This window comes from Dromiciops gliroides, chromosome 3 (assembly GCF_019393635.1).
Source record: "Dromiciops gliroides isolate mDroGli1 chromosome 3, mDroGli1.pri, whole genome shotgun sequence".
NCBI classification, from domain to species: domain Eukaryota; kingdom Metazoa; phylum Chordata; class Mammalia; order Microbiotheria; family Microbiotheriidae; genus Dromiciops; species Dromiciops gliroides.
Genome location: NC_057863.1, coordinates 536,648,702 through 536,754,418, shown reverse-complemented (window position 1 = coordinate 536,754,418; position 105,717 = coordinate 536,648,702). Strand labels below are relative to the sequence as shown.

At 39.4% G+C, this 105,717-nt stretch overlaps 3 protein-coding genes across 8 annotated transcripts; 2 read left to right on the top strand and 1 right to left on the bottom strand.

Moving 5' to 3' along the window:
* The first annotated feature begins 1,370 nt into the window (after window positions 1-1,370).
* On the top strand, window positions 1,371-72,332 carry LOC122750868 (ubiquitin carboxyl-terminal hydrolase 28). 6 transcript variants are annotated; one of them, XM_043997709.1, is made up of 26 exons: window positions 1,371-1,412; window positions 20,987-21,064; window positions 21,825-21,957; window positions 41,352-41,457; window positions 42,024-42,183; window positions 43,634-43,720; window positions 44,465-44,602; window positions 45,970-46,043; window positions 47,053-47,129; window positions 47,558-47,706; window positions 50,078-50,205; window positions 50,642-50,737; window positions 51,892-52,050; window positions 55,136-55,359; window positions 57,389-57,459; window positions 58,832-59,060; window positions 61,108-61,305; window positions 61,898-62,037; window positions 62,227-62,412; window positions 63,553-63,648; window positions 64,550-64,728; window positions 64,844-64,922; window positions 66,264-66,343; window positions 67,032-67,155; window positions 69,805-70,000; window positions 71,160-72,332. In XM_043997709.1, exons 2-26 carry the CDS (start codon window positions 20,996-20,998, stop codon window positions 71,333-71,335), a joined length of 3,354 nt encoding a protein of 1,117 aa, XP_043853644.1. In that variant the 5' UTR covers window positions 1,371-1,412; window positions 20,987-20,995; the 3' UTR covers window positions 71,336-72,332. The 6 variants fall into 6 exon arrangements, with proteins under 6 accessions (XP_043853644.1, XP_043853645.1, XP_043853643.1 ...); XM_043997710.1 differs by lacking the exon at window positions 1,371-1,412 and adding an exon at window positions 1,649-1,727 and having other exon boundaries at window positions 62,227-62,340; XM_043997708.1 differs by lacking the exon at window positions 1,371-1,412 and adding an exon at window positions 1,649-1,727.
* A 12,797-nt stretch (window positions 72,333-85,129) lies between these two features.
* LOC122749521 (peroxiredoxin-6-like) lies at window positions 85,130-85,996 on the top strand. The gene has a single exon (XM_043995929.1). It carries the CDS (start codon window positions 85,130-85,132, stop codon window positions 85,802-85,804), a length of 675 nt encoding a protein of 224 aa, XP_043851864.1. The 3' UTR covers window positions 85,805-85,996.
* A 6,412-nt stretch (window positions 85,997-92,408) lies between these two features.
* On the bottom strand, window positions 92,409-93,095 carry CLDN25 (claudin 25). Its single transcript, XM_043998734.1, has one exon. The coding sequence runs from the start codon at window positions 93,093-93,095 to the stop codon at window positions 92,409-92,411; it is 687 nt and encodes a 228-aa protein (XP_043854669.1).
* Window positions 93,096-105,717: the final 12,622 nt, after the last annotated feature.

Below are 105,717 nucleotides of genomic sequence, written 5' to 3'. Positions count from 1 at the left end.
AAATAAGAATGAACCTCCCTCCTTTCTTCCCAAGAGTGGTGACCATAGATGTGAAACACCGCATACATAATATGTAAGAATCATTAGTTGCTTTTGCCCTGGTCTTTTTGAATTCTTTGTTTTAAGAGATGGCTGTCTGGGAGGAAATAGGGGACAGGACTCATTGGAAAATAGAGCTATAAAAGCAAAAGACTTCGATTTTGCAAAAGAACCTGTGCCCAAAATCTACATATGTGCATATGAATAGCGACCCTGTGGATTAGCAAAATTTGTTAGCCAAACTGTGGCTAATGCTAATGGACCGGAGCTCTAGAGTTGTAAAGGTCCGGACAAGGAATTAGGGAATCATGGGTTCTATCGTTGGCGCTGCCATTTTCAGTCCTGACCCTAAACTTTTCTCCTAAGTGAAATGAAGTGAGATTACAGAACTCTCCGGCTCCTGGCGGTGGAAGGGGCCTTGCATTCGGATTCAGAGCTTTGGGGCTCTACCCTGTGTTGCTACGTGTGACCCTGAGCATGTCCTTGGACTCCGACTCAGTTTCCTCTTCCGCAAAATCAGAGGGTTGATCTGGCTGACCTCTAAGCCCCCTTCAGGCTCTAGTCTACCCTTCTGTTACCTTCTAAACAAGCACAGCTCCCCATTGTCCTAAGCCCTCGAGCACAACAGCGGTTCTCAGGGCAAACCATCGGCTTTGCTCCTGCTTTCTAATTCCATCGTGACAACACCTCGCTTCTGAGGTCTTGCGGCGCATTTAGCCCACATGTAGCTGAACTGCTCGAATTTTTATTTGACATGAAATGAAAACCTCCCAATACACGCTGTTATTCAAGAAGCGGCGCTTGGAGCTGGCCGGGGACTCAGCCCGTTACTCTTGGGGCATGACTCGCCATTTAGCCCTCGTCGAGCCTGATCCGGGATTCCTCAGTTTCCCCTTTTAGACTAGAGGGCTTCTTAGAAGCAGCAGGCACTTTATTTAAAGCCTTAACGGTCCTCAAGGTGCCCGTTGTGTCAGCGAGGATGAGGGGAAAGTTTAGGTTTGGGGTTAGTATGGGGCAGTAAAGGGGCCGAGAGAGAGAGATTTGGAAGACGAGGCCAACAATGCTTCTAAAAACTCCTCCAGCAGACAACGGACCCCGAACACCAACCGCCAAGGCCGAAGCAGGGGCGGAGAAGGCGACCGTTATGAGGCTGAAGCAAAGTCACGTGAGTGGGCGTGAGGAATTGCTGGGGGTGGTGGTGAGGAGAGGGGGAATCGGTTCTCTCTGGGCCGCGCGCGCTCCCGCTTCCCTCGACGACCCCGAGCGGGCGTGCACGAGTAGCACCCTCGTTTCGCCCCCCCCTTCTCATGCGCACGCGCACACGGCGCTGGTGTCGGCGAAGGGGTGGGCCCGCCTGGGGCGCGCGCGCCCAGGTTAGGGGAGGGCGAACGAAGTGGGCGGGGCTGGAACCGAACCCAGGAGGAGGGGGTTTGGGAGGCGGAGGCAGAGGCGGGGGGGTGGGGGGCGCTGTTGAGGGGGAGGGTCTCCTCCACGGGGCTGAGTCCGGCGGTGGCGGTGGCGTCAGCGGCAGCGGTGGGATATCTGCAGGCCCCTGGGAGGGGGACAGAGAGAGAGCGAACGAGCGAGCTAGAGGGCGGGGGGGGGGGGGGGAGGGAAGGGTGGTCCCGGCCATGACGGCGGAGCTGCAGCAGGAGGACGCGGCGAGTGCGGCGGAGAGCCACGGCTCGGTGAGCCCGCCGGGGCCGGGGCTGGCGGGCAGGCGAGCGGGCGGGCCGGCGGCGGAGCCGGGAGGGCGGGGCGGAGCCGGGCTGGCGCGCGTCTGGCCCCCCTAGCGGTGTCGGAGGCGGGAGGGGAGAGGCCGAGGATGAGGAGGACCCGCCAGATGGAGGCCGGGCCGTGGGCCAGGGGTTTCTGCCGCAGCCGGCGCCGGGCGAGGGGCGAAGCTTCCGGCAGCGGAGGCCGAGCGGAGCCCGGGGCAGGGAAGGGGCTCCTTGAAGAGCGAAGCGGGGAGCCCGGGGCTGGGGGGTGGGCGGCAGCCGATGCGATTGAATGGCGAGCCGAGAGCTTGGGGCCTGGGAGCACCTCGAGGGATGGCTCTGTCAGTGCCAGGAGGATGCTGGGGCGCTCTGAAAAGTTTGGGGAGAAAGGACCTGTTCAACGGAAACGACTTGAATGCTCACGCCCGGGGATCCCCACTCCCCTTGGGGTGATAACTCTTCTCCAGGAGGAGCTGGTTTTCAAACTAGCTTTCATCACCCTCAATTATGGGGGTTTGTGGGGGTGGGGAGAGGAGAGCTCTATTCGATTCCAAACGCTTTAAGAGCCTACTATTCTATCTATGCTAGGCACCACACTGGCTATACAAAGACTTGACACAGACCCGGCTCTCTAGTAGTTTAATGTCTAATGGTGGGATGGGGAGTTGGGGCGGGGAGGGGGTAGGAGGACTTGGACAGAAATAGCTACCCAACGAGAGAGACTGTGATAAGTGCAAAAGCATGCAGGGAAATATTTAAAAGGATAGCTGGTCTTGTTGGTAACAGTTTCCAATAAAAGTGTAAGGAAGATAGGGAACTGCGTGGCTGCCCAAGGAATCTGGTGTAGATTAACACTGGTACCCAAGGTTTGGGAGAAAGTGAGAATGTGACTGAAAACAGTTAGGAAGTAGGATGCTTAAAAATTTCCCCGAGAAAACTCGTGCTTGGCATTAGGTGCTATCATTCTGGAAAGCCAGAAATGGTACATTATACCCAATTACTGTACTTTTTTTTTTCCCAGGATAGTAAGGGCATGTTGAAAGTATACTAGGTGTCAGAAATCATATTTTGGAATTGGAAGACCCTGCTTGACTGACTAAACCACAGAAACATCAAACTAATCATATAGGCACACACACAAACATTAGAAAGAAATTTTTTTGCCTTTTATTTCTTATATTTTGCTCATAGCTAATAATCTGAGTTGCAATGTGTTTATTTGAAGTCTCTTAAGAAAGAAAACTCAAAAGAAAATAAGAGACTTTTATTAGTTTATGTACATGTTGTTTGCAAATGACCACTGGAATTTGAGCCAAAATTGTCTCTTTTGATTCAGAGATCAGTTTATTTTGAGAGTATTTTAGTTTTAATATATTGTCAATAATCAAGAGAAGTGAGCCTTCTTTAGGTCAGTTATATCTTTGTTAGTTAATGAGACCATGTATGTATTAATGGCAATTTCACTTAATTTTGCCACAGATTAACTTTGTTTTTCACCTTGTTGTTGCTCTCAACTTGTGTGTTCATATTTTTTTAGGACATAACTAATGTTTAGATCTTTAACAAATAGGATTGGTTAAGTCAAAACTATTTTTGGAGGGCTTGGAATCACAGTGTCAGGAAAGAGTAGTTTGATCCCTGGTAGCTTGTAGAGTGATGACATTTGCTATATTGTACTGATGATTTGCTCTGTGCGGACAAATGAAGAGTGAAATACTAGTTCGTATTTAAATTACTTCCCGTTCTTGCTAATTTGAGTCATCTCAAGTTAGCCAGTCAGTTTGAATGAATCTGATGTGAAAAAAGTATTGTTTTTCTAATATGATGGATGTTAGATCAGTAATAACATCCTCTTCTTAATTGTTATGATGGACTTATACTGCCATAGAACTTCAGAGCAGTTAGGTGGTGCATTAGATAAGAGGGCCTTGCTTGGAGTCAGGAAGACTCATCTTCATGAGTTCAAATCCAGTCCCAGACACAGGCTGGGTGACTCTGAATAAGTCATTTAACCCTGTTTGCTTCCATTTCCTCACCTGTAAAAATGAGCTGGAGAAGGAAATAAAAAACCATTCTAGTATTTTTGCCAAGAAAACCCCAAACGGAGTGACAAAGAGTTAAACATGAGTGAACAACACTTCCATTGAATTGAGATCTCTTCACTGTTAGAATCTCTAACCTTGTTCATTGAAATCCTTCCAAGCATTCTCCCTGTTTGACCCTTGTCCGAATTCTTCTACAAGTCTTCAATAAATGGTACACCAAATGTGATGAGTGCCTTCCTCTAGATTAGATGACATTTTGCTATACCAATGGAATAGTTTATACTTCAACTTGTTTTCTTTTTCTGATTATACATTTTTCTGATAAGATAATTTATGCTCCTTACTTTCGTTGGCAAGGTACTTCATTTTTTACATCTGTCTATCCATTGCCTTTTGGTTGGCCTGCAACTTAAAAAAAATTTTTTTTTTAATTTTAGCAGGGTAATGGGGGTTAAGTGACTTGCCCAGGGTCACACAGCTAGTAAGTGTCTAAGGCCAGATTTGAACTCAGGTACTCCTGACTCCAGGGCAGGTGCTTTATCCACTGCGCCACCTAGCTGCCCCCTGGCCTGCAACTTTTAATTCTTCAAAGACTATGGACAGTTTTCTGGTCCTTATACTTAGACCCTTTAAAGATGCTGCTAATTGGGGGCAGCTAGATGGCGCAGAGGATAAAGCACTGGCCCTGGATTCAGGAGTACCTGAGTTCAAATCCGGCCTCAGATGCTTAACACTTACTAGCTGTGTGACCCTGGACAAGTCACTTAACCCCAATTGCCTCACCAAAAAAAAACAAAACCAAAAGATGCTGCTAATTAAAAAGTGCTATACCACTTCCTTCCTTTACCTTCCAGAACTACTAAAGCTTTAAAAGTTGGTCACAAAATCCTAACCATTCAGTATTTTGATGAAAAAAGAATATAGTACTCCCAGAATAAATTGCCAAAATGACAACCTTAGGGAGAGAATAATTCTTTTATCAATTTTTTTTACATTTAATGTGCTAGCCTTTATAATTTCATCAAACATCAATTCACAGTCTGAGAAAGCATTACAGCAATACTCACATGAAGACAATTTGAGATCTCATAAAACCTGTCACCTGTTGAGGTGACAGTAACTTTATTCTTATGCAAGAACATAATTTCTCTAGTTTTAAAAAAGCTTACTAATTTTTTTGCAATTTAAAAAATTGGATTCCTTAGCTGTTTGTTTTCTCTTGTTTCACTAACTTCTTTTTGCCCAGGATTTGTTGATCATTTATATTTTTTGGTACATTAATGAGCCAGTTCTTGGTTTGTTTCTGTGACTTGACTGTTGCTTCATTGGCTGCAAAGGGTGTTAGGCTAAACAATGAGTATTTATAAAACAAACTGACAAATGGCATCTTACCAGAAGAAAGCTCACCATGTGTTCTGTTTACTTATAAGGGTTTTTTAATCAAAGAAAAGCAAGTGTCAGAATATAGAAAGTATGTTTTTACCAGCACAGTCTCAAGTGACATAGTGAGAAGTGCAGTAACCTTTAATTTGGTCAACAGTCCTTATTCCTTCTTTACTGACTCCCTAGTGAACCTGTTCTAAACTTCCACTTTTGTCAGACTCCTAGTCCTTCCCTGTCCAAGTCTAAGCAGGTGACTTCTTTCCTCTTATATATTAATAGTTTGAGGCTATCCAGCAGGAATTGCCTCTTCCATCTTCTCTTTAGTATTTCTGTACTTACTATCTCATTCTTCCCTTCAGTCTCAAAGGAGGAAATGCCCTTTAAATTTTTTTTAATTTACTGATGTATTTTGTTTGAATACAACAATGTCTCACAATCACCACCCCCCTCCTCCCACATTTAGTGCAAATTCCCTGAAAAAAACACACAACAGTTTATTGATTAATGGAAAGGAGGGATATGCACATTAACTTGGATTATATGGTACTAACTTTAACTACTGTATTTGACCAAAGTTTTGTTGCCTCACTCTTCAACAATGCCATTCTGAAAGGAATCTCTCCGACTACATAGATACCTTCCCCTCTTCTCCTCCTAAGGAACCTATTTTTCCAGATCTTTTCCAACTCCAGAATTTTCAATCTTCTCATCTTCCCCTGTTGCTTTCAAACACATACAGGTGTTCCTACTTTATTTTATTTATTTAATTTTTTTGCCAGGCATTGAGGATTAAGTGGCTTGCCCAAGGTCACACAGCTAGTGTCAAGTGTCTGAGGCTAAATTGGAACTCAGGTCTTCCTGAATCCAGAGCTGGTGCTTTATCCACTTCAGCACCTAGCTGCCCCCTGTCCCTACTTTAAAACTGTAACAAAGACCATTCCATGTCTGCTGCCCTTTGTCATTCACATTATCTTCTTTTTTTAAAAAATTATTATTATTATTATTTTTTTTTAGTGAGGCAATTGGGATTAAGTGACTTGCCCAGGGTCACGCAGCTAGTGTTAAGTGTCTGAGGCCGGATTTGAACTCAGTTACTCCTGACTCTAGGGCCAGTACTCTTATCCACTTCGCCACCTAGCTGCCCCCACATTATTTTCTTATTCCCCCATTGTATGGATTTTTTGCTCATCACTTTATTTAGGTAGCAAGCTTCTTGAGGATAAGGACTGAATTTAATGTGGCTCTCCGTATCTTGCAGCACCTAGCAGAGGGTTTTGCACATGGCAAGTTCTTGATAAATATGTTTGTTAAATGAATTAAACCTTTTTTCAAAGCTACTGTCAGTCACTTCAATATGAATTAACTGTGTGACCTCACAACTAGCCTGTTTTTATTCCACATTAAAATAGGCTTATTGATCAAGATTAGGAACCATGTTTTGTAGAGTTGCATTCAGATTGGATCACCAAGTTTTAGGTGTTGATGAGGGGCAGCAGAATTTTTCAGGAGAGATTGGTATCAGGAATAGAGGGCCTGGCTCTGCCTCTTACTGTCTCTCCTCGTGGCCCTCTGTAGGTCAGTTAATCTCTCTCCATCTCTCTCTCTTCATCTACACAATGAAGAAGTTGCAGTAATATGACTACCAGCTCTAAGCCTGTAACCTTCTAAGCAGTAAAGCATGGGAGCTTGGTGAAGAGCCACAAAATTTTATCCTAAATGAAGATGGAAAGTAAAGGGGTTGTTTAACTTAGAGAAGGAAAGGGAGAAGACATGACAGGGAAAGAACTGTCATGTGTATGAGACATTAGTTGTGTGATAACTGCTATTTCTCTAACACTAAGATTTGCAAGGCAGGCACTTTATATATTCTCATGTGAGTTCACAACAACTCTGTAAAGGAGGTACTGTTATTCTTATCCCCATTGTTTAGATGAGGAAGCTGAGGAAGTATTTAAGGTATATAAATAATAGTTGACTAATACAAGATAATTTAGAGAGGAAGAGCACTGGCAACTACAGTACCAGATCACAGCTCTGTCCCTTCTTGGGCAATCCTGGCTAAGTCCCTCTGAGCCTTGCTTGCTTTCATTACCTATAAAAACAGTGTTTTGGGCTGAATGATCTACATGGGCCTTTCCAGCTCTAAAATTCTTTGATACTGTAATCTCTACCTTGATGTACAAATAGCATCTCAAAGTGAACAAACCCAGGACAAAACTTAGCTTTTTTTGCTTCTTTCACATTTGAGTTTGGGTGGGAAAGAGTTGATTGAAAACATTTTGGCATCAAGTTTCTCTGATAAAGGTCTCATATCCTGGATATGTAAGGAACTGATTAACTGAAAGATATTTATCTATTGGGAAATGGGGGACAGATAGGTGGCCCACCAGATAGAACACTGGCCCTAAAGTCAAGAGGACCTGAGTTCAAATCCAATCTCAGACATTTGACACTTACTAGCTGTGTGACCTTGGGCAAGTCACTTAACCCCAATTGCCTCACCAAATAAATAAATAAATAAAAAGCATGGGAAATGGCTTTTGTTCTTATAAGTTTTAGTCAATAAAGAAAAAGGTGATGGACTCAAGGTACAGAATGAGAAATAGATTTAAAACAGAGTCCATATTGGAATTTATTTTACTTGACTATATATTTGTTAAAAGGGTTTGTTTTTTATCAACAGGGGAAGGGAGATGGGGATGATGTAAAAAAGGTCATGTAAGAATTTTTTTTAAAGCATAGAAGAGAACAGAAGGAATTATAGATAAGTAGGGCAGCTTTGAAAGTTAGACTGAATTTATACTCGTAAGGAAAAGCAAGATATAATACAGTTTCATGTATAGTTCTTTTTTGTTTCGAATATAAAAATGTTCATTTTGATTGATATTGGTTAGGTTCAAAATTTTTAAAATTCTCAGTTCAAGAAATAATTGCTATATTCAGTTGTGTTAGATGCTAAAGATGTATAATGTGTGTGTGAAAGAGATAAATTCCTTTCCTTTAGGAGTTTGTAGTCTACTTCATGCCTGGATTACTATGTTCTCTCCCTCTTCAAAATACCTTTATTACATTTATCTATATGCATGTTATATCCCCCCCACCCCCCCAAGTGGAATGTAAGCTCAAATGAGGCAGTATTTCATTTGTGTCTTTGTATCCTTGACCTCTAGCATGGTGCCTTGTACTTAGTGGGTACTCAAATGTTGACTTGAATTACTACAGTAGTTCATAGCTAAATCACTTTTTTTAATCTACTTGCAAGAATAATGTGCTTTCTTTGAGTCCTAATAGTATTATTGCTTTCTTTGAACACTGTTGTTTTTAAAACTGGAAATATGCAGCAGTAATTTTTCAGACCATTTTAAAAGACATTTCCTTTTAGATGTTGGGATATAGTGAAAGAATAGGCTTGTTTATCAGTTGTTTATTAGTGTAAAATTGAGAAACATTACAGGAGCATAAGCAATTGATGGCAGGAAGTATGTGTTGCAGATTGGTAAGAAGAGCATCTTTACATTGAAGTATTTAAATGGAACTTTAAAGTCTCTTCTCATATAGGAAGATATACACTCCCTTTTTTTAATCATAAAATTATTTTATGATTTTCTAGTTACATGTAGAGATCATTTTCAACATTTGTTTTCATGAGATTTCCAGTTCCAAATTTTTCTCCCTCCTTCCCTCCCCCTTCCTCAAGACAGCAAGTAATGCTCTACAGGTTATATATGTACAATCACATCAAACATATTTCTGCTTTACTCATGTTGTGAAAGCAGAATCAGAACAAAAGGGGAAAACCTCAAAAAAACCAAAAACAAATAGAAACAGCACGGTTCAATCTGCATCCAGATTCCATGGTTCCTTTTTCTCTATGTGGAGAGCATTTTTCATCATGAATCCTTTGGAATTATCTTGGATCATTGTATTACTGAGAAGAGTTAAGTCTATCTATCACAATTGATCATCATACAATGTTGTTGACACTGTGTACAATGTTCTGGTTCTGCTCATTTCACTCAGCATCAGTTCATATAAGTCTTTCCAGATTTTTCTGAAATCTGCCTGCTCATAGTTTCTTACAGCACAACAGTATTCCATTATATTCATATGCCACAACTTGTTTAGCCATTCCCCAGTGGATGGGTATCTCCATAATTTTCAATTCTTTGCCACCACAAAAAGAGCAGCTATAAATATTTTTGTACATGTGGGTTCTTTTCACTTTTTTATGATCTCCTTGGGATATAGACCTAATAGTGGTGTTGCTGGGTCAAAGGGTATGCACAGTTTTATAACCCTTTGGGCATAGTTCCAAATTGTTCTCTAGAATGGTTGGATCAATTCACAGTTCCACCACCAATACATTAGTGTTAAAGTTTTTCCACAGCTTCTCCAACATTTATTATTTTCTTTTTTTGTATTATTAGCCAATCTGATAGGTGTGAGGTGCTACCTGAGTTTTTTAAATTTTCATTTCTCTAATCAGTAGGGATTTAGGAAAATGTTTTTATATGGCAGTAGATAGCTTTGATTTTGTCACCTGAAAACTGCCTGTTCATATCCTTTGACCATTTATCAATTGGGGAATGACTTGCATTCTTATAAATTTGATTTAATTCCCTATAAATATTTTAGAAATGAGGCCTTTAGCAGAAACATTGGCTGTAAAAATTGTTTCCCAACTTTTTGCTTCCTTTGTAATTTTGGTTGCCTTGCTTCTGTTTGTATAAAGTCTTTTTAATGTAATCAAAATAATCCATTTTGCATTTCATAATATTCTCTTTTTGTTTGGTCATAAATTCTCCTCTCTATAGATCTGAGAGGGTAAACTATTCCTTCCTCTCTTAATCTACCTATGGTATCACCCTTTATGTCTAAATCATGTACTCAATTTGACCTTATTAAGATGTTAGTCTATGCCTAATTTCTGCCATACTATCTTTTTTTTTTTTTTTTTTGTGGGGCATTGGGGGTTAAATGACTTGTCTGAAGTCACACAGTGAGTGTCAAATGTGAGTTCGGATTTGAACTCAGGTCCTCCTGAATCCAGGGCCAGTGGTTTATCTACTGTGCCATCTAGCTACCCCCTCTGCCATACCATCTTCCAGTTTTCCCATCAGTTTTTGTCAAATAGTGAGTTTTTATCCCAGAAGCTGGAGTCTTTGAGTTTATCAAACAGTAGATTCCTAAGTCATTTACTACTGTGTCTCCTGTGCCTAACCTATTCATTCTGTTGATCTACCACTCTATTTCTTAGCCAGTACCATATAGTTTTTTTTATGACCGCTGCTTTATAGCTTCATATTTGGTATGGCTATCCCACCTTCCTGTGCCTTTTTTTTTTCATGAGTTCCCTTGATATTCTTGACCTTTTGTTCTTCCAGATGAATTTTTTTTATTTTTCTAGTTCTATAAAATAATTTTAGGTAGTCTGATTGGTATGGCACTGAATAAGTAAATTAATTTAGGTAGGCTTGTCATAATCTACAAGATGTTCTTTCCTTACAGGAGAAAGGGTTTTAAGACCATGACTCTTCACCAGCTTTTTAACTGATTCTAGCAGTTTTTCTTATCTACTGTAAATTAAATACTGAGTCTAGGCCAGTTTGTGTTTGGCTATATCCTGTCTACCAAGGTTGATTCTTGACTTAGTTTATGGTTCCTTACAAAGTGACAATTATTGTTATCTTTACCCAGGAAAACTTTGGGTCCATAAAGCTGAAAGAGCTTGCATACAACCACTGAGCTTTGTAGAAATCAGCCTGAGTTTCTTCACTGATGGTTTGTGTATAAGTGTCTTTCTTCTCTGCCTCTAGGGCTAGAAAAGAAGAGTTCTTTGTTTTGAAAACTGTATACTTGGCAAAAGGAAATACAAACCTTTTGGCTCTCAACCTTCATTGTAATTAAGATTTATTCTGTTCAGCTGCATTGATGTGATAGGGTTATACATAGCTTGTAACTAGTGTTACATCCTAACAGGTCTTGGCCTGCCCACGTGCACTAGTAGGATTTAGTCTTAACTGAAGTATGTAAGTTTCCACTGAGAAAACAAGCCCAGAAGTCCTGAAGAAATTGGAATGTGAATCCCAACAGGCCTGATAACTGTGTTATATTTCATAGTATATCAGAACTGAAAGGGAACTTACAGGTTAACTAATCCAACTTTCATTTTTAGGTAGAGAAACTGATTCTCAGAGTAGTTAAGGTACATGTCCAGCCAGTCACATGGCTAATCAGTGGTTCCATTGCTTCACACTCCTCTGTGTGTGTGTGTGTATAATTGTTATAATTTGGGGGTATTTGATTTGGCTTGTGGTATAATCAAATGGGTAGAATCATAAACCATGTTATTACAGGAATCATGAAGTATACGTGTTAGTATAGTTTGAAATCAATGAAATTAATTTTTCAAATGGCCATTGTCATATTATTTGCTGTAGCAATTACTGAACAACTATTAATATCCAGCATATTCCTATGAGGTTATAACCCAAGTCTGTGATTTTGGGTCTTGTAGTTCCATAGATTGAGAACTAGAAGGTATTCTTAGAGATAGATTATCAATGCCAATGCCTTCATTTTAAAGGTGAAGAAACTGAAAACCACAAGGGTAGCCTGATATAGAAAAAGGGCATGTAGGATATTCAGAAATCCTGGCCCTGCCACTGACTGTGACTTTAAGCAAGTCATTCTAAATCTTAGGTCTTCATCAGTCAAACAAAAGAACTGAACTAGTTAATTTCTTAGTTCCTCTCCAGCTCCAAATCCCTCTCCACTATTACCAGGCCGGTCAGGAAGTTTACAATATAGTTAGAGACAAAACTCTGTGATTTGTTCCCTACCTTTCATATATCTTTAAGTGAACTTTTAGTGTTTTTAACATCCCTCTCCTCTAGTTTCTCTCAAATGAATTTTACTAACAGCATTTATATAGGACTTTAAGAATTGAAAAGCACTTTACAAATTATTATATCACTTTATCCTCACACAAAGTAGGTGCATTTGACAGATAAAAAAACAACAGGCAGACAGATTAAATGACTTGCCCAAGGTCACACACACAGATAGGCCAGATATGGTTTCAGGTCTTCCTTGATTTCAGGCCTAGCACTCAATCCACAGATCATTTAGCTGCCATGGTAGCTTATTGACCAAGAAAGGGAGAAAGTCAAATTTGGTGAGGCAAGAGAAGAGAGTGAGCAAAAGTATCAAGTTAGGTGGAAGTAGACACATAGGAAAGGAGGACACTGAGGAAACTAGGTAGATAGCAACAATTAAGACAGATGAGGTGAGGGGCAGCTAGATGGCGCAGTGGATAGAGCACCTGCCCTGGAGTCAGGAGTACCTGAGTTCAAATCCGGCCTCAGACACTTAACACTTACTAGCTGTGTGACCCTGGGCAAGTCACTTAACCCCAATTGCCTCACTAAAAAAAAAAAAAAAAAAAAAAAGACAGATGAGGTGGAGCTAGATTTGTAAAGACATACATATATTGCCCACTAAGGAGTTTAGATTGGAATTAACTAGTTGTTAGTAGTATTACTGACATAGTCTTGGAGAATCATTATTGTGCAGTTTAAATAGCATGGGTACCAAACAGCCTTGAGGCCAGGTCACAGACCCTGCTTCTCACACATGCCATTTGTGTGGTCCTGAACAAGCCGACAGAAATTGTTTGGAGTTAGAAAGACCTAAGTTCATCTTAAGCCTCAGACATTAGCTGTGTGACCCTGGGCAAGTCACTTAACCCTGTTTACCTGTTTCCTCATCTATAAAATGACCTGGAGAAGGAAATGGCAAACCTCTTAAGTTTCTTTGCTGAGAAAACCCCAAATGGGGTAAAGAAAAGTCGGTCATGACTGAAATAACTGAACAACAGTTGTATTATTCAATATGTCTAGCATATAATAAGAGTTTAATAAATACCTGTTTGATTTACAATACCTCGCTGTGACAGTAGGTGACCTTGGTTAAACCTATGTGTACCTGAGTTCAAATCCAGCCTCAGACACTTAACACTTAAAAGCTGTGTGACCCTGGGCAAGTCACTTAACCCCAATTGCCTCACTTAAAAAAAAAAAAGTTTTGTTAGTGTCTTTTTTTTTTTAACGTAATCAAAATTTTCTTCAATTTCCCTCTTCCCTCTACCATCCAGAGAGCTCTCATATACCAAATAAAATTTTTAAAGAGAAAAAAAATCAGCAGAATTGATAAAAACATGAAAAAAAGTAAAAGATAAGTACAATGAATGTGCCATACCTCTGCAAAGTGGTGTATTGGATGTGTCTTCTCATATATATTTTTTGGAGTCATGCTTGTTCTTTGTAATTATGCAACATTCACTTTTGATTTGGGGGGGAGTGATTGTTCTTCCCATTTACATTGTTGTAGTTATGTGTGTAGTTCTATATACACACACACATGTACATACACACAAGTGCACATACTGTTTTCTTGGCTCTGCTTAATTTACTCTATCATTAGTTTATATAGATCTTTCCAAACTTTTATGTATTCATCATTCCTTATAGCATAGTAATGTTCCATTATATTCATGTATCACAATTTGTTTAGCTATACTGCAATTCTTGGGCATCTACTTTGTTTCTAGTTTTTTTGTTTTGTTTTTTTAAAGTGCTGTAAAAATTTTGAGAGAGAGATATATATGTGTGTGTGTATATATATGGACTTTTCCCCTTATGAATGGACTCCTTCTGACATAATCGTAGTCATGGAATCTCTTTGTCCAAGAGTATAAACTTTATTTGGGTATATATTTTTAGTCCTTTATTTGTGTAATTTCAAATTGCTTTCCAAAATGGTTGTATTGATTCACAGCTACACCAGCAATACACTAGTGTGCCTACTGTCTTCCCACAGCATTGACTATTCCAATCTTTTGTCATCTTTGCTAATTTGCAGAGTATGAGGTAAAACTTCATGGTTGTATTTTGGTTTACATTATTTTTAGTGTTTTGGAGTATTCCATACAGTTATTAATAGTTTGAACTTCTTCTTTTGGGAACTGTTTGTTCATGTCTGTTGACTACTTATCTACTGGGGAATAGCTTTTGATCTATCATTTGTTTATATATTTTAGAGACCGAACCTTATCAGAGAAGTTTGATAAAAAGTTTTCCCCCTATGGCTTCCCTTCTCCTAGGTGCATTAATATTGTTCATATCTGTTGACGACTTATCTCCTGGGGAATGGCTTTTGGTCTATTATTTGTTTATAAATTTTGGAGGGAGGCCAAACCTTATCAGAGAAGTTTGATAAAAAAGTCTTCCCCTTATGGTTTCCGTCTTCTCTTAGGTACATTAATTTTGTTTGTGGAGTTTTTCAGTTTCATGTAATTTCATGTAATTTCTTTTGTACTTGCTTCTGTCTCTTGTTTGATTAAGAATATATAACCGGGGGCAGCTAGATGGCGCAGTGGTTAAAGCACCGGCCCTGAATTCAGGAGTACCTGAGTTCAAATCCGGCCTCAGACACTTGACACTTACTAGCTGTGTGACCTTGGGAAAGTCACTTAACTCCCATTGCCTGCAAAAAAAAAAAAAAAAAAAGAATATATCACCGGGGGCAGCTAGGTGGCGCAGTGGATAAAGCACTGGCCCTGGATTCGGGAGGACCTGGGTTCAGGGCCAGCCTCGGACACTTGACACTTACTAGCTGTGTGACCCTGGGCAAGTCACTTAATCCTCATTGCCCTGCAAAAAAAAAAAAAAAGAATATATCACCTACTCATAGCTGTGAAAGGCATATGATCTACTTTTTTTCTGATAATTTTTCTGGTGTGATCTTTACTATTAAGGTCTTATGTCCATTTAGAACATAATGTGAAATATGTTGTAAGCTGTTGGTATAAAAACTACCAGATGGTTTTCCTGCAGTATTTTTTTAAACAAATAGGGAGTTTTTTCCTATAAGAATATAAACTTTAAAGGAGTTGCCAAGGTACATTGATAGAGGGAATTTTTGCATTGGGCCTGTATTATTGAAATCACCTGTCCAGACCAGAAAAAAGAACTTTTAGAAAAATTACATTTTATTTAATTAGCAAAATCGCCTCCCCCATTGACAATAAAAGAAAAACAAAACCCCTGTTAACAAATATGTTGTAAGCTAAAAAAAAATTCCATGTTGGCCAAGTCTTTTTTTTTTTTTTTTTTTAGGCGATAGGGGTTAAGTGACTTGCCCATGGTCACACAGCTAGTGTCAAGTGTCTGAGGCGGGATTTGAACTCAGGTACTCCTGAATCCAGGGCCGGTGCTTTAACCACTGTGCCATCTAGCTGCCCCCCTGGCCAAGTCTTAAAGAAAAAAAAATTAAATATTTGTGCATGTATCTGTGTTATGTATGCACCCCTCCACCCTTCCCCCACACATCTGTTTCATTCTGCACTCTTGAGTCTTTTACTTCTATAGGGGGATGGATAGCATGTTTCATTATTAGTCCTCTGAAATCACTGTTGGTCATTCTGATTAGAGTGCCTAAGTCTTTCACAGCTGTTGTCTTTAAGGTATTATTGTCATTGTATAAATTGTTCTGTTTCTGTTCCCTCAGTCCTGCTGCATTTCATTTAAGTCTCCCCTGGCTTCTCCAAAACTGTTTCTTTACTCATTTCTTATAACAGTAATATTCCTTCACATTTATATAGTATAACTTGTCCAGCCTTTGATGGGTATCCCCTCAGTGTCCAATTCTTGTCATGACAAAAAACAACTGTATTTGTAAATATTGTATTTTTTCCCAATTACATGTAAAAACAATTTTTAATGTTTGTGTTTTTTTTTAATTTTGAATTCCAAATTCTCTCCCTCCTTCCCCTCCGTCTTCATTAAGAAGGCAGGTAATTTGATATTGGTTATATATATGCATTCATGCAAAACATTACCATACTAGTCATGTTGTAAAAGAGAACACACACAAAAAAACAACCCATGAAAAAAATAAAAGTAAAAAATAGTATGCTTTTATCTCTTTTCAAGCTCCATCTACTCTTTCTGTGAATGTGGAGAGCATTTTTCATCATAAGTCCTTCAAAACTGTCTTTGATCTTTGTATTGCTGAAAATACCTAAGTCATTTACAGGTTATCATTGTACAATATTGCTGTTGTGTACAATGTTCTCCTGTTTCTCCTCACTTCACTTTGCATCAGTTCATGTATGTTTTTACATGTTGTTCTGAAAAGCATCCTGCTTGTCATTTCTTATAGCGCAGTAGTATTCCATCACAGTCATATACCACAGCTTGTTCAGCCATTCCCCAATTGATGGCATCCCTTTAATATCCAGTTCTTTGCCACCACAAAAAGTTGCTATAAATATCTTTGTACACATAGATCATTTTCCTTTTTAAAAATTCTCTTTGGGTTACAGACCTAGTAGTGTATTTCTGGGTCAAAGGGTATGCTCAGTTTTATAGCCCTTTGGGTATAGTTCCAAATTGTTCTTCAAAATGGCTGGATCAGATCAACTCCCCCATCAGTGCATTAGTGTTCCAATTTTCCCGTGTCCCCTCCAATATTTGTCATTTTCCTTGTTATATGTAGCCTATTCTGATAGGCATGAGGTGGAAAACAACCATATTTTTCTACATCTTTATTTAGAGTTTATTTTGCTTGAGATTAATCTCTCCTTTAATCTACCTTTCCTCTAATTCCCCCTTCTCCCCTTTCTGTATCCATGTACAAGGTATGTGTTTTATATGTAATTCTGTACTCAGCTGTGGTTATTATCTCCTTTGACCAGTTCAGATGAGAATGAGGCTCAAGTGACAGCCACGCCCCCTTCTTTTCTGTCTGTATAGACTTTTAACCTTTCCTCTCTCACCTCTCATCAATCCCCCAATCCCCTCCTATATATTCCTCTTTTCCTCTCTTTCATTCATCTTTAAGGATCAACAAGACATAACTATTCCCAGGCTTTATGTCTAATTGAACTTCTTCTATGACCCCTCATGATGATACAATTCAGAGGGGATAAATATATCATCTCCCCATATTAGAATGTTAGCATTTTAATCCTTGTTTAGTCCTTTGTCACTTTTTTGGTTCATGATAACCTTTATATATTTCTCTAAATTCCTTTGTTTGAACTTTAAACTTTCCGTATGGCTCAGGTCTTTTCATCAGGAATGCTTGGAAATTCTCTATTTCATTAAAGGTCCATTTTCTTTATCATGGTTGGGGTTTTTTCCTAATTCTTCCAGCCTCTTTCCTCACCTGTATACTTCTGGAGGGAAGGTCTGGGCTGGTCCTGTTGCTGCTTTGTTGAGGTTTGACTCAGGCTAGGGGCCTTCAAGCTTTCAGTGCTCCAAAGTGGTTTGATCCAAGGCAAAGTTTGATTTTCCCCATTGGTCTGAGTTCTGAAACTTCTTGACTTGGGTTTGGGTCTGAGCAACAGTTGACTGCTCCTGGACTTTGCCTCTTTCAGCCAGTTGGAAAACTCTACTGGTTTAGAGCGACAGAATTGTAGATTTCCCTTTGGTCTAGTATTCCTACTCTGATTATTCCTCTACAGGCTTCAGATTGGGCTAGAAGGTGGATCTCAAATCCTGCTTTGCTTTTGAGTTCTGAGCTATACAGCTGCTGCTTGCTTCTGAGCTTCCTCTTTTTAGCTCCACACTTTTGAGTATAGATCCCTTCCTCAGTCTGACTAGGACCTGTAACTGGGTACTGGGCATCAAAGTTGTCAGTTCCCACACCCTACCTTGAATTGCATTCTCATCTTTTACTCAGGCATAGTCCCTGAAATGCCAGGGTATGCCCCAGTAGTGTCCTCTGTCTCCCTTTGCTGACCTTGCTGGACAAATGACTCACTGTAATTTTTTCCCTCCTTGGAATTCTTATTCCGATTCAGTCAAATGCATCTTCTAGATCTCTTTAGAGCAGTTTTGGGTGGGGAGCTCACTTGAGAGTTTCTTTCTGCTACTATACCATATTGGCTCCACCCTCAAAGAGAATTAATAGGGACCAAATGTACAAATAAGTGTTTGCATAATTTAGACATTTGGATATTTTTTGTTAATTGTGTTGGGTTTTTTTCTGTTTCAGCAAATTAGTGCTTCAGGTTTGTGGGGTTTTTTGGTCGAGATAGTTTACTTTCTATAAAAATTAATGGTTTTGTGTCACATTTTCAAAATGTATACAGATTGATTTCAGTTAGCTTGAGAAATTCAGACTTAGTCTTTTGAAAACTCTTCATTAAACCTCTATGAGGAAGGCAGCTAGGTGGTACAGTGGATAAAGAACTGGCCCTGGATTCAGGAGGACCTGAATTCAAATCCTGCCTCAGACACTTAACACTTACTAGCTGTGTGACCCTGGGCAAGTCACTTAACCCTCATTGCCCTAACAAAAAAACCCCCAAACAAACAAAAACCAACCTCTATGGGAATAATATAGTGTAAATGATGTTAGGACAAATTAATAAGTTAATCAATACATTACTGACATTACTGGCTCATGCTTTTCAACTTCTACCCATGCTAAATCTCAAGATTCTTTGGTTTAGACACTCTTCCAGTATTTAGGCAGTGGCTCCTTTTTACTACATGATTCATGCAAGTTTTAATACTGCTAGTCTCAGCAGATTGTAGTTTCATTTCTAGCCTGTGACTAGAGCAAAGAGGTGGTTGTTGCCCTCACTCTGAGGACTGTAATGTTGCTGTTGTCATTGTTTAGAAACATTGATAGACATGGTGATTAGAGCATCAGGCAGCTCTGTCAACCAAAGTTATTTCTAGTTGTGTGATACTTTTACAGTAAGTATTGGAATCTCATCTGCACAAATGGCAGTAAATACAAACTAATTGTGCAATTAGTCTTACTAAAACTTTTATTGATTTGGTAAAACCTGTCTCATCTGCCAGATTCTTCATTTCAGAGTAAGCAATATGAGTGGTTCTTTCTCTAACCAGGCTTATTTGGAAATCCCTTGACAGTTATCCTAAAGATCCTTGTTCCCTAAGTCAAACTGGCAGATTTAAGCTTGTTAAGAAGTATTTTGTCATTCTTCTTTCTGCCAAAAAAAATCTAGTTCTCATGGTTCTTCTTCCCCTACCCCCTCACCTGAAAACCTTGACTTAAGAGCTCCCTATTCTCCTCTTCATCTCACATCAGTCAGATGCTATCACTATCTCTCCTCATTCACCTCTGTCCCTACAACTTACTAAAACAAACCCCTCTGCATGCACAAATGATTCTTTTCCATCCTACCTTCTCTAGCACATTGCCCCCTCTATCACCATAACTCACCAGTCTTCAACCTTTCCCAATTTACTTGCTGTTGATCTTAACCGTGTTTGACCTTGTCACATTCCTATTCAGCAAACTACAGGGACTTCCTATTAACTCCCAAGATCAAGTATAAAATCTTATGGTTGGCCCCTTCCTACCATTTCAGTCTTCTTATACTTTATTCCACTTTGTCTCATGAGTTTCATTGATAATGGCCTCATTGCTGTTCCTCACATAGGATGCTTCATCTCCCTACTCTTTACTTTTTTTTTTTTTAGTGAGGCAATTGGGGTTAAGTGACTTGCCCAGGGTCACACAGCTAGTAAGTGTTAAGTGTCTGAGGCTGGATTTGAACTCAGGTCCTCCTGACTCCAGGGCCGGTGCTCTATCCACTTCGCCATCTAGCTGCCCCTTACTCTTTACTTTTTCACTGACTATTCACCATGCCTTTCTTTTCTCATCTCTAACTCCTGGCATCTCTGGCTTCCTTCAAGTTTCAGCTAGAATCCCACTTTCTGTAAGAAGCCCCTCTGTTTGCCTAATTTTAGTTCTTTTCCTCTGAGATTACCTACAATTTACCTTGTATATAGTTGTTTGCATGTGGTCTCTCCTATGAGAATGCAGACTTACCTGTGAAACTTTTTTTTTTTGCTTTGCTTTGTATCCCTAGAACTTAACAGTGCCTGGCACACAGTAGGTACTTAATAAGTCCTTGTTTACTAAATGACTGAAAAGGATTCTAAACAGGTCTTCTTATTAACTAGGAATTATTCAGTTGTTTGCTGACTGTGGCAATTTGCTGATGAGAGGGAATCCCTTAGTTTTATTTTTTAAATGGGTTATTTTAGAATTCAGAAATAAATAGTTTTCTTTATTTTTATTTTATTTTATTTCTTTACTCCTACGTAGCTTGTGCTCCAGTTTTAAGCACTTACTGGTTGCGTCTGTAACTGACAGCTTATTTGGAAGCTAAAAAATGAAAAATGACACACAACCAAATGGCATGCTCAGCCAAGTTTAAAATAGCCCATCCTCATACCCATGCACATTCCTTGGACTCCTTATATGTCTTCATGTTGGTGATTATTGGATCAAGAAGCACCTGGGCACTTTAAGCGTCATTAAGGCTAGAATTCTTCTGTCCCTTAATAGCTCTCTGACCTTTGCAAATCACTTTACCTTTGTAGGCCTGTTTCCTAACCTCTAAACTACAGATAAACTAGTTGATTTTTACATTCCATTCCCACTTTTATGACTTTGAATATGACTCTTAAATGTATTTTCAATTGTAACTTTTGCATGTATTTCTTATCATTTTGTGTCCAAAATCTTGACTCGTGAGTTAACTGAAGAATCAGTCTATACTCTGTGTCTCTGTAGTAGGTTTGATTGGACAGTAAGCACCTTGTTGCTTGCTACTTTGTCTCAGGAAAAGTGAGGTCACAACTTGGTTCAATCAATTTATGTTTTTGCCATCCTTGAAGTTTATACAGGTTTGCCCCTATTCTGACATTGCTCTTTTTGTTGTTTTTTTTTTTCTTTTCCCAAATGTAGAGCTGCCAAATGCTATTAAATCAATTGAGAGAAATCACTGGAATCCAGGACCCCTCCTTTCTTCATGAAGCTTTGAAGGTTAGTTTGAAGAGTCTTTTTAGCAAAGACATTTAGAGAAGTCATTGTCCATATTTTAATTTTATCAGTAGATCTATGTAGAAATTAAACCTTGGTAACAGTCTTTTTTTTTTTTTTAGTGAGGCAATTGGGGTTAAGTGACTTGCCCAGGGTCACACAGCTAGTAAGTGTTAAGTGGTCTGAGGCTGGATTTGAACTCAGGTACTCCTGACTCCAGGGCTGGTGCTCTATCCACTGCACCACCTAGCTGCCCCTTTGGTAACAGTCTTTTAAAGGAGGGAGGGTGGTAATCTGCCTTCTGATCAACACTTTTACACAAAATAACTGGAAAGATTCTGTGTCAGGGAATTATTGAACACACCATTCCCACCCAGCCCCAACACCACTTTGGGCAACCACCCTGTGGCTGCCTAACCCATGCTGCCTTCTCTAAAGCAACTAGCGTCTGCCCAGCATTGTTCCTCTTGTATCTCTACCCTTCCACTTTCTGCCCCATTTCAGAAAGTTTCCAACTACTGCTGTAGCTATTTTACATTGGAATTAGAGCACCTGTATAATTTAGCTGGCTGTTTAGTCTGTTATAAGCAACTACATCTACATGTGTTAGGTTCTTTGGCTTGCCTTTTTCCCTTTTTTTTTTTGAGCCTAAGTTAAATAATTGACCCAGAATCCAGAATAAGAACTTGCTAGCCAGAAAGTTCTTGACCAGTCTGTCCTTGACTCTGATGCTTTACTACAGAGATTGCCATTTCCTTTTTAGGCTAGTAATGGTGATATAACCCAAGCAGTAAGCCTTCTCACTGATGAAAGGGTTAAAGAACCAAGCCAAGACACCATTGCTGCAGAACCGTCAGAAGGAGAAGGGAGTGCTGCCAACAAAGTAGTGCCAACAAGTAGGTAGATCTGGTTACATTCTTGTCTGTGGATTTGTGGGTGGAGTCCTTTGTGAAACATGATTGTTCTAAAAAAAATGGAGTAGGATGATCAATAGTCCTTTCTAAAATGTAACTTATTTTGAAGTCTTATCTAAGACCAACAACCATCAATCAGTATTTCTGTTAAGCCAATATGAGTATTTGTGTAATGCTCATCTCCTAAGGGAACGAAATACTGTTGTCTAATTGTTGAAAGGCTAATTGAACTGCTGAGGAATCCTTAATAGATGGCAAGTATTATTCCAATAGAGGCATAATTTTTAATAAAGCCCAAACAATTCCTTTTTTTTTTTTTCAGGGCAATGGGGGTTAAGTGACTTGCCCAGGGTCACACAGCTAGTTAAGTGTCAAGTGTCTGAGACCGAATTTGAACTCAGGTACTCCTGAATCCAGGGCTGGTGCTTTATCCACTGTGCCACCTAGCTGCCCCTAAGCCCAAACAATTCTAAATAGGAGTTTAATTGAAAAGTAGTTCAGGTATTGTAAACATTCTGAACTTGACTGTATGTTAAATAATTGGAATGAGTGAATTACTATTTTATTTCCATTTAATACCATCAGGTATTAGATAACCTGGCACCCTAGGCCCTCTGCTGTCTGGCTGCACTATGTTTTTAATAAATGCTTTATAATTAATTCATTCATTCACTCTGTTTTCCTTCATGAAAACTTTATGATAGCCAGACTGAGTCCCAACTATTCCATGATCTTTTTTTATTTTGTATTTTGCTAATGTTGTTCACCTCTACCTGGAATGCCCCATCCCCATTCTAAATCTTACTCATTTATTTCATTTGTTCATTCACCAAATGTTTATGTACAAATTACTCTGCTAGATTTTGAGAGAGAGATACAAAGGCAGCTAAGACATTTTCTTCTCTCTGAGCTTAAAGCAGTAACCAAGTCTTATAAAGTCTGACTGGGGGGTTACATTAGATACACAACTATGCAATACTATATAGTAACTACTAAAATAATATTGACAAAGAAATGTAATACGGACATATGACAGGTGCAGAGTACTTTGTAAAATCAAAAGGAAGGAAAAGTCATTTCTACCTGGAGGGTTTAGGGAAGGATTCCTAGAAAAAACAACATTGGGGTTGGGTAATAAAAGATGCATGGGAATTCAAAAGGTAGAAGTAGTAGAGAAAACATAAAAGACAGGGATCAGCATAAGTGGTAGTGTAGAAACTGGAAGACACTGTTTAAGATGATAGATCTAGAGCTGGAAGGGACCTTAGAGGCCATCTAATCCATCTCCTTCATTTTACAGATGAGGAAACTGAGGCTTAGCGAGGCTAAGTGACTTGCCCATCATCATGCAGGTAGTAAGTGACAGAGCTGGGATTTGAACTCAGGTCTTCTGACTCCAAATCCAGCATTATTTCACTGCACCAGGGACAGTGAATAGGCCTGTTTGGCTCAAGTGTGGCCCATGGAAAAGAGTAATCCGAGGTAAGATTAGAAATATAGTGGGGTGCCAGGTTATAGAGGTCCTTGAAATCAAGTTGAAGACACAGGATAAGGAGGACTTTGGTAGGTAGTAAGAAACTATTGAAGGGTTTCTAGCAGAGGAATTACATTATCCAGTTCTTGATAATAAGGAAAATTGATCTGGTATAAAGGATGAATTTCTGGGGAAGGTGGTGGAGGGGAGAGGCCAGAAGAAAAAGTGTCATTCAGACCAGTGTAATCTAAGTGGGTACTGAGGTAGTAGTAGGGGGAATAGAAGGGCACAGATCCAAGACATTAGAGGTAGAATTAGCTACATCTAGAAGTAATGGAGAGGGAAGAGTTGAAGATGAGGTTTGCAGTATGGGTGACTGGGTAAATTGTGGTGTTACTGACAGATAGAATGAAGTCCTAGGAAGCAAGCCTATGCAGAAGCAGCCTGGCCACTGCTGCCAACACTGCAACCACTGCCACTGAGACCCCCAAAAAAGAAAGGTCTTGTTATCAGAATCCTTGCTTGGTTCTATCAAATCATTCAACACAAGAAACTGATAGAATTTGATCAATGGAAATGACATGGAAGAAAGAGGCTATCTGATTGGCTGCAGCTGCTGCCCCCTGAGCATCATGAGACCTTCCCTTGTAACATACAGCTGAAACCTTCTGTGTGTCATCTGCAGTAGAACAGGAACTCCTGGAGAGCAGAGGCTGTCTGAATTTTCTGTTCGTATCCTTAGTGCCTAGCGCTTAGCTCATTATAAGTACTTAAGAAATTCTTCATTCAAGCAAAACAGTGGATTTGTTTTGTAGGCGAGAGAAATTGTGCTTTTTATAAACTGAACTTGAGGTGCCATATGGGCATATCTAGATTGAGGTGTCCAGTAATCAGTTTGAAAGTTGGATTTTGTACTTGAAAGAGAAATTGAACCTATGGTTTTGGTCTTTGTAATCTGAATGCTAATTTCATGGAACAAATGACTACCTGGTGTTTGCCATCAGCAGGGTTATTGGTATGAGGAGAAAGGAAAGACAGATAGAGCTTGGTCCTTGCTCACAAGAAACCTGTAGTTTTGTAGGTAAAGAAGACTTTGGATAGGGAGTGTCTCATTTACCATGAGAATTTTTCTATGGTTGGTTCACAGTTTGTAAATTGTTTTTATTCAGTAAAATGGAAGTGGTGATGCCCATCCTGGAAATTAGGAAAAAGAGGGCCCCCATATTTAGGACAGCTGTCTTCAAGAATTTGAAGGATTGTCATGAAATAAGAATTAGATATTTTTTCTTTTGCTTGGATCTACAGGGTAGAACAAGGAGCAGTAGATGTTGCAGGAAGTCAAATTTAAGCATGATTTAAAGAAAAACATCCTGACAAGTCATTATCCCAAAGCAGAATGGGCTGGGGGTTGGGGGGGGGGGTGTCTTCAAGTAGAGCCTGGATAGCTACTTGTTGGGGATTTTGTAGAAGAGACTTCATATGTGTCAGTCAAGATGATCTCTGAGGTTCCTTCTAATTCAGAGATTCATTGGTTCTCTGAAAATGTTAAGAGTATTTGGCAAAAGGAGAACTTAACTCTAGCTGAGAAGATGAGGAAAGGTTTTATAGAGAAGGTAGCATTTAAGCTTGGGCCATTAAGTACCAGTACAATCTGGTACTATTGTCTTGTGTTGTCTTTTTGCCATGCGTCTAGCTTTTCCCCCAAATTAGATTAATACTTTGAGAAGTAGTATGTTACACTTCTTTGTATCTCTCTCCCTCACTATACTCTGCCCCCTTCACTGCCCCCCAGATCTGTTAGTAGAGCTGTAGATTTAATACATAACTTAAACATTTATTGAATGAATGAATGATATCCTGGGAAGCACAGCTCTGATTATCTGATGTAAGTCAAAATTTCCAATGATGACTTCACTTGAGTTATAGTAAATAGCTTAAATTTTCTGTACTCTATTTCAACTAATATCAGTCCAGATTTGCATTTCTGAACAAAACGTTCTAGGCTAGACTTGTTACATTAGTAATGATTTTTCATAATCACAAACATATGTTGACTGCTTGCTAAGTATAGGACACTATTATGCGCTAGGTATAGAAGATATGGGGAGACTGTTTGCCCTTGAGTTGCTTACAACCTGGGTAAAGAGATTTGACATATCCATAAAAATGTAAAATAGTCTAATGACCTTATGAGTGGTGAGGTTAGTGTTAAAAGAGTATAGAAGAGGGAGTCATGGTTTTCTGGAGGAAATTGGACTTGAGCTGAGCCTTGAATAAAGGTATGCTTTAGATAAATGGAGAAGTAGGGCTGGGCTAGAGCAAAATTTTCTAAACTATGGGCCTGTAAGACTTAAGGGGTGGGGAAGCTGAGAGATAAGAAGCAATGGTCAGAATTATTGTATATTTTCAAGTAAAGCTCTCTCGTAAATACTTAGCCTTTTTTCAGTGAAAGAAAAGTTCTTATCAAAATTAACAAAAGCAAGGCTAAGGCAGCAAATTTCAAATTTGCTCCAACTGGTAGGGGGTGGCAGAGGGGGAGTGTGTCTTTGCCAGGACCCCATTAGGATAAAGGCCCAGAACTTTTCTCTGGAGAGATGGTATGGACTCTTATGGCCCTCAGTCAGGTCCTGAGCCTCACATCTCCCTTCTGAAAAAGCAAGTCCTCCACTACATTTAGGTCTTACTGGAACCTCAGCATATCTGAGTACAGAGGCTTAACTTTGGAGGGCTGCCTATCTATATCCATTGTGTTTTTTCTTTGCCTTTAATTCAATGGAAAGTGTTGAGTTTGGAGTCATAGGACTTGGATTCAAATCTTAGCTCATCTACATACCACCTTGCCCCCCACTACTTTGGGCAAGTCACTTACCTCTCTGGGTCTCACTTTCTTCTTCTTCTTCTTCTTTTTTTTTTTAGTGAGGCAATTGGGGTTAAGTGATTTGCCCAAGGTCACACAGCTAGTAAGTGTTAGGTGTCAGGCCAGATTCAAACTCAGGTACTCCTGATTCCAGGGCCAGTGCTCTATCCACTGTGCCACCTAGCTGCCCCTTTTTTTTTTTTTAAGTGAGGCAATTGGGGTTAAGTGACTTGCCCAGGGTCACACAGCTAGTAAGTGTTAAGTGTCTGAGGCTGGATTTGAACTCAGGTACTCCTGACTCCAGGGCCGGTGCTCTATCCACTGTGCCATCTAGCTGCCCCTTAATATTATCTTTTTTTTTTTTTTTTTTTGGTGGGGCAATGGGGGTTAAGTGACTTGCCCAGGGTCACACAGCTAGTAGGTGTCAAGTGTCCGAGTTCAGATTTGAACTCAGGTCCTCCTGAATCCAGGGCCGGTGCTTTATCCACTACGCCACCTAGCTGTCCCCTTGGGTCTCACTTTCTTAACTAACTGTAAAATAAAGGAGTTGGGGGGACAGCTAGGTGGCACAGTAGATAAAACACCACTCCTGGATTCAGGAGGACCTGAGTTCAAATCTGGCCTCAGACATTTGACACTTACTAGCTGTGTGACCCTGGGCAAGTCACTTAACCCTCATTGCCCTGCAAAAAAAATAAAAATAAAATGAAGGAGTTGGACTAGATGATCTATGGTCCTTTCCATCTGTGATCCTATGATGAAATGGTATGGTGATTATTTTATATATTATTTGTTGTCATAGGTCTTCAATAAATTCTTAATTTTATTTTACTAAAATATAAGCCAAGAAAATTATTTCTGTAGGTTGTTTGATGAAAGGGTAAAAATTTTGTAAACCACTGGGCAAGAGTGAAGAAAGCTGCTAAGTGGAGGAGTAATGGTGGTTGACATTTGTGTAACATTTCATGAAATACTATATATCTATAGATATATCTATGTATTTATCTATCTATCTATACACACACACACAAAGGTTTTGTTTTTCTCATCTGTATGTATATATACATATACACATATATACTCATATGCAGGCACATACATAGTACTAAGTAGGAGTAATGGTAGTTGACACTAATGTAACACTTTATATATGTGCATAGATATACACACATATATCCATTCATACACACACATATGCAGCTAGGTGGTTCAGTGGATAGAGCCCTGGAGTCAGGAGGACCTGACTTCAAATCCAGTCTCAGACACTTGCAAGCTGTGTGACTCTGGGCAAGTTATGTTAGTTACCCTGTTTGCCTCAGTTCCTTATATGTAAAATGAGCTGGAAAAGGAAATGGCAAAACACTCCATTATCTTTGCCAAGAAAACCCCAAAATGGGGTCACAGAGAGTCAGGAATGACTGCAACGACTCAACAACAACAAAAATATACATATATATATATTGTGTATGTCTATAATAATACACATATAATGTTCACTTGTTCCTTTTAGTAACCCTCTGAACTGTAGGTAGAGACACTATTAACAACTCCATTTTACAGATGAGAAAACCATAGGGAGACTGTGAGGTGATATAATGGTAAGTTCTCTTAGATTTGGAGTCAGTCTTTTGATCTATAAAATAAGGAGTTGAACTAGATTAGTTGTTCTAGCCTTTTAAGTATGAAAGCTGCTTTTCACTCTTCTCTCCTCCCAAATTTGGGAACTCTTCCCTCTCCCTTACCACATACATGTGATGATAATTACAATCTTAATATACATTGATTGAGAAAATAACAGAAAGATACTATGAATTTCGCAATGCTTTTAAATGAATATGCAATTTGTGAAATATAGCAGTATTTCCATTTGAATAATAATATAATACTAACGATATGTTTGATAAATGATGATTAAAAATTACAGTATTTGGGGCACTGGGAACAAATAAGAGGTTAGCCAGATGGGGGAGTAAGTGGCACAGAAAGTCAGTACTAATATTATGTCTGACATTTTAGAGAGTATTTGTGGTTTTAAAAAATATTAACTAATTTTAAATTAAATTTTTGGTTACTTTTTAAGTTCTGAACTGTCTCCCTCCCTCCCCATCCACACTAGAGAAGGCTACCATTTCTTTCTCTCTCTCTCTCTCTGTCTCTCTCACACACACACACACAATACCATACTGTGCATACTTCTGTTTATCATATCCTGCTCTGGAGGTGAGTAGTATCTTCCTTCATAGGTCCTTGTTGATATGATAATAATACTCAGAATAACTTAATCATTCACATTTGTTCTTCAAACAATATTGCTGTTATTGTATACGATGTTCTCATGGTTCTTTCCTTTCATTATTTCATGGACCTCTTTTGGTATTTTTCTAAAATCAACCTGTTCAGAGTATTCCATCATAATCATATACTACAACTTCTTTAGCCATTCTCCAGTTTGGTAGGCATCCCATCACTTTCCGGTTCTTTGCCACCAAAAAGAGCTGCTATAAATATTTTAAAACTTATAGGTTCTTTTACTTTTTCCTTGCTCACCTTGGGAAACGCACTTAGTATGGTATTGCTAGTTTAAAGGGTATACACAATTTTATAACTCTTTGGGCTTAATTCCAGATTGCTCTCCAAAGTGGTTGTATCAGTTCACAATTCTACCAACAATGTAATTAGTGTCCTAATTTTTCCACATCCCTTCCAACATTTGCCATTTTCCCCTTCTATCATTTTAGCCAATCTAATAGGTATGAGATGACATCTCAAAGTTGTTTTACTTTGTATTTCTCTAATCAGTAATGATTTAGAGCATATTTTTATAATAGCTTTGATTTCTTCATTGAAAAGTTTTTGCCTGTTCATATCTTTTGACCATTTATCAATTGGGGAGTGACTCAGATTCTTATAAATTTGACAAAGTTGTCCATATATTTGAGATGAGACTTAATCTGAAAAGCTATGTATAAAACTCCCCCCACCCCCAGTTTTCAGCTTTCCTTCTAATTTTGGCTATGTTGGTTTTATTTCTACAAAATCTTTTTAATTTGATGTAATCAAAACGATCCATTTTACATCTCACAATACTCTATCTCTTACTCATTCATAAACTCTTTTCATATCTATAGGTCTGATAGATATCATGTTCCATGTTCTAATTTACTTTTGTCTCCCTTTCCATCTGTATCATATATCTATTTTGACCTTATCTTGGCAAATGGTGTAAAGAATTGGTCTATACCCAGTTTCTGCCAGATTGCTTCCAGTTTTCTCAATAATTTTTTATCAAATAGTGAATTCTTATCCCCAAAACTTAAATCTTTACTTTTGTCAAACACAAGGTTACTATAACCATTTACTATTGGGTATCGTTTGTCTGCTCTGTTCTACTGTACCAGATAGTTTTGATGATTACTGCCTTATAATATAGTTTAATATTTGATACTGCTAAGTCTTCTTTTACATGTTTTTCATTAATTTCTTTGATATTCTTGATCTTTTGTTTTCCAAATGAATTTTAAAAATTTTTTCTAGCTCAGTAAAAGAAAATTTTTTTTTGGCTCTTTAATTGGGATGTCTGAGGCCAGATTTGAACTCAAGTCCTCCTGAATCCAGAGCTGGTGCTTTATCCACTGTGTCACCTAGCTGCCCCCTCAGTAAACATTTCTTAAGTGCCTACTACTGGCGATATAAATTTAAAAAAAGAAAGACATGTCCATTGTTAAACAGAACCAAAAGGATTTTCACATAACTGCTTTAGCGGACTTTTTTTTTTTTTTTTTGGCGGGGCAATGGGGGTTAAGTGATTTGCCCAGGGTCACACAGCTAGTAAGTGTCAAGTGTCTGAGGCTGGATTTGAACTCAGGTACTCCTGAATCCAGGGCTGGTGCTTTATCCACTATGCTACCTAGCCACCCCCTTTAGCAGACTTTTTGACCTGCTTCTCTGAACTGTTTATGCTTAAGGTCTTTTCCCATTACATTAGACTTTCTGTCTTCATAAAATGCTACTTTTATCTTAAACTTGGATAACCCACCGAAAGCTCTTTCAAAAATTACCTGGAAGTGATAAAAAAAGACTAGTTTCCTTAAATTATTGAAAGTTATAATAGACTTCTTTATGTGGAATGTCTCTTTTGATGAAATCTTCTGACTTGGGAAAGGTGAGAGGGAATAACCAGTACGTTGAAAAAGCTCCAAAGAAGGCATTCTGAACTGGATTTAAGGTGTTGGAGCAAACCAGGAGCCACGGGAAGACTTTGAGATCTCCAGAGGAAGGAGCCACTGCCTGAGGAAAGTCCTTGGCTCTAAGTCAATGGGTTCCAGACTGAAGAAAACCCTCAAGAAAAGGAACATGGATGCTGTCACACTGGTCCAAAGTCTCCAGCAGGAAACCACTTGCAGCATCTGTCAGACATTCTTCTTGAACCCTGTCACCCTCAACTGTGGGTACAACTTTTGTAAGTTTTGTCTGACTAGGAGTAAGGAAGGCAAGCCCACACATTTCTCTTTTCTTGAATGTAGAGAAGTCTCTCAGAACTTCCCTGTCTTCAATGTGTACCTGTCAAAGCCAACTGCCATCTGCAAGAAGCTCAACCCTCAGAAACTGCAGAATCCTGTGAGACAAGGCCATTGTTAGAAGCACCAGTAAGTCCTCAGGCTCTTCTGTAAGGAGGATTAGATTTCCCTCTGTATAACCTGGAGTATGCAGCCCACACCTTTTCCCCTATAGAAAAGGCTGCCCAGAACTGTAGGGAGAAACTCCAGTACACTGCCTCTTTTGAGAAAGAAGATCAAGGAACTGAAGGAACTTAATGCTTCAGAAAAGGATAGATAAGTTAAGTGGAAAAGGCTGGTTAGAGAAGAATAGACAAGAATGAACTGATTCTAGAAGACGAGTACAAATCCCTAGATGTGGTGAAATGTGATGAATCAGTGACTTTCCAGCTAATGGATAGCTACTATGATAGAATATGTCAGCATTTTAAAAACATGGAAGATACCGTCCAAGAGATGGATGAAACAAGAGTCAGACCTGATTTGAAGCTCCTTCAGGAAGGCAAAGAGCTGTTACAAATGAGTGATTCACTGCCTTTTGAAAGGCCCAAGTCTGAGGTGTGGGAGATAATATAATTGATTGGAAATTGGGAATGAGGGGTTAGCAACAACCCCCTCCTTCCTCCTAGGGACTAAGAGAAATGTTTGTTGTTTTGAGTTCTCCTTCAAGGTTAGAGATAGTGGACCAGACATCCTTGAAGAAGGATAGCTTGGTAAAGATCTTAGACCAGACTCCCTGTTGTCCACCCACCTCCCCCAAAGATAGCAGATTTCCTTGAGGTAAGAAAAGAACAATGTTTAGCAAGAGAACTGGATTTCTAAACTTAACTCATTATGGATCATCTGAGTTTCTGAACTAAGTGTGGGGACAAAGAATCATGATTTAGGCAGTAACCGGACAAGACCAATTAATTATAAATAAGATCAAATTTAAAAAGACACAGAATCAATATGATTATTCCAATTCCCCACTTTGATCAGTGTCTCTCATAGATCACTTATAGGGTAATTTTATGAGGTTTTTTTTGGAATTACACGTCACCAAGGTAGCCAAGAAAACAGCAAACAGATACCATGAAACAAAAAGCCAATGTGGTACAATAAGGATCGTCAGTATTAAGTAACATCAAGTTCTTTTGTAGCTTGGTGGTAACCCACTTAAGTGCCCATTTAATGTGTGGTCTCTGGAAGCATCTTCTCTTGTACATTCTAGGATAGGTTTTGTTCTCAGGGCAGCTCTGAAGGGGGTTCCTCTTGAGTAGATTGCTTCTCAGGTTCCATATCACTTGTAGAGAGTCTTAGATGTTTCTACTAAAATCTTTTGCATGATAGATCTCAATATAATTTATACCCTCATAAATTTGAACTCTCTAATAACTCGTTTGTGTGGTAAAAACCACCTCAAACTTTGTGGCTCTGATCTTATTAACAGCAGAGGTATTAAAAGGATATCAAATTAGGAATCCATAGTTCGCTTGAAACTTCAGAAGATTTCAGTTCTTAAATACCCCTTGTTGTTCCTGTCTTTTCCTAAACCCTGTACCTGACATAGCCATTGCCAATAATAAGCTGAAGAATCTTTTTTTTTTAAATCTGTGAACATTTTACCTATAAAATGAGCCCTTCTGATTAAGGATTTAATATTTACCAAAGAAGACATGTAAGAGACCTAAGTGTTATTTTTCCCTTTAACTTTCACAATTATGTTCTCAGTTTCCTTAAAACAAATTCTAAAGAACATTAACCTAAAACTCACTAGAGTATTTCACCATTTATAAACAAAACAAAAATATTCAATCCACAATTTGGAAATTGACAGAAGAGAACCTATATTTTAGTCTTTGGCCAGTTTTTGATTTGATAAAGCCCTACAAAGTGAGAGAAAGCTCTTTCCCCACTTATCTGTGTCCTCATCTACCTACTAACCTGGCTTAGACATATTGTATATGTGACACAATTGTAAACACACAGACACAGAAAAAAACAATAAAAAGCTGTGAGATAGTGGCTACAATATTTCGTTATTCATATCAGTATGAGACTTCAGTAACAGACTTCCAAATTTTCCATCTCTTTTGTTAAGTAAAGTACCTCCTCTACTTAAAGAAATCTTTTACTGGTTCAATTTAACAAAATGCCACTGACAGACCTTATATCTAAGAAGCAGCAAAAACACGGCATGTTGCTGTTTTCATTTGGCCACTAGATGCCTCTAGAGATGGTGCTAGTTCACCCTCTCCAGGCTGATCTGGCCATGGGAAGAAAAATTCAAGCAGAAATCAATTTGCTCTGTATTTTAGATATTCCCCTAGGATCCTGGCCAGGAGAGCTGGTAGTAATATTTCACTAGGCCTCCTCAGTTCTACCAAGCAAGAAAAACCCAATATCCAAGTTGTTCTCTTAAGTAAGTTTCTCTTTTTTGTGGGCAAGAAGCAAGACAGTTCTTAAAAAATTCAAATTGTAAACTTGTTTTAAAAGTTAGCCCAAAGTGACTTTCCTTTCTTTGTTCTTTCTCTCATATACAGCTATGGTGATGTTCCCAAGTTCATTTATACCTTTCTCATGCCACCTAGAGCAGAAATATAGATATACCTGGCAAGTTAGTTTCTTGTAACTTCAGAATATGTCTATAGCTAAAGGATTTCAAAGAAAAACAAAAAACATGACAGCTCTGCAAGAATATTTGAATACAGTTCTTTTGAGCATAATGTCCTAGGCTCCTTAGCTTGATATTTAAGGGCCTTCAAAGTCAAGCTCCAAAGCAGCTTTCTAGACTTCTTACATATTTAGAGCTGGAAGGGACCTTAGAGGCTACTAAGAGCCACAACCCCTTCGTTTTACAGATGAAGAAACAGGCATAGAGAGGTAAAGTGACTTGCCTAAGCAGTTAGTTTAGTGGTAGAATTTGAGCCCAGGTCTTCCCAGCTCCCAAGTTCAATGCTCTACCCACTACACCATGTTTGAACTGTGCAGATGTCCAATATGCTATTGGAAATATTATACTGTGGCTAAGGGAAGATGGTTTTGTGAATCATTCATAGAGATGATTAAAACCATGGGGATGAATCAGATCCTCAAGGAAGAGAAAGCTAGTTCTTAAAGGACAGGACTTTGCTTAAGACAATCACATTTAGCTGCTGGGTGAAAAAAAATGAGCTGTTGAAAGAAACTGAAGAAGCACTCAGAAAAGACAAAAACAAGAAGCCTATCACAAAATCCAAAGGATGAGAAATTTTTATTTTATTTTTTTGGTGAGGCAGTTGGGATTAAGTGACTTGCCCCGGGTCACACAGTTAGTAAGTGTCGAGTGTCTGAGACTGGATTTGAACTCAGGTCCTGAATCCGGGGCTGGTGCTTTATCCACTGTGCCACCTTGCTGCCCCAGGATGAGAGATTTTAAAGAACATGATTAACAGTATCATGCTATAGGCACGTGAAGGAATTAGATGGAAAAAAAACCCATTAAATTCATTAATAAAGGTGATCCTTAGTGATTTTGGAGAGGGCAATTTCATTAAGTAGTGAAAATGGAAATCTTCAAGGGCTTAAGAAGTGAGTGGATGGTATGAGAGGAAGACAGGTAGTAGTAGGGTAAAGGGGGGATTTTTTTGTTTTTAGAATAGAGGAATCTATCATGGTTATAAGTAGAGATTAAGAAACTTGGGGAAATATCGTAAGAAAATGCTGGAATGAGAGGCTATCTAAAGCAGGCTCAATTCTCCATCTCATTTCTTAAACCCTTAAACCTCAGACCAATAAGAATGGATTCAACAATGCAAAATCAAAACCAATGAACAACAAGAAAATAAAGTTAGTCACTCCCAATTAAATCTTTTTTCTTTTTTGGCGGGGCAATGAGGATTCAGTGACTTGCCCAGGGTCACACAGCTAGTAAGTATCAAGCGTCTGAGGTTGGATTTGAACTCAGGTCCTCCTGAATACAGGGCCGGTGCTCTATCCACTGTGCTACCTAGCTGCCCCCACTCCCATTTAATTCTTACAGAAAAACAAGACTACTTTATAGACCACAGTTGTGGAGCCCACGTGGAAAAAAGACCTAGCTTGAATAGCCTTTGATTTTCTTTCTTTTCAGTGTCCTGACCAGTCTACCTCTATACCCCATCTACCTCTTCTAAGCCCTTCAGGAGCTTGGGGGAATTGAATCAGCTCAGTGGGCAGGCTAGGGTTAGGAAAGAAAGTTGTTGATGATCTAGGAAGGAGGGTACTTCAGGTCATGTTACAATTTTCTGATACAGTACAGGAGGAAAAGGAATGGTACAGAAAAATTAAAAGAAAGGTCCAGAATGGGGCCAGGGTGTTGGCCAATGAATCCCATCATCCTAAGGGGACATAGAAAAATGTGATTGCTGAGAGTAGGAGAGAACCCAAATGAATGAGGCTGGCAAAAGTAGTGGATAAGCCCAGACATAGCAGCTTTTCAGAATCTTCCTACAGCAATGACCCAACTAATTACCCAGTCCCCAAGGGCTACAGGTCTTACCCAATTCTAGTAGGTCATGAGGTAGATCACAAGGAGAGAACAGAGAATAGTCAGCAATGTCTGGGGGAGTAGCACGACATCGCTGGGCCTGTTGTCTCCCTCTTCCTAGAATAAATGAAAGAGATTGATAGAAGCACAAATAGAGAAAGGACACCCTAGAAAAACCATCCTACAGGCCTATAATAGCTGACTGAGGAAGAGACATTAGTATACAATCTAGAACCAGTACATTAAACAGGCACTTCACAGTAAAAGAAATGGAGTCAAAAACCTCTGAACTCTCTGTGAGACTCTGAGAAATGACATGGGGAAACTTCCTGCCAAGATGGCTGCCTGACTGGAGGGGGACTACTCAGCTCCCATGTGACTATGCTAGCAAAGCACTGAATTCTACACCAGACCAAATAATGATTAAGAAATTAGGTGATGGAAAAATATTAATTGCTCATGGGTAGGCTGGGCCAATATAACAAAAAGGATAATACTGCCTAAGTTAATTAATTAATTTAGTGCTATGCCAATCAAACTATCAAAAATATTTTATAGATTTAGAAAAAAATCATAACAGAATTCATCTGGAAAAACAAAAGCTCAAAGATATCAAGGGAATCAATGGAAAAAATTATAAAAGAATGGTCTAGCAGTACCAGATCTCAAACTGTATTATAAAGCAATAATTATTGGGGCAGCTAGGTGGTGGAGTGGATAGAGCACCGGCCCTGGAGTCAGGAAGACCTGAGTTCAAATCTGGCCTCAGACACTTAATACTTACTAGTTGTGTGACCCTGGGCAAGTCACTTAACCCCAATTGCCTCACCAAAAAATAAAAAAATTTTAAAAATCAATAATTATCAAAACAATCTGGGGGCGGCTAGGTGGCGCAGTGGATAAAGCACCAGCCCTGGATTCAGGAGTTCCTGAGTTCAAAACCGGCCTCAGACACTTGACATTTACTAGCTGTGTGACCTTGGGCAAGTCACTTAAGCCCCATTGCCCTGCCAAAAAAAAAACAAAAAACAATCTGGTACTAAGAAATAGAGAGGTGGATCAGTGAAATGGAATAAGTAGAAAATATACTATAGTAAATGACTATAATGTAATCTAGTGATAAACCCAAAGATCCAAGCTTTTGGAACAAAACTTCATTATTTGACAAACTGCTGGGAAAGCTGGAAAACAGTATGGCAGAAACTAGGTATAGACCAACATTTCACAGTGTATACTAAAATAAGGTCAAAATGGGTACATGATTTACACATAAAGGGTGATACCAAAAGCAGATGAAGAGAGCATGGAATCATTTATCTTTCAGATTTATGGACAGAGGAAGAATTTAGAGCCAAAGAAGATATAGAAAGCAAAACAAAATATAAACTAGATAATTTTGATTATATAAAATTAAAAAGTGTTTTTGCACAAATAAAACTAACATAACCAAGATTATAAAGGAAGCAGAAAACTGAGAAAGAATTTTTGAAACAAGTATCTTTGATAAAGACCTCATTTCTCAATTATATGGAGAGAACTGAGTCAAATTTATAAAAATACAAGTCATTCAATAATTGATAAATGGTCAAAAGATATTAACAAGGCAGTTTTCAAACAGAAATCAAAGCTATCTTTAATCATATGAAAAGGTGCTCTAGGTCACTATTGATCAGAGAAATGCAAATTAAAACAGCTCTGAAGTATCACCTCACACCTATCAGAGTGGCACATATAACAAAAAAAGGAAAATGCTGGATGTTAAAGGGGATGTGGGAAAGCTGAGACACTAATCCACTGTTGGTGGAATTAGGAAAATATCCAACCATTCTGGAGAGCAATTTGGAACTATGCCCAAAGGGCTATAGAATCGTGTATACTTTGATCCAGCAATACCACTGCTGGGTTTATATCCCAAAGACATCCCCCCCAAAAGAAAAAAAGGCCTATTTGTACAAAAATATTTATAGCAGCTCTTTTTGTAGTGGCTAAGAATTGAAAATCAAAGGAATGCCCATCAATTGGGGAATGGCTGAACAAGCTGTGGTATATGATGGTGATGGAATGTTATTTGTGCCATAAGAAATGACAAGCAGGATGGTTTCAGAAAGACCTGGAAAGATTTCTATGAACTGATTTTGTGAGTAGAACCAAGAGAACATTGTTCTCAAGAGAGACAGCAATATTGTTTGATGATGAACTGAGAATGACATAACTATTCTCAGAAATACAATGATCCAAGACAATCCCAAAGGACTAATGATGAAGCATACTATCTACTTCCAAAGAAAGAACTGATATTGATTGAAAACAGTCTGAAGCATGCTATTTTTCACTCTCATTTTTTCTTTCATTCAAGTTTTCCTTATACAAAATGACTAATATGTTAATGTTTTACATAATCTCACAGGTAAAACCCACATCTGATTGCTTACTGCCTCAGGGATGGATGGGAGAGGAGGAAAGGAAGGAAGGATAAAATTTGGAACTCAAAACTAAATAAAAATGTTTATTATTTTAAAAATAAATAGAAATAATGAGGAGGAAAACAAAACTTTTAAAAAGCTAAAAAAAAAATTCTACTTGATTTAATCTATAGACTGGGGCTTAAAATGTTCACTCTTGACCCCTTTTTGCCTGAGAAATTTTTATGCAACCCCGGGTTTAAAGGTACATAAAATAAGTATACATCACTTAACCTCCATTGCCCTGCAAAAAAAAAAAAGTATACAGATCAAACATTTACTGTCGAATGTTTTAAAATCCCCACAATTGAGTTACTGAACCCATAGAGGGTTGAGACCCATGGTTTGAGAAACTTTGCTATAGACAGTAGGAACAGGGAGCCCTATAAGCAGTTCAAGGGTCATACACATATAGCCTGAAATTCTCTTGTGTCCTGAGACTACAAGAATGGAGAGCTTACCTGACAAAGTCCTGAGGTGGGGCTTGGAAGTACCTGAGAATTTTAGTGGTAGCTTCTAGGTCTAGAGTGATTGTGACTGTGGTCCCTCGGAATTTGAACTATTTCTTTCTGGATACTTGTAGTATTTATTTAATTGATGCTAGAACTCTGGATTTTGGTTGTGACATCCTTGAGACTCTTTATTTTGGGGTTTCTTTCAGGAGGTGATTGTTGAATTCTTTCTGTCTTCACTTTGACCTCTGGTTAATGGATAATGGACAGTTTTTGTTTATAATTAATGATTTCTCAAAATGGTTTATTTCTTGAAATATGTGTCCAGGCTTTTTTTTCAATCTTGTTTCTCAGAAGGTCCTTAAATTATTACTGTTTGATCACTTTTCCAGATGTCTGTATGTGTGATATATAAAACATCTTAAATTTCCTTTAATTTAAAAATAATTATGTTATAATATTTTTTGATATCCCATGGTTTATTTGATCTATTCTTGTTTTTAGGGAGTTCATTTCTTGGGTAAGGCTTACCACTTTCTCTTCTAAGCTACTTAGTGTCCTTCCAATTCTTTCCTCCAGATCTTTTGTTTCATTTTTTTAATCTCCTGTTTCATTTCTTGTGGGAAACTCACTATTTCCCTCGAGTCACTACTTGTAGATTTTACATGGATTTTCTTCCTATTTGGGTGATCTCTATGTTTGCAGTAATTTTTGATACCCTCCAGTGACTCCAACTTTAGTTCCTGAATTGGAACTTTGTGTAAATCCTGCCTAATGTGCTTTTGTGGAGAGATGATGAAGCTGCTTACCTGCCCTGGATCACCTGGGTTGCTGTGTTGACTTCAGCTTCCAGGGGTTAGCTCTCATTGGATCTTTGGGCTTCAGGGTGCCAGATATTCAGGACCCTTTTAAAATGTTGTTATCCCAGTACATTCTTTTTGTTAGTGTGAACATTTATCCCTAGCCTCAGTTCATTCTGAGCTTTTAGCACTACTTATACTGTTCTTATAGGACCATGCCACACTTTGATAGAAGTCACAGTGTGCTCTTAATTTTGTCTTCTCTGCAGATATTTTATAAATTGAAGTTGATTGGTTAGTTTTGTATGTATCCATGCCAATTTCTTTAGAAAACTCAGGATTATAATATCATTAGAGAGCTTCTAGTCCAAATCCTTTCATTTTACAGATGAGGAAAAGGAGGTCCAGAATTGTTCAAAGTTATACAGGTAGTAATTATCAGAGATGAGATTTGAACACAGGTCCTCTTACTCTATAGCCAGTGATATTTTGTCTCCATATTGTGTTTCCTTACCATTTCCTTTTTGTCTTAACTATCCCCCTTACTTCTTTTTTTTTTTTTTGGTGAGGCTATTGGGGTTAAGTGACTTGCCCAGGGTCACACAGCTACTAAGTGTTAAATGTCTGAGGCCGGATTTGAACTCAGGTCCTCCTGAATCCAGGGCCACTGCTCTATCTACTGCACCACCTAGCTGCCCCCTATTCCCCTCACTTCTTAATCAAAAGTGTTTCTTTTTGTAATTCCAGAATTTCTTTCTTGAGTTCTTCTCATCCCTCCTGGGCTTACATTTTCTGTAGAATTTTAGGCCACATTTTGAGAAGGCTATTTATAAGCCAGAGCGTCTAAAGAAGGGTGATGAGGTTAGTAAAGGGCTTTGAGCTCCTGTAATACAAGTATCAGTTAAAGGAACTACGGATTCTTTGCCTGGAGGGAAAAAGAAGACAGGGTGACATGATAACTGTCTTTTAAGTATTTGAAGGGCTATCCTCTTGGGAAGATGGATTAAACTTATTCTGCTTGGCCTCAGAGGACAGAACCTAGAGGTAGTAAATGGAAATTGTAGAGAGGCAGATGGAGGTCTGCTATAAAGGACATTTTCCAACAAATATTATACAAAAATAGAATGGATTGCTTAGGAAGGGAATGGTGTGGATTCCTCTTCACTAAAAGTCTTTGAGAAAAGGCTGAATGGACCTGGTACAAGTTGGACTAGATGATCTTTAAGGTCCCTTACAACTGGAGTTATTTGATTCAGAGTACAGTATGTGGGAGAGATAATAAGTAAAAAGGTTATGGTTTAGGGGGCAGCTAGGTGGCGCAGTGGATAAAGCACTGGCCTTGGATTCAGGAGTACCCGAGTTCAAATCCAGCCCCAGACACTTGACACTTAACTAGCTGTGTGACCCTGGGCAAGTCACTTAACCCTCATTGCCCTGCAAAAATTTTTTAAAAAAGAACCAAAAAAAAGGTTATGGTTTAAAATGGGAAGACTGAAATTATACATAATATATAAGGTAGGTTTTATTTTATAACGTGTAAAGTTTTATTGTGACACTTTTGTTAGAAGCTGATGCACTTCTTTCTCAGGAGAGCATTCCTCTTGTAGTAGGGCAGCTCTATGCATGCTCTGTTACCACTATTTGTGTTAGGTCTATTATAAACAATACTGAATCCTGTAGTTAGGAGCCTGATTCCTAACACATCATGCCAGGTATAGAAATTCAAATCATGATCTTGGAGGATACCCATCATCATGATTTATCTTCCTGATTTTCCTTTTTTGGGGGGGAGGATATAGTTTTTGTGAATTGAACCTCTAGGTAGTTTTTTTTCTTTTAGCAGCCAAAAATATGGTTAGTGTTCAAAAGGAGGTTGGGAAACTTGGAGCATTGTACTCTTAATGTACCCACAAATCCACAGAGATTTTTAGCTGATGTTCAAATTAAGCCAGACAGAGGAAATTTAACTTGCAGATATGAGGAATATTTTTGACTCTTTGGAACGACAATATGAAGGAGGTGGTATATTCATCTACAGTCCCACAGCTTGTTGCTTCTGGGAACTGTTTAAAGTTACCTATAAAAAGTTGCCTATAAATTATTCATTCGCCTCTCTGTTCTACCTGGTGTGATAATAACTCAGTATAGCCCATCCACTGTATACTTGGAGATTCTATATTTGGAATGTATGAATGTCTATAATTTTCTTCTTCTAGTTCAAATGAACATGATGTACTTTATGCAAACGTACAAAGAAACCAAGTTATGTTTTTGTTTGTTTTACAGAAGTAACAGATCCAACACATGATAATAAAGATGATCTTCAGGCAGCCATTGCTTTGAGTCTGCTAGAGTCGCCAAAAATTCAAACTGATGGAAGGGATCACAACAGGTCATTGAATTAATAGACATTTTAGAATCCCCTGTTAGTATGAATTATCAAAGGCAACAATGAGACAATGTATTTAAAATAAATATTATTTATTTCCAGATATTATCAGAACAATTTCAGCTTCATCCAGGAAAATGGTTTGAGGAACCTCTTTTGTGCTAATGATCCCTTCTGATAACCTCAAATTCTTTTCTCTAATAATCACCAAATAATCCTGTGTTTTAGGTCAAGACTGTGATGGACTATATTCGAATCAATTATCTTAATTCCCATCAGTCAGTGAATCCTTTGAGTTTTTTTGTAAATTAAGAATATGTGTGTATGTGTAAAACCTGTTACTTGATTTTTAAAAGCAAGGATATGAATTCATTTCATGTAACTAGTGAGTCTATAGTTCTTTTGAACTTAGATCTCTTTACAAAAGGTCACTGAAATTTACCACATGATTGACAAATGAAATAAGGTATATAAAGCCATTTATAAACTCTAAAACTATATAAATGGCAATTACTATTTTACCAAGTTTAACTCTTGATTTTGTGTGTATATATTTTGGAACAACACAGGTCTCATGAAGCAACTACTGTTGAAAATAAGCGTTCAAAGAGGAAGCGTTGTGAAGTCTGGGGAGAAAATTCCAACCCCAATGACTGGAGGAGAGTGGATGGTTGGCCCGTTGGACTGAAAAATGTTGGCAATACCTGTTGGTTTAGTGCTGTCATACAGGTAGAGTAGTCTCTATTTTTGTAGCAAATCTGGTGCATATAATCTGTATCACCAAACTTAAATGTGAAAAATTTATGTTTAAACTTAAAATTTTGATCTAAAATGATTAGCAAGTCTTTTTCATGTGTCACTGGATTTTGGTGAAATTGGTTTCTTTTGGGAGTTTAGGTGCCCAGATATCCTAGGAACTAAATCAGATAAAGATAAAAATCTCTAAGAAGATAATATGAGTTATATTAGTTTGTTTTTTATAATTATACCTCCAGGATCAGAAATAATGTCAGAATTCTTTCTTAATTTCAAGTGGATTTAGAAAGGATTCAACTAAATTCTTTTTGCTATAGCTTCTCATGCTACCAGTGTGACCATAGGCAAATGACTTAACCTGTCTGGTCCTCAGTTTTCTCTAAAATGGGGATGGACTAGGTGGCATCAGAGGCCTCCTTTCCAGCTCTAAATACTTCCAGCATAGAATTTTGTAGATCAGATTATGGTTGGTAAGTTGTTAGCAATATGAAATTTTAACAGATCAACTTAATGATTGATGACTTATTTACTGTGTGAGATCTTAGTTTTCTTTGGCATCTATTTTCTGTAGTGTCACTTGAGAGGGCTCTATTCAGGCTAAACTGAACTTCAAGTTCTCTGAGAGTATATCTGCAAAGATAAAGATGCTCCACTTATTTCAGATTTAGAATCTGTTTCTGCCTACTTTCTTCAGGTGGCTAGCAGTCTTGGGGAAGAATGAACCATTCAAGTGCCTATGCGCTCTCTCCCCTTTCCCTGGCTACCATGTAAGCTCCTTAAAGGGCAAACACTGGGGGGCAGCTAGATGGCGCAGTGGGTAAAGCACCGGCCCTAAATTTAGGAGTACCTGAGTTCAAATCTGGCCTCAGACACTTGATAGTTACTAGCTGTGTGACCCTGGGCAAGTCACTTAACCCCCATTGCCTGTAAAAAAAAAAAAAAGGGCAAACTCTGTATTTAATTTTATGGCCTCAGAGCTCAGCACAGTACTGAGGTCTTTAAGACCTTGAAGAGGTCCAGCAGCCCTGATCTTTTAAAGGGACATTCTCCTCAGTTAATGAATAGAAGGTATAGAATTCTTAATAAACAGTATTTAATTGAATAGTTTAACAGTATACTCACATATAATGAATTCTTATTGAATGTTAATGAACAGAATGTTTCTCTTTTAAAGAGTATATGGGGGCGGCTAGGTGGCGCAGTGGATAAAACACCGGCCCTGGATTCAGGAGTACCTGAGTTCAAATCCGGCCTCAGACACTTGACACTTACTAGCTGTGTGACCCCTGGCAAGTCACTTAACCCCCATTGCCCTGTAAAAAAAAAAAAAAAGAGTATATGGAATGTAAATGTATACATATGTGAGGAATTTTTAAAAATAGATTTTGAAGTGAAATTTATAAGCCATACTTTTTTTTCCTAGTCTCTGTTTCAACTATCTGAATTTCGAAGGCTTGTTCTTGGCTACAGTCTTCCACAAAATATACTTGAAAATTGCAGAAGCCACACAGTAAGTTTGTACCAAGTGATTTCCATAATTAGTGACTGAGTTCCTTTCAGCTTGAAGGGTTTAAGCTTTTGGCTTTTTTCAGTGTTCTGTCTCTGATCATATTCGATTTGTCCCAGCCATTGTTTTCCTCTCTGAGTGGGAAGTTTTCTTCTCTTGTGACATAAAACAGATTTTTTAAATTTATGTAGGATTTTAAATTTAAGTGAAGAATTATGGGATGTTAAGGGAAGAATTCAAAGAATGCTAGTTGAGAGAGTCACCTTGTCACCACTAGCTTCTGTGTCTGTTTGCCTTTGGGACTCAATGAATAGAATATTTAGAAACATTTGTTCTATTTTGGGACATGCCTCAGTGAGACTTCAGTAGGTGTTCAACCCAAATTCTCCAGAGGCCTGGACATTCTTGGAACAGAGAATAATCTATTCTTATCAGAGCAATGAGCCTTCAGCCAGGGTCTGATGCCTCTGAAGATTTCTCCTGGTTATGTATTTCCCTGACCAGCTGCAGAGAATGATCATATGGTTGGTCCTCAGCCAAGACTGTCACTCCCACTTAGACCTCACTAAGTTTAGTAGTAATCACACAGGTCTTGATGGTCTCTGTTCTATAGTTCAGAGCCTGGTTCTTTCCTGAATTGGATTGGATATAGTTTAGGTGTAGTGGTCACTGACACTTTTTCTTTTGAAACACTTAATTCCCTACATCAAGTGATGATAACTATCTTGTATGTTGTGTTTCCCACAGGAAAAAAGAAATATTGTATTTATGCAGGAGCTTCAGTATTTGTTTGCTCTAATGATGGGATCAAATCGTAAATTTGTAGACCCTTCAGCAGCCCTGGATCTCTTAAAGGGGGCATTCCGATCAGCTGATGAACAACAGGTACAAAAGAAATTTTTTTTGCCCCAAAACATCCCCATAAAAGAGTCCTTTTGGTTATTCTTTGTTGAAGTTTCACTGACTTTGCTTTATTCTAAGGATCAGCCTCTGCTTTAGCTTTGAAAAATGGGTGTTTAATACGGGTGTTTTTGTGGCTTATGTACAGTCTTAAAGCATAGGCAATATCAAGGAAGAAGAAGAAAAAGGGTTTTGGAGAGTGGAGAAGAAGAAGGGTGGTAAAAATAGGCAAGGAGAAAAATGCAAGTGCCATGGTCAATCAGTCAACAAGTATTTATTGTGTGCTCCACACTGTGCTAAGCATTGGGTATGCAAGACAGAATAAACCACTTCCTACTCCTAGTGAGCTTACATGCCAAGTAAATATAGTTAATAAGGGCATGCTCGTATTCATAGATTTATATTTGTGTGTGTGTGTGTGTGTGTGTGTGTGTGTGTTGTGTTGTATTTTTATTTATTTTGTAAAACATTTCCCAACACATTTTAAAGTGGTTCTTTTGGCATTCTGCAGTTCTATGATCCATAGACTGCACATTCGACATCTCCAAAAACTACATTTACATGTATTTATTTCAAGAAAGTTTAATTACATTAGACAGTATAATTCCCTTTTGAGGTTTGATCCGACAACCTCACATTCTTTGATTAGACTAAGATTATGTTTTAGACCTGCCTCTGTAACTAACTAGTTTTATAACCCTGGATAAATCATTCAATCTCCCTTGTTTCCTACTCTATAAAATAAGGAGTTTAGAATAAAATGCTGTTTTTGAAAGTTGAGACTGTGGCATGGTTCAAGTGGTGTATGGTTAAGTAATTAGAGAGGGGAAAGTTGGGTCTAATTTTTCCCTCCTCATAATCCCATAAAGGCTAATCATGGGCTTGTCTCCAACACAACCCCACCTACCCTTCACCCATTACATTCCAAAACCTTCCCTCCTCTACTCCTTCCAGTCTTCTACTCAAGCTTTCAACTTTCTCCCATCGAAGCTGGAAGCTAAATAGATTTATATATTTACACATATAACACACACAATAGTTAAATCCATGGTACTGTGGAAAGGGAGGGCACTAGCATTTGAAGGGGAATCAGGAAAGCCTGTGTTTGACCTGCCTTTTAAGGGAAGAAAGGGATTCAGGGAGGCAAAGGTGAAGACAGAACATGTTCTATGCATGGGGCGTCAACCAGTGCAAAGACACAGAGATTGAGTGTTGTGAATGAAAAACAGAAGCATTCGTGTTCTGGTCTACATAGTAAGAATTTTCTGCTACTTGTTGGGTAAAAGGAAGTTTTTTATTCTACTTAAACATAAGCATGTATCTAATGTTCATGCTGTTCTTGCCTCTTACAGCAAGATGTTAGTGAGTTCACCCACAAGCTCCTAGATTGGCTGGAGGATGCATTCCAGCTTGCTGTTAATGTCAAGTGAGTATTAAGAATTTGACTTTCCTATCTCTTTCTTTCATCCCTAGCACATCCCCTTAGAGAATTTCAAACTTTTATGAATTAGGATATCTTTTTTTTTTTTTTAAGTGAGGCAATTAGGGTTAAGTGACTTGCCCAGGGTCACACAGCTAGTAAGTGTTAAGTGTCTGAGGTCGAATTTGAACTCAGGTACTCCTGACTCCAGGGCCGGTGCTCTATCCACTGCGCCACCTAGCTGCCCCGAATTAGGATATCTTAAAAACATATCCTGGCTGCTTTCTTGGAGAAATAAATAATTTTCACCAAATCATAGATATTTTACTACCCACACAGATTCATTGAGAGTCCCAATTAGATTTTTGCCTTTCCTCTTCTCTCAGAGATGATAGCTCTATCCCAAGTCTGCAATTCTTTGACTTGATAGTCCCTGGCTACTGCTTTAGAACAGGCACCACCTGTGTTGCACACAGATTAATGTATGTGTGAACATAGTAGCATTAATTGTAGATGAAGACATTAATTTAGTCTCTGAGAAAGTGGTAAAACTTTCTCTTAATATGTGACCATTTTGAAGTTACTCCTGTTTGCTGTGAATGGGCAACGTTAGCCATTTCCATTTTGACAGAAATGAAATTTGTGATGAATAACAGATGTTCCTTGTATTATCCAGGTAATAGGAAATTTATCCCTAAAATCCTTTGATTCACTAGGTTAAAATATCTATGTATTATAGAAGCAGCCTTACAAATAGCCATTTATCCAAAGCCAGTAACAATTTAAGTGAGGCAAGTAGGAAGGAGTCTGGTTTTCATTTTGTATCCTGTGTGCAGGCCATTGGGGTAGAAGACACTTGTGGAAAAGGCTTCACAAAAGTGTTCTATTATTTGTTTTAGAACATATGTAGCTCTTTTGGGGTTGGTAGAAGTTAAATAACTTCCACCTTTGAATAATGGGAGGGCTTGATGTTATGGACCATATGATGCAGAATTCTCTACCTTTTTGAAAGCAGCAGTCCCAGGAACAAATCCGAAAACCCAATGGTGCAGCTTTTCTATGGCACTTTCCTGACTGAAGGGGTTCATGAAGGTAAATGCTGTGTTCTGATTGGTTGTCCCTTCTGGATCTCTGATTTCTGATCTGGTATATATTATTGGAGGTTCTAGGTGGAATTATCTGGTTAAGCACATCTTTCCTTTTATTATAGTTTTTGTTCTTTTTATTTCTTTAATATTGCATCCTCAGAATTTTAGTCCTATACAAAGCCACACTCTTCTGGGAATGACAGCTTTATAAGGACCTTCTGCTTTGGGAAAATTGTTAATGTCTTCCACTTTGGGGCTTACTTAAACTGCATGTTTGCTACAAAACATTAAGTGACTTCTACTTCCTGATTTCACCAGAAACTGTTCCAATTCTAGGAAGATACTGTACAATAGAGTTTTGGGGACCAGAAGGCAGATGGTGGAGGTAGGGTGGTGTGGTGTTGTTTTTTTTCATGCCAAATTTTCTTCTAGGTAAAACATTTTGCAACAATGAAACCTTTGGCCAGTATCCTCTTCAGGTAAACGGTTATCGGAACTTAGATGAATGTTTGGAAGGAGCCATGGTGGAGGGAGAAATTGAGATGCTTCCTCCTGATCATTCAGTGAAGTATGGACAAGAGGTTAGTTTGATGTTTTCATTTGCTTTGCAAAGGATAAAGTGCCAGTTAAATAAAACTGAGGTCTTTGGCAGAGGACTCTTTCACATCACTTAATAAAATGTATTAATATACTTGATACTTAACAGTGTTTGAGCAAAATTCATTTATTTGAGCCAGTGATCCTGAATATTTTTGGTAGAGAAATTGCTTACTATAATTGAGAGATTCTTTAGCCATTTGAAAATCATTTACTATATCTCATGCTTTCAGTGTGATCCAGTCTTTTTTCTTTCAAAGCTTACTTATACCTAAGTAGGTGGAACCTATTGCCTCCATTTTTTTGGATGGTAAAAAAGTATAGAGGTTAATTATTTAATATGCCATTTAAAATATTTTTCCTATCACATTTTTTTAATATCAAATTCTCTGGCCTCTACTTTTTAGCATTTTTTTTTAGATGATGGGGAATGAGAGGTTGGGGGATGGGAGATTGGGGCAGGGGAGAAGCTTGAGTTAAGTAGAAGATCAAAAATCTTTTTGTTTTTTTGTGGGGCAATGAGGGTTAAGTGATTTACCCAGGGTCACACAGCTAGTGAGTGTCAAGTGTCTGAGGTCAGATTTGAACTCAGGTCCTCCTGAATCCAGGGCTGGTGCTTCATCTACTACCTAGCTGCTACCTAGCTGCCCCTGAGATCACAAATCTTGTATTGCCAGTACTGAATGGCACTGTTCATTTATTTAGTTATAGTATTGAAGAGTCAAAATTAGTTACCGTAGGAAAGAAAAGGAAGCTTTTTGGACATAATATAGGAAAACCCACAAGGAAGCCTTAATGAAACATTTATAGAACAAGATTAGAAATGAAAAGTCATTCCTAGGACACCTGGAGCTTATACTTCCCTAGATTTTCAGAAAAATGTCTCTCAATTCCTGATGAAGACCCATCATTCTAAAATGCTTTTTGGCTTATACCAAAGCTTCATAAACTGTGGGTTGATACCTCATATGAGGTCACGTGAGGGTCATGAAAAATTTGACAACAGTAAAAGATGCTCCATATCCATACCTATATATCTGGGGTTGTGTAAACATTTCTCAGCTGAAAAGGGGTCACAAGTGGAAAAAGTTTAAGAAGACCTGGCTTATACCATCAGTAGAATCTTTATGTCCTTAGGAGCAATTGGAAATAATGTTCTTAAGAAAGTTAGCTATCTGCAGACCTGTCATTCAAGGATGAGTCTACCCTTAAATGACTGAAAAATTGTTCTGTATGCTTAAGTTTAGTTCTATGGTGATTAAAGAATGCCTAAATTCAATGCTTTGCTTAAGGACAAGGTATCTCAAGGGAGAACAGTAACTTTTTGCACAGTTATTAACAGATATGTTTATCCAAGTTAAAGTTGTGACTTGCTACATAGTACATTAAATAGAAATTCTTTTTTTATACTTTTGAATTCCAAATTCTATCTCTCCTTCCCTCCTTCCTCTCCCCCACTCCCTAAGGCAGCAAGCAATCAGATATATGCTATACGTGTGTAATTATGTAAAACATTACCATATTGGTCATTTTGTACAAGAAAACTCGAATAAAAGAAAAAAATGAAAGAGTGAAAAATAGCATGCTTCAGTCTGTGTTCAGTCAATAGCAGTTCTTTCTTTGGAGGTGGATAGTGTGCTTCATCATTAGTCCTTTGGGATTGTCTTGGGTCATTCACTAAATACTTTTTAATAATTTTAATAAATTGTCTCTCACTACCACTATCAGATAGCACTGTAGGAATTTAAATAATTGCCAGAAACTTGAACAGTGAGAAATTATAATTGAACTATACTTGTTTTTCACATCACATTCCCAATATTTCCTTCTTCTTCCTATTGCGAGACAATGACTTCCATTTATATCAGTGTTTGAATGCCTGCTGCTTTACAAACTAGCCTTAGCTACTTGGTATGCATCCATTATCTTGGCACGAGTCCATGCCAGTTCACCCATCCTTACTTATATTGTAGTAAATGATAAATTACATAAAATGGAACTTACTGTAAATTCTTTATTTTGTGAAATATTTAACTAACTTCAATCAAGTGAGCTTCATTATAAGAGACCATTTCCTTGAATGTTTTCTTATTCTTTTTTTTTTTTTAAAGTGAGGCAATTGCAGTTAAGTGACTTGCCCAGGGTCACACAGCTAGTAAGTGTTAAGTGTCTGAGGCCGGATTTGAACTCAGGTATTCCTGTCTCCAGGGCCGATGCTCTATCCACTGCACCACCTAGCTGCCCCTCCTTGGATGTTTTAAAGAAGAAAGTTTTGGGAGGCATAATTGTTAAATCTGAGCAGTGTTCTTTTCTGAAATTCATTTTTCTTTTCCTTTTAACTTCTGTTTCTGACAGCGATGGTTTACAAAGCTACCTCCAGTACTGACCTTTGAACTCTCCAGATTTGAATTCAATCAGTCCCTTGGTCAACCAGAGAAAATTCACAATAAGCTGGAATTTCCTCAGATTATTTATATGGATAGGTAAGGCTCTCCATTTGTTTGTCATTTACTGTGTTGCAGACTGCCTTTGTGTTGAATTCCAGCTATAGAGATAAGTATGACTTCTCTTTTTCCTTTTTTTTTTTTTTTGGTGAGTCAATTGGGGTTAAGTGACTTGCCCAGGGTCACACAGCTAGTAAGTGTTAAGTGTCTGAGGCCAGATTTGAACTCAGGTTCTACTGTACCACCTAGCTGCCCCTGATAAGTATACTTTAAATGAAGGGTTCTCAATGCATTTGGGAGGGGGAAAAAAGGCAGGTAAATGTGGAAGCCAGGTAGCATGTGTATGTACTCAAAATACTAATTTTGTTCTTTTTATTTCCCAAAAAGAATTGCTACTTAGTGGAATTTTAAAATATCATATGAAGCATTATGTGGGATTATTATTCTCTTAAATTATATATGATAATCATCATAGGTATATGTATAGCAGCAAAGAACTTATTCGAACTAAGAGAGAACACATTCGGAAGTTGAAAGAGGAAGTTAAAGTTCTGCAGCAAAAATTGGAAAGGTAAGTCATCTGCAGCTTAGAACTCAAGAATGTAAACACTCTAAATGATAAAAATTGGAATAAATATTATTCACAAATTGTTAGGGTCCATTACCAGGCTTATTTTAGAGAATTTTTTTGCGTTGCTACATAGCATCAGAAATAGCTCCTAGCCATGTTAAATGTACTTTTCCCTTCACCCCTCTATTAATAAGCTTGAGAATTTTAAAGTGTGGTTTAAAATTTCACAGAGGACAAAAAAAGTTAAAGCAGAATTGCATGTCTTAACTCCATTGTTTTTATAAAATAGTGAAAAAATTATAAATAAACATATCTCAGAGCTAGAATGCATCTTAGACGTCATTAGAGGGAATCTAAACCCTATCCCTTTTATTTTGCAGGTGAGGAAAATGAGTGTCAGAGAGGATCAGTGATTAGCCTAAAGTCACACAAAAAGTTAGTGGCAGAGCTGGAAATAGAACCCAAGTCTGCTAATTTCTTTACTGCTACTTTTATAAGCAAGGCATTAGATCAAGACAGCTGGACCATCCCATGCCATATCTACCTATTCCCATCTCATAGCTGTCAAACCCTGAAATTTGCTGACTAAATAACAGTCAGGATTTGCTATTGGAATGAAAAGTTATAAATATTAGAAAGAGTGAATGAGACTGAAAAAAATCCTTCAAATTAAGATACAATCTTAACTATTTTGCATAGTGTTGAGTTATTATTGGCACTGCCAGATCGTTGCATTGTTTCTGTAGGCCAGCTTCATTGTTTTGCCTTTCCTGGCAGCTCTAATGAATTCTTTATTTCCCTTTGAGATATTTAGATCATGCGCATCAGGCTAGAACTACTTTGTGGCATACTGGCAATATGGGGCAGCTGACATTAGACTTAGGGAGTAGGAGCCCAGTTGAAGTACTCTGAATTTCTGAATTCATCATGAGGTACAAAAAAATTGTGTTGGTTATCATGATCTTGTACTTCAGAATAGCTTTCTATCTGGATGCTGCAGAATTTTCCCAGGCTTCTACCTGTGTCCTCCAGATATTCATTCTGCTTTGGTGTGACCCTTTCTATTAGGTCTCCACAGCAATGATCCTGGATTTGTCTTAGAAAACACAGCAGCAATTTTGACCCTCAGAGCACATGTTTGTGTTGTTTCCTAGGTATGTGAAGTATGGCTCTGGCCCAGCTCGATTGCCCCTTCCAGACATGTTGCAGTATGTCCTTGAGTTTGCCAGCACCAAGCCTGCTGAGGAATCACCTCCCTCTGGCCAAGCCTCATCTCTCCACTGCCCCATTTCTGACCTGACAGCCAAGAAGAGGTAATTGGGTTTTTTTGTGCTAGAGTGGGGTATTATGCCATTGAATAATTCAGAAGCTGACACATGGGCAGCTGAACAGAACTCAAGGCTTGGAGTTCCAAAGCTGCTGCATGTCCTCAATTCTATTATTCTAATGGTCTAATATTCTAATGGGCTAAAATTCTAGCTTGTCTGTCTAAAATATCCAATGAGTGTTCGCCAATAAATTATAAGCTTTAGCAAGAGTTAGACTTTTAAGCATTTATTAAGGAGAATAAGAATTTGGTAAAGAGAGAAGGAAAGGCCTAGATTCCTATCTATTAAAGGGAGAGCACATTTCTAGCTCCGCTCTCCACCAGAGTCCAAAGGAAAGAGAGCAAGACAGAGCGTTAGTCCCTTCCTTCTTCCTCTCACTAACCAACGTCACTTCCTGATGCCAAAGAAAAGACTCCTGGTCTTGCCCTCAAAGACCTTCGCTGCATGGGCGGAACTCTTCTACAGTAAATCTCCAGCAGGTGGCGTCATTCCAATCGTTACATCATGTGGCCAAGACCCTGAGCCATGTGCCACCTCCTGGCATCCACCCGTGTGGGGTGAGGGTCAAATGAGATGAGATTTTGAGTGCCATATGAATGTCTAGAAAAGATGGAGGGAGGCAGCTACTTACTCCCATGGAGTGGCTGGCTGACCTTCTGCCACTTGGGTTATCTGAGTCTATTTCTCCATCTATGAAATGTTGGAGAAATTATTGACCTGGTCGTTCTCAGAAGGATTGTTGTGAGGACCCAAAGAAATAATGAATGGGAAGGGATCAATGGGAGTGCAGGGTGTAAAGAATAAGCATTTACCTAGCACTTACTTTGTGCCAGACACTTAACAAATATTATCTCATTTGGTCCTCACAACAACTCCAGGAGGTAGGTGCTATTATTATACCCATTTTATGGTTGAGGAAACACAGGCAGGCAGAGGTTGACTGACTCACCCCAGGTTACACAGCTAATGGAGGCTAGATTTGAACTCAGGACTTCCTGACTCCATGCGCACTGTGCTAACTAGCTGCCTCTTTCTTAGATATAGTATAGGAGTTGGCAAACATTTTTTGAAAGGACCAGATAGTAAATATTTTAGGCTTTTCAGGTTAAAAGGCAAAATCAAGGTTATTATGAAGATACTTGTATATGGAGGTACTTGTGTAGGTACGAGAGAAAACTAATTTCCCCATATTTTTATTGATGAAATCCAAAATATAGTAATAATAAGTGAGTGTGATTTTTAAAAAAAAAATACAGATCTATTAATGAGATGAATGGAATTTGGTGGGAGGGGTGGTGGTGGAATAACATTTCACTTATTTGGGGTTCAATGTTGGTATTCCTGAGCATCAAAATCAATTGCAAATAATCATCCATTAATGCTGATCTTGTAATGAAACAACATTTATTTCATCTTTAAAAATGTCTTTTCACACAGATATGTATTGCCATATACTGATATAAGTCTATGAGAATATAATTTTAGTTGAATCCATTAATTACTTAGAATTCTATTTCTAATTGTTTTATAATTCTATTTACATTCTTCTCTTAGTCTGAAAAACAGTGCTAGAACTGTTCAAGCTTGGAAAATATACCTGCTACAAATTTATATGGGAATGGAGATCTTGCTTATTTTAACTTTTGTCAGGATGGGAAGTGTCAAGCAGCTTGATCTTACTTCTCATTCAGACTATTAGTTGTTGGTGCCAAATTGACTTTACTTTGGTACAAGTTTCAAATATAAGCACTATTTTGCCTTATAATTTTAGGATGAGTTTGTTAAGAAACCTTCTCAGATCTGCAGCAAAAGCTAATTTCCAAAGCTATTCAGTGTTCATAGAATTTAAGGCAGTTCTCATACAGAGAATTTCAGTCTGAGCCCTGAGTGCAGAGAGTTGTAATAAACCTTTTTTTTTCTTCTTGTTTTGATATAATTAGTACACACTGATAATTTATATATATATATATATATATACATACATATAAAACAATTTTTATCATTTGTAATTTTTTTTAAGTTTTGACTTTCAAATTATGTGCCTCTTTATTGAGAAGGCAAGCAGTCTGATATAGGTTATCTGTGGGCAGTCATGTGAAATATTTCCATATCAAAAACAAAAGTAAAAAATAGTATGCTTGAATCTGTATTCAGACGCTATCAGTTCTTTCTCTGAGGCGGATAGCATTTTTCATCATGAGTCCTTTGGGGTTGTCTTAGATCATTGTATTGCTGAGAAGAGTTAAGTCATTCACAGTTGTTCATCATATAGTATTTCTGTTACTGTTTGCGTTCTTTTCCTGGTTCTTCTCTTCACTCTGTTTTAGTTCATGTGAGTCTTTCCAGGTTTTTCAGAAAGCATCCTGCTTGCCATTTCTTATAGCACAAGCATATTCCATTACATCATATATCACAACTTGTTCAGCCATTTTCCAATTGATGGTCATCCCCTCCATTTCCAATTCTTAGCCTTTGGTAGTATTTCTTATTTTTTCTTATTTATTTATTTATTTTTGTGGGGCAATGGGGGTTAAGTGACTTGCCCAGGGTCACACAGCTAGTAAGTGTCAAGTGTCTGAGGCCGGATTTGAATTCAGGAACTCCTGAATTCAGGGCTGGTGCTTTATCCACTGCGCCACCTAGCTGCCCCGGTAGTATTTCTTAATGCTCAAGCTAAATGAAATTATATTCTGTAGCCAGATTTTGATGGCAACCCCCAGCAGTAATGAGAAGCTATATTTTTTGGGTATCTGTAAATTTCTGTTACTTTTGGACAACAGTGAATAACGACCAGATTGTTAAGGGAAATTTGATCAGCTTCTGATCCTGTGTTGGGTAAATACTTCAATGTTTAAGCCTCTATCTAATTTGGTCTGAAAGAAGAGTCTCCTTTGGAAAGATGGTTCTTAGAAACTTTCCAGTTGGTTCTCTCAATATTCCATGAAGTAGTTAGTTTCAATAGAAAAGGGAAGCTCCAATGCTACCATCTGAGTAACTTAGTCTTAGTTCAGAACTATTCCTTGGAAAGGAATAATTTACTGGAAGTCTGATCTTTTTTTTTCCCCTTTAGTATTAGAGCAGAAGAATATTCTGGCAAAGTTGAAGTTCCTCCATCCTCTTTGGAAAAAGATAATTTACTACAAACTGATCTGATAAATAAACCATTTACATCTTCCCGACCTTCATCTAAAATGCCTGAGCACCCAGCTCCACGAACAATCACTGAAGAGGAAATGAACTTTCTTAAGACCTGTCTTCAAAGGTGGAGGAGTGAGATTGAACAAGATATACAAGGTTTAATGTTTTGCATCTTGTTAAGCAGTTACTTTTTACTGTTTTAAATTTTTTTAAGTTAGGTTAGAAGAAGATAATTGGGGGTCTTCCATCTAAGATAGACTTCTTATCTATGCCATTGTCTTTACTGCATAATTTTTATTGTCATAACTACACCTAACCCCTCTTATTCTGCAGTTTCTTTCTAGATTTAGTATATTTTAAATAAGAATTTTTAAAGTTAAACAACTTAAGTTATTCAAAGATGTTTTCTCTCTGCATTTTAAGTTGGGCTGGTTTTTATTTTGTACTTTGATTGTGAAATCTCTCAAATTGTTTTAAAAAAGGTCTCATTCAAAAATGTCTCCCAGATTTGTAATGATACTTGATCACCTCGAGATTCAGGGAGATTTCCAGTCAGTGGAAGCAATATAGGCAGAACCTAGTTAGATAGCAAGCATTTATTAAGTTCCTACTATGTGCCAGGTACTTTGTTAAGCAGTGGGGATACAAAAAGGGGTAAAAGACAGTTCCTGATCTGGAACTTACAATCTAATGGGGAGACAACTTGCAAATAGTTATGGGCAAATAAGATATACAGGATAAATTGGAGATAATCAGCAGAAGGAAGGCACTAGCGTAAAATGGGATTTAGAAAGGCTTCTTTAAGGAGGCAAGATTTTTAGTTAAGACTTGAAGGAAGCCAAGGAAATCAGAAGGTAGAAGTGAGGAGAAAATTCCAGAAATGCAGAACACCCAGTAAAAACACCCAGAATCGGGGCAGCTAGGTGGCACAGTGGCTAGAGCACTGGCCCTGGATTCAGGAGGACCCGAGTTCAAATCCAGCCTCAGACACTTGACACTTACTAGCTGTGTGACCCTGGGCAAGTCACTTAACCCCAATTGCCTCACCAAAAAAACCCCACCCAGAATCTGGAGATGGGGTGTCTAGCATAAGTATCAGCAAGAGGGCCAGTGTCACTGGATCTCAGAGTATGTAAAAGGGAGTAAGGACTAAGAAAACTAGAAAGGTAGGAAGGGCCCAAATGTTAAAGATCTTTAAAAGCCACATAGAGAATTTTATATTAAATCCTGGAGGTAAAAGGAAATCACTGGAATTTATAAACTAAGGAGGGTAACATGGTCAGACTTGTACTTTAGGAAGATCAGTTTGACAAACCAAGTGGAAGATGGACTGAAATGGGAAGAGACTTGATTCAGAGAGATTAGCCAGGAGGCTAGTCCAGGTGTGAGGTGAAGAGGGCCTGTACCAAAGTGCTGGGAGTTTCAGAGGAAAGAAGGGGGCAGATAGGAGAAATGTTATGAAAGTAGAAACGACAGGATTGGACAATTGATTGGATGGGGTTAAGAGAGTTGAGAGACAGCCAGGAGGGAAGGATGACCCTTGGTTACAGGGAGGATGGTGGCATCCTCAATAGAAAATATGAAGTGAGGAAGACGGGAAGGGTTAGGGGTGGGGGAGAAAGATGGGTTTAGTTTTTTGACGGGTTGAGTTGAAGATGTCTATGAGGCATTCAGTTCAAGATATCCAATGAGCAGTTGAAGATGTAAGACCAGCAATCAGAAGAGAAGTTGGGACTGGAGAGAGAGATGTCAGAATCAACTGAATGGATAGGATAGTTGAAACCATGTGAACTGCTGAGGTCACCAAGTGAAATAGTATACAGGAGGCAGAGAAGATGGTCCAGTATAGAGTCTTGGGTATCACCCATGGTTAGTGACTGTAACCTGGATGAAGATCCCATGAAGGAGACTGAGAAAATCAGATAGGTGGAAGAGAACCAGTTTGAAAGAAAAGAGGGTGATCAACAGCCCGTAGAGAGGTCTGAAAAGATGAGGATTGACAAAAGGCCATTGGTTTTGTCAATTAAGAGACCATGGGTAACTTTGGGAGAGCAGTTTGGGTGGAAAAAACCCAGATTATGGATAACTAACCACTGTCTTCATAGAAAAAAATGATGCAATTGATATGAGATGGAATGAACGATTTTTTACCTTGTGTGTTGAATTATGTCTTTTATTTCAATAGATCTAAAGAACTGCATTGCAAATACTACCCACACCATTGAGCAAATGTACTCTGATCCCCTTCTTCACCAGGTAGGATAAGACTAAATGAAATAATAAGACTATGTGAGAACTTGGTGCATTTGGCAGCTACAAAAAGATTTATTAATGTGTTTCTTATTTGTAAGTGTATGTTTCAAAATTGATATCAGTTCAATCATATGGTATTAATCTAAAACACATAAAGGATTGCTGGCAAGCATTATATACTTTGACTTCTCTCATGAAATGAGACCTCAAGTAAAATTCATTTTAAAAGACTGTCATAACTACATTTTGTTTTCACCACTTTATTCACTACCTTTAAAGTATTAGCTTACAATCTGGACATGGAAGGGGAAAAAACCCTTCCTTTCCCCCCCCCACCCCTATATTTTTTTCTGTTAAAGGAATACTTCTCCTACCGGGGAACTTAGTAGTGTTTGCAGAGCTTGTATGGCTTTAGACGTGAGTACATGTGTTTAGGGATATCCATTTTCACTTTTCCCACAGATAGTTCTTCACACTATATTAATGACTCCTTAAATTTGGCAATTCATTGAATCACTAGAATGAAACTTCATTTGGTTCTCTGTTAATCTCTTTAAACACTTGGCCTTAGCATGATTATACTTACCTAAATATATGAAAAGATGAGTAATTTTACCAGTGTGCATATACTCTCTGCACTGACATGTTTTTAATGCATAGTTTAATGATTTGATCTGCCAGAAATACTAGTTACTTGATAGCCAGCCTTTGTGCCTTTCTAAACCCAATTATGCTGATCTTTAAACAACAGACCTACTGAGTCTACACTTAAACTCTAGGTAGGTAGGACCTTGGGAGCTCACAGTGCCCTGACATCATCTTCCAATAATTCCAGGTCACTCCCCTAACATGACAAAGGATTAGTGGAGGGCTTCAGTGAAGGAGCATTACTGTAGTCCCACAGATTGTAAGGATTCTATGCTGTTTGAATGTGAGGGTTTTCCCCTCTACTGCAGAAGAAATTCAGAGCTTGGATAGTTGACTTAGAATGAAGTATAATAACCTGAGCCCTGGCAACCTGAAAAAGAGGGACAGGATCAAGACAGCAACTGAATTTGCTATGTGTCTCTTCTCAGGAGTTTTCCTAGAATGTCCTGTGTTCTGAGAATAAAGGCCAAAGTTCACAGTAATTAATAGCAGTAGACAGATCTAAGTTAGATCTTCCATTTTGGATATTCCAGGAGAATAGACTATTTTGTTTTGTCGTTGCTTCTGTTGTTTTTAGCCAAGAAGATAGGTAAATGTGACTTCTGTGTTGAAACATTAAGGAACGTGTCTAGCAACTAGGAATGTCTCTTTGGATGTGAATAATCTTGCCAAAAGACTATGAAGTATCTGCCTAAAATTACCCAGAAGTCTGTCTTTTGCTTTTCAGGTGCCTTATCGCTTGCATGCAGTTCTGGTTCATGAAGGACAAGCAAATGCTGGACATTACTGGGCCTACATCTATAATCGCCCCCGAAATATTTGGCTCAAGTACAATGACATCTCTGTGACTGAATCTTCCTGGGAAGAACTTGAGAGGGACTCCTATGGAGGCCTGAGAAATGTTAGTGCTTACTGCCTGATGTACATTAATGACAAGCTGCCCCACTTCACTGCAGGTAACTAATGCCTGTCAGCAAATTGCAGTAAGTTGTGTTGCCTAGGGGAAGGGAACAGGCTTGGCCTGTGGTCTCCTTTACTGCACTATCTGACAAAGTCTTATTGTGATGAACATTTCACTTTTAAGATCACAAGAGATATTTGTTTTCCTACATGTGCTAGGAACTTATCATATACTGTACATATGTGGGGACTATTTTGCTTAAGCTTCATATTGGCCTTTCTGTATAAAAACAATGTGAAGGGTGGTGATGATGGGCACTGACAGAAATCAACGGGTCTTAGTAATCACAATTACAGAAAAAAGACAAAAAGAGCTACTGATAAGAAGTATTATCTAAATAACTCCTCACATCTGTTAGTGTATTAAATGAAGTCAGCAGCCATTTATTAAATGCCTACTATGTGCCAGACATTGTGCTAAACACTTCAGAAGTGAAAAGGAATCCTGCTCTAAAGGAGCTCAGTCATGCAAATCACTGTGTACAAAAGTTCTATAGAAGATAAATTGGAGATCAACAGAGGGATGCACTGGTATTAAGGAAGATTGGAAAAGACTTCATGTAGAAAATGGGAATTCAGCTGAGCCTTGAAAGGAAGCCAGAGGGCCCATGAGGAGGGAAGAGAGTTCTGGGCATAGGCAATAGTCTCTCAGAGTAGGGGATGGGACATCTTGTGAGAGGAACAGCAGGGAGGCCAGTATCACTAGATTGAGGGCTATAAGGAGTAAGAAGACCAGAAAGGTAAGAAGGGGCCAGATTGTGAAGGTCTTTAAAAGCCAAATAGAGAATTTTCTATGTGATCCTAGAAGTAAAAGAGAATCACTGGAGCTTATTGCATGGGGAGGGTAACATGGTCAAACTTTCACTTGAGGAAGCTCACTTTTAGTGGAGGATGGGAGGTTTGAAAGAGAGTGGGGGGTGAAGAACGATACCTCCGGTTGTGAGCCTTGGTGACAAGGAGATTGGTGGTTCCTGTTGATATCTCACTGGCAATCAGACGGGAAAAAAAGATTTCAGGATCAACTGAATAGACATGATAGTTGAAACCATGGGAGCAGATAAGATCACCAAGTGAAATGGTGTCCACACAGGGAAGAGAAAATGGCTCACCTATGGTTAACATCACCTATGGTTCACAAATATGACTTGGATGACGATCTAGAAAAGGAGACTGAGCTTTGTAATTACACGCATGATTTATTTTGATATTATGGAAGCAAATAAAACAAACTTTCTGCTTGTTTCAAAGACCAGCCAGTAGCAGCTAGAGGGAGTTGTTTCCCTGTAGGCTTTTTTCACATTACATGCTGCATGGTAAGAAAACAGCATGTCTGGAGTCAGGATCTTAGTTTGAATCCTACCCTGGGCAAGTTATTTAATTTCTCTGGGCTTCAATTTCTTTGTCTCAAAACTGAAGGGCTTAGACTAGATGGCTTCTGAGGTCCCTTCCAACTCTAGACATAAGATCCTATGGGTCCTTGGTGACATCATTTACCATGTTTGGGTTTTGGTGAGTTTGTAATTGTTTAGTCTCTGGCCATTGTATTAATTTACTTTCTGGTAGAACTTGTCTCAAATTGAAAGCAACATAAATAACCTCTTGGGCTTTAAGTGTGAATAGTCATTACATAATCTTTGATTATTTTAATATAAACATTTTGACCTACATAGCACTGGTTTAAGTAGTGAAACCTTTCAGCATGGAAGCTCTGGTCACGAACTATAGGATAACCTAATAGTTTCTTGAGCCCTAGTGTCTATAATATTCTCACTACCTTGCCTGCCCAGGGCACCTATTCCAAGCCCTTCTCCTTTCATCACTTTGCTTGGTGATATTAGTGACAAATGGAGTAAATTCTCAGAACTGATACCATGTGATTGATACTGTTTCTGTTGGGTTTCTTTTTAAATTTTGTAGTTAAAAGGAAAAAAAATTAGTTTACTCTTTTCTCTTCCCCCGTACAGTTTGCTGTTTCCTGCAAATAAGATACCCTTCTCTTGTTGGTAAGCTATGTCATGCTGCTTTCATTTTGGTTTCCTTCAGATGCAGCAGCAACTGAACCAGATCAGATGCTGAAAGAGGTGGAAGCCTTGTCTGTAGAACTTAAGCATTATATCCAAGAAGATAACTGGAGATTTGAGCAGGAAGTTGAGGAATGGGAGGAGCAACAATCCTGCAAGATCCCTCAGATCGAATCCTCCACCACCTCCGAGTCACAGGATTTCTCAGACACTTCACAAGGTGCCTAAGAAAATTGTTCGTACCAGCCATATTGTAACACTTGACAGTCCAATGCTGTAAGTGGGACCTTTGACTGTCAGTAAACTGAGTGGTGCCACAGGCAATTTGATGCCCTTTCACAGTTGGATAGTTCAAAGATGATGAACTTCATATGGCTTAAGGGCTACAGAGAGATGACTTTTCCTTCTCTAACGTTAACTGCATTAAGTATAAAATTCCCAGTACCAGAGTATAGTCTCTGAAAGAGAAATGCTAGCAAAAGACCAAGTATTCAGGTCTTCTATGGTTGCATTTCTCTGTTAACTATGCTATTTTCAAAAGGGGATTTCTGCTTCATGATTGCCTGTAGGAAGATCTTGTGATTTCTTGAGAAGTATGACTACAGTGTTGAGTACCTTTAAAAAATTGAACCATAGAGACTGAAGTAAATCATTTCCTCATCACTAGTTCTCAGGGGGACATCTGTTCAGATGTAGGAAGGGTTGGGAAGTGGATTATTAAACTAGGTTCTGGTCCTCCTTGGTTTTTTCAAAAGGCTTCTTGACTTAATTTGTTATCTAGTGCTTATACCTTTGTATAAATTCCTCATCAGAGCCATCCCTGACCCCTTCCCATGGTGTTCGGTGTTTGTCATCTGAGCATGCTGTAATTGCAAAGGACCAGACAGCGCAGGCTATTGCCAACACAGCATATGCCTATGAGAAAAGTGGCGTGGAAGCAGCTCTGTCAGAGGTAAGTGTGTATCAGAAATGCATCCCTGCTGCACTTCTTGGTGTTGTCTAGCACAATCCTGCTTTTTTATAAGTTAAGACTTTTGTTTCCTCATATACCTGTAAATTCATCTCTCTGCCATCCTTAACCCCTCCACCATCTTCCCTTCTGTTTTTTCTCATTCTTTTTCTCCCTTTTCTGCTGCCACAGCTTAAGGAAGCTGAGCCCAAGAAGGCCAACCCCCAGGAAACAAACCCTGCAGATCAGTCAGAGCAGCTCCAAGAGGCTAATGGGACTGAGTCTGCTGGCCAGCCTAATTCTCAGGTCTCTGAAGTCGAGATTCCCACTGTGGGAAAGATTCTGGTTAGATCTGATGCAGATGGATATGATGAGGAGGTACACGAGATGAGTGCAGGACTTAGATGTTGTCTCTCCTTAGTCTTACTACATTTCTGTTCTTGTGTGGCTGAGTGTGGGTTTTTTTGGAAGGATTTTAGAAAGAATGGAAGTTACCTTTCCTCAGGGTAGCAGGTACAGAAAGAGGACCAAACTACTTTTGCCCTTGTAATAATAATAATAATAATAACCAAAAATCATAACATCCAGTTATAACTGAAATAGCTGGTTTCCATCTTCCTTCTTTACTTACATGTCTTCTTAAGTACATCAGACCATGGATGGGTATTTATTCAAGTCCCCTACATAATCTTGATAGCTTTTTCATAGAGAGAATTTGATAACATTGTCTTGGACAGAAATCCTGTTGAAGGAGGGATCTTTGTTCTTGGTGATAGTGTTATTCCTCCAGCGGTCAAAACTTGATTTTCCCCCAGATGTCCAGTATCCAAAACAAAAGGAGGATGCATATGTAAACTGTAGGTGTTTTCTGAAGTCAGAGGAAGGACAAAGAATCCCATGATACTCATCTCTGATCTCCTTTTCCATCAAAACTGCACTCAGATACACAATTCTAGGCCTCAAATTTCCATTATCTTGCAAGTGGAGGTTTTTATGTTGTGGTTTTTTTCCCTAAACTTTGGAAGGATTGGGTTTTATTTTACAGAGACATCTTTTGTGTAGCCTCCCATTAGTCTCCAGGTTGTTGTAAATGATCTGTTTTTCTTATTGGACTTTGTAATCTTGAAGTCTTCACAATGCTTACCCAGACTTTCAGTACCAAACTGGAATGGTTGCCTCAGATACTTTCCCTCTGTGAAGCTATAATTTTGTCTGATTCTCTAACAATGCTCTGTTGGGGAATATTTTTAGTACTATTCGTCTTCACTTGCCCTTCTAAATTAGAGGGCGTCCATAGATATAGCTAGTGTGACTTTGGCAGAGGCTTGACATTGTGTGAAGGGATGGGGGCAGTGCATGACAGGGATGCTATATGCATATGGCAATTGTGTGTGAAACTTGTAGTAGATACCAGTTAAATTGCTCTGCTTCGATTCAGGTTCAGCTTCTTGTACAAGCATTCTTTTGAACTTTTCTCCTGCCCTCTTTCTTTCTTTGTTTTGTGCCTTCTTGTGCCAGGTGATGCTGAGCCCCGCCATGCAGGGGGTCATCCTGGCCATAGCTAAAGCCCGTCAGGCCTTTGATCGAGATGGGTCTGAAGCAGGGCTTATTAAGGTATCTCTGCTTTTTAATTCTAACCTTTAACATTCAACTGGTATGGTGTTTATACAGTAGTATAAAGCAGATGAACTTCTAATTACCAATGTCTTTCTACCTTCTCTGTCCAACTAATGATCAGGCTAACAGAAGATAATGATCTTTCCTTTACTTGCATTAATGTAGCTTCATTAAAGCTACTGATTGAACCAGTGCCACACTATGTTCAATCTTAAGGGAAATCCATTTGTTTGATCTATGAAATAGATTGTTTTTCACACCTTGACATTTTTAAATAATTTGATGGATGTAGAGTAGTGAGTGGCACAGTGGATAGTAATGTTAGACTTGTAGTCAAGAGGATCTGCATTCACATGTGACCCTGATACATACAAGTTATGTAACTGGGGAAAATCACAAGTAATTTGGCCTCTTGGTGCCTCAGACAACCCTCTAAGATAATAAGTTATAGTTGGGTTGAACTCAAAATTCCTCTTCCATTAATGCACATTGTGGGTCTTTGGTGTATTGATGTTTAGGTGGGTAACCGGCAAAATTTCTTAATGGATGTGGGTAAAATTGAAGCATAAATAATAACATTTTTTAAAAGAAACCTTGGAACACCATTGCTTGCCCCAAAGTATATTAAACCAAACATTTGCTATTCAGAGAACTTTGTGAAAAAAATGAGTTTCCTAGAATACTTGTTTGATGCTGCTTGAGAATTATACTTATTTTTCTTTATTATGCCCTTCCAAAATCAAATAGCTTACACATTTCATACTTAACATTGTTACATTTATGATCATTCATGGTTAATCTATTCTTTATTCACAAGAAACCCTGGTCCATTGGGTTCACATTTTTGTGCTCAGATCTGTGGGGGACAGTCTCCTAAAAGCCTGTCCTGTTTTGGCAGGCATTCCATGAAGAGTATTCCAGGCTATATCAGCTGGCCAAAGAGACCCCAACTCCTCACAGTGACCCTCGGCTCCAACATGTCCTTGTGTACTTTTTCCAAAATGAGGCTCCAAAACGAGTGGTGGAGCGGACTCTTCTGGAACAGTTTGCAGATAAAAACCTCAGCTATGATGAAAGGTGAGAGCATGCACAGGAGAAGCACCACCTGCTCCTTCAGGTAACTTGTACCTTCTCCTTGGAGTGGCTGGCTAGTTTGTACTTTCTCATTTCTCTGTGTTCTCTGTCAAAACAGATCAATTAGTATCATGAAGGTGGCTCAAGCTAAACTAAAGGAGATTGGCCCAGATGACATGAATATGGAAGAATACAAGGTGAAGAACATTAAATGCTCTTAGTGGTAAACCAGGCAGATCTGATCTGAACTCAGAAAGGACCCCATGCTCCCTCTAAGTGATCTGTTTTTTAATCCATGTGGTTTCCCAGGTGAAATGTTTAAGTTTTCACTGAAGGGGTAGGAAATAGCAGCTCTTGTCCCATCTCTGCCATTTACTGCTGTGGGCCCTTGGGCAAGCTCATTTTATCTCTCTGAGTCTTTATTTCCTCATTTTTTTTTTCTTTCTGGTTTTTGTTTTTTGGTGGGGCAATGAGGGTTAAGTGACTTGCCCAGGGTCACACAGCTAGTAAGTATCAAGTGTCTGAGGTTGGATTTGAACTCAGGTACTGCTGAATCCAGGGCCGGTGCTTTATGCACTGCGCCACTTAGCTGCCCCTTTATTTCCTCATTAATAAAGTTAGTTGGTTAGACTAGATTTCTTAGGTTTTATAGAATTTGGTTATTTTTCCTGACAGAACAGCACTTCTGTTAACTTATAACTTCTATGAGCCTGAATTCAGTTTTATGGTCTAGATTTCTCACAAGAGGCTTCTGATGAGCTGTAAAATGTTAAAGCATTAATAAATAAAACATGCTGTTATTTAAATCATTTTTTTGTAATGAGCTTATATATAAGTTCATTTGTTTTTTAGATGGTGACCCACAAAGAAATCTTAATTTCACTTTAGCTCTCAATTCTGTACTCTGGAGGTAATTCCATTCAACTAAAGAATAAACTTTGCCTGAGATTTACTTGATTTGGCCACTGCATTGAAACATCCAGTTATATATTACTCTTTTCCTTTGATTAGCTAAAGCTGAATGAGTATTTTACGGATAACTAGGAGCTCTTACATCCTGCCATCTTCCCTGCAGCTGGATGGGTCTATGCCAAAATTTAAAAATCCACTCTTGAGTCCTGGATGTGCTTACCTCAGATATTGAAAATTAAGCAAATAAAATCTGAAGGTCTGCTGCAAACTAGCTGTGTAACATTAGATGTGTCATTTAATTTTATATGAAGCCTCATTTTCTTCATTTATCAAATTGAGGAGCTGGAGTGACTGTGGGCGCTGGACTAGATGACCTCTAAGGCCATTTTCATTGCTAAAATTTACATCGCTAAGGTGAATTGAACCCCCTTTCAAGGTGTCATCAGTGGGAGTAACAGGAAATAAAAAGCCCAATGCTGAAATGAAACTTTCTTCTGAATCTGATGATTTTTGTTTGGAGGGGGTTTTTTGGGGTTTGGTTTGGTTTTTTGCTGTTACACACTGGAAATTACAGAAATGATCTCCTGGTGATTTAAAAGGTTATTGATATTTATTTCCTTTTACAGAAATGGCATGAAGATTACAGCTTGTTTAGAAAAGTATCTGTGTATCTTTTGACGGGCCTGGAGCTCTATCAGAATGGGAAGTATGTTTGCTTTTTGTTTAGCATTCTTTTAACTTGTACTCCTAGCACCTAGCACAGTGCCCAGCATGAAGTAGGCTCCTAATAAATACTTGCTGATTGATTGATGATAGTGATACTTTGACTCCTCATTCATGAATTCCATACCTATCAACTCTACATCTCTTCCCTATTCCAGGTGACACGGGCACCTTTGGTGTCTTAATTCTGGACTTCAGAAGTAACTCAGACAACATGTCACAAATGCCCTCTCTTCTCATTCCTCACCTAATGATAGATAAGGCTGGGTGCACTTTGCCTTTATTGACTCATCAATCTAGCTGTGATACATCTCAGAGTAAACTTAGAAAGCAAATCATAACTGCTATATCTGGATAAGACCTTAGAAATCACCAAAGTCCTTCCTTTTACAGATGAGAAAACTAAGCTATAGTGATTTTCTTAAGGTTATAACTGCTTAGTGGCAGAGCCAGAACCAGGAACCAGGTCTCTTGACTCTTAGTCCAGTGTTATTTCCTTTTACTCCATGTTGCTTCCCTTCGTAATACTCTACTTCTCCTTGCCACAACCCCCCTTCTCCCAAAAAAAACCCAAACCAAAAACTGGTCATTTATCTGAATTGTTGTAAAGTTTAAGTGTTAGATATGGGGACATTGAGCATTTCAATCATTAGTTCTCCATCACCTTCTAGGTGCCATGAAGCTCTTTCCTACTTGGTGTATGCATACCAGAGTAATGCAGCCCTGCTTATGAAAGGGCCTAGCAGAGGAGTGGAGGAATCAGTGATCGCTTTATATCGAAGAAAATGCCTTCTGGTTTGTATATTGTTGGTTGTGAGGCTTTGAGATTTTTTTTTTTTTAGTTTACACGTTTCTGTTCCCTGTAGCAAAAAAAAAAAATGTATTATAAAATAATAATTATCTTTCTGATACATTTTAGACTCTCTCAAGATTCTCTCTACAGAAGAAGCAATTTATTTTTATGTATTCAGACTTGCTTTTCCATCTCCCCTCTGTACCTAAGACGAGAGCACATTCAGAGCTATTAATTTAATGGCCTTTTCTTGGTCCCCATCTTTCTTGACCTCTGCATCCTTTGACACTATTTTTCACCCTCTTCTCCTTGATACTCTCTTCTCCCTAGGGTTTCATGACATTGCTTTCTCCTGGGTCTTTTACATGTCCCATCTCTCCTTTTCTAATCTCCTTGGCTGCCTCTTTAACCATTGGTGGGCCCTCTTCTTTTCTCCCTCTATTCTATTTTACTTGGTGATCTCATCAGCTCCCATAGTTTCAATTATCATCTTTATGTAGATGATTCATCCATCTATTTGTCTAGCCCTAACTTCTTTCCCAGTCTTCTCACAACTCTCTATTGGATATTTCCAACTAGATGTCTTTCAGACATATCCAAAACTGAACTTGTTATCTTTCCCTTCAAAATCCTCCCCTCTTCCTCACTTACCTGTTACTATCAAATGTACCACCATCCTCTGTCACCCAGACTTACAACCTAGGTGTCATCTGCAGCTCCTCATTCTTACCTCCCTGTATCCAGTCATTTGACAAGTCTAGTAATTTCTACTTTCATAACATCTCTGGAATAGGCTCCCCTTTCTCCTCATATACTACCACCATCCTGGTGCAGGCCCTCATTACTTCATGCCTGATCTGTTGCAATAGTCAGTTGGTGGGTTGTCCTGCCTCAAGTCTCTCTCCACTCCAATCCATTCTACTGTCAACTTGACCTTAAAGTGTAGGCTTGATCATGTTGTCTTCTCTATTCAGCCAACTCCAGCCAGTGACTCTTTTTTACCTCCAAGATCAAATATAGAATTCTCTATTTGTTTTTTTAAAAATAATAAAACATTTTTATTTAATGTTTTGAATTCCAAATTCTATCCGTCCTTCCCTCCCTCCCCTCTCCTTTCCCTGAAGCAGGCAAGCAATCAGATATAGGTTATAAATGTGTAATTACATAAAACATTAGTATATTAGTCATTTTGCATAATAAAACTTAAAAGAAAAAAATGAAAGAAAGTGAAAAATAGTATGCGTCAGACTATGTTCAGTCAATATCAGTTCTTTCTTTGGAGGTGGATAGTATGCTTCATCATTAGTCCTTTGGGATTGTCTTGGATCATTGTATTGCTAAGAATAGTTAAGTCATTCACAGTTCTTCATCAAATAATATTGCTGTCTTTGTCCATAATGTTCTCCTGATTCTGACTCTTTTTTGCATCCCCAGTGCTTTGCACAATGCTTGGCACATAAGTGATTAATAAATGCTTGTTGACATACTGACAATTTATTGAAATGACTAAAAGGATTGATTGGGCTACTGCGCTACTTCTTATTTTTAGATGTCTACCTTAACAGCCCAGTCAAGATAGTAGACATTGGACTAAATAAAGCAAGAACTCTCAAAGTGTGATCCTGAGAGCACTAGGAGTTCTCAGCACCTTTTGGGGAGGGGGAGGGGGGTCCTCAGGGTCAAAACTTTTAATCATAATAATACTAAGGTATTTTCATTTCTAATTTAGTAAATATTAATAGATAAAACCTATTTAACAAAACTATTTGAGGTATCATTTGTAAGAGTGTAATGGGGTCCCCTTTGTAGAGGTAGGAGGCCCACAAGTGTTGCACATCATATATACTTTCAGACTTTTTGATCTGTGGAGCAATTATGCTATTTCCTCTTCCTTTAAAAAATACTGTTATGTGGGATGGCCTTCCTGGAAGGGAGAAAGATTAAGGCAATAATATATGGTGATGTAAAAAGTAAAACATATCAGTAAAACTTAAGAAAAAGAAAATGGAAAAAAAAATTTTAATGGGTCCTAGGACCAAAAAAAGTGAGAATCATTGCACTAGAGGAATCATTAAATTTTAAATTAGTCTTGCTGCTCTGCCTGTGTCACTTGGCATAAAAGATGCATTTCCAATCCAGGCTTCTTTTGAGTTAAGCAGCTATAGAGAAACATGTCACTTTTCCTCAACAGGTGCTTGTTGTTAAGAGAAATCTGAAAACGGTTGCTAACTGCTTGCTCCCAGCTCACTTGGGTTTTCTAGTACCTTGGCAGATTTTTCCTCAACATGAAGTTCAGCCTTTCTTCTGCCACTACCTTGTTAATTAAAAGATGGTATTAAATGGTGAGATCTATCCCTCCATTGAACTTTTTGGTTTTACTTGAATCTTTGAATCCAGTGTAGCTACTTTTTGAACACGTTGGAGTTGAGATACAGGTCTTTATTGAACTGGTATATCTGAATTTATCAAGAAGCACAATCATTTTTCTCAAGTTTTGAATGTAAACGTTTGTCTGCTTGAGCCTTCCAGACTACGAGGGTAGTACCTTTTCTCTATGTGCAATACATTTGATGATCTGAGGCCTTGAAGAAGCAGTTTAGACTTTTCTTCATAACTGTTTAACTTCTTCCTGTCTTCTCTTTTAACTGTAGAAACTGAACAGTATGGCAGCTTCTCTGTTTGAAACCAATGAGGAGCTCAATGTGACTGAAGGCATCAATGTCATGAATGAGTTGATCATTCCTTGCATTCATCTCATCATAAATAATGACATCTCAAAGGATGACTTGGCTGCTATTGAGATCATGAGGAACCACTGGTGCTCTTACCTTGGGCAGGATATTGCTGGTAGGTTGTTTTTAGCTCTTCATATGATTTCTTGAAGCAGTTGAGGCTTCCAAAAGTCATTGAGATGACCTTAGTTCCCCCTTGGCAAGAATACTGGTTTCTTTTCAAGTACGTAATTGCCAGGGTCTGAACTCCCCTGAAATTTAGCAGTACTGTGAATTAAATGTCCCATATATCAGCTGTAAAGAATACCAAAATATAATACATGAGTTTGGCCTCTGAGCTTACAAGTGTCTGTGTCTGGATTCGTTACTCTGAAGTTAAGAACTTAAATGAGTTCCTACTGTGATGAGTTCAAGAAAACAAAAAAGTAGTAAAGAGACTGACTTTCCCTAAATCTATCTTGGAGTTTTAAAGAGAAGGCAGGGGGCAACTAGGTGGCACAGTGGATTGAGCACTGGCCCTGGATTCAGGAGGACCTGAGTTCAAATTTGGCCTCAGACACTTAACACTTACTAGCTGTGTGACCCTGGGCAAGTTACTTAACCCCAATTGCCCCGCAAAAAAAAAAAAAAAAAAGAGCGAGAGAAGGCAGAAATCTTGCCATCTTCAGCAGAAGTAGGGGAAGACTGGTATATGGAAAGGAAAGGCTCACCCAGTAGGATGCTATTTTAGTAAATGTCAAAGGCATTGAATTGACCTCATCAATTATATGGAAGTATCTTTTTATGAATTATAATGACTATTTTTTTTGCCATGCCTTCAGGTTTTATTCAAACCATACATGATATAGCTTTACTTAGGGTCATCTGTGTAAATGAATACACAATGATACATTTTAATCATTTTGTGGTACAGAATACCAACTCCATCAAACTACAAAATGAATAATGAGGGATCTGGTCTTTAAGACTGGTTGTAAAACAGGAATGTTTTTCTGGGGGCAGAGGAGGGGGAAGCAATGAGTTCTGGTTCTTTTATGGTTGGGAAACAAGTTTTTGCTTTGAAGTTGGTCCAAGGTGGTTGTTACTTAATTTCAGAGAGCCAAATGCTCCCTTCCAAAAAGCCAAAAGCACTTGGAGCTTTGACTCCATGCTTGTCTTGTTAGGTACCTCACTGGCTCTTTGGAGATCTCACAGTAGAGTGACTAGTCTGTTGTATATCTATTAGAGTTACTCTTTTTTGGCTGTCCATTTAACCACCAACTCTTCCTCCACAGAAAATCTCCAGCTAAGGCTCGGGGAGTTTCTCCCCAGGCTTTTAGACCCCTCGGCGGAAATCATAGTCTTGAAAGAGCCTCCGACCATCCGCCCCAATTCCCCCTATGACCTCTGTAGCAGGTTTGCCGCAGTCATGGAGTCAATCCAGGGGGCTTCAGCTGTGACGGTGAAGTAAGCCTCCTACTGCTCATGGCCCAGCATGGTCTCTGGTCACCCAGCTGCTGCACAGAATCATGTTGTTACAGTTTTCACCTCAGGGAGGGAAATAGTTGGACAAGTGAGATTTGGATCCAAACCCAACTGTACTGTGTGTGTAGAAGATTAAAAGCAATATTGCACTTTTTAGGTACAGAGTTTTAAAAGCTATTCTCCAACAAGGGGCAAGAACCACTACTAAGGTCACAGCTTCTTACAAGGAACTTCACACACCTCTTGTACCCACAAAAATGCTTGGGCTTGTCTAAGCCACTTGCCACTTTTTTTTAATGTCCTCCAGGCATAAATATTTTTGACAGCAGAGTAGAAGAGTGATTCAGAGTCTAACTCAGATGAGCAGCTACCAGTTATTTTATCAAATACGCACAGTGGACACCTTTAAAATTCTTAATTGCAAGAGATAGAATAAACACATGCCCAGTGTTCTGACAGGAGATGTCAAAATTGGGTTGTTGAAGAACTGTTGGCCTCTAGGTGTAGGGTAGCACATGGGGTTACTGTGCGTGTCACTGAGATTAAAGTCACAAAGGGAGGGTGCCTCCTTATTTTTTTCCCTTTTTTAATTTTCTGAAATAAGTCAGAAAACCTCACACTTGGCTCTGATTCAGTGAAAGAGACAAAAGCATTGACGACTATATGTGGAACAGCATTTAAAGCTTGACTACCCACAGTAGTATTTTGATGATAGTTTACCATTTAGAGATTTTCTAGCATCTGAAAATATTTTACTGATATCAATAGTAGGTGTCCAGGGTGGATGCAAGCACAAATGAACATTTTTATCTTTTTTTTTTTTCTAAAGTATGGGGATTGTGGGGGAAAAAATTCCTAGTTGACCATTTTTTAAAGTCCCCTGTTTGGGTATTGTGTTTTAACCAAATTGTAAGGATAAATGGCTAAGAGATGGGAAGGAAGAACACTTGATACAACTATGCAGATTTTATAAATGTGCAATAAAAGCATTTGTTTTACTTCTAGTGTGTAATGCTTTCTTTGCTTTTTTGAACCAAGAGTTCAGCGGGTCTCAAGATTTTGGGTCTCAAAATCCCTTTATACTCTTAAAAACTTTTCAGTATTCCGCCCTCACCCCACCCCCAAGAGTTTTTGTTTATGTGGGTTACATCGACCAATATTTACTGTATAAGAAATGAAAGCACCTTAGTATTGTTATGAAAATAATTTTGACCTGAAAGGATCTCAGTGAGAACCTCTACTGTAGATGTGGTTTGGGTTGTCATGTTCTAAGGACTCAGTAAACATTTGTACTTACCCATATTTCAGTTTGCTTTCTCCCCTTTTAAAGCATCTAGAACATACAGGAGACACAAGGGAAAACCGGTTCCTCTGAAGAGAAAGGAGCACCTAGCACCCTGAATCTTCTCGGCTTTATTCTCTTGTCTGTTTTTCTCTAATGTATCGATTTATGATAGCTATCAAAGCTGAGTTTTCTAGCAGTGCTTTCCACTTGGTCACCAAAGTAATTGCAGGTCATTCCCTACAGAGACAGGACATGGTGCTACTTGTAAGCTCATTATCAAGCAGATTTTTCATAGTAATCTATATTGAATCCACTATGCCACCATTTGTTTTCATCTTAGAAAAGAACAAGAAATCCTGTACTGGATCTTTTGTGTGAAACGGTGATTTCTTGGCCCTACTGTGGGAAGAAATTGGAGATGGTCACCTGTTTGAATATTCTTGGTGCATCTATTGTGAACATGGAATTTAGGCATTCTCTTTGTATCCCATATATATGCACATCCTGCCACCAGAGGGTGTTCAGAGTACTGATTCTCTTAGGTATTTTGGTAATGCAGAGACTAGAATCAGTTTCTGGTTCCAGTCCCATGTTCTCTGTGTGCAACACAGTTCCTTACTTGAGGCAGATTCCACAAGGCATTTCTCAGCTTAGGGAACACTGCATGAGACTTTTCTTTACTCACCAGAGGTTCTTTCTAAGACAGAACTGAAATGTTTCCTTATTTCCTTCAGCTCCTTCCATCTCTAAAAAATTAACTTTAAACCAGGAGTGGGGAACTTGAGTGTTAAATGTCATGAGCTGTACTGTCATTACCTGGCCTGATACCCTTTTGCCATTCTTTCCCCTACTTAAATACACTGTGGATAGTATTTATTAAGGGAAGACAAAAAAGCATCCCCACAGCCCCGCAAAATAAGATTCACAGGTTGTAGGTTTTTATTCTCTTGACTCTACATGGCTCTTTCCTCTTTTGACCCTTCTCACTCTCCTGACTTCAAAAATGTACTCAGACCACACTTAGGAAGTTAGCCAGAGATACCTTGGTTACCATGCCCGGTTACTTAACTTTCCAACTGTAGGTGGCAGAATAATCCCTGAAAGGGGAAAAAATACCAACCCCAACATTTGAGAGCTCAAATCTCTCCTTTATACTTATTCTTTGATGGGTAACCTTGTTTATATTTCATTCATACAAGGACCCTGCTTTTGTAGGGCCTGCTAAGTCTTGCTAAAGCAAGATTAATCTTTCCATTTCTTCTTTTGGTAAGACTGACTGAACTGTATTTAATAAGGTTGATATATTCTAATGGTTTGGGGAGTGCAGAGGAAGATGACATAGATTATATTAACATGTTGATTTTGCAATAGTTCCATACCACATGTGCTCAGGATAAGTTACCTAAGCTCTCTGGCTCTACATACCATAAAGGGTTCGTGTAAGGTTAGCAATTTGTAAACTTTAAACCACCTGTATTAATTGGTATAAGCACATCCTGTTGAGAATTTGATTAAATGCCCTTGGATAGTCTTTCTAGTGTTGAGACTTTTGGTTCTCAGTATGGTACCGTAGAAGGAACATTGGATTTGGAGTCCGAGGACCTGGGTTCAAATCCCAATTGTGTCATTTAATACCTGTGCAACTTTGGACCAGTCCCTTCATATCCCTGGACCTCAGTTCCCTCATCAGCAAATTGAGGCTATCGGACTAGCTCTCTAATGGCTATAAATTCTTTGGTCTCATGATTCTGGCACATTAAACAATATGTATCTGGGTGAGAACGGAAGGGTCATTAGCATGACAGCTGAGATTTTTGTTTGTTCGTGGGTTATAGTGAATAATCCAGAATTCTTCAGAAACCAGATGAGACTCAATGGGGAGGAGGAGAAAGGGGAATCAGCCACTCAGTGAGTATTCATCAAGCTCCTAACATGTCAGGCACCAGGACGACAAGTACAAATACTAAGCTCCTTAATTGCAAGTGGCTTACATTCTAATGGTAGAACAACAAGCATATATCAAAATGTGTACAAGTATAAAGTTAAATACAAAATCTATACGAAGTAGTTTGGGAAAGAAAGCAATATTAGTTGTGGGGATCAAGAAAGGCTTCATGTAGAAGATGGCATTTGAGCTGCATATAAAAAGAAGAGGTGGATTCTTATGAGGTAGAGATGATGAGGGAGTACACTGCAGGCATATGGGGAGGTGTCAGAATGGAGTGTTGTATATGAGGAACAGTAGGCCAGTTAAGATGGATTAGAGTGTTCAGGAAGAAGAGTAATGTCAAAGCTTGGAAAAATAGGTTGGAGCTTTATTGTATCGAACTTTAAAAGTTAAACAGAATGGGGCAGCTAGGTGGCACAGTGGATAAAAGCACCAGTCCTGGATTCAGGAGGACCTGAGTTCAAATCCAGCCTCAGACACTTGACACTTACTAGCTGGGTGACCCTGGGCAAGTCACTTAACCCTCATTGACCTGCCTCCGCCCCCCCCCCAAAAAAAAAAGCCAAACAGGAGTTTCTATTTTATCTTAAGAGGCAATGGGAAGCTACGAGAGTTTATTGAGTATAGGGGAGTCACATGGTTAGATTTGTGTTTGAGGAGAATTATTTGGCAGCATCGTGTAGGGATGGACTGGGGTGAGGAAAGACTTTAGTCAGGGACACCATTTAGTAGGTAAGATGTGATGAGGGCCTTAAACTAAGCTCAAAGCTGCATAACTGGAGAGAAGGAATTGGCTGCAAGAGATGTTGTAAAGATAGAAATGGCAAGGTTTGGCTTCTTGATTGGATATGTAGGGTAAAAGGAGAGTGAGGAATTGAGGATAATGCTAAGGTTAGGAGACTGGAAGGATGACAGTGCCTTAAATAGAAATACGGAAATTCAGAAATGGGAAAAGTCTAAGGGGGAAAATAGCACTCTCCTGGGACTCTTCTAAATCCATTCTTTCCACAATGTCATGCTGCCTTGACAGGATATAGGGACAAAGATTTCTTCTTCAGTTATTATTTGGTTATCCAGGGTATGGGGTTCTTTGTGAGGTACTTTAGGATTTATCTTTTCATACCTTTAGCATGAAACAGCTGTTAAACACTCAATGTCTACTCTAATTGAGATAGACTTTTAGGAGAGAGAATCATCTAAATTCTTTACTTTATCATAAACTCCCTGAGTGAAAGCCTGACCTTTTTCAGCAATAAACTGGGATTATAATACCTATTTTTGCTTGATTATGTGATGTCATTTTTTAAAGTGATAGATGGCATATCAAAATTAGTTGTGAGACTCCTTCTAACACATCAGATAAAATTCATGAGATTGTGAGCTCCTTGAGGGCAGGAACTGTCTTTTGCCTCTTTTTGTATCCCCAGTGCTTAGCACAGTGTTGAGCACATAGTAGGCACTTAAAAGCTTATTGACTGACTAAAATTTAGACAGTATATGCCTTAGAGGGACTCAGAATCAAAAGTGGTTCAGTGAGGATAGCAATTTCATTAATATAGATAATCCAGCAAGGTGAATACTCTGTAAGCAGTAAGACTAGTTCTTTCAAGAAACTGAGGCACACCCAGCATGGCTATACAGTACAGTGAAGTGTTTGATTCATAGACTCAGAGTGCCTTGGGACTGGTGAGGTCATCTGTCCTGTCTTTAGGTAGGGAAGGCCACTAAGCCTGTCCAGATAAAGGAAAGCAGATTCGATTTTTGTTTTAGACATTTGAAATATGAATACTTTCAAAAACAAACCCTCCAGATAAAAAGCATTTATTAAACACTTGCTGTGTACCCATACACAGCCACCAGCAGACATTGGAATGCACATACAATGAATTAAAACCATCCCTACTCTCAACTAGTTTGGATATTGCACACTGTTAGAATGTCTTACTGTGTAAGATGACAGATTAAACCCATGACATCAGTGGAGAGAAATAGGAAACTTGGTGCTGAGAAAATACTGAACTGGGGAGTCAGGATACTGGAGTTTGAGTCATAGAGCTATACCTAATTAGCTTTGTGGCCAGGAACAACTCCTTCCACCTTTCTGAAAGAATCCTCCTCTGTTCATCTGTAAGATTTGTGGTTATGGGGTTAGACTAGATTGTCTCTGAGGTTCTTCCCATTCCTAATATCATAGGACTTTTCCTCTTCTTTGACATGTGCTGGTACGCGGTCATACATGTTCAGTTGGTGGTACCCGTTATGGCCCCTGGGTGGATGTACCCGTTATGGCCCCTGGGTGAATTGAATTACAGTCTGTTCAGGGTAGAGTCTATAGAAATGGAACATGGCACTTTTTTAAAAAATTAAATTAATTAATTTATTTTAGTTTTCAACATTTGTTTAGATGAGATTTCCAATTTCAGATTTTTCTCCCTCCCCCCTCCCCTAGACAGCAGGTAATCTGATATAGGTTATATATACATAATAACATTAAACATATTTCTGCATTAGTCATGTTATACAAGAAGAATCAGAGCAAAAAGGAAAAACCTTAAAAAAGAAAAACAACAGCACAAATAGTATGGTCCAATCAGTGTCCATATTCCACAGTTCCTTTTTTTTTTTTTCCCCTGGATTTGGAGAGCCTTTTCCATCATGAGTCCTTTGGAATTTTCTTGTACCGTTGGATTGGTGAGAAGAATCTAGTCTATCACAGTTGATCAACACATAATGTTGATGATACTGCATGGCACTCTTTTTTTAAAGTGAGATAAGTATGTCCATAATGTCAGAAAACATACTGACTGTGAATTTTAAACAGGAATACTTTGATTGTTTTTTTTCTAAAGGTCATATACCAAATTTATTGCAAAAAGACCCACAATCCTAGCAGTTGCCTTATCAGTAGGATTTCTGGTAGTGAGCTGGGCTCCAGGTTCACCAAACTTCTTGGACTCGCAGCGACGAGGGTCAGCCACCAGCAGAGTTCGGTCATACTGGATAAGGATGTCTTTGATTTCCTTCTCGGAAGCCTCGTCGACATATTTCTTTGTTTTTTTTGGTTTTTTGTTTTTGTTTTTTTTGCAGGGCAGTGAGGGTTAAGTGACTTGCCCAGGGTCACACAGCTAGTAAGTGTCAAGTGTCTGAGGTTGGATTTGAACTCAGGTACTCCTGAATCCAGGGCCGGTGCTTTACCATTGTGCCATCTAGCTGTCCGCCCCCCCCCCCCACACACACACACACATATTTCTGATAATAGGCCACCAGGACTTTGGAGATGGACTGCCGGATAGCATACTTTGAAATAGTTAGGAGGGGATGGAGGTAGACCAAAGAGTTTAGTTGACTTGCAAAAATTAATCTGGCACTAAAGTTGCATCCAAGTCAACCTTACCTTACACTCAGCTTATTATTTTTTCTCCCTATTTCTAGTCAACTCTTCCCACTTTCCAATTTATTTATTTGCCCATTGAGATAGCTATAGAAAGATGCCATAGAGATTGGGGCTCAAATGAAAGGATAGGAAATATCCTCAGTCCCTTGGACCTTGTACTGCCACTGGTCCTTTGCCACTTCTCTTGACCTGACTGCAGCTGTAGGGTGCCCTATATCAAGCCCCAAGTCTAGGACAAGCCTTATTCCCACCATCCAAACCACCTTAGAATGATGCATCTTTCAATCAATTCATCTACTTTCTTCATCTGTAGAATGTGCCAGTGGCACGTTGTTAGAGCCCACAACATGGCAACTAGGGAGGGTCCTAAAAATTGATGATTTTACATGGGTACATCTGATGCCCATCTCACATGGAACTCACTTATTTCAGCTGCAGCTTTGGTGGTGCTTGGGCTATTCTGTGGTGGTGCCCAGGGTCCTAAGGCCATACACCAGCTTCAGGATGCAAATCTAATGGTCATCAGTAAGATTGGATGGGTAGGGGCAGCTAGGTGGTGCAGTGGATAGAGCACCAGCCCTGGAGTCAGGAGGACCTGAGTTCAGAATCTGGCCTCAGACACTTAACACTAGCTGTGTGACCCTGGGCAAGTCATTTAACCCCAATTGCCTCACTAAAAAAAAGAAAGAAAAAAGATTGGATGGGTAGAAGCAGCTAGGTGGCACAGTGGATAGAACACTGGCCCTGGATTCAGGAGGACTTGAGTTCAAATTTGGCCTCAAGACACTTAACACTTACTAGCTGTGTGACCCTGGGCAAGTCACTTAACCCCAATTGCCTCACCAAAAAAAAAAAAAAGATTGGATGGGTAGCTTGGACACTTCAATTTAGGCTTTAGTAGAGTCACTAGGAAAGCACACAGTTCGAGAGCGGAGACATAGATATACATGTTTGAACAATGAATCATCTCTTGGACTGCCTACGGTCATGCAGGATTTGAAATAAGTCCCAGCAGCTTGGCTTTAAACCAGTAGAAGACAAAATTCTCACCTTTATGAAATCTTAGAAACCAAAAAAAATGGGCCAGGCAGGTTTTTTTCCCCCTGTATTTTCATATATGAAAGCAAGGTGAGCATCATACAGATAAACATAATGAAGGGTCTAATAGGAACATAAGTAAAATGACATCCCTTTCTCCCAGGTGCCATCTTTTGGGGTCCTATGAATGTGTCAGCTCATCCAGAAAAAGGAAATCAAATAAGGTAAATTGCCCAAGCCTTGCCAGGGAATCAGGAACTGAACTGTTTGGAGACCCCCAAATTTCCTGGGTGCCACATTAATACCCCTAAGAACTTCCCAGGAGTTTACCCATCAAAGGACAGCCACTTTCTTCCTAGTGATTCCTAAATTCTTTGTTTTCCAAGGTGTGTTCCTCCCATCTGCTGTGGTTCTCTATAAGCAGCTGCCACTGTCCGATGGTGTGTAAGGATCTGCTGGGGGTATTGAGCATGGAGTTAAGGCTGTTTTATTGCCCCGACTCAGTTTCCTATGGCATGACTGAGACTTGAACACAATTTGTGCTCTTGCTTTTAAACCCTAGTACATCATACCACACAGCTTAAGATAATAAATTTGGCAATGGCACTCATACACCAAATGGCCTCTGGCTACAATTTTAAATGCATCTTCTATACACAACTTCCTCTTTCAACACACTTACTCATTCAGATATCCATGCATCCTAACTTCACCATAACAAGTCAGTATATATCTTTTTCTAGGCATTATTTTGTCTGGGCAGCCTGGGTGTATTTTCATGAGTACATGGAGCTATCTTTGGGACTTATCTTTCATCTCATGCATTCTACTAAAGGCTGGATAGCATCATCTTTTACTGGCAAAACCATAGTTAAGCACCCTCCCCTTGTTCCAAGCCTGATCCCAATCATACTCAACAATGGTAAGTTACAGAATGGAAAATCAACCCCCAAACACTTCAGAATGTTCAGTTCCCACTTGATAGCACAAGCACCTTTAGTTTTACTGAAATAGCAGTATGCACAGCAGGACACTGTATCAGGTTGCCTTTGGAACAGATTGATAGAGCTGGTGTACATTTTCACCTTGTCATGGAGAGAAGGTCATTACATTAGAGCTTCCCTGGGGACATTTTACAGCTGACAAGTTAATGTCTGCCCAATGTAGCACTCTGTTTGAACATCCAGATTGGAATCTCTAGTCAACAGTGGAGACCCAGTGAGTGACTAATATAATTTCCAAATTGTCTTCTTAATTTCTTCATCCACAGACTCCATTCTTGAGAAATATAAGACAGGGGCAGCTAGATGGTGCAGTGGATAGAGCACCGGCCCTGGAGTCAGGAGTACCTGAGTTCAAATCCGGCCTCAGACACTTAACACTTACTAGCTGTGTGACCCTGGGCAAGTCACTTAACCCCAATTGCCTCACTTAAAAAAAAATATAAGACAGTGGTACCCATTTAGTTTGTAATTTGGGGGAGGGGTCATGGTGATAGTCTAATGGTAATCCACACGAAAAATTCTTCAATAGTCCCCTAAGTACTAAATACTTTCTCAGTTATGTCTATGACAACAATCATGAGCATATTTGAAGCACTACAAGTTTGTTTCTGCAGCAGTTTGGAACTGTCATGATCACGCACCCTGTGATTTTGGTGTTCATGCAACAGTTACATCAGCGACCACTTCTAAGGGCAATGTTTCCAAACCAATGCAATGGGTCATCATTCCAGGGCAAACTGGTTTCCAGTGGGTGGTCAGACATGTGTCCATAACCTCATCTGCATTTTGTGTACAACAGGAGAGTAGCTCCCTCACTCTGCTCTGTTACCCTATAATTGGACCTCAGCAGTTGGGTAATTATGTGATCAAGATGTTACTAATGTTTGCATTCTTTCAGTGCAAATGCCAAGATATTAAAAAACCATGATCACTGGGCATACACAGTAGAGGCTATCTTGAAGCTTTCCCAGATCATCACAAATGTTATATAAACCTCGTATTACCTCTCATTGCAGTATTAAGGCTATTTTCTGATTTAAATATACCCTCTGCTCATGTTACTATTTTGTCTGATGGATTTTTAAACGAACTGGTTGCCAATATTCATCTGTTGTCCATTAGAATTTCTGTGAAAGCATAGCTGGTATGCCAGTGATAAAAGAGAAGAAAGTCAAGTCTGAATAGATTCTTTCCTTGTAAAGGTTAGTTTATATGTAAACTCATAAGTTAAAAATTAAGTAATATACAATCAAGCCATAATTACATTTATCATTTAATACAAGGCTTGTTAGCCTGTAGAAAAGAAAATATTTTCTATTGTAACTAGTTATTCATCTTTGTTGGTTGGTTAAGTGACTAAACATTTAAAATCATGAATTTCTATCTCTCAGCAAGTGAGTTTGTAAAATTCTACCATTTTTTCTGCTACATATTTGTTAGTGAACATTTTAGTTTTATTCTTCTTTTGAATCAAAATGGACTCCACGCAAAACCAGATTTAAGACTATGTCCTTGGTTAAACCAAATACTGCAAGCCTTTGTTCAAACAAAGTCCAACATCAAAATTAAATTTATCTATGATTATTTTGTTAAATATATTCTTATTTCATTAAAAAACTTACTTCATTAAAAGTTCTTTGTAGGGGCGGCTAGGTGGCTCAGTGGATAAAGTACCGGCCCTGGACTCAGGAGTTCCTGAGTTCAAATCCGGCCTCAGACACTTGACACTTACTAGCTGTGTGACCTTGGGCAAGTCACTTAACCCCAATTGCCCTGCAAAAAGCAAAACAAACAAACAAAAGCCAAAAGTTCTTTGTATTCAACAAGATTTGTAAATTTAATATGAAATATTGTAGGTAATAGTATACATTTGAGGTTTTGCTAGATTGATTATTTTAATTCTTACAAAATATCCCCCACAAAATACTCATAATTATTTTATAATTAGTTTTACATTTTGTATTTAGTTTTCATAATGGTAGGTAGAATCAAATTTTACATGTTATGATAATTATGAGTAGAATTTAATCTGGAATTTTGGGACACATTATCACTGTAGTTATTGTTAATAAATAAATGTAAAAGAATATGACAGCATATTAAGTTATCTTGAGAGCAGAAAAGGAAAATGACAAATGCTAGAGAGGATGTAGAAAAATAGGTACACTAATGCCCTGTGGGTGGGGTTGTAAATTGCTCCAACCATTCTGAAGAACAATTTAGAACTATACTCAAAGGGCTATAAAATTGTGCATACCTTTTAGCCCAGTAATACAACTACTAGGATTCCAAAGAGATCAAAGAAAAAAGGAAAAAGACTCATATGTACAAAAATATAGCAGTTCTTTTTGTGGTAGCAGAAAACTGGAAATTGAGAGGATGTCTATGGCTGAACAAGTTGTGGTATATAATTGAGATGGAATACTGTTAGAAATGATGAAGGGGGGCAGCTAGGTGGTGCAGTGGATAGAGCACCGGCCCTGGAGTCAGGAGTACCTGAGTTCAAATCCGGCCTTAGACACAACACTTACTAGCTGTGTGACCCTGGGCAAGTCACTTAACCCCAATCGCCTCACTAAAAAAAAAAAAAAGAAATGACGAAGGGGAGGGCAGTTAGATGGCGCAGGGGATAAAGCACCGGCCTTAGATTCAGGAGAACCTGAATTCAAATCCAGTCTCAGACACTTGACACTTACTAGCAGTATGACCCTAGGCAAGTCACTTAACCCTCATTGTCCCACCAAAAAAAAAAAAAAAGAGAGAGAGATAGAAATGATGAAGGGGATGATTTCAGAAAAATCTGGGAAGACTATATAAGCTGATGCAAAGTGAAGTAACTAGAACCAGAACAGCAATGCAGTAAGATGAAGAATTGTGAATGAGTTAGCTATTCTTAGCAATACAATGATCCAAGACATTCCCAAAGGACTCATGATGAAAAATGCTATTCACTTTCAGAGAGAGAACTGATGAATTCAAGTGCAAACTGAAGCATATTTTTCCACTTTATTTTTCTTGTTCATTCACTCCCACCCCACCCCCCAACATGGCTAATGTGAAGATATGTTTTGTATGACATGTATAATGGGTATCCTATTTCTTGCCTTCTTAATGGGTGGGGGATGGGGTGAAGAGAGGGAGAGAATTTAGAACTGAAAATAAAATATTTTTATAAAATGGAGGGGGGAGACAGGGAATTTCCCTGAGAGTTCACAGAACATTTTGTTGTTGTTGAAATAGGTTCAAGGAATGAAAAATGTTGGCAACCACTGGTCTAGGGTGTTCCCTTTAGACAAACTACTACAAAAATCATTATTAATCATCTTTACTCACTAAAGGTACTTAGAGACTACTTAGTCTTTCCACTACAGGTTTCTATTTGTGATTCCCACTGGGACTATTTATCCAGGGACAAACGTAAGCTTACTTTAGTTTATATTCAGAGAGCCTATAGCTTGGTTCTAGGCATTTTGTGTATAAAGTAGAAAGTTGTGAGGATGAATAAGGAAAGCCTCAGACTTTGTGACTTTGCAAGGTCATATAGATCTGGGTCTAGGAGGCATCTCTAAAGGCATCTAATCCAACCCTTCCCTCTTTTTGTGGATAAGGTAACAGAGGTCCAGAGAGTGATTCTTTTTTTTTTTTTTTTTGGTGAGGCAATTGGGGTTAAGTGACTTGCCCAGGGTCACACAGCTAGTTAAGTGTTAAGCATCTGAGGTTGGATTTGAACTCGGGTCCTCCTGACTCCAGGGCTGGTGCTCTATCCATTGCGCCACCTAGCTGCCCCAGAGAGATTCTTATCTTATTATAGATACCAGGACGGTTGTGCTGGAGCCAGTTCATACCATCACAAGCTTTTCAGTATGAACATTCACAATTTGGAAACCAGCAAATGTTGAATTAAGAAAGTGATGAAGAAAAATGTTAATATTTTAGATTAAACTTAAAAGTATTACTTTAGGGCAGCTAAGTGGCACAGTGGATAGAGTGCCAGGCCAAGAGTCAGAAAGACTCCTCTTCCTAAGTTCAAATCTGGTTTCAGACACTTACTAGCTGTGTGACCCTGGGCAAGTCACTTAACCCTGTTATCCTCAGTTTCCTCATTGGTAAAATGAGCAAGACGGAAATGGCAAACCACTCCAGTATCTTTGCCAAGAAAACCCCAAACAGGTCACAAAGAATTGGACATGACTGAAAAACAACTGAACAACAAAAAAATCCCAAAATCTCTTGTGTAATTTTTTAAAGAGCTGATCATTAAGCACTTCCCAGAATATCCTTTCAAATGCTCATGTGACAATACAAATCTGGGAGATGTAGAAAGATATGGTGGAGGGGAAAGAGTTGAAAACGATTCATGGCATCTCAGATCTGTTTCTTTTCCAGTTTTAGGTCTTATTTTAAATCCAGGGAAGAACTGGGAGAAGTCAATATGAGCCAGTAGTATGCAGCAGTAATGCAATCTTTGGATTGATAGAAATCCAGAAAAATATAAGTGATATTGCCTCTGATTAAATTACCCTGGAGATTAGAACCCTGTTCTAGGCATCACATTTGGAATGACTCAAACAAACTAGAGCATATCAAGAGAAAGGTGACTGCCATGGTGAGGGGACTGTAAGCCATGCCCTACAATGATTGGTTAAAGGGACTAGAGATGTTAAATCTTTTTTTTTCGGGGGGGGGGGGGACTCATGGCTTTATTTCTATTTTATATGTATATTGACATAAACCAATTAGGGAGGGAATAAATAATGAGTTAAAGACCCAATCTTATACTTTATAAAGAAAATACAGATCATTCTCTGTGAGTTCTCTCTTATCTCCTTCTCCTCATCTTACAACCCAATGATATCATCCCCCATTAGTTTTTCATTTACAATAACCTCTGATGAATATGTGGCTCTTCTCCCCATCAAGACCAACCCTTCTATGTGAACCCTTGATACTATTTCCTTCCATCAATCATCTCCAGCAGATTCTTATTATCCCACCTCTCTCTAGTCCTTAATCTTACTCAGTCTCTTCATTGTTCTCTGCCACCTGCCAATACAACCAAGAGTCCCCACCTTTAAAAACACCACCGAGCTCTCCTGCTCCTCGCCGCCGCCATGCCCGGAGGTCTGCTGCTCGGAGACGAGGCCCCCAACTTCAAGGCGGACACTACGATCGGTCGTATCCGCTTCCACGATTTCCTCGGAGACTCATGGGGCATTCTCTTCTCCCACCCTCGGGACTTTACCCCAGTGTGCATAACAGAGCTGGGCCGTGCTGCCAAGCTGGCCCCGGAATTCGCCAAGCGGAATGTTAAGATGATTGCCTTTTCCATTGACTCTGTCCAAGACCATCTTGCCTGGAGTAAGGATATCAATGCATACAATGGAGATGAGCCCATAGAGAAGCTGCCTTTCCCCATCATTGATGATCACAACCGAGACCTCGCCGTCAAGTTGGGCATGTTAGACCCAGATGAACGGGATGGGCAGGGCATGCCTTTGACAGCTCGTGTGGTATTTATTTTCGGCCCAGATAAGAAGTTGAAGCTTTCTATCCTCTACCCAGCAACAACTGGCAGGAACTTTGATGAGATCCTCAGAGTGGTTAATTCCCTTCAGTTGACAGCATACAAGAAGGTTGCTACTCCTGTCGACTGGAAATGTGGAGATAGTGTCATGGTTATTCCAACTCTCTCTGAAGAGGAGGACAAAAAACTCTTTACTAAAGGCGTCTTCACCAAAGAGCTCCCTTCAGGCAAGAAATACCTACGGTACACCCCTCAGCCATAGGCTACTCCAGCAAGACCATGCTGGGGTCTAGCTGGGGCTCCCTTGAAGATCTCTACCAGAAGATATCAGCCTGCCAATCATGTCTTCCTACAGTAATTGATTTAAATATCTTTCGGTGATGAAAGTCAGGAGTCTTTGGGATGGTCTACTAATGGCTTGTTAAATTAAAATGGCACTAAAAGTCACCCGTGATTCCTCTACTCGTGCCTTTACCAGCTTTTCACTTGGGTCATTGAACTCTCTTGGGCGCTCTGCTGGCTATCTCTGGGATGGCACTGTTTGGGCCTACAATCCTTGTGAGATTCATTGCAATCTCTATCATCAGCCACCTAGCACTGTTGGCATTTGGGAAAGGGGCTTCTTAGGAGCACTCACTGCAGGAATAGGAAGGACCTCTTTAACCAGCCTAATAGACAAATCATCCCTTTTTCTAATTATCCACTCAAGGATGGATACAGTTTAACACGTCTAGTTTTGAGCTTCACCTCCCTACATTTATGATCAACAACTTGTAATAATTCAGGTGTTTCAGATAGGGGTGTGTTTTTTCAAATGTTGAGTGTTCTAACCACGGTTAGGAAAAACTTGGAGATTCTTATTTTTCTAGCAGGTAACAAGGAAGCAGAATGCAACCTTAAATATTTTGTTAGATTGGGCAAAAGAGCTTTCTAATTCTGTTACAGTCTGTGGTTGAGGCAGCACAATGCCTACTACTGGCATATAGAATGGTGGAGGGCCACAATTATGGGTGCCTTTTTAAAACAAGTCATGGATCTGGACATGGAAAACTGCTCTTCAATGTTCATAATAAGATGAAAGCAGGGGATAAAGATACTAATTCTTTATTACAAAATGTTGTCTCTGCAGTGGATAGTTTTTTTTTATTTTTTTGCCTTTAGGGGAGTCACCAATAAAAGCTTTTTGAAACTAGGAAGAAAAAAAAACACCTATATGAATACAATGGAATACTATTGTGCTATAAGAAACAATGAGCAGGAGGAGTTCAGAGAAACCTGGAGGGTCCTGCGTGGGCTGATGATGAGTGAGATGAGCAGAGCTCGAAGAACATTGTACACAGTAACATCAACATTGAGTGTTGATCTACTGTGATGGACTATATTCTTCTCACCAATGCAATGGCACAGAAGAGTTCCAGGGGACTCGTGATGGAAGAGGATCTCCAAATCCAGGGAAAAAAAAAAAAAAGAACTGCGGAGTATAGATGCTGAATGAACCATACCATTTCTTTTGGTTTTGATGCTGTTGTTTTTTTTTCTATTTTGAGGTTTTTCATCATTGCTCTCATTTTTTTCTCTTATAACATGACTAATGCAGAAATAGGATTAATGTTATTATGTGTATATATATATATATATATATATATATATATATATATATATATATATATATATATATATAAAACCTATATCAGATTACCTGCTGTCTAGGGGAGGGGGGAGGGAGGGGAGGGAGGGAGAAAAATCTGAAATTGTAAAGCTTGTATAAACAAAAGTTGAGAACTATCTTTACGTGTAATGGAAAAAAATAAAATACTTTATTAATTAAAAAAAAACACCACTACCACCATTACCTCTCTAGATTCTACCATCCTCACAGGCTATTGTCTGTAGGAGATGTTGAAACTTGTCAATCAAACAGCATTTATCAAGTGCCTACTGTGTGCTGGGCACTGTGCTAAACACTGAGGATACAAAGAAAGGCTAAGAGGCACCGCTTACAGGAAACATAGTCTAATGGGGTGGGAAGGTGACATATAAACAACTATGTACAAATAGGATATCTAGAAGATAAATTGAAGGTAGTCTCAGAGAGAAAACATAAAGATGGAAAATTGGGAACAGGTTCTTGCAGAAGTTCTAAGGTGAGCAGAGAAGACAGGAGGTGGCAATGAGGAGAGAGGGAGAGTTCTGGGCGTGGGAATAGATAGTAAAAACTCCTAGAGTTGGGAAATGGAGAATCTCGTGAGAAGAACAGCAAAGAGGCCGGTGTTGCTTGAAAAATACATGAAAGGGGCAGCTGGGTAGCACAGTGGTTAAAGCACTGGCGCTGGATTCAGGAGGACCTGAGTTCAAAGCTGGCCTCAGATACCTGACACTTACTAGCTGTGTGACCCTGGGCAAGTCACTTAACCCTCATTGCCCCGCAAAAAAAAAAAAGAAAAATACATGAAAGTAAAGTGGAAGAATATGAAAAGGTGGAAGAAGCCAGATTATGAAGGAATTTAAAAGTCAAACAGGATTTTATATTTGATCCTACTGGCATTAGGGGGCCACTGGAGTTTATTTAATGGTGGGGAGGGAAGGGTAGTAACACATAAACCTGTGCTTTAGGAAAACAATTTTGACAACTGAAAGGAAGATGGCATGGAGTAGGGAAAGACTTGAGGTGGGGAGACCAACCAATTGGCTATTGCAAAGTCCAGACCTGAAGTGATGAAGGCCTATTGCACTCTTGGCAGTGGCAGAGGAGAAAATGCCACTTATAGGAAAGATGTTGGGAAATCAGAAACAATAGGACTTGACAACTGATTAGATATGGGGGGTGAAGGAGAGTGGGGAACTGAGGATGACACCTGGGTTGTGAGCCTGAGTGACTGGTGAATGAGAATGGTGGCATTCAACAGTGGCAGGGAAGTGAGGAAGAAGGGAGGGTTTGGGGGTAAAGATAATGAATTCACTTTTGGATATGATGAGTTTAAAATGTCTAAGAATAACATCTAGTTCCAGGTGCCTAATAGACATTTTGAGATTTGAGCCCGGAGATCAGGAAAGAGGGTAGAGCTGGACAAGTAGGTATGTGAATTGTCTGCAGAGAGATGACGATTGATTCCTTGAGAGCTAATGAGATCTCCAACTTAAGTAAAATGCATGGAGAAGACAAGACAGCCCAGGATGCAGACCTTTGGGAGACCCACATTTAGCAGGTGTGACCTGGATGAAAATCCAGGAAAAGAGACTGAGAAGGAACAGTTAGGTCAGGTAGGAGAACCAAGAGAGAGCAGTGTCATGAAAACCTAGAGAGAAGAGAATAAATTCCTGCTGAGGATCAGTAAGAGAAGTTACAAAAAATGAGGACTGAGAAAATCAGTCCTTTAGATCTGGCAATTAAGAGATTATTGATAACTTTGGAGAGAAGAGTTGAATGTTGAGGTGCACCTACTGTAAATTGCCTCAAGGACTTTGGCCACAAAAATGCTAAAATCTGAAGAAGCTAAGATGTATGGGAGACATGATTTCTCTCTCCCAGAATTTGAAAGGTGTTCAAGTAGGAATATGGATTGGCTTTATTTGGCTTGAACTCAGAAATTCCTGGAAGCCACAAGAAGACAAATTTTGACTCAGTATAAGAAATAATGTTTTAACAATTAGAGCTTTCAAAAAATGGAATGGACCATTTGGGGAGCTAATGCATCTTTTAAAATTTGAGGTCTTCCAACAGAGATAGCAAGGCTACTTACTAAGGATGTTGTAGATGAGATTCAAACTTCAGTTATTGGTTGGCTTAGATCACCACTGAGGTCCCTTCTAACTTTGGGATTTTGGGATGTTGAGTCTTTTGGCTTGGTAGAGTAGGAAGTAATCTCCAGGCCTTTGGTAAGAGGAGGTCTTGCGGCTACAGATGCCCTGATTCCCTCACTCCCCTTTCCTTCTCCCTATGCCCTCTATGGTAGAGCTTTCTACCTAGCCAACATGCTACACATAAGACTTTGCTGACCCCCTCATCACCATCTGAATGTTTCTATCCTATGTCCTGTTCTCAGTAAGTCCTTTTCTGGGTTATTTAGAGGTAATATTGTAAATAAGTTAGATCATTGGGATAATGTGAATTTTGATAGGGGCTTTCAGGATATGATGCCTTAACACAAAGGAGTCATTTTGATTTTGGGAATTTCAAGCACCCAAGTAGATCTTTTGCCCCTCAGATTCTAGTGTAGTTAGTTATTTGCCCCCATAGGACCAGCCATATATATATATGTGTGTGTGTGTGTGTGTGTGTGTGTGTGTGTGTGTGTGTGTGTGTGTAAAATTAAAAATATTCTGTCAATATGCAGTTAAGTTGTGCATTAGGTAAAATGTTGGGCCTAGAATCAGGAAGACCTGAGTCCAAATCTGACCTCAGATGCTTACTAGCTTTGTGACTCTGGATGACATATCACTTAACCTTTAACCTTTGCCTGCTTTGGTTTCCTCAACTGTAAAATGGAGACAGCAGTAGCACCTGCCTCCAAGGGTTATTGTGAGGATCAATGAGATAATATTTGCAAAGTGTATAGCACAGTAACTGGCACATAGCAGGCATTTTATATATGCTTATTGTCTTCTCTCCCTCCTTTCCTTCCTTCCTATCTATTAATCAGAAGATAATTTCAAAGTCCCCATCTACTTCTGATTTAGGACAATGGATTCCAAATATATAGTTGGAAGGGATCTTAGCAGTCACAGAATCATAGTATTAAAGCTGGAAGGGTCATCTAGTCCAACTCCCTCACTTTACAGATAAGGAAACCCAGGATTCAGAGAGGTTAAGTGACTTGTCCAAGTTCACACAGATGATTCATGCCCTAGCAGGGATATGAACCCAGGAGCTAGGTGTAGGGCAAGCACTATTTCCACTGTACCACCTGCTGATACTTCTATAGTTCTTTGATTCTGTGTTTATATGATGCACTCCCTCAATCCTTAAAACTAGTGTAACTTTCTTATAGCACCTATAATGGTGCCTGACACATAGTAGTTACAAAAAAAAAATCCATTGAATTGAAATATGTTGTTTTTCCCCCATCCCTTTATGATATTACTACAGACCTATTCCCCCAATTTTCACACATACAAAAAGACAGTAGGCCCTTCATAACAAAAAAGAAACTTTAATCACAAAAGTATTTTGCTCTAAATCCACGAGAGCAAAGACAAGAGTTGATTTCAAAGGTCCAAAGAGCTGCTCTCGTCTTATTTCTCTATCTTTTCATTTGCAGGTGGGTAAGAAACAGCCTCAATTGCATCTGAGCCCCTAAATCTCTTTTCTCTGAAGTCATGCAGCACCCTGGAGTAGAAGAGCTCATCCTTTTTCAGGAAGGAATTCAATTTTAGAAATGCTCGTTCTGTTTTCTCTCCCTTGTGTTGCCTGTGATGCATAACATAAGGAAAACAGAATGTTTGCTTAACAAGTCTTTGGTATTCACTTCTCTTTGCAGAGATTAAGCTGTGATCTCATGTTTGTGATAGAACAAATCTCAGCTGCTGGGAGTCGGGGGGGGGGGCGGGGGGGGGGGGCCTGGCGTGGAGGTGGTGATGCTGCAAACATGAGATTAAAATGAGGACTGAAAGGCCACAGCAGGAACAGGTGAACTACTGGGCAACAAAGACCCTGTTTAGGACCCAACACCAATTCCCAGGTTTTTCCAAAGGTCATTTTTGCTGCTGCTTCTAAGTGTTTATTTTCCCTTAGTTTGTGGCTGGACGTAATCTATTTTGCTCTATTTCTCTAATCCCAGAAATCTGTTAAGGGGTGGTTGCCGGGTAGAGGTTGATTTCAGACCCTGCTTCCTGGATCTCCCAGAGCTCCCAGTGGGGCTGGAACACAGCCCATTGAGAATGTGGAAAAGTTAGTTAGTAGAGCCATGTTCTACCATTACCCAGAAGATTTAGATAGGATGTAGGATTCCCCTACCCCACCTCCACGGTGAGCATTGTCTTTTTAGGATAAAGGGTCTTATCACAGATGTAGGGGGTTGTTTATTCAATGAGATATTCTATAATAGGATCCTATAGACCACAGGTTCAGAGATGGTTACCAAAACAAGTTGGGCTTCTAAGGAGCAGATGGGCCTCTCCATGAGACGTCTCCCCCATGTCCACACTGGGGCTGCCTGCTTAGAATAGACCTCATTAGGAAAGCACTTGCAAGATTTAGGAGGTCCCTCAGTCTCCTTGCTGGACACAGGTTGGACACAGATTCACTGACAACAATCTTGACTGCTTTCATAAGCCCAGCTGGAGCATCGAAATGTAATAGACACATAAGATTTTTCTTCTTAAATACTGAAGCAGCAAAGCCATGCTTCATTCACTTCTTCAAATTGTATATCTTCCAGGTCAAGAGAAAAGAATCACGGATTTAAAGCTAGAGGGGACCTTAATACTCTTCTAGCCCAACATCTTCATTTGACACATGAGAAAGCTGAGGAGGGACATAGCGGTTGACTTACCCAAAGTCACAAGGGGAATTAAAAAAAAAAAAAAAGAGCAGAACTGGGATTTGACTCAGGTCTTTGAACAAATCTGACTGCAAACCCAGCATGCTTCCCTCAGTACCATGCTGTCTCATTTCCAAATTTAGGGAGAAAGGGAAGTTTTCCCTGTGGCAATATGTCACTTCCAGATGCCTGAAGTGTCTGTTTTGGTTTTGCCTTCTACAGAACCCAAAAGAGTTCATCCTTAGTAAATAAGAGAAGCACATGAACACCACCACCAGCAGCAAGATCAAACCAATCAGGATTAATGGAGAGGCAGGGCTAAGAAAGCATTTTAATTCTCCTCGAATTCTTTATGCTAGTGGTTTCTCCCTAATTAAGACCCAGCCCTTAGATTACCAGATTTCTGTGTTTTGGAGGTGAGCGGAAGTGCCCCGGCATCTCAGCTGGACCCTGCGTTGGAAGGGCTAGTAGACAGGCATTAGGAGGTGAAGGTGGTTCATCCTTGGCTATCCAGGCTGAGCAGATCAAGAGCAGTCCACTGATGACTAGGAAAACTCCAGCAACCCAGCCCAGGAAGAGGGCTTCTCCAAACTCCCACCGAGGCACAATATCGGGGATGTGTTCATCCCAGAAATCCTGGACGGTGCTATAAGCCACCCAAGAAACAGGGAAAAGAGTCGAGGCTGCAGCCACCTCCACTAGCACCCCTGAGAGGAATCGTAGCCACTTCTTCAGTCCCCAGCTGACCCCCTGGAGCTGGAAGCAATCAGAAGCAAGGCTGGAGAGGAGAAGTCCCAGGAAGCCCAGGCCGTTGGAGGCCAACATGAGGATCCTGGATGCTCGGAACTCCTGGGGCAGGGCCAAGAAGGATTCAAAGGTCTTGCATACGATGGCCCCTTCCTCCTGGATCACACAGACCTCCCAGAGCCCCATGCTCCAGTTCTCCATTTCGTTCAGTTCCAAGTTGAGATTCTTCCACAGAGGAACGGCTGTGGTGACACAAGAGCAGATCCATCCAAGGAGAGAGAGAAGCAGTGCTCCCAGCTGTATTTTTCCATTAAAATTCCAGGCCATGGTCACTCAGCCCAGGGAGGGAAGGAGAGAGGAGAGGGTACTGATCTTTGGGATTTCTCTGTGGCTGGCCAGCAGGGCAGGGCTCCCCTGGGGCCAAAGCAGAGCAGAAAGAAGCTATGTTCATTAACACTAGGTGAGCTACTTGGTCTCAGCCTTCCAGGAAGCCGCAGAGGCAGGTGACATAAGCCTGGAAGCTTTGGGACTAAGAGGCGTGCCCAAGGTTATGGGAACAGGTTGGGGGGTGGGGGTGGGGAGGAGGGAATCCCACAAAAAGGAAAGAAGCCAAATGGCAAGGATAGATGGCACTGGGTTTGCATTAAACTTTTAAAGGTTAAAATCTCCCTCCTCCCAACTGGGATATAAACTTCATCACTATGGGGCAGTGACCTGGGAACCTAGAACAGTGTTGAGACCCATTTGCTTGCAACTAGGTGGCACATCGGATAGCGTGCTGGACCTGGAGTCAAACAACAACAGCAGCTGCAGCAACATTAGAACAAGAAGAAGACCTAAGTTCAATTCCAGTCTCAGGCACTTACTAGCTTCATGACCCTGGGAAAGTAACTTAACCCTGTTTACCTGTTCCTTACAGTCACTGGCAGTAGCCCATATCATTGGGAAAGAAAATTGTGTGAAAGTTCTTTTTGTGGGTGTTGAAAAGAAAAGCATGATTACATCTTGCCTTTGTTTCATCACTTCAGAGATGATCAGAAACAGCATTTAAGGGAGTTTCATGATATGAAACTAATATTCCTTATCTCTGGAGCTGGTCAAAACACAACTCTAAAATCCTAATCACATGGGGCTTAGGATAAATCAGAAATTTCTCCTGTGAGAAGCAAAACCAAAGATGACCAGATAACAGAACAGACATATGGAGGAATCAAGGGACTAGTAAGGTTTAGATTGACCAACTAGATATCAGGACAGTCACACCTAAGAAGTAAGGTGAGATAAAATTCTATAGCAGGAAGTCAGTTAGGAGACAGAGATAATCCCAAAGGTCAGGACCATCATTTCAAAAAAAATCCCCCCTTGACTCTCAGGAATATGATAAACATCCAAGCTTTTCTCACCCCACCCCAAAAGGGAACTTTTCATTTTTCAATTGGACATCCCATCTATCCTCTATAAAAGCTTTTGTCTTCCTTCTATTCTCTGAGAAGGATGTTTCTAAGTCCTTCTCCCCGGGGCTGAAGTCTTTGACTTCCCACACGGTCACCTTCTCTAGCACCAAATAAAAGACTATAATTCTAAGAAAAATACAGGCTATACCAGCAACTAAGTTCTCCCCACCTAAACTCTTGTCAGTTGCTGGGGCAGCATCTACTTGTAGGTGGTGAAGTATTCACCCCCTCCCACCCCTTTCTATCACCTCCCATTTCTATTATTGTTTGCTGCTGCTACTTGGGCAATAAAGCAATCACCAAAACAGGACAAATTCCTCTGGCCCCTGCACCTTCCCATCAATGACCCAGCAAAAGGAGACTCCATCTTTGAGGCAAATGTAGGTAAAAATCTGGAATTTTATGCTAAAAAAAGTTAGTGTGACCTGGCCGACTTGACTGATACTTTAAAAAATTACTATCTCTTTTCAATGCCTCCTCCACTCCATCCCCAAAGAGAATCCTCCCTTGTATCAAAGTATAGTCAAGTAAAATAAATCAATACATTGGCCACTTAACATAAACATCTCAAAGCATACTATCCACCCCCATAGAAAGAAGGGAAAAAAGAGCACTTGTGGATTGTACATATATAACCCATATCAGATTGGTTGATGTCTTGAGGAGGGGGGAGGAAAGAGATGGAGGGAGAAAATTTTGCAACTCTAAATCTTATGAAAATGAATGTTGAAAACTACTCTTACATGTAATTGGAAAAAATAAAATTAATGTTTGTTGCACCGAAAAAAAATAAAATAAATGTTTCATTCTGAACCTATAATCCATCACCTCTCTGCAGAGAGAGGGGACACATACTTCACCGTCATCCTCTGAGATCAAAGGTGATCACTGAATTGTTCCATGTTTTAAAGCCTTTCAGTTTTACTGTGAGCTCCTTGAGAGGAGCAACTGTGCAGGGCTTTTTGGGGGTCTTTCTTTGTATCCCCAAAACTTAGCACAGTCACTGGCACATAGTAGGTGTTTAATAAATGTTAGTTCACTAACTGTCTGACATTACTGTAGACAGCATGTAAAGTGTTCTCCTGGTTTATACACTGATTTATATTCAGTTTTTAACTCTATGGCATACTCGAAGATAAAAGGAAATGTATTGTCTTAAGAAGGGAAAAAGAAGAATTAAAGAGAAAAGAGAATCCATTTAATTCAGTCATATTAATGTTGCTAATATTATAAGGATTTAGATCTAGGATGAACTTTAAAGGTTCTATGGTCAGTCAGTCAACAAGTATTTGTTAAGAACCTACTGTGTGGGGCAGCTAGGTGGCACAGTGGATAGAGCACTGGACCTGGAGTCAGGACTACCTGAGTTCAAATCTGGCCTCAGACACTTAATACTTACTAGCCATGTAATCTTGGGCAAGTCACTTAACCCCAATTGCCCCCCCAAAGAACCTACTGTGTGCCAGACACTGTGCTAAGTGATGGGGGTTGCAAAGAAACTTATAAGACAGTATGACCCCATTATTTACATATGTGCAAACTGAGACACAGAGAGGGCATATGATGACCCCATGATCACACAGATAGTAAAAAACAGTCAGGATTTTAAAAATTCAGGTTATTTGATTGCAAATCTTGTGCTTTATGTGATATGAGATAGCATGACATAGTGGGAAGGACCTTGGGATAGGAGTTAGGAGACTGGGGTTCTAGTCTAAGCTCTAGTACTAACTAGTTCTGTCCCTAAAGTCTCTTCTAACTCTAAGAGTCCATGAAAACCTTCCATTTTTAAAGCAGTTTGATTGGTTTGATCTTGCTGCTGGTGGTGGTGTTCATGTGCTTCTCTTAGAATTCTGAAGAGTTACAAAAAGGATGCTGAAAGATTTTTTACACTGGAAGTAACAATTGTTTTTATGAAATCCTGGAAGAGAAGATACAAAAACTGTGACATGGACAGGTAGTACATAGTTTTATGTTAGAACTCTGAATAATCATGAATGGAAATATTCAAACCAATTTTTTAGACACCTATGATGTGCAAGGTACCAGGCACTAGACATAGAAAGACAAAAATGAAGTAGTCCATAGCTTCAGCAAACTAACATTTGAAGCATCTGGTGGCCCAGTGGATAGAATACTGGACCTGGAGTCAGGTATCAGTAGTAGTAGTGGTAGTAGTGGTGGTGGTGGTAGTGGTGGTAGTAGTAGTATTCTGGGGATATTTGACATGTACAGAAGTAAGTATATATATATATACACACATATACACACACACATATACACACATACATAGACATACATACACACAGACATACATATATACACATACATACATACATACATATAAAATTCAAGAGGGAGAGAGAGCTAATAAAACCTAGGAAGATCAGGAAAGGACCCTGTATAGGAGTTGCCAGGAGAGCTGTGTTTCAAAAGAAACTAGGGATTCTGCGAAATGGAAATGAGGAGGAAGGTATTTAAGACATGGGGAACCAACCAATTGTCCCTTAGCAAAGAAGTGGAAGATGTAATGCTCTATGTGGCAAACAGCTATCAGGCTGGTTTGACTACATTAGAAAGGGCAGGAGTGGAAATAATGATATGAAATTGGTCTTGAGAGGTAGATGAGAGCCAGATTATGTATGGCTTTGAATACTAGGCTGAGGAATTTGTCTTCTCGACTAACACCTCTTGTGTGAGAGTTTGCTGAGGGGTGAGAGAGAGAGGTGGAAAGCCGATATATTAAGGGGATTTCAGAATTCGTGAACATGGAAGTGTTTTTGTAGGTGTTAGCAAGATCAAGGGTAGAATCATCTTTGTGTGTGACTGAGATGGGGTAGAGGAGGATGTTATGAAAAGTGAGTAGGTTAAGGAGCTGAGTGGTTAGGGTTTTTGAGGGAGAGTCTATGAATACTGAAGTCCCTTGGTATGAGGGCAGATGTTGTGGAGGAGAAGAAAAATTGTGAGCTATGTACTGAACTCATTGAGGAAGGCAGAGGAATGACTTGGAGGTCTGCAGACAACAGCCACCATGATTTTGATATGAATTGCAGGAACCTCAAAGGAGAAGTGATTGCTGAATGCTGGAGACAGAAGGAGAACATAGAAGTGGCAATAGGTAGCAAAGAGTTTTTCTCATTCCCCCGCCCTGACCAATGAGCCAAGGGGAATAGGTGAAGGTTTTGCCAGTACTGGAAAGGATGGGAAAGACAGAGAGGCTGTGTTATCAGGGGGATCCAAGTTTTAATGATTGCTAGAAGATGGAAGGAGTGGGAGAGGAAAAGATTTAGGATGAAGGGAAGGTTACTGCTAATGAACAGGTATTTCAGAGGGCACAGGGGAAGAGGTGGGTAGCTGGTTCATTTTGTTGGAATTTTGGAATGGAAGGGTTGAGGGGAATGGGAATAATCAACTGAGTGCTAGGAGATAGGAAGTGGGGTTTAGCTGATGAACCAGAAGGGATCAGAATTACTGGAATGTGTAGTGTCTGAGAATGTTCGTCATTGAGTGGTGGAAGGTACCACTCCTCTTTCCTCCATAAGCTGAAGGTCAGGCAGGAAATGGCAGCAGGACATGGAAGTGGAACCTGCACAACAGGAGAAAGAAATCCTGTTCCTCAATGTTCCCTCATCTTCTTTCTTTGAGGTTTTGGTGCAGCAGGAGATAGGACTGAGGTCAAAGGGAAGGTTACTCCTCTTGGACCTGAAGGCTCTCCAAAATGTCTGCTGGAGATCTGGCTATTACCAGAAGGCAGAAGTCACCTTGCATTGGTGCAGATCTCCTCAGGGAACACACACAGCAGGAGATGGATGAAATGAGGTTGAGGCCAGAGGAAGTCATGGCTCTTCTTCTCATCCAAGGCTGACAATCAAGGTTGGGCTGGTGCATCAGGAGGAAGTCATATTGGGGCTGGAAGTCTGCCAGGCTCCTTGTTGCTTCCCCTCAGGGGACTTGTGAAGCAGGAGAGGAAGGCTGTGCTTGAGGGAGGTCTAACTTCTCTTTGTCACATGAATCTGGAAAAACAAAATATAGAAATAAAATGTATTTTTAAAAAGAAAAAGATCGGGAAGGATGAATGTACCGTAAGCTCAGGGTGTCATCAGTGTAACATGATGGCCAAATTCAACAACTCAACTCAGTAAACGCGTATTAAGCACTTATTTTGTAGAAGGCACTGTGCTAGATTATGCATTTCAGGCTACAAGAGAAGCACAATATGCAGGACTAAGGAGTTTATAGTCTCAATGTATTCTGCCTGTGTTCAAGTTCTGGGTACCATGTTTTAAGTACCATGCCAAAGTAAAGAGGGTCAAGAAATAGGGCAGTCAGGATGGTTAGGGAATTAGGATCAGCTGAACCAACTGAGGTGTTTAGTCTGGAGAAGAGAAGAGAAGAGAGAAAAGAGAAGAGAGAAAAGAGAGGAGAGGAGAGGAGAGGAGAGGAGAGGAGAGGAGAGGAGAGGAGAGGAGAGGAGAGGAGAGGAGAGGAGAGGAGAGGAGAGGAGAGGAGAGGAGAGGAGAGGAGAGGAGAGGAGAGGAGAGGAGAGGAGAGGAGAGGAGAGGAGAGGAGAGGAGAGGAGAGGAGAGGAGAGGAGAGGAGAGGAGAGGAGAGAAGAGAAGAGGAGAGAAGAGAAGAGAAGAGAAGAGAAGAGAAGAGAAGAGAAGAGAAGAGAAGAGAAGAGAAGAGAAGAGAAGAGAAGAGAAGAGAAGAGAAGAGAAGAGAAGAGAAGAGAAGAAGCATTTGGAGGAATCGTGAGCTACACAAATTTAGAGACATCTCCACTCTAAATGCTCACATGGACTATTTGTGCCCCAATTGTGGGAGAGCCTTCCAAGCTCATATTGGTCTGACCAGCCACAGTTGGACACACTGGGCCTTGACCACGACATAAAAGGACAACAGCCAACCAAACATTTGAAGGACCATTGTAAAGGAGGGACTAGCTTTGTGCTTGAGTGCGGAGGACAACACTGGGAGCAATGAATGGAATCTGCAGCAGATTTCAACCTAATATATGAAAAAACCCTACCTAACTTTTCTTTTGGTGGGGGTGGGGTGGGGCAGTGAGGGTTAAATGACTTTCCCAGGGTCACACAGCTAGTAAGTGTCAACTGTTTGAGGCCAGATTTGAATTCAGGTTCTCCTGAATCCAGGGCCGGTGCTTTATCCACTTTGCCACCCAGCTGCCCCCAACCTACCTAGTATTTAACAGAATCTTTGACCTGCTTTATATCAGGCCTGTGCAGGTTTGCTTCTCCTTATGAATAACCCCTTACTCATCCTGGTAGCTACCCACAGAGGAAATGAGTTGCATTGAGAAGTAATGAATTTCTTTTCCCTCTATGTCTTCAAGTGAAGCCTGGAGGACTTAGTATTTGCCTGGGATAATTGTAGAGCTCATTCCTCTTCAGGTATCAGTTGGGTTTGGTGGCCTCTGAGGTTCCATCCAACTCTGAGATTCTGACTTCTTTGATGGCAGATTTTAAATAAGTATGTATATTTTTTTTCTTTTCCCAGGGCAATGAGGGTTAAGTGATTTGCCCAGGGTCACACAGCTAGTAAGTGTAAAGTGTCTGAGGCCGGATTTGAACTCAGGTCCTCCTAAATCTAAGGCCAGTGCTTTATCTACTGGGCCACCTAGCTGTCACCAATAAGTATGTATTTTAAAGACATTCTAGGACAGAGTGCTCTGTATTTAAAATGACCATTCAGGAAAAAGAAAATCCCATTAGGATCATAATTCTAGAATTCTAGAGGACCTTAGATGCCAGTTGACTTCCCTTTAAAAAATGAAATTTAATTTTTCTCAATTAGCAAAAAATTTATTTTCTCTCCCTCCTACTATTCCTTCCCCCATTAAAAAAAGAAAAACAAAACTCTTCTAACAAATATGTATAGTTAAAGAAAACAAATTCCCACATGAGTCATGCCCTAAAATATATGCCTCATTCTTTACCCTGAGTCCATTACCTCTCTGCTACGAGATGGGCAACATGCTTCATCCTTGGTCCTCTGGGGTCATTGGTGGTCAAGCCCAGATCAGTCTTTCAAAGTCATTCATAGTTATAGTGTAAATTGTTCTGGCTCTGCTCCCTCCATTCTACATCAGTTCATATAAGTCTTCACAAGTTTCCCTGAAATTGCTCTGTTTTGTTTCTTTCATTATTACCATTGGTAGTAACAACAACTACTATTATTATTGTTGTTTTTGTTGTTGTTGTTGTTATTTTGGAGACTATATATCTCCCTTATCTTGTTCAAGATAGCACAATAGCCACTCATAGGTCCAATCCTGCTGTTGACTGGCACAGAATCTTTGACCTGCTCCATTTCAGACCTGTGCAGGTCTGCTTCTCCTCATGCAGCCTGGGATGCCCTCTTCCTCTTCCTGGTAGTTCACCATATCTGTTAGTTTCGGACTTAGTGCAGACACTAGATTAGCTTTAGCCCTACTGCAGTTCAAAACTTTGGAGCTCAAGCGATCTACCAGCCTTAGCCTCCCTGCCAACAAGAATTACAAGCTTCTGCCAACACACTGGGTCCCTTTGTTATTTCTTATAGAACAATAGCATTCTATTACAAAAATAGCATCCCATTTCATTTTTGTGCTATAATTTATTCAATCATTCTCTACTTCATAAGCAACCCCTTAGTTTTCAATTCTTTGCCCCTACAAAAAAAAAAAAGCTACCATAGATATTTTTGTATATATAGTCTCTTCCTTCATTCTTTGCCCTCTTTGAGGTATAGGCCTAACAATGGTATTGCTGGGTCAAAAGGTATGGACAGTTTGGTAACTTTTTTTGGAAATCCCTCTTAGAGGGATCACCAGGTTCTGAAAATTAATCAGTTTTCAGGTAGGAGATTCCGGCTCCCTCTCCTGGCCATTTAGGGTACTGCATTATAAGAATCAGAACCTGTTTGAGTTCATAGCAAACCTTAGATTTAAAAAACCAACATATTAATATAATAATAATAATAACAATAATAATAATTTTATAGCTAGAAGGGTCCTTGGTGGCAATCTAGTCCACACCTCTCTTTTTTACAAGTGAAGAAAATGATCCCCAGAGAGATGAAGTGTCTTTTTAAAAGTCATACAGGTAGAAAGTGACAGTCAATATTCAAATTTAGTCCTTTCATTCCAAGTCTAGTCCTTTTTCCTCTGTGTCATGATTTTGATATAAAGATATATCCCATGATGGATCAAGTAATGGCAGGGTCAGATTAAAATTCAGAAGTAGAAAAGAGAGAATATGCATCCATAGAGACTATTGTGATTTCTTTTTTTTCCCATATAAATATTTTATTATTTTCCAGTTATATTAGAGTTAATTTTCAACATTTGTTTTATAAGATTTCTAGTTTCAAATTTTTCTCCCTCCCTCCCCTCAATGCTCCCTCCCCAAGACAGCAAGTAATCTGATATAGGTTATATATGTACAATCACATTAAACATATTTCTGCATTAGTCATGTAATGAGAGAAGAATCAGAGCAAAAAGTAAAAACCTCAAAAAAAGAAAAACAACAACAAAAATAATAGAAATAGTATGATTCGATCTGCATCCAGATTCAACAGTTCTTTTTTTTTCTGGATTTGGAGAGCATTTTCCATCATGAGTCCTTTGGAACTATCTTGGACCATTGTATTGCTGAGAAGAATCAAGTCTATCACAGTTGATCAACCCACAATGTTGTTGATAATGTGTACAATGTTCTCCTGGTTCTGCTCATCTCACTCATCATCAGTTCATGTAAATCCTTCCAGGTTTCTCTGAAATCTGCCTGCTCATTGTTTCTTACAGCACAATAGTATTCCATTACATTCATATACCACAACTTGTTCAGCCATTCCCCAATTGATGGGCTCAGACTATTGTGATTTCTTAAGGAAGCTTAATCAGTTCAGATTAGTTAAATCCGGGGTCAGCTAGGTGGTACAGTGGTTAGAGCACTGGCCCTGGAGTCAGGAGGACCTGAGTTCAAATCTAGCCTCAGACACTTGACACTTACTAGCTGTGTGACCATGGGCAAGTCACTTAACCCTCATTGCCTGCCCCCACACAAAAAAAATATATTAAGTCCATCAATCAACCATCCAATGCTAAAGAGCAGAATTTCAGAGTGTGAAGTTATCTCTGAGGTCATATAACCTAAGTCTGTACTGGGACAGGAATCTCCTATATACCATTTTAATTGTTTTCAATAATGACTGATTTTGTGATCCTATTTGGGATTTTCTTGGCTAAGATACCAGAGTGGTTTGCCATTTCCTTCTCCAGCTCATTTTATAGATGAGGAAACTGAGACAAATGGGATTAAGTGATTTGCCCAGGGTCACACAGCTAGTAAGTGTCTGAGGCTGGATTTGAACTCAAGTCTTCCTGACTTCAGGTCTGGTACTCTAACTACTGGCACTCTAACATAGCTGCCCTCCTCTCTACACCTGGGCTTCTTAAATTTTTTCCATTTGTGACCCCTTTTCACTAGAGAAATTTTTCTGTGACCTCTGGTAGATAGGTATATAAATCAGGTATACAAATCAAACATTTACTGCCAAATTTTTCATGGCCTCCACATTTAGTTATGTGACCTGATGTAGTATCATGACCCACAGTTTAAGAAGCTTTGCTCCACACCATACCCTATAAGTGATCATCTAGATTTTGCTTAGAGACCTCCAATGAGGGACAACAATATTATCTCCCAAGGCAGCTTATTGTACTTTTGGATTGCTCTGTTAGGAAGTTTTTCCATTCACTAAGATGAAATTTGTCTCTTTAAAAATTCCAGCTGAGGGCAGCTAGGTGGTGCAGTGGATAGAGCACCGGCCCTGGAGTCAGGAGTACCTGAGTTCAAATCCGGCCTCAGACGCTTAACACTTACTAGCTGTGTGACCCTGGGCAAGTCACATAACCCCAATTGCCTCACTAAAAAAAAATAAAAAATAATAAAAATAATAAAAATTCCAGCTGTTGCTCCTATTGCTGCCCTCTTGGACCAAAACAAATAAGTCAATTCCCTCTTCCATCTTCCCTATTTCTTTTCTCTTCCAGGTTAACTAACCTCATTCCTTTTGTGAGGGCCAAAATTTGATATACGGAGCGTTATTTGGGTGACTCACCTTAATATTGGTGTCCCGGAAATATGAGGGACCTTTTAGGTTTAACCCTCCCCTCTGAACTGCCCTTTTTATATATTTCTCCCAGGCCAATATGAAAGGAACCTCTAAGCTTTAGTTCACAAAAGGATCAGATTTTATTACTTGGGAATTAATTAAACAACAAAACAACTAATAAAAATCAAAGATAAGTAAATAGAAAAATAGAAATACAGATAGATATTCTTAACTCTAAGCTTAACCTATTTGCTTCCCAGATCGTTTCCAATTAAGCTAGTTCAAAGGAATTTAGAGTTTTTCATCATTAACTCACCCAACACCTGAACAGCCTGCCAGTCTAAGGTTGCTCGAGCACCACCAGGACAGCAGTCACCACACCGAGAGCGAACTCCTGTTCTGGAAGTCACTCGAGAGCTAGCATTCCGGAAGTGCCCTCCAACCTCCCTTCAGGGTGCGTTCAATCCTTTCTCCTCCCAAAGAGGAGGTCCTTCAAAAGCTGCCTATACCACAAATAATTTTTACCACACCTTCATCTGATCCTCATTGATATGAACCCAAGGCCTCATCTAAGCAATGTTTCCCAGCTGACTCTACCATTATAGTTATTCACCAACTGAAGAGTATAGAGAATACAGTATCCCACTATGCTTATTGTTTGTTGACATTTAAAAAAATTTTGTTTGCTAAGAGCAAAATGCTCTCTTCCAACAAGTGGGATACCATATCCTATGCATATATCAATATCATGGAAGATTCTTTGAAAGATATAGAAACAAAAATAACTTGATCTGACAACCCTCTGATTATTAATATCAAGCAAGACATAAAAGAAAGAGATGTATTTTCTCCAAACTCATCTGTAATATGAGCTGGAGAAGGAAATGGCAAATCGTTCCAGTATCTTTGCCAAGAAAACTCCAGATGGGGTCCTGCAGGGTTGGGCACAACTGAAATGACTGAACAACCACACTCTCTCCAAGTGTTTGCCACTATTATGGAGGGTATATTCTACTTGTGATGTTATATGATAGTGAGTCACAAAACACTATAGTCTTTAAATATGAAGATGAGCATCATACAGGGGTTATTGGAAAGGTACAAGGAAGGTGTGAACAACCTTCAGCACATTGCAAATGAGGAATTAGGAAGGAGAAGCAGTGTCATAGATTCCATCAAAGGAGTGCATGATTAAGATGGACTCGATGCTTGATTAGAGTAAAGGACAAGCAATGGACAATCTGCCTATGTGCTCTATTGGCAAGTGAACTTGAGGAAGGTCTGCAGTACATTGGGCAGACTCCTTATGGTGATTTGATGGTATGACATGGATGACAAGAATCACAGAGTCAACAGTAATAAGCTGCCTGGGCAGAAGCTGCGTTCTGTATCTACTATGCCTCATTCCCTCAAACCCATCTGTGTCTTCCCATTCCCACCTGTCTCTTTCTCACTGTACTCTCTTTTTTCATTGTGCCCAGAGAAATCCCCATTCCATAGTTGTTGGTATCATCTTAAAATTGGGCAAGGATTCAACCTCATTTTATCTACTACAGCAAATGTATAGTTCACACAGAACTCAGAGGGATGGATGGGGCAACAGTGAAACATAAAGCACTTAAATACCGGGAAATAGGATATTTTGCAGGGATTGCTGAATAAATACTCCCCATTCACTTCACAGCTGTACAGTATAATCCATTCATGGCAAAAAATAAAGTTGGCAAGTGCCAGGCAACCAACACTTTTTATTAAGTGTTTCCCTTGTCACTGTGCTAAGTGCTGGGCATACAAAGAAAGGCAAAAACAGTCTCTGTCCTCCAGACCTCATATTCCAAGGAAGGAGACAACATGCAAACAGTCATATGCTTACAAGAGACATAGAGTGGAAATGAGATATAATTCCAGAAGGAAGCACTGGACTTGGGAGTGGGGGTAGAAGAGCCCCCTTGGAGAAGGATTTTATCTGAGGCTTAAAGGAAGCCAAGAAAGCCTGGAGGTCCAGGTGAGGAAGAAGAGCATGCTGGGCATGAGTCACAGCCAAGGAAAGGGAATGGAGTTGGGATGAAGAGCAAGAAGGCCACTCTCCAGTGTAGAGTTCTTGGGTCAGTGGATAAAGTGCTGGGTCTGAATTCAGGAAAGACTCATCTTCCTGAATTCAAATATGGCTGCAGACATTTACTAGCTTTGTGGTTCTGTGCAAGTCACTTAACCCCGTTTACCTCAGTTACCTCATCTGTAAAATGAACTGGAGAAGGAAATGGCAAATTACTCCAGTATCTGCCAATAAAACCGGATGCAATCAGGAAGAGTTGGTCATGACTGAACAAAAGTAAAAAGACTGGAATGGACCTTGAACAGGTAATGAGTTTCTC

Excerpts from the sequence above, each read along its gene's own strand:
- LOC122750868 (XM_043997708.1), top strand. The coding sequence starts at position 1,671 with ATGACGGCGGAGCTGCAGCAGGAGGACGCGGCGAGTGCGGCGGAGAGC. Across the intron at positions 50,738-51,891 it reads CTGCAGCAAAAATTGGAAAG|GTATGTGAAGTATGGCTCTG; the intron begins GTAAGTCATCTG and ends GTTGTTTCCTAG. Across the intron at positions 64,923-66,263 it reads TGAATATGGAAGAATACAAG|AAATGGCATGAAGATTACAG; the intron begins GTGAAGAACATT and ends TTCCTTTTACAG.
- LOC122749521 (XM_043995929.1), top strand. The coding sequence starts at position 85,130 with ATGCCCGGAGGTCTGCTGCTCGGAGACGAGGCCCCCAACTTCAAGGCG.
- CLDN25 (XM_043998734.1), bottom strand. The coding sequence starts at position 93,095 with ATGGCCTGGAATTTTAATGGAAAAATACAGCTGGGAGCACTGCTTCTC.